The following is a 144,179-nucleotide window of genomic DNA, read 5'->3' as shown; positions in this document are numbered from 1 at the left end:
GGGAAGGGGGGCTACGAGAGGGAGAAGCGGCAGCCACACACGACGCCAGCAGCACTCTCCCACTTAAACACATACAAAAGGGCAAGAAAAACAAAACACAACAGCACTGTGGACGTTGAAGTTGTGTAGGGGTTTACTCCCATAGCCCATTCGTCTCCCGTGGTATCCACTAGGCAGGGGCACTATCGTGGGCATCAGGTAATATCCACACACCGGTGGGCATGCGTACCGCACGTCTAGGGGCCAAACCTCCTCCGAATCCTTTGTAGTTCATCCAGTCCAAGGTGCACCCAGTTACCGTGTGTCGCCACGAGGAGGCGCTACATAGGGCTTGCCGTTGGAGAGGTTATGTACTGGCAGGGAGAGGCTTACGCGCTTGGCTCTCCTGTTCACATTTCTGCTAGCCAGCGTGAAGGTTGAGAGTGACATGTGACAGCACACAACACTACACTAACACATTCGACGCTTCACAACAACCCCACTTCTTACACAACAATGTCACACACACAATAATGTATTTCAAACATAATTGCGCCTGTGTGTGTGTGTGCGCGCGCGCGCGCGCGTGTCAAACTGCATGACTCGGCACTGGGGAACTTTCCCTACCCCCCCCACCCTTCCGCCTGTGGAGGTCACCATGGCAACGTGATAGTTAACGTTTAAACGGGTGGAACGTTCATTTTTGACAGTTTTTCTGTCGAGGCGTTTTCCATTGACGCACAGGCTCCAAACAAACGGTTATCTGAAACCACGCATCTCTTTTTTTATATGACTCCACATCCCACAGCTGAGATTTTGACGTCGTGGGTGTCACAGGAAGTCGCCAAACATCTTGGTGTAAGTATCACCCGTCCGAATAGAGGAAGTACAGCGATGTAAAACAAAAACAACAACAACAACAAAAGTAGTGTCCGGTGGGTTCTTAGTGTGTACTGCAGTGTATGGGGCAGTTGGATGGTCCTCCTTCCACTGGGGCTGTAGTTCAGACTCCGTAAGTCAGGTCCTCCTTCCACTGAGGCTGTAGTTCAGACTCCGTGAGTCAGGTCCTCCTTCCACTGAGGCTGTAGTTCAGACTCCGTGAGTCAGGTCCTCCTTCCACTGAGGCTGTAGTTCAGACTCCGTGAGTCAGGTCCTCCTTCCACTGAGGCTGTAGTTCAGACTCCGTGAGTCAGGTCCTCCTTCCACTGACGCTGTAGTTCAGACTCCGTGAGTCTGGTCCTCCTTCCACTGACGCTGTAGTTCAGACTCTGTGAGTCAGGTCCTCCTTCCACTGAGGCTGTAGTTCAGACTCTGTGAGTCACCGTGCTTCGGTAGTCACGTGGTCTGACAGAACAGTCTCGAAATCTGTAATGGGAAGTAACATTGGCGAGACTCGTGAGGGCTGAAGTTTGACAGTTCTGTGTAAAGCAGAACAGCTGAGGTTCTGGAAAGGCTGAACACTCCGCGCAATACACACCCGTGATAAACTAAAAAACGGAGGAGAGAAAAAGCACAAAACTTCAACTGTGATGATTCAGAACTGTAAAACATATCAAAACTCTGTAGGAAAGTTTAACAGTTCAAAGTATTTGACTCGTTTAAAGTTTAAATGGTGTCTCTAAGACATGCAGGTCAGCTGAATCAGCCCTACTAAATTGTCCCTGAGTGTGTGTGTGTGTGTGTGTGTGTGGACAAACTGGCCTTGGGGCTCTGCTGCTGTGTTGTAAGCGTGGGCAACTGCCATTAGATTAGCGTCAGTAAGTAAATTGGCAATCGGCTGGCTCTGTGCGTAACTAGTCCACTGATTCCGGTTTCTACTGCGACGTCATACTAGTTTCCTGTTTGTTGGCGCGCGCTATTGGCGATGGCATATTTTTCGCGATTCCTGCAAGATTTACCTAACTTGAAATGTACAACTTCAGACTTTTCACCCGTTTTCTGGTAGGTGCAGATGAAAGTTTGTTGACAATTCTGTGCATGTCGTTGACATTTATCCGCGGTAAATCTTGCAGGCGTCGCGAAAAATATGCCACCGCCAAGAGCACGCGCCAATAAACAGGAAACTGGTATGACCATTGCAGTAGAAACCGGAAGTTAGCGGACTACAATTATGCACAGAGTCGACTGTGGTAGCGAAAACCAAGCAGCAAAGACTCTACGGGGGGAGAGTTGTGCTATCCGTTGCAGCTAAACAGCTGCAGATGACCCGGTCGCCGCAGCCGGAAGTAGTAGTACATGTTTGAGGAGGATTTGAACATTCCCGCAATTCACTCTAATTATAGAAAAATTGCTGAAAAACGCTGACTAGTTTAAAAATTATAAACTGTAGTGGTTATGGGGCTACATAATTCCCCTTATTGAGCTAGTAGGAACGTTAGTTTACAGCTGCTGTTTCCTCGGTTCGGGTTTACAGTGACACACTTCCGCTGCGCGGGTTTTTTGTTGTTGTAATGGTGGAAGGAATAAATGATGCACGTTGTGTAGCCGAAAGAGAAAGTTGTCACGACTCCTGCTTGAGCTCCTCTACACTGGTGACCCCAACGTTTGTCTCTTGGTAGTTATCAGAGACAATCTTTCGAAGGACCATGGTTGACGAAATCAACGCGGTTTCTCTCAAATTGCCAGAGTTCTGGGAGTCATCAGCAACGACATGGTTCGCCCAGGCGGAAGCGCAGTTTGCTATCCGCAAAATAACGGATGATGCTACTAAATACTACGTGGTATCGGCGCTCGGGTGTTCGACTGCAACTAGAGTGGTGAGTCTCCTTACAAATCCTCCGGCGGCAGACAAATACAAGGGGCTCAAAGACCACCTCTTGAAGATTTTTCAACTTTCCGACACCGAGAGGGCCCTCCGTCTCTTTTCTGCAAGGCTTGGGTGACAGCAAGCCATCCGAGCTCATGGACAAAATGCTGAATCTGCTCGGACCGGCGCACACACCTGATTTCCTCATTGTCCAACTGTTTCTGCGACAACTGCCTGCTCAGGTGCGGACCGCTTTGACTAACACCAGCATTACCGATTGCCGCAAGCTAGCTGAAGAAGCTGACAAGTTCTTCTTGGCCAGCCAACAGCAGCACTGCGCGTCCGCGCTCACCCCTGCCCACCCCCACACGCCACCACCTGGTGACTCCATGGTGGTCGCCGCGGCAACCCCCGGTCGGCGACAGGAACCCGGCCTGTGCTTTTACCATTTCGGGTACGGGACACTGGAGATAAGCACTTTGTGGTGGAGGTTGGCAGCAGGCTGGAGCGGGTTTCTGTGGACCGCCTCAAGCCTGCTCACCTGGACTTAGACCGTCCTGTTGGTCTTGCCCTGCCCCCACGGCGGGGGCGCCCCCCGACTCTGCCCCCCTCCCCCGGCGAGCCGCCCCCTGCTTCCCCAGCCCCTCCCTTTCCCCGGTCCAGCTGTGACGACTCTGCTGCTTTGCCTGCGGTTAACCAGCCCCCAGTTCCTGTTCAGCGGAGCCGTCGGGGCAGAGAGATCCGCCCCCCTCGCCACACTGACTTTTCGTATTAAAGCGAATTCTGGGGGGACGTGTGTAGTGGTTATGGGGCTACATAATTCCCCTTATTGAGCTAGTAGGAACGTTAGTTTACAGCTGCTGTTTCCTCGGTTCGGGTTTACAGTGACACACTTCCGCTGCGCGGGTTTTTTGTTGTAATGGTGGAAGGAATAAATGGTCCACGTTGTGTAGCCGAAAGAGAAAGTTGTCACGACTCCTGCTTGAGCTCCTCCACAAAACGTTATAAAAAGTTGAATGAAAGCACACATGTTCTTAAAGAGTTGAACATTTTGACATTTGAATGGTTTCTGTAGCAAAAAGTATGCAAAAGTAGTTAGAGTTAAAAAAACAAAACATCAATAATAATAATGAATTTGATTTTTTTTCCTCTATGGTCTGCTGTACATCGGCATGCATCACATTTCAGAGAATTTGGTAGAACAAGTCATCAATATTGTAACGTGCATGGATTAGTAGACACGCTGGCCGCTGGCACGTGGGTCAGAGCCTTAAGTCGACTGGTTAACGTTGTCGCTTGCGGAGTGGGAGACATGGGTTCACGTCCCGGTTGTGGCGACGGTTCCCGGACTGCCCCCCGAATTCGCTACATTTGGTGTCAGAAGTGGGATGAAGCGACCGTAAGGCCATCGGAAGCGTGTGCGCCGTGAAGGAGCTGATATGCTTAAGCGCGGGGACGCGCCTCCCGGAGGAGAGGGGTAGTGTAACGTGCATGGATTAGTAGACACGCTGGCCGCTAATATACGAATCTGATTCTTTAGTCGAGCGGTTAGCGACGGCACCTGCGGTGCGGGCGATACGGGTTCGCTTCCCGGCCGCGGCAGCTCCTGTGGTTGCGTTGTCCCCCAAATTTGCTACAATATAATTAGGTGTTATCCATTGCTTACTTCAAACTGACCATTTGTTCCTTGTGTTTTCAGATTCTAAAATATTGTCATTGTAAACACAAATAGAGCTTTGATTTTTTTATGTGCTATGGTCAGTCTTACCTGAGAAATTATAAATGGTGAATTTCAATTTATGGTTGACACTGTCTTTGGTAAGTGCAGTTTTGTTTTTGTTTTTGTCTTAAGTAATTTTCAGTTGTGTTTTGGTGACAGTATAAACAATGTGTTAACAAATCAAATTTGCCTGACTTTTATCCAGCACATTTATTTGTATGAAGACATTAGCAAATCCATTCCACACTTAGCAGTTTTAACAGATTTTGTCTTTATTAGACCTTTGGTGGCCTGTCCAGGTGTCTCTCCGCCTGTCGCCCAGTGACCGCAGGGATGGACTCCAGCATCCCCGCCACCCTGAGAGCAGGATAAGCGGTTCGGATAATGGATGGAATTAATGATAACAATAATAATAAGGGGAAGAACATAAGTGTGCTAGCAAAAAAATAAAATAAAAAATAAGTGTGCTAGCCTCCAGCTAGCCCGCTAGGGCAGTGTGCTTGACGCACAGCATCGGTGACAGCGGCCTTATAGTTTACTACAAATCCCATGAAAACGGAAACGCTAGTGCGCATGCCAGAGGCGCGCGAACCGCGGATATCCCGGTGTGTAAAATGGTGGCTTGAGAGAGGCTCGTTAAAATGACTAAGATTTAACAACTCGCTCATCCTATCCAAAAGGTTAGCAGTACCTGTTGTCGGTTTTTATGAAGTCATATTTATAGGAGTATTTATTCTTGGCGAAGGTGAGTTGTTTTAAGCGTACTGATGAGTGGGTCTGTGCCGGACACAGCGTATGTGATAGCGGGTGCTAGCTAGCCGCTAGCGTGTGGGCCGCTGTCTCGGTGTGGAGAGACACGGGCATGTTCACGGCACGGAGCCGGGAACGACGAGCCTAAATGTGGCTCCCGACCCCGCTGCAAGTGTCTGTGCCTCATGCGCGTAGTTATCTTTTATCAGAACGTAATCTGGGAAATGGAGATCGTGATTTGTGGTGAGTTGCTAATGCTAACGCGTTAGCTGAAGTTAGAATAGCGGCGCAGCGGCGGTAACCGGGTCATGTGGAGCCGCACACCCGGCAGAGTAACGCGGACTTTCTGTTTAAATATCCGCTGAGTTTGACTCGGTTCGTGTTGAACGTAACACCGCGGTGAATGAATGTATTTACAAAGAATACCTCATATCTTTGTCGCGTATTCCGTAATGTCTGATTTCCTGTTTCATGCCAGTTAGTTCATGTGCATTACTATAATACAACGTAATGTCCGACTTACTGGGTTGTGTGTTTTCACGCAACCTTTATTTTACCTCGGCAGACCGTTGAGGAGGCGTCATCATTTACAGTGGTGTCGAGATGTAAAGCAGTGCTCGCAAACAAAAGAGCTAGCAATAAAAACGATATTGTATGATTGTTAAAAGTTAAAATGCAGGATGATCAACATGCAAGGGGGTGAATATCAAAGAAAGTTGAATCGGTTCATCCACGGGTGGGCAACGTGATCCAGAAGGGCCGGTGTGGGTGCAGGTCTTTATTCGAACCAAGCAGTTACAGGGTCAAGGTCCTTAAGACTTGGTTGACTAATATAATCAGGTGTGTAACTGCTTGGTTGCAACAAGACTATTGGTTGACTAATAGAATGAGGTGTGTAACATAAAATTACAGTATAGTTAAAAGCATTTACAATTAAAACATATCTGAATTAAGGCCTTTGAACAGATTTACTGGCAGCAGAGGTTCCAAGTTTAAGGCCTTTTGCAGATTACTCCATGTATAGGGTACACTGTAAGAGAATGCCAGTTTCCTAGTTCAGTTGTACCAAGATTATGGGAGTTCAGAGTTAAGACGGATGAAATATAGGGTGGAAGCATCTGCATTAAAGCCGCTTGGCTTTAATACAGATGCAGAAAAATGAAGCCAATGCTGACGTGCCAAAATGTGCAGTTCCTCGAATGGCCACTTGACCCCTCGTTAAAATGCTCAATTTAACAGCAGAATTAAACGTTTTTATAGCCTGGTAGAAAGAAAACAAAACTGTTTTTGGTCTCTAAAGCCAATTTTCCGTTCATGACAAATGTGCGGGGGGGGGGGACTGCATGGGCTAGCTGAAAGCTGAGCTCATTTGCTTTAATACAGATGTGGAAAAATTAAGCCAATGCTGAAGTGCCAAAAGGTGCATTTCATCGAATGGCCACTAGGGGCTGGCTCCTTAAACGAGTCAACCCCCATAGACCGTCCATCCATTCATCCATTATCGAAACCACTTATTCTGCCCTCAGGGTCGCGGGGACGCTGGAGCCTATACCAGCAGTCATTGGGGGGCAGGCGAGGAGACACCCTGGACAGGCTGCCGAGCCATCACAGGGCAACCCCCATAGACCCCCCCCCCCCATATTAAAATGCTCAGTTTCACAGCCTGTTAGAAAAACGTGGTTTTTGGTCTGTATAGCTAATTTCACATTTATGACAACTGTGTGGGGGGGGGGGTTATATAACTCACCCTTTAAATTATATTAAGACAAAGTGATGCATAATTAAGGGCGTGGCCACTTTGAGTGGCAGGTTAGGACCTGGTTGCAATGCCTATCCATGGCGCTGTGTACATTTAAATAACTGAACTTTTTAGGTGTCCGCTTGATAATCCATTCATGTGAAAAATTATTTTAGTATTTCAGTGAATCTCAGTTACACCAACTGTTCATGTGAAGCAGCCATTTCGAGTTGGTCTTGTTGTCTAAGCGTGCAATACATTTGAAATGAGCTGCAGCCAGCCAGGAAGTGCCAAAGTAAAACTCATGAAACTTGTATCGAAGCTATAATCTATCCATGTAAAATAATATTTTTTTCAGCGAATCTTAGTTACACTGATATTATTCATGTGAAGCAGCCATTTCGAGTTGGTCTTGTTGTCTTAGCGTGCGATAAATTTGGAATGTGACTTTTCACAGTGGAGCCATTATAGTCAAGTTGCCAGCGAGGTTTTGGGCGAGCATGGTGTCCTCGAGTTTCTAAGTCAGAGCCATCCCTCGCTCCACCCTCTCATCCAAATATGGTCACGTCCGGTTTAAAAAAACTAGGATGGAAACAGGAAAATGCCAAACTCGAGGCTTCAAAACTGTAGTCCACAAAACCAATGGGTGATGTTAAAGTCTCTACGTCCATTATTTTATAGTCTATGATTAAAGTTTTATAGATGAATAAAAACCAATACGTTGACAGGCATGGGTGCAAGTCCATGAATAGTGGGATGGCATCCAGCGCTTTACCTGTGCCCCCGTCTATAGGGTTAGTGGTTGTGTCAGGAAGGGCATCTGATGTAAAATTTTGCCAAATCATTATGCAGATTGACAAGACCATACTGAATTGGTCAAGGCCCGGGTTAACAGCGGCTGTCATCGGTGCTGTGACCTCACAGGGTCCCGATGAAAACTGTCAAATTCCCTGTGGCGACCTCTGGGAAACAGGGAACAAGCTGAAAGAAGAAGATGAATAAAAACTAGTGCTGGTCCCATCTCACAGCCAAAGATGGTCTGCCAACCGATTGGTAAAGATGGCAGTGGTGGGTGCTGTAGGGATCACCAGCTATAAACCTTAGGGCTGAGGTAGACAGCACCCAATGATTTCAGTGTAGAGGCAGCAGCTTTTCCATATATAACATCACCATAATCCAAAACTGATAAAAAAAATTGATTCAACAGTTCTTTTTCTCTGGTGAATAGGGTTGCAATTCTTATTTCTGTGTAGAAAACCAAGTGTTATTTTAATTGTGGAAATCAGTGTGTTAATGTGATGCTTGGAGTTAAGATTATTGTCCAGCCAGATACCAAGGTATTTTTACTAAGGCACTATCTTTATGCCAATGCCATCTGCATAATGAATGTTAAGAGATTCAGTATGAGTAGCCTTGGTGAACAGCTTCCATTTGGTTTGTCTGAATTTAGCACTAACTTATGGTTATGTAGTTGGAGAGCAGAGTGAATCAAATGTAGATTGCAGACATTCAGTTGCTAATTGTATAGAAGTTGTGGTACAATATAAATCTGTATTATCCATATAAAGATGAAATTTACAGGATTCGGAAGAAGGGACAATATCATTGATGTAAATTAAGAACAATATTGGACTTCAACTGAACCTTGCGGAATACCTTTAATAATATTTAAGATATCAGAATGAACGTAACAAACGGTCAACAGTATCGAATGCCTTGGACGAGTCTATAAACAGTGCAGCATAAGACATTTTGCTATCCATGGCAATGTCATTTAAAACCAGGGACAGTGCAGAAATTTACTATGCATAGGCCTACAGACAAACTGATGGGGGGGGGGGGTACAGAAAGCAAAAAGAAACAGAACCTGAGCTGATTTACCCAGGATTCCAAGATTTTAGCCAGGCAACACAGTTCAGAGATAGCGTTCAAAACAGGTCATGCTCTTGTGTTTTTGTTTTTTTTATTGTTCATAATCCAGCTGCGGGCTGGATTATGTCCTACAGCAGCAATTCAAAATGTCTGCTCACTGGTCCTTCAGTTGATATTTAGGTGTACTAACATAGAAGTCCAACAGAATTCCATCAGCGCGGTCTAGCGGACTCGTATTCTAGCATCCCAATGCTGAGGTTCATGGTTTAACCCTGGTGTTGCTTCCAATCCAGCCAAGTTGTACAGGGAGCACAGTTGTCATTGGTCCTGGGTGGGAAACCAGTAGGGGTATTGTGTCCCGGTTTTGCGGTCAATTACCTCTACAGGTGGTGGGGTGCCTGTACAGCTGGGGTTCGTTCTGGGGGAAATCGCATGAGCCTCCACATATATTCTATCCCCCTGGTAAAGCCTACAGTAGAAGATAGCTCGCTAGGTCCACGTATATCAGGACGTATACAGAGCTGCCGGAGGGGTGGTGCACTGGCAGGGTCTTTAAAAGAACAGGGAAATGGACACCCCAAAGTGGGATTAAAGAACTCGGTGGTTGCCGCTGTTGGTAGTGGCCTCCAGTGTTTCTTAGTTTATTGTAGGGCATCATTCAATTCCTTTCAATTATCAATTCCCAAGGGGCAATTAATAGGCAGGTATCAACACATAGTCTATTTAAGATACATACATTTAAAACACAACACATAACATTCATCTATTCATTTTCCTAGCAGTTAGTTTTAAAGCTATGAAGTTGTCACGATTATATGACTGAGAATATATATAAATACAATCTTCTGTCCTTTGCTGGCCTGTTTTTTTTTTTTTTTTTTAATGTTTGGTCTGCCTTGCTGACAATCAAAATTATACAACTTTCCTCTTCAGAAGAGCATTAGGATATCAGCTGCTAAACATGGTTCCTAATTACCAAATGGTAATTAGGAACCATGTTATGGTGGTTTTTTTATGCTGGATGTACAGTTGAGTTTATCATACTCTAGAATGATCAGAATTACATGTAGGTAGTTTTGAACTATAAGGCTAACTGTGGATCCCATTTGTTACAAAGCAGGTGTGATGGCGAAAAGGATTGCTGATAAGGAGCTAACTGACAGGAACTGGGATCAGGAAGATGAGGGCGAGGAGGTAAGTTTTTAACAAACTCCACGTTATTTAACTTAACCTCAATGCTGTGGTTCTGTACAGTATGCCTTGCTAGCACAGCCAACCTCATCTTTTCTAAGGTTGGATATAGTGATGCATATGTAAAACAAATTATAAAATGTTTGCTCTAGTGAAAGGGCTTTTATCCTACAATTGGTACTGTTTAATGGGAATTTGGGGTAAGAATAATACACTCTGGTCATGAATTTATAATGTACAACTTTCATTCTGGCCTTGTAAGCAAAATGCCTCCTGAATTCTCGCTCTATCAAAAACTGAGGTTGGGGGGGGGGCACACGAAGATAGCTGACTAAGAGACGTGTTATTGCTGAGCTCCCATTCCCACATGACTTCATATTATTTCAATTTAATTCGCCCTCTCAGCTTATACTAGCACGGTGTTGTACGAACTAGTGGCAAGAAGAAGAGTGTCCCTTTGATGACACGCAATGTTGAAATAAATGAAAATTCAGGCACAGAAAATGATGCCTGCTCCGGCTGCTAGCCAAACAACAAAGTCTATCAAAAAGTGATGAACCTCCGCCAGCTATGGACACCACAGCTCTGATCCGCAAGATAACTCAAAAATTTAGTGACATTAGTTTGTGCCGTGTTAGCCAACAATGGCATCTTGCTTTAATAGCTCCACAACCATTTTGTTTTTCTCATCATGACTTAAAATGTCGCCAGCCATATCAGTTGCACACGTTTTAATCAGCTCAGCATCAGTAAATGACTTCTTAGCTTGGAGCACAGACTAGGAGTCATCAGGACGCTGTACCACTGAGCTGACAACACCATGGACACAACATTAACACATTAAACAGGCCCTGTTAAGTGTGGTTATCCTAACTGGGCATTTGTCAAAGTCAGGAAGATGCCCAAACAGTCCACCAGCCAGTCGAAGGGAGAAGGACGACAGCTGTCTAAGCATAAACCAGTGGTGATTCTATTTGGTAGGAGTGGTGGAACAGTTGAGACGTGTATTTTTCAAAGTGCGTCTCAGTTGCTTTTAAGCCCCAAAACACACTGCGCTAGAAGTTGGTCCACCCCAAGGATCGGATGCCCCAGCACAAACAGAGCAATATAGTGTACACTGTTCCGTGCCAGGAGGATTGCCGTGACTTGTACATTGGGGAAACTAAACAGACACTGGCCAAGAGGATGGCACAACACAGGAGAGCTAAAACGTCAGACCAGGACTCCACAGTCTACACCATCTACAGGCCAGTGTCTGCGGGTGGGAAGCCGGATGTGGGTATGTGTCCTGGCTGCTACACTAGCACCTCCTCTCATCAGTCGGGGCGCCTGTTCGGGGAGGGGGGGGGGACTGGGAGGAATAGCATGATCCTCCAAAATGCTACGTCCCCCTGGTGAAACTCCGCACTGTCAGGTGAAAAGAAGCGGCTCACAACTCCACATGTATTGGAGGAGGCATGTGGTAGTCTGCAGCCCTCCCCGGATCGGCAGAGGGGGTAGAGCAGTTACCAGGAAGGCTTGGAAGAGTGGGGTAATTGGCTGGATGCACTGAGAAAAAAAGGGGGGGATCTAAGTGGACTAATCAGTTGTTTTATTTTACCGGACCATGCCAATGTCAAACTAACATGCTTGATATGCATGCAGACCGTAGCTGTCTGCACAGCAGATGATCTCAAGTGACACTTCAACACTACGCATGCTGCCAGTTTTAATGCCAACTACCCTACAAAATTAGATCACCGCAAACAAAAAATAGCAAATATGATAACATCATACAAGCACTCCGTTTCTACTATCTGTAAATCAACATCGGCACAAGGGAGTGCAGCAGCTGCATCGCTGCATGTCTCATGGAACCTTGCTGAAGATAAGAAGTCATTCACTGATGCTGAGTTGATTAAAACGTGTGCAGTTGATATGGTTGGTGAAGTTTTAAGTCATGATGAGTAAAACAAAACGGTTGTGGAGCTATTAAAGCAAAGGGGCCATTGTCGGCTTACACGGCAACGAGAAGAGTAGAACTTTTAGTGCAGGAGTGTTTTTCCAATCTACTCACCAATTTGAAGAAAGCAGAAGCCATATCACTAGCCAGAGACTCGTCCTGTGACCGAACCGATATGGAACAGCCATCTGTGTTCAAAAGATGTTTTGATGAAAAGACCTTTCAGGAAGAGCTGCTTTGTTTCCTCTGTCTGGGCGCACAACTGGGGAAATCATCTTTAATGAGTTAGCACTGTTCTTTGAGAAGAATCTCTTGGATATGAGCAAAATTGTGTGCGTTGTCGTCAATGGGTCTCCATCAATGGTGGGACAACACAAGGACTTGGTAAGCAGGCTTGCAGCTGTTAACCCAGCACTGTTAGCATTTCATTGCATTATTCACAAATCGGTGTTGTGCATTAAATTGTGTGGGGAAATGAAAGAGGCGATGGATGCTGTGACGAGACTGGTACATTTCGTTTGCAAGAGTTCTGGTCTGCAACATCCCCTTTTCAGAACATTGCTGCAGGAAATGTCAGTGGAACGCAAGGATCTTTTGCTGCACAATGATGTTTGCTGGCTGAGCAAAGGCCGCGTGTTGGAGAGGGTGTGCGACCTGCACATCGATCTTGTGTCATTTTTATCCAGACTCTAGAGCCAAAAAGCCCAAGAATATCAGAGGTTTTTAAGTGACAATAAGGTGATGGCATATGTTATTTTTTTGTGTGACATCGTGTCTCATTTAAATCACCTTAATCTGCCATTACCATGCAAGAACCACACCGTTACAGACATGTACAAGGTGGTTGAAGCTCTACGGTCGAAGCTGAACCTTTTAGAGAGAGACATTCACAGGAGAAAGTTGCACCTTCCATGTCTGCAGGAGCATTGTGAGAAGAGTGAAATGTGGGAGGAGTTCATGACAATCCAGGCATAAAACTTTAAGAAACGATTTGAAAGTTCCTCTAAACTCTCAGGGGACATCCTCTACTTCCTGAGACAGCTGTTGGCCAGTGGACTGCAGAGGCCAAAAGGCTGGTGCCTTCCATAGATGAGGCAACTCTTCAGATGGAGGTCTTGAAGACGGGGACACATCACATAATGACATAACTTTCCTCTGGGCTAATCTGTATGTTTTCATTGCAGTGAACCTGGACAGAAACTTGTCTAATAATCCCTTGTTCAGTAATGTGAATACACTGATCTATAAAAACCATATCTTCTTTTTCTTAAAGCTATATATCTGGCCCCAATTCCACGTACAACTGCTCAGTTGATTTCAGATGTAATAGCTTTTCATAGTATTTTGTAGTGGTTGGTTAAAATGAGAGAAAACGGGGAGAGTGAAAGAATATTCTGAGCTGATTTTTCTGCATGTTGCAGAAAAATCTTATTCACCTGTAAAACTAACTTTTACAATATGGTGTCCAACAGGCAGGGACTTTCTCACTTGCAAGTGAAGACGTGTTAAAGAACCGGGCAATTAAGAAGGCTAAACGTCGAAATGTTGGAGCAGAGGTAAAGGCACAGATTTTTAAGCTGTCTTACATCTGGTTTACTTCAACCCTTTTAATGAGAAAGTTATTCAACATACAGGTTCTATTCAACACACAGGTTCTCACTTTAAGTATGCTCAGATAATTCTAAAGGTTTAGATTTGCTGGACATCATCATTGGTACAAGCAAATCTGAGACCCTGTTTACTCTTGGTTTTAAAATGTGTTTTTGGCGATCGGATCACAAGTGGACAGTGAGACACATCCTACTGACCACTTGTGATCAGATTTCATTACTCCGAAGAAGAAGATTTCCTGTTACGTCCTTGTCAGGGACGCATCAGGACGCATTAGCGTTTACACTACAAAAGATATGTGGGCAAATGCGTCCCAGACCACCTCGGCAAGTGGTTTGAGTAACCAGTTCACAAAACGTTTTGGTGGTCGTTTACACTTGTATTGAGCGCTGTCTAATCACAAAAAGCACATTTTAAAACCACGTGTAAACGGGGTTTGAGAGAAGAGTCGTGGCCTGTATGCCCTTTAGGCCTAAAAGTTGTCAAAACCAGTAAACATTGAAATTAAGTAGTCCATTATGTTTGATTTTATATGCATATTAGCATATCTTTTCAAGAGATTGTGTTTTAAATGAGTGAGTAGTAGCTATATTCTTATTGTGTCCAAAATTGTTGTTTCGTTTTCTTTTAGAGTGAAACAAATGGAGCCTTCAAAGGTTTTAAAGGGTTCTCCATGAACTCATCGACAGCTACTGGAGGTACGCCTCCAACTTTTTCTGGTTTTGGGAATGGTGCCCCCCCTGTCCTGACCAATGGGAATAACACCACTGCATCCTTTGGCGGTTTCTCTTCTACAGCACCTGCTGCTACACCCAGTGAGAAGCTAGCTCAGTTGATGTTGACATCTGTTGGTTGAACTGTATACTTCAGTTGGGTAAAATGACAATATAATAAGTCGTCACTAGTTCACATTTTCTCGCAGTTTGCCTTCACGTGATGGGAAGTATGTCCATGGTCGTAGATTGAAGTAGCTTTCAATTCCATGTTTTTTTTTCCTTTTCATGATTATCCTATATCCTTTTTAGTTCATAGCTTTCACTGTATCGTTTTACGTTACTGATTTCACAGTACTTGGACCTACACGCTACCTGGACGCAATGGCAGGTTTTTAAACTCTTTATTTTGTCAAGATAAATACCAGTTTGAGATATTAATGCATTGCATATGTTAGTATGTCTGTTATGAGACTAACTGACACCAAAATTAAAATTTTAACAACTATAATACTATTTTTGAACAATTCAAACTTCAGAGACTTGGTCGAACTTGAATAGCAAATTTGAAAAGTGAAAATATTACCTGAAAAACAAAACGGAAAACACATATTGCTAATCTATTGCATGTTTAGTTGCCAGCAATAATTAAGGATTCCTTTTTTGCACTAACCAGACATTATTATAAGGTTAGTGCCATTTTACTGTCCAAATTTAGAAAAACATTGTCCTTAAATGAAACACCCAAAGAAAATATAGAAAACTTATATGAGAACTTTGTTCAAACCAGCCAAATGGACACACTCTGATAGACATTGGCAGCCAAATATGTGTTAGCCAAACCCAGATTCACTCTCATTTTGGAACGAGCTTTTCCCGCCTGGCGCTATGTGCACCAATGTCATAGTTTCCTCTGGGATGTATGCCTACAGTCTCGATCTGGCACTTGGTCGCTACGTTTTTATGGCATCCTGCTGCCCAAAGGTTAACATCCAGTAATGATCCGTACACAGCAAAATAAGAAAATACATGTAGAGGGCAGGGGTGCCCAACCAGTCGCTCGGCCTGATTACCAGTCGATCGTGAGATGATTTTGAAAAATGGAGTTAGATTTTGAAAAATAAATAAATAAATGTAAATTTATGAAAAAAGTCGACAGTCCCTTGTGTTCACGTCTTGATTGACATCGAATCTGACTAACCATTAAGAGGCAAGGTCTGCATTAGTCCTGTATTAGTCAGATTCAGCGTCAATCAAGATATTTGCGAATTATCTCATTCTTAAGCTCTGATGTATGAAGGCGTAACCTTACATTCACTGTCAGCGTCAAAGTGAAGAAGAGGAGATGAGAGTTGTGACTAATGTTAACAAGATCGACTTCTCTTTAATTTTCTTTTGAGTGTTCAGAGACAACAAACAACAAAAATGGCAGAAGCAAAAAGATCAAAAACTTATCATTCCCACAATGAAGGGGAGGAATATTATTTTTTCGTTTATTCCAATGCAAAATCTATTTGTCTGATCTGCAATGCTAGTGTGGTTATACCGAAGAAGGGTAATTTGGAGCGGCATTTTAAAATGGTGCACAAAAGCTATGATGCAGATTTCCCAGTGAAAACAGCTCTACGAACCAGAAAATTGCAGGAAATGAAGTCTCAATGGGGCAGCGTCCGAGTGATGTCACAGCATTGCTGTCGCTATGGACGCGTCACAGCAAGTCAGACATATGGAGCATGTTAGACAGTACAGCATGGCTGTGTTTTATATAAGCCATGGCACACTAGAAAAAATAGGTGAAGATGGCAAAATATTACGCAAAAAACGAAAATTACAACAAAGTGCTTACTTCTAATGTAGTGTAGTGCATCTGATGTCTGACTTGCGTTTGCGGCGAAGCTTCCGCTTCCGCTCGGGAAGGGCTAAAAATTGCTCATTGACACTGCCCCATTAGCAGCGCAACAGTCTATTTTTATGAGACCCAACACCAAGGGTAAGGCTGCAACGATGGCATTGAATCACGTCAGTCATGTTCTTGCAAAGCATAAGAAATCTTTCAAAGACGGCGAAATTGTGAAAGAGGCGTTTGTTGTGGCTGCGGATGCACTCTTCAGTGATTTCAAGAATAAAACGGACATTGTGGATGCCATTAAAGATGTTCAACTATCTCGGAATACTGTTACACAGCGCTGTGAGGAAATGGCCGAGAATCTTCATGAGCAGCTGAAGAAGGACATTGACGCATGTGAATGTTTTTCCCTCCAGTTCGACGAGTCAATCAATATGGTGGATGTGGCACAGTTCTGCATGGCCTTTGAAGACACGAGCGCAAAAGAAGAGCTGCTCACCATTTTGCCACTTAAAGGACAGTCTAGAGGCGAAGATATTTTTCAAGCATTCATGGAATTCATTAACCAGAATAAATTGCCCCTTTTTAAACTCATCTCCATTATAACTGATGGCGCACCTGCTATCGTAGGCCATACCAATTGGTTCGTTGGATTGTGCAAGCAAAGTGATTCTTTCCCGAACTTCCTTAGTTATCATTGCACAGTTCACCAACAAGCGCGGTGTGGGAAGATCTTAAACATGAAAGAAGTGATGGATATTGCTATGAAAACTGTGTGCTCGGTTAGGGCAAGGAGCATACAGAGGAGGCTATTTCGTGCACACTTGGAGGAGACGGGCAGAACACACAGACCTGTTGCTGTACATGGACATAAGGCGGCTGGGCAGAGGAACATTTTTGGAGAGATTCAGTGAGTTGTAGCCTGAAATCAAAGATTTTCTCAAGCTCGCTAAACATGTTTAATATACACAGCTAGAGGACAAGTGGCTTTTGGATTTGCATTCCTAACTGATCTCACCAGCATGCTGAATGAGCTGAATTTAGAACTACAGGGAAAGGATAAATATGTAATAAACATGATCGGCTCAGTGAATGCATTTAAAAGGAAGCTCCAACTGCTGTCAAGTAGGCTGCAGTGCAGTGACCTGCGAAACTTTGCTCACGTGCTGGCAGAACTTAAACATCAGGGTAACGACACAGCACAGCTTGATAATGCACATTATGAGGAGCAAGTTCAGAACATCTTGTCAGAGTTTGATAGGCGCTTTACTGACTTTGCATCCATTGAACCTGTTGCCAGCTATCTGTGTTTCCATTCGGAAGTATTGATGTGGATGACATTGCCTCCAAAGTGGCGTCACTGTTTCACCTGGACAGCCCTGCTGTAGAGAATGAGATCCTCACACTTCAAACTGACATTGAGATTAAATCCAGGGCAACACAAGGGATGAAGGGAGCGTTCTGGGAGCTACTGCTGCAGGAAAAATACCCCAACCTCAGCAGATGTGCCATGAACCTCACAGCACTTTTTGGATCAACCTACCTGTGTGAATCTGCTTTTTCCTCACATGAAGATCATCAATCAATCAATCATTCAATTAATCAAGTTGCATTTTATATAGCGCTTTTCTAGCTGCAGCAGCCACTCAAAGTGCTTTACATTTCTGGTCAAATCTGAATTTCAGTCACCTGTTATAAGCCGTTTTCTGTACAATCGCTATCAAGTCGAAGTACAGATCCACAATGACAGATGACCACCTTCTGGCCTGCCTAAGGCTTGCAACCAGCTGCTACAACCCTGACTATAAGAAACCAGCCTTCTCCTCCCTGTGCCAGTGGTCCCACTAAGGTAGAGAATGACATTTATTTCTACTTTTCTAACACAGAGAGCTATACTGTATAGTGGCTGTATTATTTTCTGTTTATTGTGTGTATTGAATGGGTATTGCAGTAATACGGTTCCATATTTGGGCTGGTAGAGCTCGGCTGGCTGACAAATGTAAAAGTAGATCTTGGTTACAGGGTACCGATGGAAACTTTCAGATCCACTGTGGCAACCCCTGGGAAACAGGGAACAAGCCGAAAGAAGAAGAAGAAATCTTAGAGATGTTAATTGACCAGATTGTTGTGATGTGGTTGAAGTTGCCCTGGTCAGAGGGTTTTTCAGTGAAATGGGGACTAGGTTGTACTTTTTTTAAGATGTCTGTTTTTTGCTGTTGTTGCCCAGGTTTTGTTACCCCAGTCTTTTCAACCAGTCCAGACTCCTTAACATGTTTGTACTTGAGTCTATGACCTATTGAAACAGTCAAATGAACATCAATCAATCAAGTTGCATTTTATATAGCATTACATTCTGTTTTTTTATAAATAAAGGCCATTCATCAGGCCAGTCAGAGAATGTGCTGACAAACTGGCACATGTTCTCACAGACATTTTTAACATCCCACTGAGCCATGCTTCAAGACCACCACCATCATACCAGTGCCAAAGAAATCTACAATTTCATGTCTCAACGACTACCGCCCCGTAGTACTCGCTCCCATCATGATGAAGTGCTTCAAGAGGCTGGTCAAGGACCACATAATATCCAGACTCCCCCCTACACTAGACCTGATCCAGTTTGCATACTGCCCAACCACTCCACTGAAGATGTCATATCCTCTGCACTCCACCTGAAGCTAGCACATCTGGAGGAAAACAACGCCCATGTGCGAATGCTGTTTGTTGACATCACTTCAGCTTTCAATACAATCATCCCCAGCACTTGGTGAGCAAACTGGGTTCGCTGGGCCTGAACACCCCCCTCTGTAAATGGCTATTAGACTTCCTAACAGACAGACCTCAGTCAGTACAGGTTGGAAACAAAACTTCCAACACCATCTCACAGAGCCATCAGTTCCCCCCAGGGCTCTTTAAAAACTCTTCCTCTGTGGGTTTAGATGCTCTTTAAAAACTCTTCCTCTGTGGATTTAGATGACTCTCCATTGTTGAATGCAGCTAACACTCCAGTTGGCAAAATCTGTTTTGCTGCATCTCATAAAAATAATAACAGAGCTATTCGTGCTTTGTTCCAACAACATATAGTCTCTGTACCATATGTCGTTTTTCATTGGAGTAAATGTATTACTAATATCTGTTGGAAAAAGGTTTGGATGCTACCACATAAATGTTTGATAAATAACAAAATAAAAGAGGTTTCCTTTAAATTATTACACAGGTTTTACCCAGCGAGTCAGTACCTGAGAAGATTTGTAAAAACAATGAACCCCTATTGTTCTTTGTACAAAACTCAAAATGAGACAGTCACACATTTATTTTGGGACTGCACTTTTTCCAGAAAACTTTGGAAGGAATTAAATGCTTTTATTATATCTAAAGTCTGTAATAATTTTTCCCTTAAATGGGAATATGTATTGTTTGGTTTCCATGACACAAATAGTGAAAGTAACAGTAAGTTGTACTTAATAAATCTTTTTTTGTTTTTGCAAAATGTCACATCCATAAAAGTAGATGTTTAAATAATAAATCATTCTTTCCTGCTTTAATTATAGAAATTGAGAAATATATCTCTACCATTTCCAGAAGCACAAACAAAAGTAGTCAAAATATATAATGCTTGGGTCCGCGGTGGTGTAGCGGTCTAAGCATCGGCTTTGTGTCGATGCAGTTGCCCACTGGGGACTGGGGTTCGCTCCCCGGTCTCGTCAGATCCGACTATGGCCGGACTCGATGAAGCAGCAATCATTGGCAACACTGTCTTCGGGAGGGGGGCGGAGTCGGCTTGTGTTCGTCACGTGAATGCGTCTCTGTGTGTGTCGGAAAAAACAGTGGTTCGGCCTGGAGTCGCCTTGTCACGAAAGTGGGGAGGCGTCTCCTTCGAGATTGCTGGCTGGAGAGATGCAGTTGGCGAACGCATGCAGTACGTGGGTGGGTGTTTGAATTAAAATAGGGATCGATTGGCCACTAAATTGGGAGAAATCAGAAATAGATTTTTATAAAAAAAAATATATATATATATATATATATATATATATATATATATAATGCTTGCTTACATTATAACATTTTTACTTAATGTACACTGTAAATTTTCCCCCTGGCAAAAGTGCTTTATTTTTGTTCAACATTATCATCATTATTATTGTTAATACTACAGTTCATTCATTTTCTATATTTACTTTTGTTATGACCATTGGATGTGAAGGTGTAAGGTTGTATATAGTTGATTGGTCTGATGAAACATATGTACAATGTTCCTGTATCATTTGTATTCTTGTCAATAAAAAGAAAAAGTTTAATAACTGAAAAAAAATAAGATACAGACCTGTTGCTCCCTGAATTCTCCTAAAATTGCATATATTTGCATTAAAATTCGCTTTAGATCAATCGCACACAAAAAAGTTATGATAAGATCTACCTAAAACGACCATGAACGATCAAAATGGCCCCTCGTAATTTGTGCGTGATGGTGCGCTTTTCTTTTAGTAATGCACTTCAGCTCCCAATTCTGCCTGTAGGCGACCATGTTCTAGCTTCCAGTTCAGACTTCACCATCTTCAGGTTCTTTAGGTGCTGACACAATATAGAGTCCAACTGCCACTATCACAACTGCCACTATCACACTTCAGCGTGCATGATTTGCAGTTAAGCAGCGATATGCATTTCAGTTCATATCAGATGCTTTATCAGCCATTTTCAGCACTACTTCAGCAATTTATTTCAGCTTTCAGCCCCCAGTTTATTTCAGCTTTCAGCCTCCAGTTTATTTCAGCTTTCAGCCTTCAGTTTATTTCAGCTTTCAGCCTCCAGTTTATTTCAGTTTTCAGCCTCCAGTTTATTTCAGTTTTCAGCCTCCAGTTTATTTCAGCTTTCAACCCCCAGTTTATTTCAGCTTTCAGCCTCCAGTTTATTTCAGCTTTCAGCCCACAGTTTATTTCAGCTTCAGCCTCCAGTTTATTTCAGCTTTCAGCTTCCAGTTTATTTCAGCTTCAGCCTCCAGTTTATTTCAGCTTTCAGCCCACAGTTTATTTCAGCTTCAGCCCCCAGTTTATTTCAGCTTCAGCCTCCAGTTTATTTCACCTTCAGCCTCCAGTTTATTTCAGCTTCAGTCCCATTTATTTCAGCTTCAGCATCCAGTTTATTTCAGCTTCAGCTCCGTTTTATTTCAGCTTCAGCAGCCAGTTTATTTCAGCTTCAGCCTCCAGTTTATTTCAGCTTCAGCCTCCAGTTTATTTCCGCTTTCAGCGTCCAGTTTATTTCAGCTTCAGCCTCCAGTTTATTTCAGCTTTCAACCTCCAGTTTATTTCAGCTTTAGCATCCAGTTTATTTCAGCTTTCAGCCTCCAGTTTATATCAGCTTCAGCCTCCAGTTTATTTCAGCTTTCAGCCTCCAGTTTATTTCAGCATCCAGTTTATTTCGACTTTCAGCCTCCAGTTTATTTCAGCTTTCAACCTCCAGTTTATATCAGCTTCAGCCTCCAGTTTATCTCAGCTTTCAGCCTCCAGTTTATTTCAGCTTCAGCCTCCAGTTTATTTCAGCTTTCAGCATCCAGTTTATTTCAGCTTTCAGCCTCCAGTATATTTCAGCTTCAGCCTCCAGTTTATTTTAGTTTTCAGCCTCCAGTTTATTTCAGCTTCAGGTTCCAAGTTTTGATTCTTAATTTCAGCTGTTTTTGCAGCAGTTTTCAGCACTGCTTCAGCAATTTCCTTCAGCTTTCAGCATTCACACGCATTTTCTGCAGGAAATGCATTTTCTAGTTATTATTTAACATTAATATTAATCAGAATCAAAATACTCTATTCATCCCCAAGGGGAAATTGGGTTCTATTACAGACACTCACGCTCTAGTAAGACAAAACTTAAAACTAACAAGATACAAGATAACAAGAAAATAGAAACAAATAGAAATAGAAGACAAAATAAGAAATCTAAATCGGAACAAATTATATGAACAAGCATGGTGCACATAACACCCTATCTATACTTATACTGCACTACTGCCGCACATAGCAATAGCACATTATTAAAAATATGTATTTTTTTTTTCAACGAATAGACCAGTGGTCATTTTTATGGCAATTCTTCTTTTGACTTTGTACCTCGGTAATTTTAGTTGGTAAATGGTAAACAACATGTTTATCATATTCTGCCTTTTCATAGTACATTTGTCTCTTTTAATGTGATCTGTTTTATGTGTGAATGGATCCAAACATGATAAATTCTGGAAGGGGGGGGGGGCTTGTTAATTGTGGCATAAAATCCAAAGTGGTGGTCATGGATGCTGCAAGAGACTTGAAATAAGAGTTGACATCAAATTATGGACACCATTTGGTGTGAAAATCAGTTACTGGCCATGATGGACAGGTCAGCTGTAGAACCTATGGAGTGGTGTTGAAAAGGCTTTGTGTAGACATTTCATAGTGTGACATATCCTAACATGTATCCTACCATGTATGATCATTGCATCAGTAGTCATTGAGCTGTCACCATTTCACTGCTTGGGCACATATCTTTTTAAATTATAAAGTCAGTGGCACTGGCAGCGATGTTGTTTATCAATTAAAACCTGCTACGTTTGTGTGTCTGTATCTCTGAGCTGCTTACACATTTGGTGTGAGCAGCCGCAAAAAACCCAGTTAAAATGTTTTGGAAAACATCATAATGGCATAAAAGCTGTTGTAGTGGTCAGAGGATACAAGTAGTCCTGCAGCATATTGTGACATTCAGTTAAAGCGCCACCATCTGGCCAAATGGGGTCATGTTTACAGTGTGGTAACCCACAACTATTATCCACCATTTTGGGTAAATTATCTAACCATTGAATACCTCTCATGAACCACCTCACAAGATCTGGAAATGAAAAGAATAAATCAAAAGCTAAAACAACAAAAATAGTGTTTGATCCCTAGTTGCAGGAACCACTAGAAATATTGATGCGCATTGACAGTCATGAAAAAGTGCAAGATATTATTTCTTAGTTATGTACATGTGTCTTAAACCATTTCCACACTGATGTAGTTAAGTATCATTTGTTTGTGTTATTCTTGTAAGATGCAGGAAAATGCAGCGTGTGAACATGAACTTCCTCAGCATACCCCTGGCAGCTAGAGGTCCTCATTCCACATGTAATTACATTAAGATGCGTTTCTTTGTGAAGGGCAGACGTTCGGCATGTCAGGCTGATGGGGGCTGTGTTGTGTATAGCTTCTTCTTCACTAACGTGTAGCTGCAGGGCAGGATGACAGGGCTGCAGTGTTCCAGTCAGCGGAACAGCTCTGTTGACTGCCAGTAGGGGGAGGGGGGCTTCATCCAGCCTCCCCACCCTCCCTCTCCGTCCCTCTGACACACACAGCTTTCTACCTCTCAGGCATCCTGGCCATGCATGTAGTCAGAATAACGTTCTTCTTGCTGCTTTTCATCTTAGGGTCAACGTTTAATGGCTCCACCTCTGCCAAGCCCACGAGTGACATCACCATCAACCAGACCAATGGCTCCACCCCGAGCCTGACTCAGAGCTCCATCTCCTGCAGCAGCAGCGGCAGTGGCAATAAGGAGTACAGCCGACAGCTCACCGCTCTTAACTGCTCCGTACGGGATTGGATAACCAAGCATGTGAACGACAACCCTCTGTGTGACCTTAACCCGATCTTCAGGGATTATGAGAGGCACCTGGCCAGCATTGAGAAAAAGTATGGAGGAGCAGCGGGGGAGTCTGCCACAGTGGTCGACGGAGGCTCCAGCAGCAAAACGCCTGGGGAGAGGCAAAGGGGGCAGCTGCCAGCCAGCACCACAGCAGTCCCCTCCTTCTCCAGCAGCAGCACAACAGGCACGGTGACAGCCCCGACACCAGCCTCTGCTTTGTTCTCCTTTGGCAAGGAAAAGGGCGACTCACCCCAAGACAAAGGCGGCGCTGCCCCGGTTCCCGCTGGCATAACGTTTAACTTTGGGCAGAAAGTGGATAGCTCAGCGCTTGGTTCCCTAGGTGCCGGTGCATCTCCCTCCAGCTTCTCCTTCTCCGCCAAACCTTCTTCCAGCCAGGGCTCCCTCTTTGGAGCTTCAGCTTCCACAGTCCCACCAGTGCCCTTCTCTTTCAGCGGGGCAAAAGCTGAGGCTGCCCAACCTGCAGGTACACACTAAAGATTTGATGTTGTTTTTTTTTTTTCCTCTTTTTTTTTTTTCCCTCTCCAAAACGGCACAGGGGAGTGTGGTGGTAAATTAGCTTTTCAACTTGGCGACATGCAGAGGAATGACTAATATAATCCTTCAGCCAACACATCGACACAGCATGAGTACAAATTCCCATGATACACAGGTAGAGAAGAAGTAAGATGTGTTTTATTGGGATTGTGTAGGATTTCCTGTGTTCCTTGAAATTAGTAGATCACGTTATGTTTATGTAGAAGAATGTAAATGTACATGAGCTGTGCAGTATGGAAGCAGTGTAACGTGGAGTATTTCTTCACTGGTGTCGGTCATGAAAACGTCTTCAGGTGTGTTGGTCTGGTATCATGGAAGTGAGGGTGTTTTAGTTTGGTAGCAGTGCATCAGGCTTATGTTGTTCATCTGCAATAAGGAGTTGGGGTGAAATGTGAATGTCAGTGTCTGTATTTACAACTTAGTTTATTTTTGTTGATAACATAACCTGGCTACTGCTCAGCTGATTTTAGCAGTTTTTCCTTTGTGGTTTCTGTTTTGGTCGTCTGGGTTTTTTAAAAGCCCCCCTTTACATGAGAGATGATCCATTAGCCATCTAACACCAGGCAGTACGGTTATCTGTTTCAGACGTAAATGCTGAATGCCAGTGTTGGGTAACGGTGTGTTATTTCAATGTGCAGATCAAAATGAAGATGAGGAATCGGAGGAACCCCCCAAACCTGAGGTCCGAGAGATCAAGGAGAAGGATGCCTTCTACTCCAAAAAGTAGGTCTGCTCTGTATCAACCGGTAGCACTGCAACATTTTGCTTGATGTGAAATACATTTGTTCCTAACATTGTAATAACGGTGTAGTAAGTGGGTAATAACAGTGTAATAAGCAGGTACAGCTCTAAACAAACTGCTGTTCAAAATTCAAAGCCACAGCTTAGGTTGCCAGTTAGTTAATCCTCATGTTCTGTTCACTGATGAGTAATGGATGTGTTGTTCACCAGTCATACTGACCCAAGCCACCTTTGGATTTTATAGCAATACAGTTGTAATATTTATCTAAAAATACCCAATATGTCTTATCCATATGTCTTATTACTAATATTAACTAATATCAACACCGTTTATAGTTAGTAGTTGTAATTTCATACGGGTCATTTTGACCCAATCAGAACACAAGGGTTAAACATGCTACGTACTGGATTTTAAAGGTGAATTTGTAGTTCCGTGTAGGGAAGCGGGAGACACCTTTATTAATCTCAGGTGTGTTGTGTTTGTGTGAGTGGAACCATGTGGTGAACAAAGTGACTTGACCTCTGTGAATACTTTAACGTCAGACAACCATACAAAAAACAGTTGTTCACCTTCATATAACTGAAAAGTGATTCATGGCATCCGGGTGGAGTGGCATTCGATTCCGTTGCCTCCTGTCACGGAGATCACCGGTTCAAATCCCCGTGTTACTTCCAGCTTGGTTTGGCGTCCCTACAGACACAATTAGCCAAGTCTGCAGGTGGGAAGCCGGATGTGGGTATGTGTCCTGGTTGCTACACTAGTGCCTCCTCTGGTCGGTCGGGGTGCCTGTTTGGGGGGGGGGGGACTGGGGGGAATAGCGTGATCCCCCCACGTGCTACGTCCCCCAGGTGAAACTCTTCACTGTCAGGGGGGGGAAAAGCAGCTGGTGACTCCACATGTATGGGAGGAGACGTGGTAGTCTACAGCCCTCCCCGGCTCCATAGAGGGGGTGGAGCAGAGACCGGGACGGCTCAGAAGAGAGGGGTAATTGGCTGGATACAGTTGGGGAGAAAAAGGGAAAAAATAAAAAAGGTGATTCAATGTTGACATTCTAAAATCTAAGCAGGTTTGGAGAAAACATCTTCTTAGACCTCAAGTGTGTTGAAGCATGAAAGTCCTCCGTTGCTGCTCAGAACGCGCAGGTCTGATGCTTCCAGTACATGACTGGCTCTATTTATTTGTGAAACAGTGTGTAATGTGTTTGTAGGTCTGTTTGTAAATATGAAATCTCCAGTGTGTGAAGGATGAATTCGTGTTGTTCCTTGCAGATGCAAACTCTTCTATAAGAAGGATTCTGAATTCAAGGAGAAGGGGACGGGCACGCTGCACCTGAAACAGATGCCGGATGGGAAGACACAGATGATAGTGCGGGCCGACACCAATCTGGGTATGTTCTCAGCAGCTCACCTGCGGAGGAGACACGTGATGCTTAAACTAGTTTTCAGGCGGCTCATCTTTTTATATTGTGTTAAATACGTGGCATATAGTGAGGAGGTAGAGGTGGAACTTGCCAAACCTCAGAACATGCTTCACCACACCTTTACCCAGAAGCAGCGATGGCTTACATAGAACCTAAAAGGAAGTAGCTGACCAGAAGACCAGGAGCACGCTGGCTGTTAGTAGATGTAATCTGTGTCAGCAGTGGTAGTAAAGGAACCAGCCACAAGACCTCCACCTGCTCTGATTAACTCGGCTACATTAGTACCGCTATGCTGACATGAGGCTATTACAACGTACTAGTCCCCCTAGTGGTTGTGTTGTGTAACTACTGACAGATTTTTCAGGGTTTTTTTTTATAATCTTTTTACTGCATTTTTGCACAGGTGTATAAGACAAACTGAACAATATGTAAACGTGCCTATGAGCTTTACCCCATGAAAACCAAACCCACCAACCAATAACCCACCTGTATCCTATTTTTTTCTCCCTGTTAAAGGGGTGTTATTTTAGGGGGTTGTTCCTTATCCGATGAGAGGGTCTAAGGACAGGTTGTGTTGCTGTTAAGACCACTGAGGTAAATTTGTAATTTGTGATATTGGGCTACACAAATAAAATTGACTTGACTTGACCCACCCTCAACCCACCCAACTGCACCCTAAATAGAGAAGCAAAGCAGACAAAAAAGATTAAATTGTGTATGTGTGTGTGTATGTATGTATATATATATATATATATATATATATATACACACATATACATACATATATACACACATAAAAGATAATAATCCTAATAATATATTAAGATTTATTAGTGTTCTTAACATTCTGCTCCTCATTTGTTTTATCAACACCATTGATGGTTTCCAGAAGCTGTGAAGTGCTTTGGGTGTCTAGAAAAGCGCTATATAAATGTAATGATTATTATTATTATTTATATTTATGTTTTTATCAACACCATCGCTGGTTTTTGGAAAAATAAAAAACACTGTATATATATATATATATATATATATATATATATATATATATATATATATATATATATATATATACAGTGTATCCGGAAAGTATTCACACCCCTTCACTTAACCCCACATTTTGTTATGTTACAGCCTTATTCCAAAATGGATTAAATTCCTTTTTTTTCCTCATCAATCTACATACAATACCCCATAATGACAAAGTGAAAAAGGTTTTGTAGAAATTTTTGCAAATTTATTAAAAATAAAAAACTGAAATATTGCATGTACATAAGTATTCACACCCTTTACTCAGTACTTGGTTGAGGCACCCTTGGCAGCGATTACAGCCTCAAGCCTTCTTGGGTATGAAGCTACAAGCTTGGCACACCTATATTTGGGGTATTTCTCCCATTCTTCTCTGCAGATCCTCTTGAGCTCTGTAAGGTTAGATGGGGAGCATCGCTGCACAGCTATTTTCAGGTCTTTCCAGAGATGTTCAATGGGGTTCAAGTCTGGGCTCTGGCTGAGCCACTCAAGGACATTCACAGACTTGTCCCGAAGCCACTCCGTTGTCTTGGCTGCGTGCTTAGGGTCGTTGTCGTGTTGAAAGGTAAACCTTTGCCCCAGTCTGAGGTCCTGAGTGCTCTGGAGCAGGTTTTCATCTAGGATCTCTCTGTACTTTGCTCCATTCATCTTTCCCTCGATCCTGACTAGTCTCCCAGTTCCTCCCGCTGAAAAACATCCCCACAGCATGATGCTGCCACCGCCATGCTTCACTGTAGGGATGGTATTAGCAAGGTGATGAGAGGTGCCTGGTTTCCTCCAGATGTGACGTTTGGCATTCAGGCCAAAGAGTTCAATCTTGGTTTCATCAGACCAGAGAATCTTGTTTCTCATGGTCTGAGAGTCCTTTAGGTGCTTTCTGGCAAACTCCAAGCGGGCTGTCATGTGCCTTTTACTGAGCAGAGGCTTCCGTCTGGCCACTCTACCATAAAGGCCTGATTGGTGGAGTGCTACAGAGATGGTTGTCCTTCTGGAAGGTTCTCCCATCTCCACAGAGGAACGCTGGAGCTCTGTCAGGGTGACCATCGGGTTCTTGGTCACCTACCTGACCAAGGCCCTTCTCCCCCGTTTGCTCAGTTTGGCTGGGCGGACAGCTCTAGGAAGAGTCCTGGTGGATCCAAACTTCTTCCATTTATGAATGATGGAGACCACTGTGCTCTTCGGGACCTTCAAATCTGTAGAAATTTTTTTGTACCCTTCCCTAGATCTGTGCCTCGATACAATCCTGTCCCGGAGGTCCACAGACAATTCCTTTGACTTCATGGCTTGGTTTCTGCTCTGACATGCACTGTCAACAGTGGGACCTTATATAGACAGGTGTGTGCCTTTCCAAATCATGTCCAATCAATTGAATTTACTACGGGTAGACTCCAATCAAGATGTAGAAACATCTCAAGGATGATCAGTGGAAACAGGATGAACCTGAGCTCAATTTTGAGTGTCATAGCAAAGTGTGTGAATACTTATGTACATGCAACATTTCAGTTTTTTATTTTTAATAAATTGGCAAAAATTTCTACAAAACCTTTTTCACTTTGCCATTATGGGGTATTGTGTGTAGATTGATGAGGAAAAAAAAGGAATTTAATCCATTTTGGAATAAGGCTGTAACATAACAAAATGTGGGGAAAGTGAAGGGGTGTGAATACTTTCCGGATGCACTGTATGTTGCCTGGGGGAAACGGCATTTCGTTTCACTTCATGTGTGCAAGTACATGAGCTGAATTGACAAAGTGTTCCTGATTCCTGATGTACATGTACATACACATACAAATATACATATACATACAAATATACACTACCATTCAAAAGTTTGGGATCACCCAAACAATTTTGTGTTTTCCATGAAAAGTCACACTTATTCACCACCATATGTTGTGAAATGAATAGAAAATAGAGTCAAGACATTGACAAGGTTAGAAATAATGATTTGTATTTGAAATAAGATTTTTTTTACATCAAACTTTGCTTTCGTCAAAGAATCCTCCATTTGCAGCAATTACAGCATTGCAGACCTTTGGCATTCTAGCTGTTAATTTGTTGAGGTAATCTGGAGAAATTGCACCCCACGCTTCCAGAAGCAGCTCCCACAAGTTGGATTGGTTGGATGGGCACTTCTTTGAGCAGATTGAGTTTCTGGAGCATCACATTTGTGGGGTCAATTAAACGCTCAAAATGGCCAGAAAAAGAGAACTTTCATCTGAAACTCGACAGTCTATTCTTGTTCTTAGAAATGAAGGCTATTCCATGCGAGAAATTGCTAAGAAATTGAAGATTTCCTACACCGGTGTGTACTACTCCCTTCAGAGGACAGCACAAACAGGCTCTAACCAGAGTAGAAAAAGAAGTGGGAGGCCGCGTTGCACAACTGAGCAAGAAGATAAGTACATTAGAGTCTCTAGTTTGAGAAACAGACGCCTCACAGGTCCCCAACTGGCATCTTCATTAAATAGTACCTGTTAGAGCCTGTTTGTGCTGTCCTCTGAAGGGAGTAGTACACACCGGTGTAGGAAATCTTCAATTTCTTAGCAATTTCTCGCATGGAATAGCCTTCATTTCTAAGAACAAGAATAGACTGTCGAGTTTCAGAGGAAAGTTCTCTTTTTCTGGCCATTTTGAGCGTTTAATTGACCCCACAAATGTGATGCTCCAGAAACTCAATCTGCTCAAAGAAGTGCCCATCCAACCAATCCAACTTGTGGGAGCTGCTTCTGGAAGCGTGGGGTGCAATTTCTCCAGATTACCTCAACAAATTAACAGCTAGAATGCCAAAGGTCTGCAATGCTGTAATTGCTGCAAATGGAGGATTCTTTGACGAAAGCAAAGTTTGATGTAAAAAAAATCTTATTTCAAATACAAATCATTATTTCTAACCTTGTCAATGTCTTGACTCTATTTTCTATTCATTTCACAACATATGGTGGTGAATAAGTGTGACTTTTCATGGAAAACACGAAATTGTTTGGGTGATCCCAAACTTTTGAACGGTAGTGTACATACATGTAAAATAGATAATTAAAGAAATAGAAAATAGGATTAAATAAAAATGTAAGAAAGAAGGGGCTGGGGGAAGGGGGGGGGGAAACAGGGAGGGAGCTCAGCTCTCCTCATGGTCAGGTATTTACATTACATTACATTACAGTCATTTAGCCAATGCTTTTATGCAAAGCAACTTACAATAAGTGCATTATTTAACGTAGGAAATCAGGAGAACTACTAGTCATCAGAGGTCATAAGTGTATCTAAACAAGCATCTAAGAGCAAAACCAGTGCTAAAGTAAAAGCGCAAGAAAGAGTTTTTTTTAAATGTGTGAATACAAGAAGTTCTCAGAGCAAGTAACAGGGTAGTAGTTCTTGAAGAGGTGAGTTTTCAACCTGCGCCGGAAGATGGGCAGCGACTCCGCTGTCCTGACATCAGTGGGGAGTTCAGTCCACCACTGTGGGGCCAGGACAGAAAAGAGCCGTGACCGGGTCGATCGGCAGCAGGGGCGTCTGAGCGATGGGGCAACCAGGCGTCCCGAGGCAGCAGAGCGAAGTGGTCGGGCGGGTGTGTAGGGCTTGACCGTGGCCTGGAGATACGAAGGAGCTGTTCCTTTCACTGCCCTTTAGGCTAGCACCAGAGTCTTAAACTGGATGCGAGCAGCTACTGGGAGCCAGTGTAGGGACTTGAGAAGGGGAGTTGTGTGGGAGAACTTAGGGCGGTTGAACACCAGACGGGCTGCAGCTTTCTGAACAAGCTCCAGAGGTCTGATGGCCGACGCCGGGGCAGCGGCAAGGAGGGAGTTGCCGTAGTCCACCGGGAAATGACCAGAACCTGGATGAGCACCTGTGCCGCCTCGTTGGTGAGGAATGGGCGATCCTCCTGAAGTTATAGAGGGGAAATCTGCAGGAGCGAGCAACCGATGCAACGTTTGCAGCAAACGACAGTTGGTCGTCCAGGATCCCATCCAGATTCTTTGCAGTCCGAGTTGGCATCACCACGGTGTTGTCAATGGTGATGGCCAGGTCTCGGTGTGGGCAACCTTTCCAGGTTGCCGGCATTATATATATAAATAATTTGACAGGTAGAACTGTCAAATTATTTATATTGTCCCAGAAGGGTCTCTGTGTTTTATTAAAGATGTTCAGTCTTAACTGTTAAAGGCCCTGTGATGGCCTGGCAGCCTGTCCAGGGTGTCTCCCCACCTGCCGCCCAGTGACCGCTGGGATAGGCTCCAGCATCCCCGCGACCCCAGGAGCAGGATCAGCAGTTGGGATGATGGATGGATGGGGCTGTTAAAGGCAGAAGGTCTAGCTGGTACTGTTGTGTAGCTCAGGTTTTGGCTCAAGTTATATGTGTGAGATGTTGACTCTTGTCCTCATTCCCTTCAGGAAACATCTTGCTGAACATCATCGTGCCGGCATCCATGCCTTGCTCCAGAATGGGGAAGAACAACATTATGGTGGTGTGTGTACCCAACCCGCCTGTGGATGACAAGAACCTCAACAGCCCTACCCCTTTGCTAATCCGGGTCAAAACGGCCGAAGATGCAGATGAACTTCACAAAATCATTGAGGAGAAGAAAGTCTAAGCCCTCTCAGACTTCACCCCACAGTCCCCCATTCTTCTGGCACAACTGCCTCTTCCTGCTCGAATCCTCTTGTTTCCTTACAGCTCCTTAACTTCCTGTCCTTATATGCCACGTAGGTCTGGACAGAACATGCATGGCCACATGTTGAACTCGTGGTTTTATCCCAACTTACACACACACACACACACACACACACACACACACACACACACACACACACACACTACTAATCCTGTGAGTCCTCAGTTTTAACAGGCATGGCGTACATCTCCAACTTCCACCTTCTTAAAGTAAATAAATAGGGTATCAATACTGTGACATGTCAATGGGTTCCACTGTATTGCATCACTGCAGTAAAGACTTGATCCTTTTTTATCAGAAGTAATTAATGTTTAGTCGAAGCAGGTGTTCAGACAGAGAGTAGATGGTCAGACAGACAGTAGACGGTCAGACAGACGGTAGACGGTCAGACGATAGACAGTCAGACAGACAGTAGACGGTCAGACAGACAGTAGACAGACAGTAGACGGTCAGACTGTAGAGGGTCAGACAGTAGACTTTCAGACAGTAGATGTTCAGACAGTACATACTCAGACAGTAGACGGTCAAACGGTAGACGGTCAGATAGACAGACAGACGGTCAGACAGTAGATACTCAGACAGTAGACGGTCAGACAGTAGATACTCAGACAGTAGAGGGGGGTCAGACGGTATAGGGTCAGAAAGTAGAGGGTCAGACAGTAGAGGACTTCAGACTACATTCCACCCGGTCCGAACACTGCTGCTGTTTTCCGCGTCATGCTGAAAGCACGACGTGACTTTGGATGTTTAACTGAACTTTTAAGTTTGACTGTCAGGGGTGGAATGGTTGTGTGAATGGCAGCATGTTTCACACCTGCAGTGTCTGATTTTATCTTTTTTTTTTCTTTCCCTTTATATATCAATTTATCAATTTGTTGAAAGTGTGTTGAAGTGCAGAATCTGTTGTGGTTGTGTGCATCCTGAGTGTGTATTCATAGCAAGAGTAACCACCAAGTAAAAGTGCAGTCAGTTTGGTTTTACAAATGAGATCTTGTCCGTGGACAGTAGGTTCTTCAGGTGTCGACACAGTAGTAGTAGTACTAGTAGACAGTAGTAGTACTAGTAGACAGTAAAGGTTATTCCACTCGTTACCTCTGCAAACTAAAGCTGATCATCCTGTCTGTGCTGAGCATTGAGCTGTTTGTTGTGGAGCTTTTCATAGTAAGACGAGCCCTTGTATTTTAGTAAATCATTGAACCCCGGGCGTCCAGGTGGCGTGGTGGTCTATTCCATTGCCTACCAACAGGGAGATTGCCGGTTTGAATCGCCATGTTGCCTCCGGCTTGGTCGGGCGTCCCTACAGACACAATTGGCCATGTCTGTGGGTGGGGAGCCGGATGTAGGTATGTGTCCTGGTCGCTGCACTAGCGCCTCCTCTGGTCAGTCGGGGCGCCTGTTCAGGGGGGAGGGGGAACTGGGGTGAATGGCGTGATCCTCCCACGCACTACGCCCAACCAGGTGAAACTCCTCACTGTCAGGTGAAAAGAAGCGGCTGGTGACTCCACATGTATCGGAGGAGGCATATGGTAGTCTACAGCCCTCCCCAGATCAGCAGAGGGGGTGGAGCAGCGACCGGGATGGCTCGGAAGAGTGGGGTAATTGGCCGGGTACAATTGGGGGGGGGGAAGGGGGGTCCAAAAAAAATCATTGAACCCCAAAGCAGCTGTTCTTTGATGTGAAACATCCCCACACCTGACGGGGGCATAATGTGCAGGGGAAGTGTATGAAAATGCTATTTTCCACACTGCAGTCTTTTAAAACGGTGTCATTGACTTCTCTAAGTGTCCTTTGTGTGGCTTTAGTTTGTGGCCTTGTACATAAGGCATGTTGTCATGGGGTCTGAAACTTGTTTAATTATGAATGGGGGAATAAAAGGAAACAACTGGTTACATCTTAACATCCTGCTTCTTTGCGTTGATGCAAATGTGTCTTTTTGGGTTGTTTTTTTTTATTTCAAGATACTTTATTGATCCCCGTAGGGAAATTCCTCTCTGCATTTAAGCCATCCTAGGTGTGTAGCTAGTAGTGGGCAGCCGCCGTGCAGCACCCAGGGACCACCTCCAGTTTGTCTTGCCATGCCTTGCTCAGGGGCACAGACAGGAGTATTAACCCTAACATGCATGTCTTTTTGGTGGTGGGGGAAACCGGAGCACCCGGAGATGCGGGGAGAACATGCAAACTCCACACAGAGGACGACCTGGGATGACCCCAAAGGTTGAACAACCCCAGGTATCAAACCCAGGACCTTCTTGCTATGAGGTGACGGTTGCGCCACCGTGTTTTGTTTTGGGTGGTAACTACATGTGCATCTTGAAAATGACTGCTTTAAAAAAGGCGGCACAAGACATGTTCTAGAAAGAGTTGGCCTAATACAAAACTGGATCTTTGACTTGACCAAGTCAAGACCAGTAAAAGAAATGTTCTGTCGCTGAAATTGTTCAATGTTTTGTTTTCAACAACAAATGACCAGTTTTCATTTAAACTTTATATATATTAAATATTGTATTGCTACATCAGTCACTATAAACTCATCATAAACTCTAACAGCATGTTCCCAAAGTCGAAATAAGTTATGTTTCGCTGACTTTTTTTAGGGTTGGGCCCTTTAGAACACTGGTTAACATTGTCGCCCATGGTGCGTGAGATCCGGGTTCGCGTCGTGGCTGCGGCGGTTCCTTGCTGCCCCCCAAATTCGCTACAATATTTGGGCGGCACGGTGGCACAGTAGTTAGCGTGGTCACCTCACAGCAAGAATATTCTGGGTTCGAGCCTTGGGGTAGTCCAACCTTGGGGGTCATCCTCTGTGTTGGAGTTTACATGTTCTCCCCGTGTCTGCGTGAGTTTCCTCCGGGTGCTCCGGTTTCCTCCCACAGTCCAAAGACATGTAGGTCAGGTGAGTCGGCCGTACTAAATTGTCCCTAGGTGTGTGTGTGTGTGTGTGTGTGTGTGTGTGTGTGTGTGTGTGTGTGTGTGTGTGTGTGTGTGTGTGTGTGTGTGTGTGTGTGTGTGTGTGTGTGTGTGTGTGTGTGTGTGTGTGTGTGTATATATGTCGGCCTTGTGTGATGGCCTGGAGGCCTGTCCGGGGTGTCTCCCCGCCTGCCGCCCAATGACTGCTGGGATATTCTCCAGCATCCCCGTGACCCTGAGAGCAGGATAAGCGGTTCGGATAATGGATGGATGGAATGGATGACTTTTTTTAAATAAAAACTAAAATATAGTGCTTGCACAAGTATTCAACCCCCACATACCAGTACTTTGTAGGGTACCCTTTTGCTGCACATTCTTCTGGAGTAATTTTTGCCCATTCTTCTTGGCAGAATTTGTACAGGTCTTGCAGGTTGGTGGGATGCCGCCTCTGGACTGCGATTTTCAGTCTGTGCCACAAATTTTCAATGGGGTTGAGGTCCGGACTTTGACTTGGCCACTCCAAAACGTTCACCTTTTTGTTGCTGAGCCATGCCATTGCTGCTTTAGCCTTATGCTTAGGATCATTGTCTTGCTGGAAAGTGAACCTTCTCCCATGCTTCAGTTTTATGGCAGACTGCAGCAGGTTTTCTTCCAATATTTCCCTGTATTTGGCTCCATCCGTTCTTCCCTCAATTTGAACAAGGTTCCCCAGTGCCTGCAGATGAAAAGCAACCCCATAGTATTATGCTGCCGCCGCCATGCTTCACTGTAGGGAGCGTGTTTTTTAGGGCATGAGCAGTGTTAGGTTTGCACCACACATAACGCTTTGAGTTTTGGCCAAAAAGCTCAACTTTCATCTCTTCTGACCACAAAACCTTTACCCACATCCTAACTGGATCTCTCTCATGCTTGGTAGCAAACTCCAAGCGTGCTTTTGTATGCATAGTTTTGAGCAACGGCTTCTTTCTTGCCACCCTCCCATACAGGCCAGATTTATGGAGAGCCGTGACATGGTTGACTCATGCACATTTACTCCAGTTTCAGCCACTGACCTCTGGAGCTCCTTCAGAGTGACTGCAGGATCATCTGTGTCTTTCCTCACCAGACCCCATCTTGCTCAGACACTTGGCTTTGAGGGACAGCTTGTCCAATTGTGTTAACCTGAGTTTGTTTTAGGAATAATTTGTCATTCTGTAAACTTTCACAAGGAGTTGAATACTTATGCAAGCACTATATTTTAGTTTTTACTTTATTAATAAAAAGTCAACGAAACAAGTTATTTTGGCTTAGGGAACATGCTGTTAGAGCTTATGGGTTCACAAAAATAATATTGTTCAGGAACAGATGTGTGAGTATCTTTTATAATCCAGAAATTAGTGATGACTGAAGGGGGTTGAATACTGAAGGGGGTTGTATATCCTTCCAGTATCACTCAGCCTCTGCTCTGGGTCGGTCTGATGTTGTTCCCTTGGTACTCTGCAGCTGGGAGTACACTTTGGATGGTTCTTTGAGGAACAGGACATTTACTCTTTTGGCTTCTGATTCTCTAGTGTATCTCTCTAGCCTGGCGGCCAGAGCTGTGAGCCTTTGTTTGGCAGTTTCCAGGGCCTCATTTATGGACATCTTGCTGTACTTCTTCAACCAGGGCCTGTCTTTCATCACACCTTCCTGCACCTCTGTTAACTGGCTAACATCTCTCTGTGCTGCTTTGACCTTGGCTTCCAGCCTTCTCTTCCATGGCAGGTACTCTTGGTGACCTGTGTTCTTCATCCTGTACCCAAGTATCTCCAGGATCACGGTTGCAGTGGCATATACAAGCTCGTTGGTTTCTGTTGTGGTGGCAGCTGAGCTGAGATATTGCATAAGGCTGTGTTCACATTTGCAAGCAGGTTTTGTGATGGTACTTTGTCACTGAGTCGTGGAAGCCGAGCCCAGGGTTTAGTCTGGCCATGATTCTCATTTGAACTTAAGTTGCTTGTCATGGCTAGTAGGATTGTTTCAGCTGGTTGGAGTCTGTCCTCATGTATCTCCTGCCAACTGGGTGGCCATTCAGTGTGCTGAATTGTAACTGTAGTCATCCTGTTTGAGCCTCTCCATCTCAAGATGTGACAGTAGCTTCTTTCTATTGATGTTCAAGCATTGAGCCACTATCTGCTTCTGAGTCAGTGTGGAAGTAGGTCTTCTACTGGTCCACAGTTCCCACATGCATTCCATATAGCCCCTCTCCTGGGGTCTGCTGTTATAGTAGCATTCTCTCATTTCCAGGTTCAGATCTTGTCCATGAATGTCTTGTTTCCAGTAGTCCATTTCTCATCAGGTTGTCCTGGTTCCCCAACACCTGATGCGGACATTGTTAACCCAGACGATGTCTGAGCTGGTATGACTCTATTCGTGTCACTCTGTCATATCTGAGGTAGTTGGCTTGTGTAGCATTAAGTCTAAGCCGTTTGAACCCCCGATCTCCGGCGGAAAAGCCGGCATTCATATACACACACAAAGTGATGCTTCATATGTAAGCCATTATTTATCTTGCTCATTGCAGCCATTTGGCAGTCTTTCGTAAGTGTAGCATTGTAGAGGTCATAGGCAGCGGGTGAAGCTGAGGATGGGGAAGGTTAATTAATATTTGACCAACTATCATGCTTGGTTTAACGACTTGTAGCATGCCGTTCAATAGCTCCATTTCCTTTGCTGCTCACATCATCAGCAGCAAAGCTTGTAAAATACTTGAAATTCATCCTTGGCACTTCATAATGAATGTATGTCCTTTACACCACACAGGGTTGTATACCAAGAGGGATGGAAGTAACAAAACTTAATTGATAAAAATGGAGGTGATGAAAATTCATGTGAATTGAAAAATTGAGTGGTGAACATGGATGTAAAATGAAAAACGGCGTGATAAATTATCAAGTGATTTCATTAATTTAAAGCCGATTTGCCCGACCTGCCTGGCCTGCATTGCACCCTACCCCAATGCCCATCCCCGCAGGTGGTGGGTCCATGAGATAGCTGAAATGAGTTTCCTCCGTAGGGTGTCTAGGCTCAGCCTTAGAGATAGGGTGAGGAGCCCGGACATCCGGAGGGAGCTCGGAGTAGAGCCGCTGCTCCTTAGCATCGAAAGGAGCCAGTTGAGGTGGTTCGGGCATCTGATTAGGATGCCTCCTAGGCGCCTTCCTTTGGAGGTTTTCCGGCATGTCCAACTGGGAGGAGACCCCGGGGTAGATCCAGAACTCGCTGGAGGGACTACATGTCCAATCTGGCCTGGGAACACCATGGGACCCCCCAAGAGGAGCTGGAGGGTATTGCTGGGGAGAGGGATGTCTGGAGTGCCCTACTTAGCTTGATGCCACCGCGACCCGACCCCGGAGAAGCGATTGATGATGAGATGAAGCCAATTTGATTAAAACAGTCGTGAAATGATGAAAACAGGGCAATGTTTCATCATTTCCCCCTTCCTTACATTCATAATTCACAACACAAAATGACCATTTATCATTTAAGGAAAGTGGCCTCAAGGGTGGGAGTAACAAAAAAAAGTTGAAAAAATGAATGTAATGAAATTGCTTACAAATTAATAATGAAAGTGATGAAATGTATGAGAACTGAAAAAAGAGTAATAAATTGTCAATTGGTTTGATAAACTTGATTTAACTTTTTATTTGAAAGTGTTGCTCTGATCAGCTGGGCTGTGCGACTGTCTACCATTCATCTGTCACAATACCAGGCTGACGTTTACAGTAAGCCATTTTTGTTAAGTCCACACCCACTCAGCAAACTGCTCGAGTCTCGACTGTTCCTATCTACAGTGCAGACTTTCCTGCGCGACGATACCAACCGCCACCATGACCAGGAACTCCAGCAGGTATAGCATAATAAAAAACCGTTTTCCACCAATTGTGGCTACCCTGTTTAACAAGCTGGCTAACATTAGCCAACAATTTTTATTCAATTACTTATTAATAATCAGCAACATAACTAAGCTAGCTAGCTAGTTAACATATGCTAAATTCTGACACCTGTGGTCAGTTGCCTAAAGATAGATTGAGACGTAACTTTTCAGACTTGCTAAAGATATATACGCTCACCAGTTGCTTAACTAATCTGTTCTTTAGCGTTAGAGCAGGGGAAGGCACATATAGAAAGACGTTTTGATAATATTTACAAGTAATTATGATGAGGCAGGGTGGACTGGGTGAAGAAGAGTATCAGGAGTGATTTGTGACAGAAGGGTACCAGCAAGAGTTAAAGGGAAGGTTTACAAGATGGTTGTGAGACCAGCTATGTTGTATGGTTTGGAGACAGTGGCACTGATGAAAAGACAGGAGGTGGAGCTGGAGGTGGCAGAATTGAAGATGATAAGATTTTCATTGGGAGTAATGAAGAAGGACAGGATTAGGAACGAGTCTATTAGAGGGATCGCTCAAGTTTGACGGCTTGGAGACAAAGCAAGAGACAAGATTGAGATGGTTTGGACATGTGTGGAGGAGAAATGCTGGGTATATTGGGAGAAGGATGCTGAATATGGAGCTGCCAGGGAAGAGGAGAAGAGGAAGGCCAAAGAGGAGGTTTATGGATGTGGTGAGGGAGGACATGCAGGTGGCTGGTGTGACAGAGGAAGATGCAGAGTACAAGAAGAGATGGAAACGGATGAGCCGCTGTGGCGATCCCTAGCAGGAGCAGCGAAAGTAGTATACTAGTAGTAGTAGAAGTAATTATGATATCTGTAACAATTCCATGTTCACAGCCCTTTCATGTAATGTTAGAATAATGTTAGCATTGTCACCACTGCAGAAATAATCTGTTTTCGTTCAGGAATGAACAGGGAGCAAGCGGCGGGGTTGGGGGAAGCAATAAGAATTGTCCAAGTGGACATCCACTGAGCAGGAGCTGGGGCTCAGCAGCTACCACCGACATCAAGGTGTGCTGGAGGTGGGAGAGAACAGTTCCCGCAGAGGACGCCATCAGCATCTGCTGGAAGTGGGAGAGACCAACTACCACAGACAACAGGTGCAGGAGATGGGGGAGACCAGCTACCATGGAGGCCATCTGCATCTGCTAAAGGTGGGCATGGGACACAGGAAAGCCCATCCTGCAGACCCAAAAATGAAGATATAAAGCATAAGTTAAGTAGCCTGTGAGTAATTTTTAGCTCACCGGCGAGTTCAAGTTTTGAGTTTTATTTTATAGACATTAATTTTACTCCTGGTAAAATAACAGAGAAATGTTCCGCTACTGTTGTAAACTTACTTGCTTAATCCTGATACATTTTTTATCAATAAGTTCGAAAAAGAAATTTTATTGGCATTGACCAGACCTTAAAAATAAAGGAGACTCCTCGAAATGGAGGGAGTATGGATAACTGTGTAACCTACTGACACATTGCCAGTCTTTAATACCTAAACAAATTAAGAGGCTGTAGGTCAGTGTTTGGAAATGTGTGGCTGGCCTGTACTACTGCCCCTTCCATCACCTAGAGGACCAGAACTTGCTAGAGCCTGACAGAGAGCTGCAGTTGTTTGCACTGAATCATGTCTATTGGCTACGGATTCAGCAGAGCTTTGAAAGGCATGCAAATAAATAAATAATTCAAGACAGTGTGGACACCATGGACATTTCAAAATGTCTCCAATCATTAGGCGTTATACCACGTCTGAATAGAAATGTCTGTCTAATGTTCTGATTTCTATCCGTGCCTGGTACTTGCTGTACCTTCAGAAATTGTTGACGCTTTATACACGTTACCTTAGTGCCGGCCCTCCTGCTTTATGAGTTTGGTTTGATATACTATATGAAGCTCTGTGGGGAAATTCGTCTACATGTAACCCATCCTAGCTGTGTTGCTAGATGCAGTGGGCAGCCGCCGTGCAGCACCCGGGGACCAACTCCAGGTTGTCTTGCCATGCCTTGCTCAGGGGCACAGACAGGAGTATTAACCCTAACATGCATGTCTTTTTGATGGGGAAGGAAACCAGAGCACCCGCAGAAAACCCACCACAGACACAGGGAGAACACGCAAACTCTACACAGAAAGGACCTGGGATAATCCCCAAGATTGGACAAGCCCGGGGTTTGAACCCAGGGCCTTCTTGCTGTGAAGCGACAGCGCTAACTATTGTGCCGGTTAGCGCCAAGGCATAGCTTTAGTAGTTAGTATCAGAGCCTGCTGTGTGTTTCTCCTTGTGTGTCTGTGTTGCCTTGCAGGTTCCTGGTCATCACAGTTCATCAGAGCAGCTGGGGCACCTGGCCAGTCTGCCAGGGGTATTTAACATCTGGCTGTCCCATTCCATTCTTCTGGCACCATATTCTTATGTTGGCTTCAGCCATGCTACTAGTTTGGGTTTTATATTGTACCACACCCTCCATGTATTACCCCCAACCACTCATCCAACACCCTGATTAACACACCTCATAACTTAAGTGTGTTTTGGGGGTATTGTTATTGTATGTTAAGTAATAAACTTGTACATCTTTCAGTTTAAAAACCGTCTAACGCCCACTTTTTGTCATGGCTCACGAGTCAGGTCATGACACCTTTTTGCACATAATGTGCTGCGATGTTATTTCAAAATTAGTTTATTTGGGGTATTTTTTGTATTCGTTCTGTACAAATGTATTAATTCTGTCAAAGTGGAAACAAAATTCAAGAAATGTGTGTGATAGACCTGAAATCACAACAGCAGAATGTGGTTTGCCTAAGTATTCAACCCCCGAGCGTCATTGTTGAACAGCATCACAGGCGTCCGTTTCTCCAACATCTCACAAGTTGTCCAGATGTGACCTGTGGCGTGTGTGTTGGGCTTCTGGACAGGATGTTCTGTAAAAATGTGTGTGAAGTCATTCCTGCTGGCAAACATGTCCCCTCAGTGAGTTTTAATGGGATTTATTGGACTTACAGGATGTACTGTGGTCTGTTCTGAAGCACCTCGTGGAATGTGGTTCTTTCACTGATGGCAACTGAGGCCGCCAGTCCCTCGGCTCTCAGAGAAAACACAAGTAATCTCCCTCCCATCAGCACATGCAGCAACAGAGAAGGAGCCGACTCAGTGACTTCCCCTTGTCCAATCGTACTATGAAATCACTGGAGAGGTTTGACAGGAAAAAGTCACTGAACTTGCACCCCCCCCCCTTTTTGGGGGGGGGATCTTTCTCAATTTTTCTCCTCAGTTGTATCCGGCCAATTACCCCACTCTTCCAAGCCGTCCCGGTCTCTGCTCCACCCCCTCTGCCGATCCGGGGAGGGCTGCAGACTACCACATGTCTCCTCTGACACATGTGGAGTCACCAGCCGCTTCTTTTCACCTGACAGTGAGGAGTTTCGCCAGGGGGACGTAGCGCGTGGGAGGATAACGCTATTCCCTCAGCCCCCCCCCCCCGAACAAGCGCCCCAACCGACCACAGGAGGTGCTAGTGCAGCGACCAGGACACAGACCCACATCCGGCTTCCCACCCGCAGACAGGAGCAATCGTGTCTGTAGGGACGCCCGACCAAGCCGGAGGCAACACGGGGGTTCTATGAAATCACGTGATCTGGTGGGAGCGTAACTGCTTACATCGTCAGTCGGGTTTCTAGTTTTTGGTTCCTACCTATTTTAGTCCTAGAAGCGGAACTAATATCTGCCGCTCCAGTTTTCCGCACGTAGTTAATAAAACGAAACACATTGCAAGCAAAACGCAAAAAGCGCCAAAAATACAACCGCGAGACCTTAGACAAGAGGAGAACGCCAAGATGGCTGCCGAGTAATTCGTGGTTGCTGAGCTCCTGCACAATAAACGATTTATCTGGTGAAAAACGAAGAAGTCGTCGTTTAAATAACTTTAACAACAACCGGAAGAACTTCTTCAACGACTGAAAGCAGCTTAATGTCGAGTCGAGACAGAAAAAGATCGCAAAAGAGCGAAGTCCCCTCGCCTGCGGTCCACTCGGGTAACATGCTTATATCCTCATGCCATGATTACGCCTGCTCCGTAGAAGCAGTAACGGTCACTATGGCAGAAGAAGAATCTCCTCCGCTACCTGTGACTCCATGCAAGTCCCCTACTGCAAAAAAGCTCTTTATGAGATTAAAGAGTCCACATCCCAAGATAATGCCGTCATCTCCATCGACGAAAATACACGGAAGATAGAAGGGATAAAAAAAACAATAGACTTTGCATGCAGTGAAGTAAAAGACATACAGAAGAAAGTGTCAAATGTTGAAACTCGTCTTAAAGAGGAAGAGCGCAAAGCTGCCAGTCTTCAAACACGTGTGCGCGAGCTGGAGTCCTACTCAAGACGGTGGAACCTGAAGCTTTATGGCGTTGCTGAAAATTCAACCGAAAATGTTAAAGAAAAAGCTTTAGAGGTTTGCCAGAATATCCTTCCAGAGGAAAAGAACAAGCTCTCGGATGTTATCGATGTTGCCCATCGTCTTGGAAAACCATCACAAAGCCGCTCCACTCCAAGTGCCATCATCATCCGATTCTCCCTGAGGTCCTACGGAGATGCTGTGTGGAAGTCAGCAAAAAATCATTCCTTCCTGCGTGACAACAGGCTTCGTTTTGCTGAAGATCTCTCTCAACTCGTCAGGGAGGCCAGGCTGAAGATGTGGCCCGTGGTGCAGAAGGCACGAAGTGAGGGGAAACCTGCATATTATGTAGGTGCACGAGCCTTCATCAATGGACAGGAAATGACCTGAGGTAAACATGACTGATTTCAACTGAGTCTTTTTCATGGCTTGCAGGTCCAACAAAGCTCAGTCTCCTGACTCTCTAAACTGGTGTGCTGTTAAGACTTTTTATCACAGGGAGAACTGAGCCTACTTGAACTCTCATTTAGTTTGCATTCTTTTCTTACAATATTTCTTACAATGTTTTATCCTACTGATTTTTTTATAGACAACAGTGTAGAGCCGAAGGAACGGAGAAGACCGTAGGTTCACACTTAAGCCGTGTAGGCAACTTTCTTTAATCCACGGTAAATCAGAGAGACAACAAAACCACAGCTCGACTGAGCGGAGGCGGCAAGAATAACCAGAAAACTGGCTGAACAACCATAACTTATCCCTGCGTTAACCTGCCAGGGCAACCCTGACTTAATCCGTAGTTCCTGGGTTGAATTCTGTCCCCAATACGTGTCCACCACATGAGCCCCCCAGAATTCGCCCTAGTAATCGAAGTCAGGCAGGCGCGGGGGGACGACAGGGCTGCCGTCAGCCGTCGCCAACTGGGGGCCCCGCTCCCCGCCCATGATGTCGACGTCAGTAGCAGGGAGCACGCTTCTCTGTGCGCCCGTGTCACAAAGAAATCGCCGACCGGAGATGGTGTCGAGGATGAAGAGTAGCCTGCTCGTATCGCCAACACTCATGGCCACTACTGAGTGTTGGCCCTCTCGTTTCCCGTCGGCCTGTAGTTGCAGGGGGAACGGCACCGTTTAGCTTTCGCACCAAATCGAGCGCGGTACATAGAGTCCAGAGGGTTTGTAGCGGTCTGCCGCTGTGGCGCCACCGTCGGGCCACGCCCGCGATGTCGGCGGGGGGCCAGTGAAGGTAGGAGCCAGCACCCCGGCATGGGAGGAACGTTGTGTAGCGACGAAGAATCGGTCAGCCTCCTTTGCCAGCTCACGGGGATCAGTGATGGTGGAGTTAGCGAGCGCAGTCTGGACGTGGGGCGGCATGTTGCGCAGAAACAGCTCCACAAACAAGAAACATGGCTTTTCTTGACCCAGTAGGTTTAACATCCTGCTCATTAACTCCGATGGTTTGCCATCTCCCAAGCCCTGAATTGCGAAGAGGTGACGTGCTCTCTCCGTTGTTGACAGTTCAAAAGTATCAAGGAGGAGATTTTTAAGTGCGGCGTATTTACCATCGGCCAGTGGGTTGTTTATGAAACCGCTTATCCTGGAAGCCGTAGCGGCCCCCCAGCGCTGCCACTACGTAGTAGTACCTGTTCTCGTCTGCTGTTATGTCTCTGAGCGCGAACTGTGCCTCAGCCTGCGCGAACCATGTAGCCGCGGAAGACTCCCAAAACTCCGGCAGTTTAATTGCAACGGCGTTCGTAGCCATATTGTGTGTGGTTTCAGAAAACTTATCCGAAAAACGACGTCGGGGTCACCAGTGTAGAGCCGAAGGAACGGAGAAGACCGTAGGTTCAAACTTTAGCCGTGTAGACGAACTTTCTTTAATCCACGGTAAATCAGAGAGACAACAAAACCACAGCTCGACTGAGCGGAGGCGGTAAGAATACCCAGAAAACTGGCTGAACAACCATAACTTAACCCTGCGTTAACCTGCCAGGGCAACCATGACTTAACCCTTAGTTCCTGGGTTGAATTCTGTCCCCAATACGTGTCCACCACAACAGCTTGAAAAACTAAGTGGTTTAAAACATGTAGGACACCCTTATTTTGCTCAATTTATATTGTATTGTCACCTACTATGTTGGCCGTTCCAAGTGCAACTAATGCTCAGCGTATCAGGTCATAACTACTTGTTAAGTATTATTTCGTAAGTTTTCTTATCTTAAGAATTTCTTTGTCTATAGTTTCCCTAAACGCCAGGGGGTTAAGGAATGTTACAAAACGTAAAGCATTGTTTTTATTTTCGAAACAGTTTGATACAGATTTTTGTTTCTGTCAAGAATCTCACTCAATCGCAAGTGATGTGAATTTTTGGAGAGCCCAATGGGGTAACGATTTATGGTTTTCTCACAGCTCAGAAAGATCAGCGGGTGTCTTAACCATGAAAAATAGATATAACGGTGACATCCTACACACAGACACAGATCCTAAAGGACATTTTATCGGTCAAATTGTCAGTTATGATAAAATTATTTAGATTATTGTTAATGTGTATGGATACAACTCTAATTTAGAAAATTCTCAATTATTTACTGTCATAGAGAATAGACTTAAACATTGGCTCACTAAATTTCCAAATCCCCAAATAATAATTGGAGGAGACTTTAATGTAACTTTGAATCCACTTATAGATAGATAGCCACCTACACAAGATAATAACAGAAACTATTTTATTAAATCTTTTATAGAAAGATATGATTTAGTAGACATATGGAGAGTCTAATCCCCAGATACGGTAACGTTCACTTGGAAGAACAAAGGAAACACAAGGCTTTCTCGTTTAGATTTTTGGTTAGTTTCCAAACATTTTAACGAACAAGATATCACAGTAAATGTTATCCCTTGTCCCTTAAGTGATCATAAGGCTATCTACATATCAATTAATCTGTTTCCCTCTGATAAAAGCTGCAAAGCCAAATATTGGAAATTGAACAACTCTCTTCTTAAATATGAGGACGTTAAAATGAAAATTTCCCAATTGATAACGCTTTACTTTGATAAGGCAAAAATAAATAATTAATTCAGATTAAACTGGGAGCTATTTAAGTATGAATCAGTGAAATATTTTAGGACTTACGGAAGTAATCTTGCCAAATTAGGAAATCAGAAGAACAGAACATTATCACAGATATTTCTTTACTCTCTCAAATTTCACCAGACGCCTTAACAAAAGAAGACTAAATTAAATTGTATGAGTCACAAGAGAAACTTGATGTGATCTATAAAAGAAGGGCAGAAGGAGCGTTTATTAGATCACGGACACAATGGCTAAAAAAGGGTGAACAGAACTCTGCATATTTTTTCAAACTAGAAAAATATCGTGCAAAAATTAATACCATTAATGAACTAAAAATTAATGATAATATAACAGATGACCCAAAACTAATATCTGATTTTTGTTCTACTTTTTATAAAAACCTGTACACATCTGAATACTCTGAAGATAATACTCAAACGTTCCTGAATTTACTACAGCATAACTCTCGATTAAAAAGAATCTGAAAGAGATCTTTGTGATCTCCCCTTATCACTAACAGAGGTTAGCAACTGTATTAATTATTTAAAGGAGAACAAATCTCCGGGAACAGATGGCTTATCTTCTGAATTCTATAAATTGTTTTCACAGCAGATGGCACCATTTCTTCTACAAGTGTTTAATGAAAGCCTATCATCCAGTTGTTTACCTGCAAGTATGACTCAAGGTTTAATTACATTAATTCCTAAACCACGCAAAGATCCGCTTTATATTGACAAACTGGCGCCCAATCTCTCTTCTAAATAATGACTATAAAATATTGGCCATGATTCTTGCTAGAAGAATCAAGAAAATTCTAGATTCCATAATTGATGAAGCACAATCAGGATTCATGCCTAATAGACACATCACCAACAATATTAGACTAGTTTTAGATGTACTTGATTACTCACACCTCATTTCTGATAACAGCTTTTTGCTCTTCTTAGACTTCTTTAAAGCCTTTGACACGGTGGAACATAGATTTTCTCTTTCATTCATTAAAGAAATTTGGGTTTGGAGACTTTTTTGCAATACAATTAAAACCCTTTACAATAATGCCAACTGTTCAATCAAGCTTATAGTCCATGGGCCAGAGCCCAAAATTTCCTATTTCGGTAAACTCAAGGTGGCAAAACTTACTTATAATTTTTGAAAGGATCCATGTCTGTAGATGATATTTTGGTATGATAACCATTCCTGAGTGGCAGCTGTATCACAGTTATCAGCTCATGAAGGTAACCACCCCCTAAAGTAAATTGCATTTTAGACGCTGGTGCATATCCTGGTTTAGCCTCATGGTTAGGACATTTTTCAATGTTCTATAATATTGTCTTTGGTATCATTTTAAAGGGGACCTTCTTAGCTTTCATTCAAGCCCTGTTGTGGATATTTCTCACAAATATAGAGGTCACTTGAGCTCTTCAACCCGTCAATAACACACATCTTTCTGCAATGTTCGCCTAAACTATATACTTTCGTTTAGCCCTGTGGCATCTAGGAATATCAGGGACACAAAACACAAAAACTGGAATACTCACAGGACTGTAAAGATTCAGGAAATGTATAATATACCCATACTATTTCATTGTGTGAGGTGATTGTGAACCTTAAATTAGAAGGGCATTATTACTAAGAAACTAACTAGACCAAAGCCAGTTAGTCCATGGGTCAGACCAGATATCGATATCACCCAAGGTGACACAACTTCACTGGTGCCATTTTATTTGGTACACTAACAGAAGTAAAATAATACATGATAACCTTTCCAAATGAGCAGCTATTTCATTTTTCTTTCAGGAAACCTGTTTCTGTGCCTCTCACGATTGTGTATTTGCCCAGATTTTTACAAATATAGCATTTCAACACCCCTGGTACTGATTAGCCTAGCTTAAACTCTGGGACAGTTCTTAGTTGGCCAACAACCAAGGATAACCAGTACTGTGTACTTCCATTCATTGTGCTAAGCTAGGCTAACGTGCAGCCAGATAGCTTTCTACTAAACACATATAGAGGAAACTGGTATCTATCTTCTTGTCTCACTCTGGAGAAGATTGTAAGCTAATTTCCCATAATGTTAGCATGTTCTTTTAATGTATATGTTAATATGATTAGTTAAAGTGGCTACGAGGAACTTTCATCTTGTGTTGATTTTAGCGGCCTCATGTGGACAAAATACAGCTGTTGCATAGCAACTAGGTAATGTATCTATTTGTGGCTATGTAAGATAAATAATGGTAATATGACGCTGGTGAAGCAAAGTAAACTTTGTTTTAATAGTGTTCATACACCTAAGTTACATGTATTTGTTTGTATGTGGCAGGTGAAAACTGACTGAATATGGCCACTGGTGAACAAGCAAGTTTTTACCCAATACCAAAGCGCCCACGGGTGGAGTGCATTATCCACTGTTCTGATGATACAGATAAGCTGGTTTCACTACAAAGTGTCGACTCATGGAGAACTCTGCTCAGGGCAGCTCAGATACGAAATCATGCACCAGTTTTGAAACTGGCAAAAGACATTCCTGAGGGACAGATTCCAGCAATCTACTACCACAGAAAGTGTCGCAGTATCTTCACTATGAAGCAAATTCTTGATGGCCTCCTTGCAAAAGAATAGAAAAGTTGTGTCTCTGCTGAAGAGAAACAATCTAAGAGAGTAGCTCGACATGCTCCAAGTACATCTAGGACTTATGATGCAGAGTGCATATTTTGTCAGAAAAACAGCAAATATTCCAAGAGACAGAATACGAGAGAAGTCCTGGTGCAGTGTCGAGAACTGCGAGCTGATGCAAAGATCAGGAGTGCAGCCACAAAGAAAAGGGACAGCAGAATCCTTGCCATTGTGAGTAGAGACCTTGTAGCAGCTGAAGGGCACTACCACAGGTCATGCTATAGACTTTACACCAAAGAAGAGGTTTCCAAAGGAGAGGTTGCCAGCAATGAAGATGATGATGCTGCAGCCCAGTATGAAGCAGCTGTGAATAAGGCATACAATGAGCTGTTCCTCTTCATCAGGATGGAGCTTTTTGGCAATCCTCAAGTGATGACAATGACTGATCTCTCTTCTAGACTGGTAGCTTCAATGAACTCCCAAGGCATTGCCCAAGTCAAGGAATCAACCAAGAAGCACATAAGGCGAAACCTGGAGAGTGAGTTTGCTGGAGCCTTGCAGATATTCCCTGATGAGAAAGGAAAATTCCTCCTCTATCCCGATAACTTGTCCATGAGGGAACTTGCCAAAGAAAATCAGTCTCTCAAAAGGGAGCTGCAGACCCTGAAAAGTGTCAGTGCACAAGATGTTATAGCCAAAGCAGCCATCAAATTGAGAGCAGACATTAAAAGTCAAGATGTTCCTCAAACCTGGCCGCCTGAAGTCAAACCAGAAGCAGAATGTCCTACCATTCCAGAGTCGCTCATTATCTTCCTGTACTCTCTACTCACAGGCTCAAATGATCCTGATCATGCATCCCAGAGAGTGCAGTGCCTTCTGCAGTCATTTGGCCAAGACATAGTATATGCAGTGACATGTGGAAATACCAAGCCTTCCAAGCACATTGTTCTGCCATTCAGTGTCAAATCGTTGACAGGAAATGTAGAGTTGATAAACATTCTCAACCGACTTGGTCACAGTGTGTCCTATTCACAGATGGAAGAGATCAACACTGCCCTGTGTCTCCAGAAACTCTCATCATCAGGGAGTGGCATTGCCCTTCCAGCTAACATCCATCCTGGCATATTCACAACTTTAGCCTGGGACAATATCGACCGTCTTGAAGAAACTGTCAGTGGTGAGGGAACATCTCACAGAGTCAATGGGATTGCTGTGCAAGCAAAGCCAGTCAACCCACTACCTGTCCAACCCATGCCCACTGTTCCCAAAACAAAGAAGAGAAGCATTGATGGACCCCCACCAATGTTACCAACTTACAATGCTGGACAATGGGTAGGGCCACCACAAAGTAAAAAGTCAGATGCCGATACTGCAGCCAATACTAAGCTTGCCAGAGAGAAAAACCTTCTTTGGGTCCTAGCACGCATGTCACAACAAGAAGAACAGTCAGTCAGCAGCTGGACAGGCTTCAACATCCTGACTCGAGGAGAGATGACGGTCATCCCCGACAATATAGGCTATCTGCCTACCATCGATGCTCCAGCGACACAAATGTCTACTGTCAACGAGGTGCTTAACCAGTCACTGAGCATCATGCAGTGCTTAGGCCTGAGGAAGATTGTCTGTGTCTTTGACCAAGCCCTGTATGCGAAGGCTGTCGAGATCACATGGAAACACCATGACAAGTTCCATGATATCATCGTTAGGCTTGGGGTATTCCACACCATCTGCACACTGCTGGCAATAATAGGAAAGCGTTTCCAAGATGCTGGACTCAAAGACCTCTGCATTGAGTCTGGCATGATTGCAGAAGGCTCAATTGCTGGTGTTATGGATGGCCGCAAGTACAACAGGGCAGTGCGACTACACAAGCTCCTGTATGAGGCTCTCATGCGACTGACCTTGAATGGTTTCCTGTCCTGGTTGGAAGAAACTCACAGGAATGACATGGTTCACCTGAATGAGACACTGAAGACCATTGACAGCCTTGGGAAAGAAGTCTCACAACATGCTTTGAAGGAGGTCCTCGAGAACAGCTCTTGTACACGCATCATGGATCTATTTGAAGTCTACCGTGAGTTCCTTAGAGGTGGAAACGGCAGCCTCTCGAACTTCTGGATGTCCTATTTGGACATGGTTGAAATCTTGTTGGGGCTCATCCGAGCATCCAGAGAGGGAGACTGGATGCTACACTTGGCTAGCATTCGAGCAATGATCCCATGGTGCTTTGCTTATGACAGGATGAATTATGCACGCTACCTCCCCTACTACTACGCCCAGATGTCTGAGCTGCCCATCACACACCCAGATGTGTACACAGAATTCATGGAAGGAGGCTTCTCAGTCCAACTGGGCTCCACCAATCCCTTTGGCCGAATCCCTGTTGACCAAGCTATAGAAGAAACGGTGAACAAAGACACCCAAACAGCTGGAGGGACAAAGGGATTCAGCTTGAAGCCAGGAGCTGTGACCAAATATTATCTCACAGCTGAGTATAGAAGCATGTACCTCAGACAGCTGAGAGACCTGACAGGTCAAGGCAGCTGCAAATGGTCTCATCCAGATCTACAGAGTCCAAGGATCAAGAGAGATGAAGCAGATGTCCAGTCTCTCATGGACCTTATGGAGAATAACTGGCTCAATCCTATGTCCCCTGATGAGATTGATTTGGTTAGCCTCTCCACTGGCAACATGGCTCCACCTGATGTGACCATAGATCTCTTGAGAGCTCTTGAGAAAGGAGAAGAGGCCTACCAAGCATTCCAGCAAACAAGGTTAGATGCAGACCCACCACCTGTGAAATTCCATGACAAGATGACCAAGCAAAGTCTGAAAACATTCTCCAATGTCAGCACAAAACAAGCTCATGGAAAGAAAGCACAGGATGTGGTTCTGAAGGCAGATAGAAACCTTTTCAGTCACATGATCCTGGTGGCTGAAAGCAGGAAGGTGAATCTGAAGGATGTCCTTGCCTACCCATTGGGCCCACTACCATGGGCACTGGCAAATGCTGATGGGTCCTTACGAAAAACAAACAAGGCTGCACTTGCCAGAGAGCTTGAAAAGAATGTATCTCCTGCAGAAGACATCCCAATCCCATCTACTTCCATCATTGATGGGATGAGCCTGGTCCAAAAAATGAATGGCAACAACAAACCCTTTGCGCAGGAGGCAGAGTCAGCCTTGACCCAGGTCCTCCATGAGGGAGCACAGAGTGGGAGGATTGATGTTGTTTTTGATGTCTATCACCAGACTTCGATCAAAGATGCTGAACGACTGAACCGGGGTGGAGACATCACTCTCCAGTACAAGAATCTTGCAGGGGGACACCACGTCCAGCAGTGGAGAAAATTTCTGTGCAGTTCCTCCAACAAGACCAGTCTCATCAAGTTTCTGGTGGAAGAGTGGAAACTCCCACGATACAGAGCTATGCTGCATGGCAAGGTGTTGTACATGACCTGTGAGGAAACCTGCTACAAGTTGACAGAAGATGGGTGTGAGGAAGCAGCAGAACTGAACTCCACACATGAAGAAGCTGACACCCGTCTGCTCCTGCATGCATTGCATGCAGCAAATGCGGGCTCAAAGTCAGTTATCACAGCTGAGGACACTGATGTCATGGTGCTTTGTCTTGGCTTCCAGAAGGACATCACCTGTCCCATCTACCAGAAGTGTGGGACTCAGAACCGCACACGGTTTGTCGACATCACCAAACTGGCAAGTTCACTTGGAGACAGCATCTGTGACAGCCTAATTGGCTTACATGCCTTCACAGGCTGCGACACTGTCAGTGCATTCGCTGGTCGAGGGAAGCTGAATGCCCTGAAGATAGTGAGAAAGCACACTTCCTGCCAAGAGACTTTTAGTCAACTGGGACAGACATGGAATGTGAGTGATGAGCTGTTCCAGAAAATTGAGCAGTTCACCTGTCGGATGTATGTTGCTAATAGCAGCACTGCTGAGGTGAACAAACTGCGTTACCAGCTCTTCTGCACCAAAAGGGGAGAGGTTGAGTCCAGCCAGCTGCCACCATGTAGAGACTGTCTCTTTATGCATGTTCAACGAGCCAACTATCAGGCAGCAATATGGAAGTGCTGTCTGCAGGCTAACCCTGTGGTGCCAAGCCCTACTGTGTATGGATGGACAGACGATGAAGGCAAGCTGGCCATTTACTGGATGCGCTCCCCACCTGCACCAGATGTGGTCTTGGAAATGCTAACATGCAAGTGTGTGCATTCATGCAAAATGCCAAGCTGCATGTGCCTGTCAAATGGACTTCCATGCACAGACATGTGCAGGTTACAGACCTGCAGTAACCAAAAACAGCAGGATGGTCCAGAACTGGACTTTGAACTTGGGGAGTCAGATGATGAGAGAAACGAGCAGTTTGATGAATGACAGTGTGATGATTCTGATGGTATTACTGTGGTAGTAGTCTATTGATGCACAGGATGTTGATTCTGGACTTGGTTACCCAGAGCTTGATAACAATAATGTAACCATATTCACATATACCCATTACCCTACCCATTACCATTACATATACCCACTAATGATATGGGATTACATGTATCATTGACTAAGTATATGTAAATGTCAATGTTGTTTAAAATATTAAAATAGTTCATTACCACACTATGGTATTCCTTTTTATCATGTATTTTGATTGTGTATTTAAACAAATGTATAGAGACCAGTTTGTGACCTAACTGGCTTTGGTCTAGTTCTCATTTAAGGCTCACAATCACCTCACACAATGAAATAGTATGGGTATATTATACATTTCCTGAATCTTTACAGTCCTGTGAGTATTCCAGTTTTTGTGTTTTGTGTCCCTGATATTCCTAGATGCCACAGGGCTAAAAGAAAGTATATAGTTTAGGCGAAAATTGCAGAAAGATGTGTGTTATTGACGGGTTGAAGAGCTCAAGTGACCTCTATATTTGTGAGAAATATCCACAACAGGGCTTGAATGAAAGCTAAGAAGGTCCCCTTTAAAATGATACCAAAGACAATATTATAGAACATTGAAAAATGTCCTGACCATGAGGCTAAACCAGGATATGCACCAGCGTCTAAAATGCAATTTAGTTTAGCGGGTGGTTAACTTCATGAGCTGATAACTGTGATACAGCTGCCACTCAGGAATGGTTATCATACCAAAATATCATCTACAGACATGGATCCTTTCAAAAATTATAAGTAAGTTTTGCCACCTTGAGTGTACCGAAATATCGTCTGGCCCATGGACTATTAAATATTGGTCATCTTCCAGGTTTGAGGTCAAACGTGGCAATCGTCAAGGTTGCCCGATATCGCCATATTTATTTCTACTCGCTGCCCAACTTTTATGTGACCATATTAAGTGTAGTAATCTGAAAGGTGTTTCTATTGCTGATAGAACTATTGTAATTAGTCAACTAGCGGATGACACCACTTTATTTCTAAAAGACAGCTCCCAAGTACCTTTAGCTATTAATATTATAGAACAATTTACTAAAGCTTCGGGCCTTCATTTAAATCTTAAAAAATGTGAATTATTAGCTATCAAAGATTATTGTGTTGATTCAATTTACAATATTCAAGTTAATAATTCGGTTACTTATTTAGGTATCATTATAGATAAAAATGAATCCCAAAGATGTAACACTAACTTCAATCCAATAATTAACAAAGCTAAACAAAAATTCAATCTGTGGCTCTTACGTGACTTATCTTTAAGGGGCCGAATTCTCCTCTCAAAGGCTGAAGGAATATCAAGATTAACATATGCTGCACTGTCATTAGGTATAGATAGTCATATATGCAAAACAATAGATAAAATATTATTTGATTTTGTATGGAAAAACCGCACCCATTATCTTCGGAAATCTGTTCTGATGAGCGAATACAATAATGGTGGCCTTAATTTTTTAGACTTTTCCACACTAAATTACAACTTTAAAATAAATTGGATCAGACGTTACCTTATATGTCCATCTTCTCTTTGGAATTTCATTCCCCATTTTGTCTTTTCTTCAATTGGTGGTCTTAAATTTTTGCTTCTATGTAACTATAACATTGACAAAATCCCCCTCAAACTTTCTTCATTCCACAAACAAATGTTACTGGCATGGTGTCTAATTTACAAACACAACTTTTCTCCTCACTGGTTTTTTATTTGGAATAATAGATATTTGCTGTATAAAAACAACTATATCTTTTTCAAACTGTGGTTTGACAACAATATTCTTTTGATTAGTCAGTTGTTTAACCAACATGGGCAACTTTACAATTATTTTGAATTCATTCAACATTATAGATTCCCTGTTAACACCTAAAGAATTTTCTATTGTTTTTGATGCTGTTCCCTCTGGTATTGTTTCAATTTTCAAAGGTGTTAATGTGAATGTTAATCTCCCTATATCAGTAGATGTAACTGAAACAACTGTTGGGAAAGCATGCTTTTCATGGAACACCAAGAACAAAAACAAGATTATTCGTCAACTGTTTCAACAAGATATTATTAGCTCACCCTCTGCCTCATCTTATTGGTCTGCCTTTGTTGGTGAAAAAATTGTTTGGGAAAAAATTTGGCTTTTACCTCATAAGTTCCTCTTGACTAATAAAGTAAAAGAAATATCTTTCAAAATTATTCATAGATTCTATCCAACTAATCATTATTTGCAGAGACTTAAGAAGGTCATTGATGTGAGTTGTTCTCTCTGTGGTTTGTTTAATGAAACATTGGTTCATTTATTTTGGTCTTGCCCACACACTAAACAACTGTGGAGTAGGTTGTCTCGTTTGATTATTGTTCATATTTACCCTCATTTCACCCTGAGTTGGAAAAATGTATTGTTTGGATATAATGAATTTGATAGGAACCTCGATTCTCAGTATTATTTAATCAATTTGCTAATTATCTTAACAAAATTTTATATTCACAGATCTAAATTCTCTAGCAAGAAACCTAATTTTCCTGAGCTGTCTGCGTATATCAAACAATATATTTCATCAATATCTGATAGTGAAAATAAAAAAGCTGTAAAATCATATAAGCACTTTATGATTTACAAAATATTTAGTTAAGTATGTAATTTATTTGTTTTACTTTATACAATCCCCCTGGCGTATTTATGTTAATGTTTATGTTAATATATGTGTTAATGTTGTATACATTTAATAATGTGAATATTGTTGATTGACATTGTTGTATACTATTTTTGTTCACTTTTGTTAATAAAGTTCTTTAAAAAAAAAAGAGACCTTAGACAAGAAGAGCGACGAAGCCAGCAGGGCTGAGCGCCTCTTGGGTCGTCAGCAGCCTACAGGTACATTTGAGTTTAACGTCATTTCGTTTTGTTTTTTATGACATATTTAATACATAATTTACATATAAATGCGTCAGCTCAATATGCTACCTGTTGTGTTGCTGTAGGGCATTAAGATTTGTGATTACGTACATACATTTCATTTATTGTATTTTTTAAGCCAGTTCTCACGGGGTGGTCCGATAGAGGAATAAAGCCCCATTTTTTAACCACGATCTCGTGCCTCATGTCTTACGGGAGGGAGCTATACCGGGGTTCGAACCCAGGACCCTCTTGCTGTGAGGCGGCGGTGTTAACCACCGTGTTGCCCAGCTAGAATATTATTTATACAAATAATCAAGTCATCAAAGTACTGACATACTGTTTTAATTTAAGCCAATTCATCCTCTTACCTTCATTTATGAACGTTCTGATGAAGCCTGACACGTGTGGCTCCTTCTAGGTTGAAGTCCTCTTCATCGTCTGGAGGTGGCCAATCCGTCCTGTCCAGGAGTAGCTGGAAATAAGTGGACAAGATTGATAAGTAAATGTAAGAGATGGGGCAGTTGGGAAGATGAAGGGTTGTTTGAAGGTTGTCAGTTCAAATCCTGTGACAGGCTGGAAATATCATGGTGGAGAAAGCAAACCTCTTCTTCCTCAACAACCAGGTAACAAGTCTTCCCTGAACATCTGACCTTGTGGATGCGCGTAAAATAATTGTAATTAGATGTGCGGCTGGTGGGGCTGTTATGTATGCACACATCGACAGTGCTGCATTTGATTTGGTGCTATTCTATTGTGCTGGGATCGATTGGTGATGCCTGCGGGCTCTGGGTTGTTTGATCGGGTCTGCCTTTGATGCTGTGTCAGTCTAAATAAAGAATGCCACGGAGAGGTTGTGTCGAGCGACAGCGCTGTGTCCTGACGTGATTTCTAAATACAATATTGGCGACGAGGATGGCTGATATCTCTCTCCCACCACCTGCCCCCTTCCTGGCATTACCTGGCGAGCCTCCGGTACCATGGACTCGCTGGCTACATAGTTTTGAAAAATCGCCTCAGGGCTCGACGGCGTGAGCCAGGCTAGGAAGACGGCTCTGTTGCTTCACTGCTTGGGAGCAGAGGGTCATCGTGTGCTCGGGACTCTGGGGAACGTCACAAACTTTGACGAAGCTGTGGGACTTATGAGCACCCATTTCACTGCTCCACAGAGTGCCCTCTGTAATATTTGCTAGTAATATTTGATTTGCTAATGTCCCTTACGGCTTTCCGTAGCGCCACAACAAAGTCACGTGATGTACGTAACAACGTCAGTCGGAATCCGGTCGGTGAATAAACACCCAGCACGAGAGAAGTCGTCCTTGCTTCATTAATGTTATAAGTTAACATAGCCAGAGGGCACAGATCATTACATGGTGTCAGAGTAGCGGAGTTTAAATACCCAATATGGATTCGTACGGCGTTCCAGCTCCACGGATGGACTGGGAATCGGCGAACTTACCTGAAGCATGGAGACGATTTCGACAAACAACGGAGCTAATGTTCACGGGCCCCCTGCGCGGGAAGAATGAAGAGGAGAAATGCAGCTACCTCCTGCTCTGGATAGGGGAAAAAGGGCGAGATGTGCACAACACTTGGACACTCAGCGGAGAACAAGCCAAGAAGCTAGAAACGTACTACGATAAGTACACTGAGTACATCACCCCCAAAGCAAACCCGATTTATGCCAGATATAAATTTCATGAAAAGATGCAGGGAGAGAGTGAATCCTTCGAACAATTTATAACTGAGCTAAAGCTCCTAGTCAAAGACTGTGGCTACCCAAATGCCGACGAGATGGTCAGGGACCGCATCGTGTTTGCCACCAACTCACCCAGAGTGAGAGAAAAGCTACTTAGCCAGGGAGCTGAGCTAACGCTAGAAAAGGCCATAGATGTAGCCCGCTCACACGAGCTAGCAAAGCAACAGCTAAAGTCTATGGGCCAGGGCAGCACACATGAAACGGTGCACGCAATAGGCAGAAAGACTTACAAACCGAACGCACCCAAAGCAGCTAACGCTAACTTCAGACAAAGGGAGGGTAACGTTAGCACCGCCGCTAGGGCGTGTAGCTATTGTGGAGGGCTACACGGCGCTAAAGCCACTTGCCCAGCTAAGGGTAAACAATGCATTAAATGCAAGAAGCTCAATCATTTTGCTAAAGTATGCAAGTCTAGCTCCCAGGGACAGACAAAGTACTACCGCGGCACAGTACATGCCGTCGGAGAGAACCCAGAAGAGTACACCACTGACAGAGAGCAGGAAGAACTGTACTTCGACAACATTACAGTGGAGAGCACCGCTGTGGGAGAACAGACAGAGCTGTACATAGACTGCATCTCAATAGAGAACAACGGAAAAAGCAACGAGCAGGCCTACGTAGAGGTTGGAATAGGCACACCTCCACAGAAGGTAAAGTTTAAACTAGACACTGGGGCACAGGCCAATACTATTCCCACCAACCTGTTCCAGGCGCTGTTCAAAAATGTGACACTGAAACCAGCAATACACAGACTCACTGAATATGGAGGAGGCGCGCTGAGCGTGAAAGGCACATGCAAACTCAAATGTAAGTACAGAGACAATGCAATGATGCTGGACTTTTACGTCATTGACACAAACGCCCCACCAGTCATGGCAATGAAAACATGCCGTGACCTAAACTTGGTAAAAATAGTGATGGCTGTGAGCGAGGAAAACAATGTCACATCACAGAGCATAATGGATGAGTATGCAGATGTTTTCCAAGGAATAGGAGAGTTCCCAGGCGAGTGCACCTTCCGCGTCACACCAGATGCAACGCCGGTCGTCTGCCCGCCACGCAGAATCCCCATCGCCCTACGCAGCAAACTGAGGGACGAGCTTGACAGCATGGAGAAAGGCGGCATAATCTGTAAGGTAACAGAACCCACAGAATGGGTGAACGCACTCGTCATTGTTGAGAAGCCAAAGACAGGCAAACTTAGAGTGTGTTTAGACCCCAGAGCTCTTAACAAAGTGATACAACGACCTCACTACCCCCTCCCCACGCTGGAGGACGCCACCACAAAGCTTGCTGGAGCTGAGTACTTTAGCGTGTTAGACGCGCGGTCAGGCTATTGGGCCATCAAACTGAGCACTGAATCCTCAATGTTGACGACATTTAACACAGTGTTTGGCAGGTATCGTTTCCTCAGACTGCCATTCGGAATCGTGTCCGCTCAAGACGAGTTCCAGAGACGCGTGGATGAAACATATGAAGGATTGGACGGTGTGACGGCCATAGTGGACGACATACTAGTGTTCGGCAAGACTAAAGAGGAACATGACCAGCGTCTCAGAGCGATGCTGAAGCGCACAAGGGAGCGAGGGGTGCGGCTCAACCCCGACAAGTGTCACATATGCGTGTCCGAGGTAAGCTACTTTGGCCACACGCTCTCACACGAAGGCATCAAACCAGACCCACACAAGGTGAAGGCGGTCAAGGACATGCAACCCCCACAGAACAAAGCAGAGCTGGAGACAGTCCTCGGCATGATCAACTACCTCGCCAGATTTGCTCCACACCTCTCACAGATAAACTCACCCCTCAGACAGCTTCTGAAACAGGACAGTGAGTTTGTGTGGGATGCAGTCCACGACAAGGCGTTCCAAGAGATGAAGAATCTCATTACACAGCACCCAGGTCCAGTACTCTCATATTTCGACCCGCAGAAAGAGCTGCGACTCCAAGTGGATGCATCCAAAAGTGGCCTTGGGGCTGTCATGCTCCAAGATGGCAAACCAATTGCCTATGCGTCCAAGTCACTCAACAGCACTGAAGAAAACTACGCACAGATAGAGAAGGAGCTCTACGCTGTGGTCTTCGGCTGCAAGAGGTTCCACGAGTACATGTATGGACGAAAAGTGATTGTGGAGTCAGACCACAAGCCTCTGGAGGCAATACTAAAAAAGCCACTGGCAGCAGCACCACCCCGGCTGCAACGGATGATCCTGGCGCTCCAAAAATACGACATCCAAATCATCCACCGCCCCGGTAAGGACATACCGGTGGCCGACACACTGTCACGCAAGTCAATAGAACACCACGACAGTGACCTACAGGAAGGGATGGAGGCCCAAGTGCACACAGTCCTCAGCAACATCCCTGTGAGCGACACAAGACTCACAGAAATCAAGCAGGAAACAGCGCAAGATCCACAGCTCACCGCACTCAGACGAGCCACACTCACTGGCTGGCCAGACACAAAGAAAAAGTGCCCGCCCAGCATCCAGGAATACTGGAACCACAGAGCAGAAATCTCAGAAATGGACGGTATCCTGTTCAAAGGTGAGAGAATCATTGTCCCCCAAAAGCTTCGCAAGGACATGATACAGCGCATCCATGCCAGCCACCTTGGCGTGGAAAAAAGCAAATGCCGAGCAAGAGACTTACTGTTCTGGCCTGGCATGGGGAAACAGATCGAGGATGCGGTAGCAGACTGCAGCATATGCCAAGAACGGCGCAGCGCAAATGCAAAGGAACCAATGATGTCACACGCCATACCCGAGCGGCCGTGGCAAGTGATAGGCACAGACCTATTCACATGGAACTCACAGGACTTCATAGTCACTGTGGACTACTACTCCAGATTCTTCGAGCTAGAGAGACTTTACAACTGCACCTCATCTGCCGTCATCATGAAGCTGAAAGCAGCAATGGCTCGACACGGAATCCCCGAGACTATCATCAGCGACAACGGTCCGTGCTACAGCTCTGGTGAGTTCCGCAACTTCTCACAGACATGGGGTTTCTCACACACCACCACAAGCCCCCACTACCCACAGAGCAACGGCCTCTCCGAGAAGACTGTCCAGACGGCCAAACGCATCCTGGACAAAGCCAAAGCTGAGAACAAAGACCCCTACATGAGCTTACTGGAGTATCGCAACACACCGGTGGACAACCTGAAATCACCGGCACAGCTACTGATGAGTCGGAGGCTGCGGTCCATTCTCCCATCAACAGCAAAACACCTGCAGCCACAGATCGCCAGTCAGGAGGATGTTCACAAAAGGAGAGAGGTATGTCAACAGCGCCAGCAGGCATACTACAACCGAACAGCCAAACCTCTGCCCCACCTGCCCGCAGGCACACCAATCCGCTTCCGGCAGGAGGATGGATCCTGGAGACCTGCAACTGTGGAAAGACCAGCGAACACAGACAGGAGCTACCACATCCAAACCAAAGAAGGTCAGATCTACCGACGCAACCGTCAACACCTGCGACAAAGCAGAGTGAACACTCACACTACACACACACACACTTCACAGCAGACTGTTACCAGCGCTAACAACAACACACAAGCCCATCAGCAAGAGCATGCTGAACCTCCAGACACGAACAATCAGCGACAACCAGACACACAGCCTGGTTACACCACGAGGTCAGGTCGCACGGTCAAACCAAGACAAATCCTTGACTTATGAATGTAAAAAAAAAAAAAAAAAAAAGAAGATGAAATGTTATTACGGTGTCACATTTAGACAGGGAAGGAAATGTTTTACACTACTTTGTTGCAGTCCAGTTATATAAGAGTTCCATTTTCATATTCTTTCTTATTAAGATTGTATTCGTTTATAAACGTGCTCAACGTGGTCTGTATCTCTGCAGAGAAAGCAGCACTTTTCAGAAAAAGGGAGATGTAATATTTGCTAGTAATATTTGATTTGCTAATGTCCCTTACGGCTTTCCGTAGCGCCACAACAAAGTCACGTGATGTACGTAACAACGTCAGTCGGAATCCGGTCGGTGAATAAACACCCAGCACGAGAGAAGTCGTCCTTGCTTCATTAATGTTATAAGTTAACATAGCCAGAGGGCACAGATCATTACACCCTCCTTCGGCGATTTATATTCCGTCAGCGACACCAACTGCCTGGTGAGTCTGTGCGGCAGTACGTAGCTAATTTGCGAGGGCTAGCTAGCTCATGCAAGTTTGGCCCGCTTCAGGACGAGATGGTTCGCGACCAGCTAATCGAACACACCAACAACGCAAAGGTGCGTGAGACTCTCCTGCTGGAAAAAGATGATCTGCTGCTGTCCAGAGCAATTACCATCGCACTACAGGTTGAGGGAGCAGCTGAGTGTGCTGCTATGCTAAATACACAGCAAGTGGCCACCTCCAGTCAAGCTGCCAACGACTCCTCCCTCTACTCACGGCTGCCCCTCGGGACGCAACCCAGCCAGAGCGAGGCGGGCGCCGACTCCACTGGGGACGTCTTGCAACTGCAACGACGGCGTTCTCGGCCCCGCCCTCAACAGTCCTGTGGTAACTGTGGGTCTCGGTCTCATGTTTCAAGGGCTCAGAACTGCCCTGCCCGTGGCCAGACATGCCGTAGCTGCGGTAAGCACAATCACTTTGCCAACGTCTGTCGATCTTCCCCGGCTGGGTCAGAGGGCCACACCCCCCAGTCTTCAACCGCCGTCATTCACAAGGTGAGCTCTGCGCCAGTGTCATTCAAATCATGCACAGTCAACATTAATGATGTGTGCATTCCCCTGCTGTTGGACACCGGTGCAAGTGTGTCTCTCCTGAATGTTGATACCTACAGTCAATTTTTCGGTTCACTGCCACTGTCCGCACCCTCAGCTGTCCTCTGTGGGTATGGTGACTCCAAAATCGATCTGGTTGGCTCTCTCCAACTGACTGTCCGCTATGGAACCAAGCTGGTGCCTAATGCAGTTTTTCATGTGGCACGCCGTGGGGCCAACCTGATGGGCCTGGACCTGTTCTCCGCTCTGGGGTTCTCCCTCTTAGACACAAGGGGGGCAGCAATCCTGACTGTCGCCACACCTTGGCAGCAGAAGTGGCCATCGCTGTTTATGGGGCTTGGCTGCCTCTCCGCCTTCACCCATCAACCTCTCCTCAACCCTGCTGTGAAATCTGTCATCCAACCACTGCGCCGCATCCCGTTGGCTCTCCGTGATGGGGTCTCCGCCGAGCTGCAACAACTGCTGGAAGCTGGCATCATTGAACCGGTGGACGCGTCACCTTGGGTCTCAAACCTCGTGGTGGCTAAGAAGAAGTCGGGGGGCCTGCGTGTCTGCGTCGATCTACGTGCAGTAAATAAGGCAGTGGTCCCTGATAAGTATCCACTGCCCACCTCAGAAGAACTCACTGCTCAGTTCTATGGCTCTGAGGTGTTCTCCAAGCTCGACCTCAGACAGGGGTACTTACAGGTGCCCCTCCACCCCAGCAGCCGAAACCTCACAGCCTTTGTGACACATGCAGGAGTGTTTCGCTACACCAGGATGCCTTTCGGTCTCAGCTCCGCCCCTAGCTGCTTCCAGAAAATCATGGTCTCCGTGCTGGCTGGCATACTGGGCGTGGCCATTTATCTGGACGATATAGTGGTACACGGGCCCACCAGTGAAATCCACGACAAGCGCCTTAACATGGTCTTCGCAGCCCTGTCCAAGCACAAGCTAACTCTCAATGCTGAGAAATGTGTCCTCTCTGTGCCAGCCATCGACTTCGTGGGGTTCCGGCTGTCAGCGAGCGGTGCAACTCCACTACAATCCAACGTGGACGCCATTCAGGCCATCCCTGAGCCCAGCTCGGCCGCCCAGGTCGCCTCCTTCCTGGATATGACAAGTTACTACCTGAGGTTTCTTCCCCAGTACTCTGCGACCACAGCCCCCCTGCGCCAGCTGCTGCGTAAGGACGAGCCATGGGTGTGGTCAAAGGCATGCAGTGACGCTGTGCGTGATCTCAAGACTCAACTGACTTCACCACCAGTGTTGGCTCACTTCAACATCTCCAGCTCCACCTTTGTGACCTGTGACGCATCAGCCACAGCGATAGGGGCCGTGCTGTCTCAAACCCAGAACGGTGTGGAGAAGCCCATTGCCTTCGCCTCCCGTGCCCTCAACCTGACCGAGCAGCGGTACTCCGTGGGTGAGCGTGAGGCGTTAGCCTGTATCTGGGCTTGTGAAAGGTGGCACCTCTACCTCTATGGCCGCTCCTTCACCCTCAGGACAGATCACCAGGCCCTGACAGCGCTGCTGTCCACATCTGGGACAGGCCACAAACCCCTGAGGCTGCACCGCTGGTCTGACCGCCTCCGCCAGTACAACTTCAGCCTGCAGTTCACCCCAGGCAGAGACAATGTTGTCGCCGACCTGCTCTCTCGCTCTGTCTCCACCCCAGCTCCACAGACGGACACTGACTGTGTGGAAAAGGACATTGTCCAAATGCTACACACACCCCTCCAGGCCACTGTCTCTCTGCAGGAGCTGAGGGCAGCCTCCGAACAGGACCTTGTCCTCTCCCAGCTCCGCACCTACATCCAGAACGGCTGGCCTCACAAGGTCCCAGAGGAGCTGGCTGCGTTCGCCCGAGTCAGACAGGAGCTCTCCTGCTGGAACGACACCTGCGTGGCACGTGGGTTTTGCACAGTGGTCCCAGCTGCTCTCCGTGCACGTGTTTTGAATACGGCGCATGAAGGCCACCTGGGCATTGTGAAACTGAAACAGTGCTGCCGAGACCTGGTGTGGTGGCCGGGGATAGACAGAGATATTGAGGCTCTGGTGAAGGACTGTTCTGCCTGCCTTGTGAGTGGCAAGACTGGCCACCAGGCTCCCCCACCCCTGCAACCTCTCGCCTGGCCCTCTCAGCCCTGGGAACACCTGCAGTTGGACATTTGTGGTGAGATCCATGGAGTTCCCCACCACCAACGCTTCATGGTGGTCGCCTACGATCTACACTCAAAATGGCCTGAACTCACCACTTCCGGCACTGTGACCTCACAGATCATCATCGACTTCCTGGACTCTCTTTTCTCTCGCTGGGGCCTCCCAAAGGCCATCACCACTGACAACGGCCCTCAGATGGTCTCTGCTGAGTTCACTGCTTATCTCGAAAGCAAGGGCATCCGTCATATACGCACTGCGTACTACCACCCCCAGGCCAATGGCGGCGTTGAACGTTTTCACCAGTCACTGAAGAACGGCCTCAGAGCACACATGGCCCAAGGGTGCTCTTTCACGCAGGCCATCCGTCACACTCTGCTACACTATCGGGCCACACAGCACTCGACCACAGGCGTCTCCCCAGCCTCTCTCATGCTAGGCCGGGAACTGTGCATGCCCCTTGACAGGCTCCGCCCCTCCACACCTCAGGCACCTCCCTCTGGGGTCAGAGCCTCAGTCACTCGTCAGCAGACGCGGATGAAGCAACGGTTTGACCAGTCAAAACGAACCAGGGTGCCAGACATCAATGTGTCAGACTGGGTCAGGGTCCGCAGGCCCCACAGGGACAATAAAATGGCTTCATACTGGTCATCTCCTCTCCAAGTCACCCGTCAGCTGGGCCCAGCCACTTACCTCCTCAGCAATGGCACTCGGTGGCACTCCAGTCGTCTACGGAAGGTGTCAGCTCCGCCACACACAGCTGGTGACACAACCATAGCCATTCCCTCAGCATGGCGAGACGCCCCGGGGCTTCATGCAGCTCCTACACGGGCCCCAGACATTTCTGGGCCTCAGCTCCCCCTGCCATCTCCCTCCCCACCTCGGCCTGCCCAGCCTCAGGCCGCCCCGCGACCTGTTCGCACACGTTTACGCCCTGGCCACCTAGAGGACTTTGTGTCAACCTTTCATGTTTGAAATCCTGCCCGGGGGGGGGGGGGGGGAATGTTATGTATGCACACATCGACAGTGCTGCATTTGATTTGGTGCTGTTCTATTGTGCTGGGATCGATTGGTGATGCCTGCGGGCTCTGGGTTGTTTGATCGGGTCTGCCTTTGATGCTGTGTCAGTCTAAATAAAGAATGCCACGGAGAGGTTGTGTCGAGCGACAGCGCTGTGTCCTGACGTGATTTCTAAATACAATAGGGGCTGCCCTTCATTACTTTTCTGTGTGAATGTGGGCATTTCATACGTAAAGGTACATTTGTAGCTGATAAATTAATACTTTCTACCTTATGTTGCTCAGTCTTGTACTTCCGTTAACTTGTGGCCAGCACCAGGTAATCCTAAAAGACGTCAGAAATTAGCATTTAGGAGCTTATCTAAAAAAACAAAAAATAAACTCTCCGGGGAGTTTACCCCCAGATCCCTGTAGTGGGTCTGCGTTTTCTCTGCTCACGCATCCTTCTCCCCTTTTTCACCCCTAACCAGTTTGCATGCCTGTAATTTGAATTAAAAAAAAACATCTTGGCAGGAAAACCGCTTTGAGCCGAGGTCGAACGTGTGAACACTTCAGAATAATTGTTCTGAGCAAGCATGTTTTTCCCACTGTAATTCCCATATGAGGTGGATGCAGTTTTAAACAGGCGATGAGATGCCGTCAGGCTGTGTGTGGTCCCCATCAGACCTCTGGTCAGCTCCTCAGGTCCAGGCACCCCTGTCTGAATACATCTGGAGCTACAGATGAAGGTGTGGATAGCAGTGGGAGGTACCTGTGGGTCCCTGATGGCTGCAGTTGAACCACTGAGGCGGGATAGGGATGCGGTCACCCTGCAGGACTTGCCTGACTCCAGGTTTGGGAATCGAAGCCAACCCCTTTGCCTTGGTCACCATGTCTTTCCAATAAGTTCTCCCACATGGGAAGCGAGTCCTTAAACAGAAACAACACACAAGAACATCATCAACAAACAAACTGCATCCCATAAGCCTTCCACATGAGCAGTCAGCTGCTGGTGTCCAGCATCTATACGGACATTTTACAGTCAATTCTGATGAGAATCGAGACTATGACTGCGTTCTTCTGCTTTTTGTGCACTGATATTTTCGAATATATGTGAGCAAGTCACCCCAAAACCTACTTGCATGGCCAATAAAACATCCTTCTAGAATGTTGAAAGGTTAAGTTCAGGTGTTTTTAAATGTAATTGTAACTTCAGAAGAAAAACTGAACAAGAAAATGGCAAAACTTTTTGAGAAAGGTCTAAATTATAGTAGGTCCAAAGTAGGTAGTCGACAACATGAACATGTTAGATGAGTTGTGAAAAGCATCCTGTTGTTACTGGGGTCACAAGACAGCTTCTTCATAATACCAGTTCCATGGGATTATGAGGAACTTGTGTAGTGTTCATACATGATGACAGTAACTTTCACTTTACAAAAGACACAATACCACTTCTGATCTATTTGCTGTGGTTTAACATGTAATCTGGGTAGCTCATCACAGCAGAAATGACAACTTGGTTTTCATTTGTTTCCCCAAATGCCTTTCTTCAGTGTCTTCCAGTACTGGGTTTATTACAACTAATGTTCCGTCAGTGAGACTTGATTTCATGGCATGATCACAAGATGTCACTTTTGTGATGCAAACTTTACCAACGTAACCATTCAACTAGCAACAATCCCCCCCATCCATCATCCAAACCACTTATCCTGCTCCTCAGGGTCGCAGGACGCTGGAGCCTATCCCAGCAGTCATTGGGCGGCAGGCGGGGAGACACCCTGGACAGGCCACCAGGCCATCACAGGGCCGACACACAAACCACACACAGTCACACCTAGGGACAATGTAGTACGGCTGATTCACCTGACCTACATGTCTTTGGACTGTGGGAGGAAACCGGAGCACCCGGAGGAAACCCACGCAGACACGGGGAGAACATGCAAACTCCACACAGAGAACGACCCGGGACGACTCACCAAGGTTGGACTACCCCGGGGCTCAAACCCAGGACCTTCTTGCTGTGAGGCGACCGTGCTAACCACTGCGCCACCGTGCCACCTTGGCGCTGGCATGTGTCATCCAATAATTTTGTGCGTTTAGGTGATCTTGAGAAAAACACGATTCGAACTAGCAAACATGTTTGCCAAATATCATAAGTTGTGTGAATTACTAAATTGTGTGATGAGGCTCTGACCCCATCATCATCATTGGTGGTCACTTGAGGTCAAGTATGACCGTCCTCCCTCTGGGTCCCACTGGGTCTTCAGGTGGGTGTAGCGGCCGATGCTAGAGCTGCATAATGGGAGGACACCTGTGCGTGAGTTTTTTACATGGAGTGGCTGATGCACCTGCAGACACCACACGGTCCTTGGCAGGAGGTGATCAGACTCCAATGGCATGGAGAACCAAGACAATTGGGGACCACCCTCTTTTGCACCCTTCATCCACCTTCGCTGCCATTGTGACCTGGAGACATCTCCCACCAGTTCCACCGTTGAGGTCTTTGTTGGATCGTACTTCGTCTGGAACCTCCCCCTTGAACTATCCACCTTGGGTGATCCTACCAGGAGCCAAGCTCCAGACGGCATAGCTCTTGGGAACATTGGTACATGCAAGCTTCTCCACCACGACAAGGCGGCGATCCAGGAGGAGGTGAGGCTCTAACACACTTGTAGCATTATATGCTCAATGCATGTGGCATGTAGAGCCGAAGTCTTCACCAACAGCCTCGTGCAGCTGGCATTTCTGTTGCTCATTCAGGCATCCACGTGTTTGTCTCGGTGACATAAGACCTTGAAAAAGTGCCATGTCTTGTCAGGACTGTTTGTGTGACTGCATTGTGACGTGTGCACCTGGTATGATGCAGCTCCATTTGCTGGTTGGTGGGTTGAGAATTGGGGTCTCCTGAAAGAGCTGCATGCACACAGATATCACAGCCCACCAGAGGAATGTAAGATTTCCACTGATCAAATCTGATGTCTGAAACTACTAACCTCCATTTGTAGGCAAATATAAAGCTTATGGGGGCATCTGGGTGGCGTAGCAATCCAATCCGTTGCCTACCAACACGAGGCTCGCCGGTTCGAATCCCCGTGTTACCTCCAGCTTGGTCGGGCGTCCCTACAAACACAATGAGCTGTGTCTGCGGGTGGGAAGTTGGATGTGGGTATGTGTCCTGGTCGCTGCACTAGCGCCTCCTGTGGTCAGTTGGGGTGCCTGTTCGGGAGGGGGAGGGGAGGGGGGAATAGCGTGATCCTCCCACGCACTACGTCCCCCTGGTGAAACTCCTCACTGTCAGGTCAAAAGAAGCGGCTGGTGACCCCACATGTATGGGAGGAGGCATGTGGTAGTCTGCAGCCCTCCCCGGATCGGCAGAGGGGGTGGAGCAGCGACCGGGATGCCTCGGAAGAGTGGGGTAATTGGCCAAGTACAATTGGGGAGAAAAGGGGGGGGGGGACCCAGTAAATGAATAAATACGTATACAGCTTGTACTGCATCCCAGTCCTCCCTCAGCACCGCCGTGTTCCTACACACAAGGGGCTTCAGAACAGTTTGTGTGAAGTTTAAGTTGCTTCTTAGATTGTGTGGTGCCATCTTTCTGGGCAGGCCATTCATGTCTCCCCACAGGTCTTGCAGGATCTGGAGGTGATTTAAACGGTCCACATCTTACTTTGAGCCCCACCAACAGCTCCTGTTTAGGAAGGAGATCATTTCCATAAAGGGGCTCACACGTTCTGACAAATGAATCTATTTTCAGCTGTAGTTAGGAGCTGAAACAGACTGTCTGTTTAAAACCCTGAGTAAAAGTAACTGTAAAAAACAACGGCACAATAACATGTTGCATGACCAGTTGAGGAAAAGAAAAAAACGGAAATTTTTCTGGAAGTGTGTATTTCAATAAACAAGTACACGAAAATGTACAAACAATTTGGAAATTATGCAACAGAATTATGAATCAATCATGCACATTACTTGTTGTCGTGTAGAAAAAGCAATGACTAAAACATGTGGACATCGAGATGAAAAAAGGAACATGTCCAAAAAAATGTCTGACAAAGTCCTAAAAGTTCAGAAGGAAAACACGAACCCAGACAGGTTTCAAAAAGGTTTCTAAAAGCATTTTTTACAGTGCAAAAAGTGTCAGTTTGCTCATATCAAATTGCCGTGAAAGCGGTCCGTTGTTTTAACAAGAGCACAACATCCAGCCAGGAAACTACGCTACATGACAACACTGAAGACACCAGGGAGGCGTTTCTCCTCCTCCCATCTCCCATCTTGTCAACAAAACAAAAAAAAAGCCTCAGAATCAAAATTGAAAAGTGCTGTGTGTGCACGCGCGCGTGCTTGCATACAAACACAACCATTTCTAGAACACTGCTGACTAACTTTGATTGGGAATGGCTTTGTTCTCTAAGTGCAGTTTGTGAGGTCTAATGACGGCGTCCTCTGAACACAGAATGAACCTGAACCTGACCAGCCCACCAACAACACGCAGTGTTAAGCTCTGCTGATGACACCGAGTTACTCACCGCTGCTGGTGTGTATACAGGATGTGCCGTGTATACAGGGTGTTGGTGTGTATACAGAGTGTTGGTGTGTATACAGGATGTGGTGTGTATACAGGATGTTGGTGTGTGTACAGGATGTGGTGTGTGTACAGGGTGTTCGTGTGTATACAGGATGTTGGTGTGTATACAGGGTGTTGGTGTGTATACAGGATGTGGTGTGTATACAGGATGTTGGTGTCTATACAGGATGTGGTGTGTATACAGGGTGTTGGTGTGTATACAGGATGTGGTGTGTATACAGGGTGTTGGTGTGTATACAGGATGTTGGTGTGTATACAGGGTGTTGGTGTGTATACAGGATGTGGTGTGTATACAGGGTGTTGGTGTGTATACAGGATGGGTGGTTGTTCTTTGGAAGGCTGTACAGGGACTGGGTCTTAACAGATGGCCCTAGCTGACTGACAGCAGCTTTGTTCATACTGGCGGATGCAGGAGGCAGAAGCCTTTACAAGACTGGATGAATAACAGAAGCTAGAGGAGTGAGAGAACAGACAGATCTTAACAGAAGCTAGAGGAGAGAGAACAGACAGATCTTAACAGAAGCTAGAGGAGTGAGAGAACACAGACAGATCTGAATAACAGAAGCTAGAGGAGTGAGAGAACACAGACAGATCTTAATAACAGAAGCTAGAGGAGTGAGAGAACAGACAGATCTTAATAACAGAAGCTAGAGGAGTGAGAGAACACAGACAGATCTGAATAACAGAAGCTAGAGGAGTGAGAGAACAGACAGAGCTTAACAGAAGCTAGAGGAGTGAGAGAACACAGACAGATCTTAATAACAGAAGCTAGAGGAGTGAGAGAACAGACAGATCTTAATAACAGAAGCTAGAGGAGTGAGAGAACACAGACAGATCTGAATAACAGAAGCTAGAGGAGTGAGAGAACACAGACAGATCTTAATAACAGAAGCTAGAGGAGGGAGAGAACACAGACAGATCTGAATAACAGAAGCTAGAGGAGTGAGAGAACAGACAGATCTTAATAACAGAAGCTAGAGGAGGGAGAGAACACAGACAGATCTGAATAACAGAAGCTAGAGGAGTGAGAGAACAGACAGAGCTTAACAGAAGCTAGAGGAGTGAGAAAACAGACAGATCTTAATAACAGAAGCTAGAGGAGTGAGAGAACAGACAGATCTTAACAGAAGCTAGAGGAGTGAGAGAACACAGACAGATCTTAATAACAGAAGCTAGAGGAGTGAGAGAACAGATAGATCTTAATAATAGAAGCTAGAGGAGTGAGAGAACACATACAGATCTGAATAACAGAAGCTAGAGGAGTGAGAGAACACAGACAGATCTTAATAACAGAAGCTAGAGGAGTGAGAGAACAGACAGATCTTAATAACAGAAGCTAGAGGAGTGAGAGAACACAGACAGATCTTAATAACAGAAGCTAGAGGAGTGAGAGAACAGACAGATCTTAACAGAAGCTAGAGGAGTGAGAGAACACAGACATATCTTAATAACAGAAGCTAGAGGAGTGAGAGAACAGACAGATCTTAATAACAGAAGCTAGAGGAGTGAGAGAACAGACAGATCTTAATAACAGAAGCTAGAGGAGGGAGAGAACACATACAGATCTGAATAACAGAAGCTAGAGGAGTGAGAGAACAGACAGATCTTAACAGAAGCTAGAGGAGTGAGAGAACACATACAGATCTATAACAGAAGCTAGAGGAGTGAGAGAACAGACAGAGCTTAACAGAAGCTAGAGGAGTGAGAGAACAGACAGATCTTAATAACAGAAGCTAGAGGAGTGAGAGAACAGACAGATCTTAATAACAGAAGCTAGAGTAGTGAGAGAACACATACAGATCTGAATAACAGAAGCTAGAGGAGTGAGAGAACACAGACAGATCTTAATAACAGCAGCTAGAGGAGTGAGAGAACAGACAGATCTTAATAACAGAAGCTAGAGGAGTGAGAGAACACAGACAGATCTTAATAACAGAAGCTAGAGGAGTGAGAGAACAGACAGATCTTAATAACAGAAGCTAGAGGAGTGAGAGAACACAGACAGATCTTAATAACAGAAGCTAGAGGAGTGAGAGAACAGACAGATCTTAATAACAGAAGCTAGAGGAGTGAGAGAACAGACAGATCTTAATAACAGAAGCTAGAGGAGTGAGAGAACAGACAGATCTTAATAACAGAAGCTAGAGGAGTGAGAGAACACAGACAGATCTTAATAACAGAAGCTAGAGGAGTGAGAGAACAGACAGATCTTAACAGAAGCTAGAGGAGTGAGAGAACACAGACAGATCTTAATAACAGAAGCTAGAGGAGTGAGAAAACACAAACAGATCTTAAGGCTGGAAAAGGGGGATCGTGTGGAAAAGTACATTAAAGGACAATATTTTCATTAAAATCCTTTATTCCTGAACCAACTATCCAAAGGCTGTGGATTTGTGGCGGAACACTAGGAATGCTTGAACCTCCTTATGAAGGGCCAAAAGGACCGGCCTCATACCTTTACTATAATTGTTTGTGATCGACAGCCAACACTAAATTGCGCCAACACATGAAACCCTGACAATAAAGCGCTTTGAGGGGCATCTGAAGAACCACTAGCTAACATCTAGAAACTAACTTCTGAGCCAGGTCTGGTTCTGGAGTTGTCTTCATCTATCTCCACTTTTGGAAAAACGCCTCAAAAGTAAAGCTTTTTATTCTATTTTCCTCGTCCCTTATTTCTCATCGCAACTTCAAATCACTTCTGGTTTGCAAACTGGAACTCTTGTAAACAAAAGTTGTCATTGGTTTGCTTGGATAAACGTTGTGGTGAAAAGCTACAGGAAATTTTGTGAAATAAAATAAGTTATTATAACAACACAATGCACCCTTAGCTCAGTTCAAAGTTCAACATTATTATTCCCTCTCAATTTCTGGTCAGTTCCACGAGCTTCCATCTTGGAGAATTGTGGAAACAAACTTTTTATTTTCCTTCAGGAGATGCTGTCTCAGCTGTTCTTTAGTCTGGGACAAATCACTACGGTATGATGTACCTTCATCCCCAGGTATCTTTTAAGATATTAAAAATACACATTCCCTGTGTTAAATGTGCCAAATCCATATGAATTCGAAAAATAACTGTGAAGGACATGACACAACATTGACCGTCTGTTTTCTGCCATGTGGCATACTTTACCTACATATGGGATGACCAACACCGTAACTGTCCTTCTCCTCCTTTTCCTTGCACAAGTTAGACACAGAATCCCTTATACCTCACACCGACTCACTGATCCAAGAACAAACAAAAGCCAAAAAACGCAGCCCGACAGAACAAAAGAAATGGGGAGCGCGTCACGTATCATCAGAAGCAGAACCTTTGTCAAGGCTTATCAGTGAAAGTTAAGCAGCAGGATATTTACAAGTAACACACACATTCTTCGTCCTTTTCTTTCCTGAACAGAGTTCAGCCAGTGCCTATGCACTCGCAGGTTGTATGATCCCGACAGCCTGTTTACGGGCCAGGACTTTCTGAGATGCCGGATATCTGGGGCCATTCCTCACGGAGCGAGACCACCTCTCATCTGCATATCCTCAGTAAGAAGGAAACTTAAAAGACGGAAGAGGCACTTTTTGAATGGCTGTTTTTGTACTGTCCCCGAAGGTTTTACATCAAGTCCTCTCTTCTGTCAGGTAAAGCAGATGTTTAGTGTCTTTACAGTGTCGACACTAGGTGGTACTGTTGTCTCAGTAAGCCTGATGCAGATAGGCACTTGGTAGTGAGGGTCTGGGCCGGTGGAGCTCTGCTATGTCATCAGGATGGGTTTCTGCCTCACCTCCAGGATATCTGAGTAAACACAAGACACACATGTCCATACAAAATATTTACTTCATGAAAATCACTTTAAAGGGCTCATCTCTGATGTTTTCATTTAAATGAACGTCTGTTTCATCACTACTGACCAGGGACTATGGTAACAATAAAGATCCAGCTCACTCTCAATTCACCAAAGTCTTTGCTTCCCAATGCATTTGCATTTTATTAAAAAATGGCGTCGGTCCGACTCCCATCAAAAAAATCTCAAACCGCATAGGAACTGACACACCTGACGTCACGGATTCCGTGCCGTGACGCTGACTGTGTGGTGTGTTTGAAGTTGCTATCTCGAAGATATACATTTCAATACATGTCCGTTAAGATACTATCTTTCATCAAAGGGGGTACTCAAATGATGAGTCCGCCTGTCGCCCAATTATGAAAGCCTTTGTTTCCAGCACACGGAAAATACAAATCATGAGGAGAATTCCCAAACCGCGCACTGGTTCTGACACGTTTTACTTCATTCAGCAGTGATTGGTCCACCAGAAAGGATAGGCGGAACTTTCTCTTTCAAAGACCAACCAAAGAGAAGCCCTGCTTGGTCCAACAAAAATAATTTAAGAAGGACGCCCGCGAACCTGAGGGCAAGACAAGCGGTTCAGATAATGGATGGATGGATGGACGGATGGTCCGGGTGGCATGGTGGTCTATTCCATGCCTACCAACACAGGGATCGGTGGTTCGAATCCCCGTGTTACCTCCGGCTTGGTCGGGCATCCCTACAGACGCAATTGGCTGTGTCTGCGGGTGGGAAGCCGGATGTGGGTATGTGTCCTGGTCACCGCACTAGCGCCTCCTCTGGTCGGTCAGGGCGCCTGTTCGGGGGGGAGGGGGAACTGGGGGGAATAGCGTGATCCTCCTACGTGCTACACCCCCCTGGCGAAACTCCTAAATGTCAGGTGAAAAGAAGCAGCTGGCAACTCCACATGTATCACAGGAGGCACGTGGTAGTCTGCAGCTGGCCCAGCCGGCAGAGGGGGTGGAACAGCGACCGGGACGGCTCGGAAGAGTGGGGTAATTGGCCATATACAATTGGGGAGAAAAAAAAAATATATGGAGACTTATTTAGGTAGCAAGTTATAATTGGCCCATCAGAGAGAATGCAGAGAGAAGGCAGAACGTCCTCTCTGGTTGGTCAACCAGAGAGGGGCATCAGAGATAGATTACTAAGTTCTGCTGGTTGACTAACGGACAGAGGAAATCTTACAAATTGCCACTTCAACCAAAAATACCCTTATTATGAAAAGGAAAGGTGGTATTAATGAGTTATCCACTGACCTGTGGTGATGCGGTGAAGTGGCAAGGTGACGTAGGTGAGGTGGGAGTACAGCAGGAAATACTCCTCTGTCCGGTTGAGTTTGAGCCAAGAGCCCACCAGCGAGCGGCCCGTCCCCGAAAGAGAACGAGAACGCAGGTTGGTGGTATTATGGAGATCTGCAGGACACAAACATGTTACCTTCTGTCTCTTCCATCCCTGTTAAGATGATGACTAGTAAACATTGCTAAATTGCATTTCAATTTGTGAACCTCGCAGAAGTTGGCGCTATAGTTCTCACGAACCAAAGTGGCCAATAAGGCCATTGGAAAATATTGCTTGTCAGATGTTAAACGGTCAAATTCCAAGTTCCTGTGAAGTGACACATTTGCAAAATACCCTGGTATTTATCACTTCACCAGATAATAAACCTAATTCTTGACCCCATCTCCCACAATTCAACAATCATCTAAAACTCTGACACTACCTTCATCATCATCCTCCCTGAAAAACTCTTCGCTGTCGTTTGCCGAGTGCGATTTTTTCATCTCAGCTATACGGTTACGGGGCACCTTCCGGCGCAGAGATGGGGAGAAGAAAGAGGGACGGTTCCTCTCTGGTGTCGGGGGTGTGCTGAACGATGTCACCTGAGAGAAACACCCAAGCTGGTTAGTCTCAAGCACAGAGAAGGCCCAATGCTATTAAAACAGGATTAGATTAGATGTTGTGGGCACAGGCCTGAGTTGTACTGTTTGTGTCTATGTCGTGTAGGTCACAAGTCTGACTGGTGCCAAGTGCAAATGCCTGTAGAACAAGTGATATTTTATGGAGCCAACTAGAAAAAGTGGCCCAATCCCAATCCCCGCCCCCCTCAATCAGCCCTAACACTTGGTCCTACCCCTTCGTTTTGCACGCATCTGCTGTGGTGGGGTGTCCCGTTTCTTTTTGGGATCGAGAGGTAGTGGTCATCTAGCCCCCCAAATGGCCCTCCAAAGGTTTTCAGATACAGACTTCAAATGGAGCGGTAGAAGAAAATTCCCAGAATTCTTAGCAAACTGAGGCAGTGTAACATGAAACATGGCTACCTGTCTTTATCTTTACAAATAATCATGCAAAATTTTAAAAAATCTGTTGGAATAGCTTCGTTTATGTACGAAGCCAATTCCAATGAAGTTGGGACGTTGTGTAAAACGTAAATAAAAACAGAATACAATGATTTGCAAATCCTTTTCAACGTATATTCAATTGAATACACCACAAAGACAAGATATTTAATGTTCAAACTGATAAACTTTATTGTTTTTGTTTTTTTTTTGTTGCAAATATTCACTCATTTTGAATTTGGTGCCTGCAACACGTTCCAAAAAAAGCTGGGACAGGGACGGGTCCGCGGTGGTGTAGCGGTCTAAGCATCAGCTTTGTGTCAATGCAGTTGCCCACTGGGGACCAGGGTTTGCGCCTCGGTCTCATCAGATCCAACTATGGCCGGACTCGAGGAAGCAGCAATAATTGGCAGCGCTGTCTTTGGGAGGGGGGCGGAGTCGGCTTGTGTTCGTCACATGAATGCGTCTCTGTGTGTGTGGGGAAAAAGCAGTGGTTCGGCCTGGATTCGCCTTGTCACAAAAGTGGTGAGGCGTCTCCTTCCAGACTGCTGGCCGGAGAGATGCAGTTGGCGAACACATGCAATATGAGGGTGGGTGTTTGAACAAGAATAGGGAGCAATTGGCCACTAAATTGGGAGAAAAGGGGAAAAATCAGAAATAAATTTAGGGAGAAAAAAAAAAGAAGCTGGGACAGGGGCATGTTTACCACTGTTTTCTATCACCTTTCCTTTTAACAACACTCAATAAGCCTTTGGGAACTGAGGACACTGATTGTTGAAGCTTTGTAGGTGGAATTCTTTCCCATTCTTGCTTGATGTACGACTTCAGTTGCTCAACAGTCCGGGGTCTCCGTTGTCGTATTTTGCGCTTCATAATGCACCACACATGTTCAATGGGAGACCAGTCTGGACTGCAGGCAGGCCAGTCCATACCCGCATTCTTTTACTGCGAAGCCCCGCTGTTGTAACACGTGCAGAATGTGGCTTGGCATTGTCTTGCTGAAATAAGCAGGGACGTCCCTGGAAAACATGTCGCTTGGATGGCAGCATATGTTGCTCCAAAACCTGTATGTACCTTTCAGCATTAATGGTACCTTCACAGATGTGCAAGTTACCCATGATGCCATTGGCACTAACACACCCCCATACCATCACAGATGCTGGCTTTTGAAATTTGCGCTGATAACAATCTGGATAGTCCTTTCCCTCTTTAGTCCGGAGGACACGACGTCCATGATTTCCAAAAACAATGTGAAATGTGGACTCGTCAGACCACAACACACTTGTCCACTTTGCGTCAGTCCATCTCAGATGAGCTCGGGCCCAGAGAAGCCGGCGGCGTTTCTGGGTGTTGTTGATATATGGCTTTGGCTTTGCATGGTAGAGTTTTAACTTGTACGTGTAGATGTAGCGACCAACTGTGTTAACTGACGATGGTTTTCCCAAGTGTCCCTGAGCCCACGTGGTAATATCCTTTACACAATGATGTCGGTTTTTAATGCCGTGCCGCCTGAGGGGTCGAAGGTCATGGGCATTCAATGTTGGTTTTGGGCCTTGCCGCTTACGTGCAGAGATTTCTCTGGATTCTCTGAATCTTGTGATGATATTATGGACTGGAGATGATGAAATCCCTAAATTCCTTGAAATTGTACGTTGAGAAACGTTGTTCTTAAACTGTTGGACTATTTGCTCACGCAGTTGTTCACAAAGTGGTGAACCTCGCCCCATCCTTGCTTGTGAACGACTGAGCCTTTCGGGGATGCTCCTTTTATACCCAATCATGACACTCACCTGTTTCCAGTTAACCTGTTCACCTGTGGAATGTTCCAGACAGGTGTTTTTTGAGCATTCCTCAACTTTCCCAGTCTTTTGTTGCCCCTGTCCCAGCTTCTCTGGAACGTGTTGCAGGCATCAAATTCAGAATGAGTGAATATTTGCAAAAAACAATAAAGTTTATCAGTTTGAACATTAAATATCTTGTCTGTGTAGGATATTCAATTGAATATAGGTTGAAAAGGATTTGCAAATCATTGTATTCTGTTTTTATTCATGTTTTACACAACGTCCCAACTTCACTGGAATTGGGGTTTGTAGATGCAAAGGAATATGTAATTGGATTGTTCATTCATTCATTCATCTTCAGCCGCTTCTCCGGGGTCGGGTCGTGGTGGCAGCAAGCTAAGTAGGGCACTCCAGACGTCCCTCTCCCCAGCAACGCCCTCCAGCTCCTCCTGGGGGAACCCAAGGTGTTCCCAGGCCAGATTGGACATGTAGTCCTTCCAGCGAGTTATGGATCTACCCCGGGGTCTCCCCCAGTTAGATGTGCCTGGTAAACCTCCAAAGGAAGGCGCCCAGGAGGCATCCTAATCAGATGCCCGAACCACCTCAACTGGCTCCGTTCGACGTGAAGGAGCAGCGGGTCTACTCCAAGCTCCCTCCGGATGTCTGAGCTCCTCAGCCTATCTCTAAGGCTGAGCCCAGACACCTATGGAGGAAACTCATTTCAGCCACTTGTATCCGTGATCTCACCCTTTTGGTCACTACCCAAAGCTCAGTGAGGGTTGGAACGAAGACTGATTGGTAACTGGATTGTTGTAACAAGCATTTCATAAAAATCACTATTCACGATGTCAACAGAACTGAGTGTAAATGAGGATTAGTGAATGACAGTATAGTCCCATGTATGAAGCTTGAAAAATGATCCAGCTGCAAATTTTCTGCACTTCCTGCTCATCCGATATCAGTGCTGGGCAGAGTAACTCTTTATCTGAAGTGGAGTGCATAAGACTGCCATGAGAACATTCACAGACAAGACTGCCATGACATGTGTCATGAACATGAAGGAGTCTTTATGAATGTTTATAACTGTTGTCATTAAGCATCATTCAGTCAATTATGTCATTGTAATGCAAAGTCGACTTTGTTTGAGGTGGTTTCGAGCTACAGACGCGTGAAATAGATCAAATCGAGCAGCTCGGTCCCACTCGGGTTGCTACATGTATAATTGATGATGACCTGATTTCCTTCATATACAGTCAGCTCAGTATCTGCCAGCCAGCTTTTAATCCTGAACTGAGGCTGTCTCATATCCATGTTTTAAAACTAGAAGAGTGCAGATCTCCACCAGGTGTATGTATCTCCCCTTCCCCGGTGCTCCGACTTTGTGACAAACCATCCATTTGTTCACCTACCGGGAGAAGGAGCCCTTATTAAAAAGATTTCAGATGAGTTTAACCGGCACAGTTCTGACAATATAAAATGAATGAACGTGAATGACTTTCATTCATTCTAAACTAATAAAACAGCAGTAAGAAAACAGCTCAGCCATGGGAAATGTTTTCTTGTAGCTACTGAGGTGGTTTCCAGCTGTGACTAACTAATCCTACTCTTGAAATTGTGTTTTTACAGCAGGGCTTTAACATTGGAGTCTACGGCACTTCCACATCTAATCCCCCTCATGATGTCCATTAAACAAACATGGCGCCGAGGTGAATACAGCAAATTATTTCCCAGAGAGCATCCGGATGTGGGCCACTTCAGGCAATGATGCGGCACTGATGGCCTTCTTCTGGCCCTGACAAAATGGATGTGAGCCTGAAGTGGCCCACATGTATAATAGCAAATTTGGCCCAAGTATGCCAAATCAAACGTGGGCCTTTTTTGGCAAAGATGTGGCGGTCTCGGCAAGATGTGAGCTGGATGTGACCCTGAAGTGCCCCCCGTGTGGTAAATGGTGAATATGGCCCAAATATCACAAAACAAATATAGACCACAATATGAGGCACATGCGGCATGGCTATGGCTTGGTTCTGGCCCAGATCTGACAAACAGGAGCAGACCGCCCAAGTGCCATTATTCCACACGGTATATGGGCCGGATGAAGTGTCGGGTGTGGGATGGGTCCGGGCCACAGCAATTTTGCTATTTGGGTTTGGTTCCTCCAGTTCTCCTGTGCTGAGCTCAACAGTGAAAGATTTGCTGACTTGTGAAATGCGATCGACGTCTCTACTTTCAACACTCATACCCGAATACATGATATTTTGATACGGTCACTGCCCGAGCTAAGTCAACCATGCACATGCCTGCAGCGACAGAGAGCGGCGTTGGTCGAGCGACCAAGAGAGTGAATGAAGAGAGGGAGTGGCAGTAGCAAGAACAAACGTTTTCCGAAGATTTTTAACCACCGCAACCACGAGAGGCTCTTCATCACACAGTCAACTGCAAACAAATTTTTAGGCTGATAGGTTCAGTAGTTTGCGAGATTAGCCATGGACAGACAGACACAAATACACACACACACCAAGACAGAAAAATATAAGGAACTACACTGTTCATTGTAGGCCAACTGCGAGGAGACCCCAGGGTAGACCCAGAACTCGCTGGAGGGACTACATGTCCCATCTGGCCTGGGAACGCCTTGGGATCCCCCAGGAGGGTGTTGCTGGGGAGAGAGACATCTGGAGTGCCCTACTTAGTGGAGTGCCACGATGACCCTACCCCGATCCACAATCTCACCCTTTCGGTCACTACCCAAAGCTCATGACCATAGGTGAGGGTTGGAACGAAGATTGGCTGGTAAATTGAGAGCTTTGCCTTCTGGCTCATCTCCCTCTTTGCCACAATGGTGCGGTACAACGTCCGCATTACTGCTGATGATGCACCAATCCTGTCAATCTCCCGCTCCATCCTACCTCACTCGTGAACAAGACCCCGAGATACTTGAACTCCTTCACTTGAGGCAACAACTCATAACAACTCATAATGCTATTATAAAACAGTAATTGTAACGGCTAAGCATTGACTGCTCACAAGTTGATGACTTGAACTTGATTCAAGTTCAACAGAAAGTAAGACTCGATTTTTTTTTGTTTGTGCTTTCAAGAAATCAAAATAAGCCTGCACAAATTGATCAAACAGAGCAAACTCAAACTACAACATTACAAAAGCCCTCACCCTCTCATGCATGGGAGAATCCTGGTCCTCCTCGGTCCCGCAGGGGGACGTGTCCCCCGTGGGCACCCTGCTGACTGCCATCTCAGCGTGGCCTTTCCCCTGGGGACCCTTCATCCGCACAAACTCCATGTTGTTGTACTTGTAGAAGCCGAAGGACATTTTCTGGGCCATCTTGGCAGCCACGCTCACCTGAGGCACACGTGTTGAAGCAGGTCCATCATGAATACATGTCAACAAAGAAGCGTCAAGATGTGAGATTTGATCTACAACCAACAACAATCTCACTATTTTGATACCCAATACCCATTCACTGCAAATGACGGGTGCCAGTCACTGTCATCACTGTTATTATTTTTCCCCTGCTTTTTCTCCGAATTGTACTTGGCCAATTAATTACCCCTCTTCCAAGCCATCCCGGTCGCTGCTCCACCCCGTCTACCGATCCGGGGAGGGCTGCAGACTATCACGTGCCTCCTCTGATACATGTGGAGTCGCCAGCCGCTTCTTTTCACCGGACAGTGAGGAGTTTCACCAGGGGGACATAGCACGTAGGAGGATCACGCTGTTTCCCCCAGTTCCCCCTCCCCACAAAACAGGCGCCCTGACCGACCAGAAGCAGCGACCAGCCCTCCCCGGATCAGCAGGGGGGGTGGAGCAGCGACTGGGAAGGCTCAGAAGAGTGGGGTAATTGGCCAGATACAACTGGGGAGAAAAAGGTGGAAAGAAATCCCCCCCCTCCCAAAAAAAAGGGTATGGGTGTGGTTACTCACGCGGTTGTCGTAGACCTTTTTGAGCGCCTCGTAGCGGATGGAGCCCTGAAAGATGACACCCTGGAAAGTATTGCTCTTATCGCTGGCCACCAGCTCTACACACACCATCTCCCCCTCGCCCACCGTCATGTCACTGAAGACCTACAGAAACACCGGGTCTTTCACTCACAAGCTACTTTGCTGGTTCTTGTCCACCTGAACGTGCTAATCAAAGCACATGCTGGACAATAGAAAGCTGCTTTATTTCTTGCAAAGAAACAGAGACTTCCAATTACTATTACTATTATTATTATTATTGATATTATTAGAGAAATTGGTTGAACTTGCCACCCCCGCCCCCCCAGTTTGGTCATTTATAAAGATAGGTGAGATGAGATGAGATTATAAAGGCTGTATTTAAAAGTAACAATCTGTTGAAACTGCCAGGTGCACCGTGCACACTGGCGTGGTCAGTGAGCTCCTCTGGCTTCTCACTAGACAGTAAAGAGGCTCACTGAACAGAAACAGAAATTACCTCCTCAAAGTTGTCGATCATAAAGAAGATGTTTGGGTAGCTCATCTTGGACTCCTCTCCTTTGCTGTCCATGGCGTGTTTACTTGGAGATGCGAAGACTTCCTGAGGTGGTATGTGGGGGTGGAGGATTGGGATTAAAAGCAGAGATGTGATTTTCTCACAGCCCGTGTGATGAATGAAGCTTGAGACAAGCTGAGTGCTGTGTTGTAGCAATCTAATGACAGCGTCTCTGGCGAGCCACGCTGGCTTGACAGAGACGGCTGAGAGCTCCATCTTCCTACCTGGCACTTCTTCCTGTGGATGTGGATGTCCCCAGCGTCTGAGCGTGTGCAGACAGCACACGTCACCACGTAGTCCAGCTGAAAGACAGCAAAGCTTTCAAGTCACTGTGGGCATCAGGACCCATACAGGGGTTACTAAAAAGATCTTTTTTTTCTCCCCCCTTTTCCTCCCCTATTGTACTTGACCAACTACCTCACTCTTCCGAGCCGTCCTGGTCGCTGCTCTACCTCCTCTGCCAATCCAGGGAGGGCTGCAGACTACCACATGCCTCCTCTAATACATGTGGAGTCACCAGCCGCTTTTTTCACCTGACAGTGAGGAGTTTCACCAGGGGGACGTAGCGCGTGGGAGAATCACGCTATTCTCCCCAGTTCCCCCTTGCCCCGACTGACCAGAGGAGGCGTTAGCACAGCGACCAGGACACATACCCACATCCGGCTTCCCACCCACAGACACGGCCAATTATGTCTGTAGGGACGCCCGACCAAGCCGGGGGTAACATGGGGATTCGAACCAGGATCCCCGTGTTGGTAGGCACCGGAATAGACCGCTACGCTACCCGGACGCCCATAGCGGGCTTTTCTTCAGCCATTCTCTCAACTTGTGCTTCCCCTCTGTTGAACTGGGTGAACTTGAACACTTGTAGAAATGGGTTGGGCTAATTTGCGGTTCAGTAATTCAAGATTGGATAGATTCAGTGTCACGCCATACACCTATCATTACTCTCACAGGATCAGAGAAAGGAAAGGTTAAGGTGACAATCTCACACAGTATACCGTTAATGTTTACGTGTTCCATCATTAAACTGATGGGAGACTTGGTTAAACTGCGGTATTTCCAGTGCAGAAAAAGAAAGGCACATCTAGAAGTCTGACTCCATTTATCATTGTGTGGGAACAGACACCTCTACAACACCTAAATTTACAGTAATCATCTCAGCTGCCCCTTGCAGAAGGCCACTTATGTCCACATATAAGTTCAGGGTTTACAACTTCTGTTCATCCATCCATCCATCCTAATGAAAGCTACGGGAATGATCCTGTGGGAGTAAGTCAACGGGAATGACAGTGAATCCATCTTAATGTGAACTCAGCACCTTCTGTAAAATGAGGTTCAAGTAGACGCTCTCCTCCCAGTCAATGTCAGGGTCACCGAGGCCAGGCAACTTCTTGGAGTCCCTCCTGTACACCTCTACCTCCACCTGAAAAGACACCAACAAAATGTTATGCCTCCAGTGCATCACGCTCAGTTACCTTACCCACATAGACACGCTGCTCCAGAGTACACCACGGTGCCGCGTGTTTGTATTGCTATCAAGCTCATCTTCATCATCACAATAGTAGTATCCTCTCTCAAGACCTTCAAACATGCTGAAGTGACTATACATATGGCATGATACTCATGCATTTATGCATCTGAATGCAGATAGTTCAGTTCATCAGCAGCCATGTGATCTGATCCTTGACTGGATCCAAGGACAGTTTCCTCAGCATTAACTCACATCTCACTACCTCGGTGAGCTGTGAGGATGCCAGAAGTCTGGTCGGGTGGGGGTGGAGGTGGCTCAGGGTGGGGGTGGGGGGTTGTGTCAGACTTGCTGGCTGAGAGCTAAATGTACTCAGTGAAGCAGAACATAGTGTCGGTCTTGGAGAGAATGACCTCATTTCCATTTCCTTGACCCGGGTTGTTGCAAAAAAGTAAGGGAAGTTGTCGGGGCCTCTAATGGGGCTCTTCTTAAAATGGCAGCATGTAAGTGATACTTCGTAGAGATTTTATCTCACTGTCTCTTTACAATCTCTTTTGCTCATACCTTTCAGTGAAAGGCCATTGAGCCTCTATCTCATCCTTTCACTGAATGACGGAGGGGATCCTGACAGACACCACCCCAGGTGTCTGTCAGGATCCCCGGCACCACCCCTGTTTACCCCTGGTATTGACATGCGTCTTGGGTGATCTGATCACAAGTGGACAGCTCAAATACATCAGTTCACACCTGGCATTAGGATGCGTCTCCAAATGCATCTCGAGTGACCACTTGTGATGGGATCTCACTTCCCCGCCCTATATGCAAATAAACACTACACCATTTCCCTTAGTAAAGACCAAATGTGTTGTTCCCCCCCCCCAATTGCATCCGGCCAATTACCCCAGTCTTCCAAGCTTCTTCCGGTCACTTCCCCACTCCCTCTGCTGATCCAGGGAGGGCTGCAGACTACAACATGCCTCCTCCGACACATGTGGAGTCACTAGCCGCTTCTTTTCACTTGACAGTGAGGAGTTTCACCAGGGAGACGTAGCGCGTGGGAGGATCAAACTATTCCCCCCAGTTCTCCCTCCCCCCTGAACAGGCGCCCCGACCGACCAGAGGAGGCGCTAGTGCAACGACCTGGACACATACCCACATCCAGCTTCCAACCTGCAGAGACGCCCAATTGTGTCTGTAGGGACACCCAACTAAGCCGTAGGTAACACGGGGATTCGAACCGGCGATCCCTGTATTGGTAGGCAACGTAATAGACCGCTATGCTACCCAGACGCCCCCCAATGCATTGTTTTAACCATGGGTGTGCGGCGGTATGGGTGTGTCCCTGCATGGCCGCAATGGGCCATCGCAGCAATCACGGTCCACGTGGGCATCTTCGGTCCAATCGCCATCTTACATGACTGGCCACCGCAGCGTGACGGCGGGTTGTCCATCCATCCATTATCTGAACCACTTATCCTGCTGTCAAGGTCGCGGGGATGCTGCAGCCTATCCCAGCAGTCACTGGGTGGCAGGCGGGGAGACACCCTGGACAGGCCACCAGACCGTCACAGGTTTCACACACACACACACACACACACACACACACACACACACACACACACACACACACACACACACACACACACACACACACACACACACACACACACACCTAGGGACAATTCAGGCCGATTCACCTGACCTACATGTCTTTGAACTGTGGGAGGAAACCGGAGCACCCGGAGGAAACCCATGCGGACATGCAAACTCCACACAGGACGACAAAAATTGAATCTGGTTGCGTTTTTTTTTTTTTTTGCGGGACCCCCTGCAGCACATGCTGCTGTAGCGTAAATGTGCTACCCTCATTCAAAATGAACGGGAGGACTCGCGTTTCTGACACATTGCCTGATTCGGTCTGAATCCAGCCTACTGGAATAGTTGCTATGGTTACTTTACAGAACACAGGTGTGTGTGTGTGTGTGGGGGGGATTTCCAGACAAGGTACTGCCTCCACGAGGCTTAGGTTAATCACTCCCTTTCAAAGACAACCGAGGGCAAACAGTGAACTGCCCCACAGAGCTAACCCAGTACTGCCACATATAGGTGAAAACATCAAGACAAACGGCACAGTAGGACAGAAGTAGCAGTGTTTTAGCAGGTTTTACCTGGGCGAGCCACTCGGTTATATTAACAGCCTCTCAGGTATTTTTAGACTTTCATTTGAACAATTTCACATGTTCTTTTCATCAGTCCAACAAAATGACGCCTCCGCTATCGATTAACTAGAGGACAGTCTCGCCTCAGGACCCCTCCCGTCTCTGCTGCAGCATTCAGCATGCTATGCACGTGCAAACATGGGATGCTGCCAGTTGCATGTGCTCTGCAATGAAGCACAGACAGACAGACAGACGGGAAAACACCACACATTTTTTAGAGTACTTAGTTACTCTAAAACCACTTTATAACTACACACTATCCTTTCACACTGGCCAAACCCCGCCAACACCCGCAGACATCCGCTTTTCGTGGTCAATGTAAACGTATACAATCGGCATTCACTCCCGGGTCACATGACTGCAGTAGTCACGGGTATCTCGGCTCCACCTCCGATCGGCACTGATGTAAACGCGTCACCCGGGAGGACACGCTAATTTGCGCGATGACTAGCGCCATTGTCCGCGCGACACCCGGGAGGACACGCTAATTTGCGCCATGACTAGCGCCATTGTCCGCGCGACACCCGGGAGGACACGCTAATTTGCGCCATGACTAGCGCCATTGTCCGCGCGACACCCGGGAGGACACGCTAATTTGCGCGATGACTAGCGCCATTGTCCGCGCGTCATAAATTCGCGCCGGCAACTGAGGAAAGACTTATGGTTTGTGGGTGCAGCGTCTTCGTTCAAGCAGCGCTCGAACATCGCTCAGTCTGCGTTGAGTGTGTCTGGTTTGAACGAGAGACTGAAGTACGTCTCTCTGGCTTCCACGCTGCTTTCTACTGCTTCTAAAAACCCTTCTTTTCAGGCAAGCCTTTTTATAGATTCCCACCGACTTCTGTTTTGTTTCATTTTCTAGCCTGGTCCGTTACTCCCAACGCCATGTTTTCATAGTCATTCAATTTATTTTATGTATTTATTCATTTTTTGTGTATGGCGTGTAAAGCACTTTGTAACTATGTTTTTAGAAGTGCTATATCGTCACCTTCTTGAAATAATGGCCCAAGTCATATTTTCAAGCTTTTCAAAAAACAGAATAAACTGAAACAAAATTTGTCAGTTTATTGTTTTTTGAAAAACTTGAAAATATGACTTGGGCCATTATTTTAAGAAGGTGACGATATAAATAAAACTTTGCTCGCTCGCTTGTTTACTTCCGTTTTCCGGCCCGTTCGTGACATCACGAACGTCATGACGTCAAATATGACGCTATATACAGAAAAGAAAGGCAAACTCGTCTGCTGGCAGTCGGACCCGGGTCTGCTGGCACTGTGAAATGAGTCGATTGCCTATTTTTCGCGGGTTTACCCGCCTTTAAAAACCCCGCTTATACACGGTAATTTTGGTGTAAAAAGGGTATTGAGGCAGTAGTTAAGTATCAGTAACTCCAGAATTTATAGTCTGTAAAGCACTGTTCCTACATTAATACACAAGTAATTCATAAACGTTTTATTCTTGATGAATAAGCTATATAATGTGTTAAATAATTATATTTTCATACTTAGTAAACGATGGACTCACCATTTCTAAAGTATTATATCAATTACAAACCAGTTATTTAGGACTTGTACGTGGTTCATAAGATCCTTTAGAATGTGTAAGTACATAATTAAACTATTTAGAAATACATTTGTACATGTATTTACACATGTAATGAGTTAGACATGCGCCAATGGTTAGAAAGTGTTAATGTATGTTTTATAAACACTTAATACTGCAATTCATGATTAATTCAGGTAGTAGTTGTTTAATTATTCTCTGGCTTGTGTGGTCATACACACTGAAAGAACGCATGACCTCGGACAGCAGCAGCAACTGTGCTGCACCTGAGCAGTGACACGGGTCAGAAAGGTTTTCTCTCCGGGCCCTCACAATCGCAAAGATAAACGCTTAATTATTCATAAAGGAAGCAATAGTTAATATCATGAATGGATTTTTTTGTTGTTGCAAAACAGAGTCCAACTTTATAAAATTGCACAGATGACACTACAAGACCAGACAGAAATCCTTTGACGGTTGTGAAAAATTCAAAACTATTTAAATTCTAGGTGTCATAATACACGTATACTATAAGCGAATTATATTTTTGGGGGGGGATCCCCCCCTTTTCTCCCCAATTGTACTTGGCCAATTACCTCACTCTTAGCTCTCCCGGACACTGCTCCACCCCCTCTGCCGATCCAAGGGAGGGCTGCAGACTACCACATGCCTCCTCCAATACATGTGGAGTCACCAGCCGCTTCTTTTCACCTGACGGTGAGGAGTTTCACCAGGGGGACGTAGTGCGTGGCAGGATCACGCTATTCCCCCTAGTTCCCCCTCCTCCCCGAACAGGTGCCCCGACTGACCAGAGGAGGCGCCAGTGCAGTTACCAGGACACACCCACGTCCAGCTTCCCACCCGCAGACACGGCCAATTGTGTCTGTAGGGACGCCCGATCAAGCCGGAGGTAACATGGGGATTCAAACCAGCGATCCCCATGTTGGTAGGCAACGAAATAGAACGCTATGATACCCGGACGCCCGAATTATACATTTCTAAGAAAATAAAAAGTTTCCTCCGTAGGGTGTTTGGGCTCAGTCTTAGATAGGGTGATGAGCTCGGACATCCGTGTTATGGTTTGTGGAAGTGCCCAAGCGCACGACACCAGGCAGAGATGGAGTTAGCCGAAACTGGCGTAATTTATTAATAGTTCATACAACGGTCAACACAGAAGGGCAATGAGCAATTTAGAAAACAGGGAGTCCAAAAAAACCGAAGTTGTCCCTTAACTTGAAAACGAACCGAAACGCCCCTCTACGGTCCAACGAAAAAACATGCCCGGTAACGAAAAGAGTCCAGTAATCCACTTTGTCCACTTTGCAGGTAATGCACAACAAACAGGGAAAGTCCAAGAAAAACTCACTGGTAATCCAAATTGGGAACGCGGCAGGATACTTCAACAGGGAAACTTCACAGAGAAAATAGTACCCTAGGGCTGAGATAAACTCGAAGGGAAGAATAACCACTTCTGCGAGGAGATTACGGCACGAACTTGCACCGAGCTCTGGGAGACTAGCAAACTTAAGCCCAGCCTTGACGAGCTGATCAGCTGCAGGTGCGGGATGCCGACAAGCTTCAGGTGCGAGACGGAGCGTGCGGGATGAGCCGACAAGCTTCAGGTGTGAGCGGGAGCGCGCCTGGCTCGTTCCCGTTGACACCCGGGACCAGCGAGATCACGTTGGGAAGGGAGCACGGCTCGGCGAGCCGTAACAATCCGGAGGGAGCTCGGTTCAGACATCTGATTAGGACGCCTCCTAGGCGCCATCCTTTGGAGGTTTTCCGGGCACAGCCAACTGGGGGGAGACCCTGGGGTAGACCCAGAACTCGCTGGAAGGACTACATGTCCAATCTGGCCTGGGAACGCCTCGGAATCCCCCAGGAGGAGCTGGAGGGGCGTTGCTGGGGAGAAGGACGTCTGGAGTGCCCTACTTAGCTTTCTACCACCGCTACCCGACCCCGGAGAAGTGGCTGATGATGAACGAATGAATGAATAAATAAGAACATAAAAAGGTGTGAACATGGGTGACGAGAAGGAAGCAGGCCAGGTGCAACAGAGACAACGTCCTATAAATAATAATTTCAGACTGCAGACTGAATAAGTCACTCATCCAGAATAGCAGATGGAATTTCTTGAAAAAAGCCATTCATGTGTGTACAGTGAAACGTTAGAATTTATCCTAAAATGACAATACAAAACCCAGCAGTAAGTGTGAGGGGTGGGTTACGTGTTTGCTCGATAAATTATTGCCAAAAAGGCCCGCATGCAAAAACCTGAATCGTGGAGTGTTCCTCCTTAGCAACCCATGCGCTCTAAAAAATGTAAGAGTACATTTCAAGTTATATTTAGACCAAACAGCCTATTGAGGTTGTTGACTGTGACAAAGAACAGAAAAAAAAGCAAATGTGGGTCAAATTTATCAAACTTCCTCAAAGCTTTGTGGAAGAGAGCTCCTGAATAACAGATATGACAGATGCTTGGTAGAGCATCTGTCTCAACCATGCTTGGATCTGGCTGGAAGTCTGGCTGGTATCGGACTGGAGTAATGACATTGGGTTGTGTCTTGGCTGACAGTAAAATTATTAGTTTCAGTAAGGCTGCCCCATCACACCGTTGCATTTAGCCTCCATCTATAGCTGCTGAGCCTCTCTCCCAAAAAAGACATGAAACATTACAATGCCAATCGACCTTACAAAACACAAGCTATTATCGACCATTTGACAACCGTTCAGGAGTGACTTGTGCTCATATTCTCCTGCTCACTTCTGTCTCTGAGCTTCCTAAGTAGGCGATGTGTCAGTGTGGCATTGGTGATGTGAGAGCTTGCTTAATCAGGACTCAGGAATCAGGAACAAGTTATTCATCATTTCATCCTATGTACTACATACACAAAAGAAAGGAAATTCAGTTTCCCCCAGCCCACAGCAGTGTAACACAAAAGATGAAAACACATATCCAAAAACATACAAAACTACAGACAACAAAGCAAAAAACAAAAAAAAAACAGTCCACAACACAGTCCACCCAGTGCAACACAGTCCAAAAACTCCACTATCCAGAGAACGAACGCCAGCCAGGATGACTGCTGGAACTGCCGGTCTGCATAGGCTAGTAATTAGCTTAGCCTGCCCCACTTCTGCGTCCTGTCAGACTGCCCTTGGTTTTTCCTCTTCAGGTGCAGCTCCAGACAGGGCCGTGATCCTTGGGCCCATCGGATGCAGCAGACCAGCACTCCACACGACGACACAAATGCAGACGCAGACAAAAACACTGCACAGTCGACGCTAGGCGAGGCTGCCGCCAGACCACCTCGGTGTTTCTTCTCAGGCAGGGCTGTGGGCTAGCAGTTAGCTTAGCCTGCCCCGCTTCCGCGTCCTGTCAGACCACCCTCGGTGCCTCCTCCTCGGGCCCACAGGACGCAGCAGACCAAGCTCTCCCAGCCAATCAAAATAAAAACTTCACACGATGACACAAACATAAACGCACACGTGTGTAGTGATATAATGCCATGTATATCCACTGGAACTACACTAGGTGTTATGTACTACCCGGACTGTTATTATGGTTACACCACTACCATGTATGGTTATTACGTCTGTCTACTGAGCCACGATTAAACCTGAGTTCTATAACCCGGTGTGGTCATTGATCCTCGACCAATACTTTCCCAAGTATTACTTCATGGTGGCAGTGGTAAAGTACTCTCTATGAAGAATGAAGATAGACTGATAAAATTGTCCGTGGATAATTTCTGTCATCATTCAAGCAAGAGTGCGCCAGAGCTGAGCTAGCCGCAAAGATAACTAGCTAGCTAGTAACAGGAGACGTCATGGCATCGCATCTACCGATGATGAATTGGTCAGACCCGGACCTGGGTGAGGCAATTTCACTGTATAAACAGAAATTGACTCTGTATTTAGAAGATGAAGAAATAAATGGCGCAGATAAACAAGCTAGGAAAATATGTCGTGGAATCGGAGATGAAGGATTAAAAAGACTGAACGCCAGAGGTCTTACTGATGATGAAAAGAAAAAGCCTGCCAAACTATGGGACTTCTTTGAAAAACAGCTAAAGTTGAACGTAAATTTCAGAATCCATAGACTGCAACTGATGCAACACAGACAGAAACCAGATGAGAATATTGATGATTTTGTGACCAGAGCCAGAACACTAGCACAGAAATGTCAGTTTTCAGACGAAGAGCTTAACGAGCGTATGATTGAGCTTATTATTGCGAGCACTCCCCATGATGCCCTGAGGAATGATCTATACAGCAAACCAAAAGGATATTCCTTAGCAGAGGTTCTGGCCGAGGGACGAAAATATGAAGCCCTGACAGCAGGCAATGAACAGTTAGACAAACTTAGCCTGTCACACAATGAGAGAATCCACGCTGTGGACAGGGACCGCATATGTCGTAACTGTGGGAGAAGCCACAAACCACGTCGATGTCCTGCATATGATGATAAATGCAATGCGTGTGGTGCAAAAGGTCACTGGGAGCGGTGCTGCAGGAAGGCCAAACGAGAGTGCCAGGAACACTCCAGCCAGAGCAGGAGCGGGGGAAGTAAGTCCCACACACCACAAGACAAACAGCACAAGCGCAAAACTTATATAGACAAAAAGCAACAGAGCAGGACTCGCATACATGCTGTAGAGAGTAGCAATGAAACAGCCGGTGAGAAGGAAAGTGCTTACCTGAAACAGTTCCACTCCATAACTATCAGTGAAAAGTGCATGCATAGCATAGACAGCAAGCCGGCCAGAGAGGAGGCGTACACAGTCCTGAAGGTGACACCACCTGACCTACCTGGTCGTGGATACACACTACGTCTGAAGATAGACACAGGTGCGTCAGGCAACACACTCCCATTGCGTACCTTCAAGCAGATGTACGGTGAAAATGCATGCACCCAGAAAGGACTGAAAAAAACCAACAGGAGGCTATCTGCATACAGTGGTCACGCCATCCCCTGCCTAGGCACCATTGACATTCCATGCCAGTACAAAGAATCAAAATGGATCAATGCAAAGTTCTATGTTGTAGACGTACCAGGGCCAGCCATAGTTGGGCTGCCAACATGTGAACTGTTAAACCTAGTGACTGTCAATGTAGATGCAGTGACCGAGAAAGGACATGCAAACCAGAAAAAAGTCAACACAAGACAGACAAAACCCAAAATGACCATATCTAACAGTGCAGACCTAAAGAGAGCATACCCAGACCAGTTTGACAAAATTGGCAACTTCAGTGGAAAGGCCAAGCTCTTCCTGAAAAAGGATGCTGAACCATTCATGGACCCACCACGTAAGTGCAGCATTCACATCAAAGACAAACTGAAAGATGAACTGAATAACCTAGTCGAACAAGATGTGTTAAGAAAAGTAGAACAGCACACAGACTGGTGCTCGAGTCTGGCATACAGCACAAAGAAAGACGGTTCCCTTCGCATATGCTTAGACCCCCAAAAGCTTAATGCCAGCCTTAGGAGATGCCCACACAAGATTCCTACTGTGGAGGAACTGAACCCGAAGTTTGCAAATGCAAAAATATTCAGCAAACTTGACGCAAAAGCTGGATATTGGTCAATACACCTAGAGGAAGAGTCACAACTGCTAACCACATTCCGAACTCCATTTGGTAGATACTGCTGGAAACGTTTGCCATTTGGTCTCAGTGTCTCTCAAGATCTCTTCCAGGCAAAGATGGACCAAATCCTGGAGGGGCTCGACGGTGTTGTCAGCATAGCCGATGATATCGCAGTCTACGGAGCAAGCGAAGAGGAGCATGACAGGAACCTGACCAACCTGATGAAGAGAGCAGCCAAGACAGGTATTGTGTTCAACAGTGACAAGTGCACAATCAAACAGACAAGCATCTCATTCTTTGGCAACCTGTACACAGACAAAGGTATCAAACCTGACCCAGCCAAAATCAGGGACATCCAGAAAATGCCGACACCCCAGAACAAAGATGAACTGAGCAGATTCTTGGGGATGCTGACCTACCTGTCACCCTACATCCCAAAGTTCGCAGACAAAGCACACACACTGAGGGTGCTGCTGAAAAGTGACGTGCCTTGGACATGGGACACTGACCACCAAAAGAGCTTTGAGGACCTGAAATCAGTTATCAACGAACATGACTGCCTGAAGTACTATGATCCAAGCACACCTCTGACACTTGAGGTCGATGCATCACAGAAAGGACTGGGCGTGGCATTAGTGCAGAACAAAAGACCCATAGCTTTTGGCTCAAAGACACTGGACGACTGCCAATCCAGGTACAGCAACATAGAGCGAGAAATGCTGGCCATAGTCTATGGAATGCAGCGATACCATACCTACCTGTATGGGAAGTCATTCATTGTAGTTACAGACCACAAACCCCTCGTTACCATATGCACAAAGCCACTGCATGCTGCCCCGCCACGGCTTCAGCGAATGCTGATAAAAACACAAAGATACAACTACGAGGTCACGTATCGACCAGGAAACCAGATGGTCCTGGCAGACACACTCAGCCGACTACCCAACCCTGAGAACAACAGCAACATCGAGCTGGACGAGCGCATTGACGGAATAGAGGCAGAAGTCGAGGATCCCGAAATGCTCACTGTTGCAATGATAAACTTCTCTCCCAAGAAAAGGGACGCACTCCGCACGGAAACCACCAGCGACCCCAGACTCAATGCACTGAAAGAGCTGATCCACCAGGGATGGCCAGACAACATCAAACCTCTACCAAGACAACTACGTGAGTACTGGTCATTCAGAGATGAGCTCGCAGTTGAAGCAGGAGTCATATTCAAAGGCAGACAGGTGCTCATCCCAGACTCCATGACTGATTCTATACTCGAACAGCTGCATGTAGGACACCAGCGCATCGAAAAGACACGGCGACTGGCGAGAGAAAGTGTCTACTGGATCAGAATGAACGATGACATCGAAAGAGTCTGCAGGTCATGTAGCGTATGCGTGGAACATCAGGATGCAAATCCAAAGCAACCTCTCAACCCACACAACACACGGTCAAAACCATGGCAATCCCTAGCTTCTGATCTATTCGAGATCGATGGACATCAGTATTTACTGATTGTGCACAGATATTCTAAGTTCCCTCTAGTGGATGAAATGCCCATGCCTGTGTCCAGCCGGGCAGTTGCACAAAAAATGGAAATGTACACGTCTCTTTTTGGAAGGCCTGATGAGATACTTACAGATAATGGACCCCAGTACACAGGGCACGCGTTCCAGAAATTCACAGCTGACTGGGGAATCAGGCACGTGACAAGCTCACCCCACTATCCAAAAAGCAATGGATTCATTGAGAGGCATGTGCGACACATCAAATCCATTGTGAAGAAAACCACGAGACAAGGAGGTAACATACAAGTGGCCTTACTACAGGTCAGAGCAACACCCATCGACAGTAAACTACCATCACCAGCAGAACTGATCTTCGGAAGGCCAGTCACCACCCTGCTGCCAAGTCGAGGGGACCCAGGCAAGGAGGAAAACCGACTCCACCTGGAGCAGAGAACAGCAAACATGAAGGAACATCATGACCGCAGCAGCGGCAGGGAACTACCTCCACTCGGTCCCGGACAGCACGTATCTGTCCTAAACAAGGAAAAAGGGACTTGGTATCCAGCCACCGTCGTACAAAAGTGCGATGAGCCAAGGAGCTACATTGTGCAAACATCAAATGGGAACAAACTCAGACGTGGCAGGAGCCACCTGCGGGAAATTCACCACCCCCATACACTGAGGAGCGCAAGAACCCGCTTCACAGAACCTCAACGGGACACTCATGCAGCTAGAACTTCTTCCAGCCAAACCTGTGAAACACACAAGACAGTACGCACAAGATATGGAAGAGCTGTTTCCAAACCAGCTCACTACAGGGACTATGAGTAGAGACAATCACACACAAAAGGAGGGCTCTGAATATGTTTATTGTTTTTTGAGATGCACAATTCTGAGTGTGTTGTCTAAAAAAAAAAAAAAAAAAGAGAAGGCAACCTCTGTGTAATGACTGTACAATGCTGATCAATGATTGTACCATATTGGAATGTTCTAGAGTATTTTGATACAGTAAAAATTGAAAACTAAACAGGGGGGATGTAGTGATATGTACTACCCGGACTGTTATTATGGTTACACCACTACCATGTATGGTTATTACGTCTGCCTACTGAGCCACGATTAAACCTGAGTTCTATAACCCGGTGTGGTCATTGATCCTCGACCAATACTATCCCAAGTATAACTTCAACGTGGTCAAAGACACTGCATAATCGGTAATGGGTGAGGCCGCTGCAAACACGAGTCCGCGCCGCCATCTTCCCATTGTCATTCAATGTCCAATTTAGGGAGTGGACTGACTGTGTTCAGACCCACTATCGCAGTAAGAAACCAAAGCCATGACAGACATCTGAATTCAAGGTAGAGGGTGCCTTCCTACCCATGGAATGCCCCACACAATGCAAGGCTTTGCTCTAACTCAATGTGACGGGTCAATCCAATTGAAATTATGTATAAAGGTCATTTTAACCTAGGCAGTGAATATGAGTAAGGTCACTTAAATGGTTAACAGAGAGACCTCTGATTGCCCATCCGCTGTGTGTGTGTGTGTGGGGGGGGGGGTCAGTCCATTTACTCCAGCCCCTCTTTTATTCCCATCATCAAATGGCTAATGGCTCTATGTCCTGGAAGGTGATTCTACATCATCAGCTTCTTCTTTAAGTTTTCAACTTTACATAAAGGAGTAACGAAGGAGCCAGTTGAGGTGGTTCGGGCATCTGATTAGGATGCCTCCTGGGTGCCTTCCTTTGGAGGTTTACCGGACACGGCCAACTGGGAGAAGACCCAGGGGTAGACCTAGAACTCGCTGCAGGGACTACGCGTCCAATCTGGCCTGGGAACACCTTGGGATCCCCCAGGAGGAGCTGGAGAGCATTGCTGGGGACAGGGATGTCTGGAGTGCCCTACGTAGCTTGCTGCCACCACGACCCTACCCCAGAGAAGCGGCTGATCATGAATGAATGAATGAATGAATGAATGAATGAATAAAGGAGTAGCACAGCTGTTCTCGAAAGCAACAAAGTAAGTCTTCGAGGGGGTTTCAAGGCAAGGTGACCTTGTGGAAGCCACTTGTTTGATGACCACACACATAAGACCATTTAGCTTATGAGGGTAGAAATCATCTATTCCAACTTGGAATATGTGAAGTTATGAAGCTTGCTATGTGTTGCTACAATATAATCTTTCACAGAAATTAAAAGGTAGTGGTCCGCGTTGGTGTAGCGGTCTACGCATCAGCTTTGTGTCGATGCAGCTGCCCACTGGGGACCGGGGTTTGCGCCTCGGTCTCGTCAGATCCAACTATGGCCGGACTCGATGAAGCAGCAATAATTGGCAATGCTGTCTTCGGGAGGGGGCGGAGTCGGCTTGTGTTCGTTACATGAATGCATCTCTGTGTGTGTCGGAAAAGCAGTGGTTTGGCCTGGATTCGCCTTGTCACGAAAGTGGCGAGGCGTCCCCTTGAGACTGCCGGCCGGAGAGATGCAGTTGGCGAACGCATACAGTACGAGGGTGGGTGTTTGAATTAAAATAGGGATAGATTGGCCACTAAATTGGGAGAAAAAGGGAAAAATCAGAAATAAATTTAAAAAAAAAGAAATGAAAAGGTAGTGAATGAGTGGCTGAAGGAGCTTGTACAGTGTCATTCAAGATGCTCAAACATGTTCTGTGCTTCGGGGACAAATTGGAGGAGAAAGGAAGCACACGAAGCATTTTTTTTTTAAATCAAGTTTTTGTGCCAATATAGAAACATTGAGTCATTTTTTGTGTGTCTAGGCACACATGCAATGTTTTGATCTGAAGAAAGAAAATCAGTTTGAGAAGACAGGCATAACTTCCACTAATTCTTCCATGTTTTTGACTACTGGTCCCTAAAATGTCACAATTTGGAAAGTTTGGGCTCAAACATTTTTTTTTTAAATCGTTACTTTCTGGCTGGTAATTACTACGTTGTTGAGCCATTCATATGAACCCATCTTAGTATAACACAGTGGTAACCAACCTTTTCAAGCCCAAGATCACTTTTTATTCCAAAATTTAAGCAGAGATCTATCACGCCGATATCTTCAAAAAAAACCACTTACCATGAGTTTTTGGGGTTTTTTTTAATAGAAAATGCAAAAATGCTAGGGGTCGACAATCAAGGCTTTGAAGATCAACCAGTCGATCGCGATCGACCTGTTGGTTACCCTTGGTATAATAATGTCCAACATGATTTGAAGGCACCAACTTACTCATCCTACTACTACTATTTTCGGCTGCTCCCGTTAGGGGGCGCCACAGCAGACCATCCGTTTCTATCTCTTCCTGTCCTCTGCCTCTTCCTCTGTCAAACTAGCCACCTGCATGTCCTCCCTCACAACATCCATAAACCTCCTCTTTGGCCTTCCTCTTTTTCTCTCCCCTGGCAGCTCCATATTCAGCATCCTTCTCCCAATGCATCCGGTGGGCCTGGGGACCACGGCCCCTGCCTGGAGCTGTGCCCGAGGAGGAAACACAGAGGGCAGACTGACAGGATGCGGAAGCGAGGCAGGCTAAGCTAACCGCTAGCCTGCCCCTGCTACTTTTTTTTTCTTTGTTCTGTTTTGTATGTTTTTATGGTGTCGTTTTTGGGAATTTTCGAGGTGTGTTTTTGTCTTTTGTGTCGCACTGCTGTGGGCTGGGGGAAACAGAATTTCGTTTCTTTTGTGTACACAAGTTTATGAAAGAAATGTCAATAAATTGTTCCTGATTCCTGATATACCCAGCATCTCTTCCTCTGCATGTCCAAACCATCACAATCTTGCCTCTCTTGCTTTGTCTCCAAACCGTCCAACCTGAGCTGTCCCTCTAATATACTCGTTCCTAATCCTGTCCTTCTTCATCACTCCCAATGAAAATCTTAGCATCTTCAACTCTGCCACCTCCAGCTCCACCTCCTGTCTTTTCGTCAGTGTCACTGTCTCCAAACCATATAACATAGCTGGTCTCACAACCATCTTGTAAACCTTCCCTTTAACTCTTGCTGTTGCAAATCACTCCTGACACTCTTCTCCACCCACTTCACCTCGCCTGCACTCTCTACTTCACCTCTCTTCTGCACTCCTTGTTATTTTGAAGAGTTGACCCCATGTATTTAAACTCTTCCACCTTCGTAACCTCTACTCCATGAATCTTAACCATTCCGCTGTCCTCCCTCTCATTCACACATATGTATTCTGTCTTGCTCCTACTGACTTTCATTCCTCTTCTCTCCAGTGCATACCTCCACCACTCCAGGCTCTCTTCAACCTGCACCCTACTCTCACTACAGATCACAATGTCATCCGCGAACATCATAGTCCAGCAGTGGCTAACCATGTGCCATGGACAGCCATTTGTATGCAGGTTTTCATTCAGCTGGTCTCCACACCAGGTGATTTCACTGATACGTTCTTCCTCTTTGGTTGAAGGGTTGCTATCAGTGAAATCACCTGCTGTGGAGTCGGGTTGGAATGAAAACCTACATACACATGACTCTCCATGGCACATGGTTAACCACTGCTGTCATAGTCCACAGAGTCTCCTGCCTGAACTCATCCGTCAACCTGTCCATCACATTGTAAACAAGAAAGGGCTCAAAGCCGATCCTTGATGTAATTCTACCTCTACCTTGAACCCATCTGTCATTCCTACCACACACCTGACCACTGTCACATTGCCCTCATACATATCCTGCACCACTCTTACATAATTCTCTGACACTCCCAATATCCTCATAGAATACCACACCTCCTCTCTCAACACCCTGTCATATGCTTTCTCTTAAATCCACAGACACAATATAACTCCTTCTGGCCTTCTCTGTACTTCTCCATCAACATTCTCAAAGCAAACGTCACCTCTCCTCTTAACCTAGCTTCTATTACTCTTTCCCATAGCTTCATGCTGTGGCTGATCAACTTTATACCTCTGTAGTTACTACAGTTCTGCACATCACCCTTATTCTTGAAAATCGGCACCAGTATGCTTCTTCTCCACTCCTCAGGCATCCCCTCTCTTTCCAAGATTGTGTTAAAGAATCTAGTTTGAAACTCCACTGCCATCTCTCCTAAACATCTCCATGCCTCCACAGGTGTGTCATCTGGGCCAAAAGCCTTTCCAATCTTCGTCCTCTTCATAGCTCTTCGTAAATGCCCCCACTTCCTCCTTGCTAATCCACTGCACTTCCTGATTCACTATCCCCACATCATCCAACCTTCCCTATTTCTTATTATCTTCATTCATCAGCCCCTAAAAGTACTCCTTCCACCTTCTCAACACACTCTCCTCACTTGTCAGCACATTTCCATCTCTATCCTTGATCGCCCTAACCTGCTGCACATCCTTCCCAGCTCGGTCCCTCTGTCTAGCCAATTGGTACAATTCCTTTTCTCCTTCCTTAGTGTCTAACCTCTCATACAACTCACCATACGCCTTTTCCTTTGCCTTTGCCGCTTCTCTCTTCGCTTTACTCCGCATCTCCTTGTACTCCTGTCTTCTTTCTTTATCTCTCTGACTATCCCACTTCTTCTCTGCCAATTGCGTCCTCTGTATACTTTGCTGTACTTCCTCATTGCACCACCAAGTCTCCTTGTCTTCCTTCCTTTGTCCTGATGACACACCAAGTACCTTCCTAGCTGTCTCCCTCACTATTCCTACAGTGCTTGCCCAGCCATCCAGCAACTCTTCACCACCATCCAGTGCCTGTCTTAACTCCTCCCTGAACTCCACACAACAGTCTTCCTTCTTCAACTTCCACCATTTGATCCTTGGCTCTGCCTTCACTCTCTTCATCTTCTTGATCTCCAAAAACATCCTACAGACCACCATCCAATGCTGGCCAGCTATCTTCTCCCCTGTCACCACCTTGCAGTCTCCAATCCCTTTAAGACCACGTCACCATGTGTTCCTCCCTCTTCTTGAAATGTGTATTCACCTCAACCACTTCCATCCTTTTCACAAAATCACCACCATCTGTCCTTCGACATTCCTTTCCTTTGAAGGCACCAACTGAACCAACTGCATTAGATTTTGTACTGCTAGTGGTAAACCAAGCAAACAAAACCTGTGTGATATACTACCATGGTATTTTGCATATTATGTGTTACATTACTTTCTTGTTGGGAATCACAATATAAGAATTCTAAATTCTGACTTGCTTTATGTTTTTAACAGTATTAACATTTTGGATTATTGAGAATTAATCAATTAAGACTACCATTTACAACCACAGGCTTTTAATAGATCCCCCAAACATATAAATTAGTGCATAAGAATAGCTGGAGTTCAGACAAACGTATCTTATGGCCCAATTGAGATTGTACCACAGGCCTCCTCCAGTCTTTTCTAGTTTAAACAACTCTGGTTGAAAATCCAGAGGTGTGTTGGATCCAATTAAGGAGAGGATTGTCCAACAAAAAAACAAAAATTGTTTGACCCATTTCAGACCTCAAATCAAAATATTAATTGGGTCGGATCATGCAACATGTCTTACTTGATTCCCAGGCCCAAAATCATAAAAAATGGCTAGATGACAAAGGAACACATATCAAAAAGAATTTGCAGTGAAGGATAATAGTTCTTGTATTCCCTCACACTTCTGTTTAATAATCACCCAACAAATGGCATTAGTCAGCAAAGCAAAAGTGGCAGACACTGTCTATGAAGTCACCTGATAAGACTGGTGCCACCGCAGCTTTATTATTTTAGTCTCATTTAACTTTGGAACGCAGCGGTCCCTATCTCTTTGGCTACCATGGAATATTCAGAGTCCATACAGTCCTTTGTAATGAACATCTCTGACAGGGTCAGAAAGCAGTGGTGGCTATATCTCTTTTTTTTTTAAACAGTTTTACTCATGTCATTTCTCTCTTGGCCAGACACGCTAATCTCAAATAGCACCATACATAATATTTACCAGGGGCAATGGTGCACATAAAAACCAATCATTTCCCTAAACACAAGAAAGACGCTTTTTACATTACATTACAGTCAATTAGCCGACGCTTTTATCCAAAGCGACTTACAATAAGTGCATCATTTAACGTAGGAAATCAGGAGAACTACTAGTCATCAGAGGTCATAAATGCATCTTCTCTCTAAACAAGCATCTCAGAGCAACAGCAGTGGTAAAGTAAAAGCGCAAGAAAGAGATCTTTTTTTTTTAATGAGTGAATACAATACGTGCTAAGAGCAAGTAACAGGGTAGTAGTTCCTGAAGAGGTGGGTTTTCAACCTGAGCCGAAAGATGGGCAGCAACTCTGCTGTCCTGACATCAGTGGGGAGTTCATTCCACCACTGTGGGGCCAGGACAGCAAAGAGCCGCGACTGGGTCGATCGGCAGCAGGGGCCTCTGAGCAACGGGGCAACCAGGCAGCCTGAGGCAGCAGAGCGAAGTGGTCGGGTGGGGGTGTAGGGCTTGACCATGGCCTGGAGATAGGAAGGAGCTGTTCCTTTCACTGCCCTGTATAGGCTAGCACCTACAGGGTTGTTTTTTTAAAATATAAATTTATTCCTGATTTTTCCCTTTTTTCTCCCTATTTGGTGGCCAATTGATCCCTATTTTAATTCAAACACCCACACTCGTACTGCATGCGTTCGCCAACTGCATCTCTCCGGCCGGCAGTCTCGAAGGAGACGCCTCGCCACTTTCGTGACAAGGCGACTCCAGGCCGAACCACTGCTTTTTCCGACACACACAGAGACACATTCATGTGACGAACACAAGCCGACTCTGCCCCCCTCCCGAAGACAGCGTTGCCAATTACTGCTGCTTCATCGAATCCGGCCATAGTTGGATCTGACAAGACCGAGGCGCGAACGTGGGCAACTGCATCGACACAAAGCCGATGCTTAGACCGCTACACACCGCAGACTCTACCTACAGGGTTTTTAAACAGAACTGAAAGCTACGTTGGAGATGGGAATAACAGAAGAACCATACAATAATTGCAATTGTATCATTGTGTTATGTCATTGCATGATAACACTGCAGCCATGTGTTCACCATCACCAGGAAAATGTAATGAACAACTTTACAACCAGAGTGACAAATAAGGTCAAAAAACTCATGGAACAGATATTGGGCAATTTGCTTTTCAGCACAGATTTAATAAATAAAAGTCTTCTCCATTCTATTTTGCTTTTGTCACACTTCCATTCGGGCTATTTGAGACACCTGCCACATTCTAACTACTCATAGAACGGATTCTATTGTCATACACTAATTTCATAACATTTTAATAATTTTTAACATTTTTAATAGTGAAGGAGTTCAAGTATCTCAGGGTCTTGTTCACAAGTGAGGGTAGGATGGAGCAGGAGCTTGACAGGTGGATTGGTGCAGCATCAGCAGTAATGTGGACGTTGTACCGGACCATTGTGGTAAAGAGGTAGCTGAGCCGGAAGGCAAAGCTTTCAATTTACCAGTAAATCTTCGTTCTAACCCTCACCTCTGGTCATGAGCTTTGGGTAGTGACTGAAAGCGTGAGATCGCGGATACAAGCAGCTGAAATGAGTTTCCTCCGTAGGGTGTCTGGGCTCAGCCTTAGAGATAGGATGAGGAGCTCGGACATCTGGAGGGAACTTGGAGTAGAGCCGCTGCTCCTTCGCGTCAAAAGGAGCCAGTTGAAGTGGTTTGGGCATCTGATTAGGATGCCTCCTGGGCGCCTTCCTTTGGAGGTTTTCTGGGCACGGCCAACTGGGAGGAGACCCTGGGGTAGACCCAGAATTAGCTGGAAGGACTACATGTCCAATCTGGCCTGGGAACACCTTGGGATCCCCCAGGAGGTGTCGGAGGGTGTTGCTGGGGAGAGGGACATCTGGAGTGCCCTACTTAGCTTGCGGCCACCGCGATCCGACCCCAGAGAAGCGGCTGAAGATGAATGAAAATGGTAGCAGCATGTTTAGCATTTGGCAGTAGACCTGGAGTCAGGTGGATGATGGCATCCCTACCTGTGTTAGATGGCAGGGGTATAGGGGAAGAGTGGCGGGGACTGAATGCTGCTCACAAAGTGGAGAGAGTGGTGCAAGAGGGGCGCACCAGCTTCTAAATAACGTAGCTCAGCTTTGTACAAGCACAGTGTACTAGTTGTGTAATAGACTGGCCTGTCCTTGCTGCATGCTGTTAATTGTAAGAAGAAGTCAGTTAGCCAATATTGAAAGTTGCTGAGGTCTTTTATGGCTCAGCATTATGAAGTGGCACTGTAAGTAGATCAGTAAGATGTGTGTGGACGGGTGTGTCTAAGGTTACCGTGAAACCCTCCACCTTTTTCTTACTAAGTGAACTACATACTTATTTTAGAAAGATTTTCTTCAGTGTATTACATAGATCTCACCATGATTTTTTTTCCCCCAAAGTAGTAAAACTGCTTCCAGACATGCCGTGAAAGAGCGAATTGGCTACAATACCACACCATTAACTATTCTAACTGGTTATGTTTTTACATTGTGGAGGTTCAAGGTTTTTTTTTGTTTTTGTTTTTTTGAGGCGCTTCGTTCTGCTGCCTTTTGCTAATTGCTTCTGCATGAAAATGAGTGTGTCTGTATCTCTGCCAAGCCTGTTGTTACTAACAGTGCTGACGTTTATCTGCTACACATACTGGCTGATACTGGCTTCCTCTTAGCATTGTAGAAGGTGAGTCTGTAATACTGTCTGGGCCACCGGTGGTGTCAGTGCAACCACATACACTACACATAGCACTGACTGACTTTCCCCTTTTCAGTGAATATATTCTGGTGATCTTTTTGTAGCTAGCACTTTATCACAAGTTCTTTTTACCACTACGTCCTTGCTCTACACCTTGGAACCTACAGCATTCAGCGAAGACATGTATACATTTGCTTTCAGTTTTGGGGCAATATCGCTATTGATATGAATTGTGTTTTCATCTTCGTCATCTAGTAGAGACTCTTTCAACCCCACTCCACTAGATGATCGCCCTAAAGTACCCCATCACATGTTATTTTGTTATATTTTAAATGTAGACTTTTTCAACAGTGCCCCAGCCATTTAAGTCCTTGCTTTTCCAAAACCAGCCCCAGTCCCTCCCCCATTGCTTGTAGTTATTTTTCAAATGTTTTCTATCCTCCCATTGGTTGCTTTGCACCGTAACTAGGGGTGTGGCACGGGGCAACATTGTGTTTATTGGTTGTGTGTTTTTTCTTTGCTGTTTAACCACATTAGCAGCTGATGATTGCATGACACACGAAACAAGCTTGTACTGCTATGTATTTAAAAAAAATTTCCTGTATCTGTGTTGATATTCCGCTCCTCATTAGTTGAGCACTTATAACAACACCATTGACGGTTTTGGAAAAAACACTATATATATGTGTGTGTGTGTGTGTGTGTGTGTAGACAAGTGTGTTATCAGACGACTGTAAATGGGGAGTGAACTAATCAATCTGCCCCATCATGTTTTGATTCACATCAGCCTCTGTATGTTTTCATTACTGATGAAGATATCAGGCTCTTAAATAATCTGGAAAATATGTCTACGCCAACAGTAGAGTGTGTTGTCTCATTGTACTACTAGACAGCAAGACAGCCTAGTATATCACATAAATAGGCTGTCTAAAATTAAATTCCTGTGATTCTTTGGGACGAATATCATGTGAGGTGAAGATGCTGTGATATTTTATTAACTGCATCACAGCTCGTTTTAAATGCAAGTCCTCACTAACTTAATAAATGTCATTTTTCACCACATTCAACACAGCTGCAATATGTAGGCAATTGCTGTTCACCTTTTTGCCTTCTGTGTTGTCTGCGCTGACGTAGGACAGCTTTCTCCGTACGTAGAACAGCATGTCATCCTGGCGAGGAGCCCACTTCTCCATGAAGTATGTCGAGAACATCCAAGTCCAAAACACGATACGGTCATCCTTAAAACAACCTGCAAAAACACAGACGGCACATTTGCAGCTGATAAATAACAGTGAAAACAGACATGCTGGCAGATCCATCCATCCATCCATTAACCAAACCGCTTATCCTACTCTCAGGGTCGCGGGGATGCTGGAGCCTATCCCAGCAGTCATTGGGCAGTAGGCAGGGAGACACCCTGGACAGGCCGCCAGGCCATCACAGGGCCCAATCTCTACAATGACAAAAAACCCCACATCTGAATCATCAGCTCAGTTTTAATTGTCTGGGGCACACAGCATTAGTAAAGGGTACAATTGTGCACTGCGATGTAAAAAGGGTCTATGCTGAAGAAAGGCATCTGGTGGGTGGGTGGGGGGGGTATTCCCTTGATGGTGTCATCTTCTGTCTGGTTGCCAAGTAATGGTTGCTAGGCGGCACGTGTCTGGCCAGTTAAAAGCAGGACCCCTAGGCACTGCATTGCAGGTGACCATTGTCAGCAACAGCCTGGCATCACCACACACCATGTGGACCACAGCAGAGGGCTCAAAGAGACACGATCTGTTCCACAGATGGGTTTCATTCATTAACCACACCCGCTTTATCCAATTCAGGGTCATGCAGGGGCTGGAACCTGTCCCAGCAGGAAGTGGGCAGAAGGTTGAGAGACATCCTAGACAGGTCACCAGTCAATCAAAGGGCCCACACACATACTTACTCAAACCTATGGGACATTTCCATTTTACACGATGGACGGTTTTTGGACTACAGGAGGAAACCTGAGTACCCAGAAGAATCCCTCGTAAGCACAGGGAAATGCTGCAAACTCACCACCTTCGTACAAACTCGTGATCCTCTTGCTGTGAAGCAACAGTGCTAACCACTCAGCCACTCACGCATCCTCCAAAGATCGTTTTCTTACTAAGAGTCACATCCTCACAAACATGTATGTGCAGACAAACATGCACACATAATTCTCAGTACCAAATAGCAAGGGATTCTGGGTTCTACCACGGAGCCAAAAAGCAATAACTGACCAGAAGCCCCCACTGTATAGCCAGCTGCAAGAACGTAATTCTGATTAACGTTCTATTAATGCATTGTCTAGAACAGGTTCAAAGGTGACTGCAGTGTCCAGACTGTTGTTGTAAGGTATGAGGGTGACAAGCAGCAGCTCTCACTGTGTACTTGTGTGTCATTACATCAGTAATTGGGAGTATTACTCAGTTTCCACCACTGAGGCTATTTCAGGAAACGAACATTTATTTGTCATTTCATTTCATGCACTTGCGTACATAAAATGAAATATTGTTTCCCCCAGCCCACAGCAGTGCAACACAAAGACAAAAACACATATCCAAACTACAAAAACACATATATCCAAACTACAAAAACACATACCCAAACTACAAAAACACATATCCAAACTACAAAAACACATATATCCAACATATCCAAAATAGAAATAATTCACTGTCCAGGAGAACAAACGCCAGCCACGATGACTGTCAGAACTGCCGGTCTGCATGGGCTAGCAGTTAGCTTAGCTACTCCGCGTCCGCATCCTGTTGGACCGCCCTCGGCGTTTCTTCCTCGGGCGCAGCTCTGGTCAATGCCGTGGTCCCTGGGCCCACCGGACGCAGTAGACCAGGCTCCCCCAGCCGATCCAACGCCAGCTATCCCAGCCAGACACCTTTGACACACCTCCCCGCACTCCACGTGACACCAAAAACACAGTCCAGGCTAGGCGAGGCCGCCGCCAGACCGCCTCGGTGTTATCGGAACTGCCGGATGTGCATGGGCTAGCAGTTAGCTCAGCCTGCCCCACTTCCGCACTACTTGTTCATAAATTCTAAAACAGCACACTTTTCTTCGGATTCATTCAAACTAGGGGTGTTATCGTCAATACCGGTGTACGGTATTGACGATAACTGTGATAGTTAAAAAATGAAATATTGATATCCTGTTGATAATATTGCTTAAACAATCCAGCGCCTCTTGAATCATTCCCATTCTTTCTGTTCTGGTTTTGTCTCCCTCCCCGTGACACCGTGACGCAGAAACTAGCTAGTGTGGCGATCGCCCAGATCATGTTGTTATAAATAATTAGAAATACATTTCCAGCCATCGGTCTGTTTTCCCTCACCTCCACACACCCACCAGCCGTGTCAACCAGTCGTATGGCTCTGGTTTACCCGCTTTCGGAAAGACCGCCCCCTTACGTTCCTCTATAATGAGCTATAACAGGCCGTGTTATCGGTTTATAACCCCCTTGAAAGATCTAATTAATATTCGTCTGTCTGAGCTACGATTGGTTGAGCGTGAATACTGTCCTCCCTTCTGTTGACCCTCCATCTCCTGTGTGTGTGTGTGTGCGAGAGACAGGCAACTGTGTGTGTGTGTGTGTGTGTGTGTGTGTGAGAGAGAGAGAGAGAGACAGGCAGTGTGTGTGTGTGTGTGTGTGTGTGAGAGAGAGAGAGAGCGAGAGAGAGAGACAGACAGACAGTGTGTGTGTGTGAGAGAGAGAGACAGAGACAATGTCTGTGTGTGTGTGTGTGTGTGTGTGAGTGACAGAGAGAGAGAGAGAGAGAGAGAGAGAGAGAGAGAGAGAGAGACAGACAGACAGACAGACAGTGTGTGTGTGTGTGTGAGAGAGAGAGAGACAGAGACAATGTCTGTCTGTGTGTGTGTGTGTGTGTGTGTGTGTGTGTGTGTGTGTGTGTGTGTGTGTGTGTGTGAGTGACAGAGAGAGAGAGAGAGAGAGAGAGAGAGAGAGAGAGAGAGAGAGAGAGAGAGAGAGAGAGAGAGAGAGAGACAGTGTGTGTGACAGATAGAGACCCTAACCCTAACCGTAACCCACAACGAGCAATCACCCTCCGACTCTTCTGTAGGACGACAATATTCATACTCAACCAATCATAGCACAGACAGACGAATATTAATTACATCTTTCAAGGGGGTTACAAACCTATAATACGGCCTATGTTATAGCTGTCTATGATGAGTCACACAAATCAACATGGCGACTGACGCCGGTGAGTAAAGAGCAGGGAGAAGTCAGACCTCCACTGTGTCAGCTGCCCTTGGCACCGTGTTAAGTCCACGTTTGTTACAGTACATTCACATGTGTCCCTGTGAAACATCATCTGCAGTCATCAACTCAAGGAATCCCTCGAGGATCCGACAGCCAAACATCTCCGGAGACTCGACAACAAAATTAATAATCACTCCCCATGGTAACCATAAGTCGACAACAACATTAATAATCACTCCCCATGGTAACCATGAGTCGACAACAAAATCAATAATCACTCCCCATGGTAACCATGAGTCGACAACAAAATTAATAATCACTCCCCATGGTTACCATGAGTCGACAACAAAACTAGTAATCACTCCCCATGATTACTATGAGTCGACAACAAAATTAATCATCACTCCCTATGGTTACCATGAGTCGACAACAAGACTAATAATCACTCCCCATGGTTACCATGAGTCGACAACAAAATTAATCATCACTCCCCATGGTTACCATGAGTCGACAACAAAACTAGTAATCACTCCCCATGGTTACCATGAGTCGACAACAAAATGAATAATCACTCCCCATGGTTACAATGAGTCAACAAAAAAATTAATAATCACCCCCAATGGTTACCATGAGTCGACAACAAAATTAATAATCACTCCCCATGGTTACAATGAGTCGACAAAAAAATTAATAATCACTCCCCATGGTTACTATGAGTCGTCGAAAGCTGGGTGACCTTTTTTTCTACCCTTGACTAGACCTATGGGGGTTTCTGCATTTCTGTTTTTGAGTTAACTGACCTGAACTGCGGTTGGAAATACTTCCTTGTTTTGAGTTTTGTTTGTTGGATAACCGGGAAATCCTGAGGTGGAGTATATTTACTTTATAAACTTAACTGAATTATATGGAACTTTTTTCTTTCCTTTTTGTTCTACTATAACCTTTCACATTTGACTGATGGGGTGGTTAAGTTCAGTGTTTTATTTCCCTGCCTTGCAATTTATTATAAATTTGCCTGTGTTGTGCTGTGTTATGTGCAGGGGTGCACATAATTTTTTTGGTCTGGTTCTCAAAGGAGCACCTGAGGTTCTTGCTTGGTGCTCACCTTTTTTTAAATGCATTTTTAATGACCCACCCACCTCACAAAATGAACAAAATATGAGGGATACGTGGATAACATTACATGTACTTTAATTTCAATTGAAAATGAACAAAAGCAGTAGGTTACAACATAATGTCTGTTCTTTAAAGTGCCATACATGTGACTTTCAAATGAAATGACTGCTCTTCAAGCACTGAAAACTAAATATACAAATGACTGCTTTTTCAAACACTGAAAACCAAATCAAACTCACAACAGATACTGCTATTTAAAGCACTGAAAGTTCTGTTATCCTACAGGACATCATCGTCATCTTCATCACTCCCCTCCAGACTGTCTTCCTCTATTTCAAAAACACCAGATGTACTAGGCCTGCTCCTTTCTCGCTGCTTCAGCCTACGATTAGCTGTTTGCATCCACAAGTCTACTGCTGGCTTTGGGTCAAAGGTTTCTGTTGTGAACTTAGATAAGTGGATGTGCATTAGAGATGAGAGGCGATAGGCTGACAGGCAGGATCTGTACTTGTTTTTTATTATATTCAGGTGTGAAAATACCCTCTCACATGCAGCACTGCTCAAGGGCAGTGTAAGAGACAGCAGAAGGACTTTCTGAATGTTGGAGTAACTGCCTGGGTTGCTGGTGTTCACTACATTGACTAGATCATGCACAGAAGAGGCTGCCAAACGTTTTCCAGCTTGCTTTAAACGCATCCACTCTCTTAAAGTAGAATCTTTGTCAACATGCATGCTGGCGTCATATTTCTCAAGGATGTTACTAAGTGTTGTGTTGCCAAAACCGTGGAGGTCTTTCATTTCATTAGGCCAAGTTGTAGGATCAAAAATCAAAAAGTGATCGCATGACTTGAGGGATTCATATCTGCTTTCAAATTCATGAATTAAAGCTCTCAACACATCAATCTTATCCCTGTCAGCTTCAGCATGTGCCACAATCTCCTCCCTGTACTTGCCCTCACTGCCCATCAGTAGCGTCAACTGTCCAATAGCAACCATGAGCTCATCTTTGCATTCACCAATAGTCAGATTGTCTTTCTGGAACCTGAGGGAGGTGAACTGTAAAATGTTCCGAACATCAAGCATGTTGGCTAGTAAACAACGAAAACGCTCTGTGCTGAGATGTTTTAGGCTACTGTCATCACTTGTTGCCACTTGGATCTGAATGGCTGGTAACATTCTCCATATTTTAAACAGAGTCTCTTGTCTCCATGCAGACCATCTGATGTTGTGGAACTTACCTAGTTTGACAAAATCAATGTCTTTCTCCTCACATATCTTTTGTAGTTGTGCAATTCGTTTTGCACCCCCTTTCTTTAAGTAAAAGCTTAGCAAAGTGATGATAGATTTATTAAATGACTCACAGTATGGGACCGCACGATCAGCTGATTTAGCACAGTTCTCCAGCGTGTGGGTGGTGCACAGGATATGCACAAGGGAATCCCCGATATCCACCATCTGACGTAATTTGGGATGAACCCCGTTGTAAACTCCAACGTTGACAGCTGCTCCATCACTGCATACCGACACCAACTTTGTCTTCCACTCTGCTAAACCACAATCATTGAACAGTTGCACAAGTCCATCCACTATGTCCTGTGCTGTTCGGTTGGCCCCCAGATTAATTAATCCAAGGAAGTCTGAGCTGTATTCTCCATTGCGGGACACAGAAACAATGTACACAATTTCCTGCTCCGTTTTTGTTATATCTTCGGATCCATCGAAAAGCACACCCCAAAATTCAGCTGGTGTTCTCTGCTGTTTGCATGCTTATCAAAAGCTGGATGGCTGAAGTTTTTCGTCCCGATATAAAAGTGGCAGTTTCTGTCCGCTAATGTGGGATAGTTTACACCACATCTCAGTGCGGGCGTCATCTGTTTGAAGCCAGCCGATGTCCTGCAGCCATTTCTCTGAAAACTTATGCTTTGACTTTGGTTCTAGTTCAGTATGGCGTTTCTTTGGTGGAGGTGTAGGAAGACCAAAGAAATTACTCAATGTCGCTTGCTTCTTTGACATTTTGGAGAAATTAGTGGCTCATACTATAGCATTGGCTAAAAGCAGTGGCTCATACTCTGCACTGCAAAATGTTTGGTACGCAAATGCGCGGTAAAACACTTGAATCTGGTGCTCGTTGAATATTTTAAGTGCGCATGCGCACCTGCGCACCACTTATGTGCACCTCTGGTTATGTGCAAAGAGGGGTGCAGGGGTGGGCAATCTTATCCAGGAAGGGCCAGTGTGGGTGAAGATTTTTGTTCCAACCAAGCATTACACACCCGTGTCTCCTAATGAAGTTCCTCAGCAAAGACTCTACTGGTTGATTAGTGGAATCAGGTGTGTAACTGCTTGGTGGAACAAAAACCTTCACCCAGATTAGCCCTTTCTGGACAAGACTGCCCACCCCTGGAGGGGTTAAGTACAGGAGTAGTATCTTTCCTAGATGGCCTTTCGTGGCGTCCTAGACTGGTCTCCATACACCCCAGCATCATGTGAAGCGCAAAATATAGCCTCTCCATGACGAATGACCGTCCGTGCGTGGGTGAAGAGCCACACCCTCCTCGCAGTAACCCTGTTAACGTGGTCAGGAGACAACAGAGCAGAACACGGCGGATCTAGAGGCGTAAACCTCCATAATAAATCCTGCTACTCCTATGGGCAGCAGTAGTCCTAGGTGTATTCATCGATAGATAGACTGATGTTATGGACCGGGGGGCATCGTGGCTTTGCAGATGATCAACGCCTCTTGACAATGGAAAGGTACAAAATCTGCAGTTAGCGGAGAACCACAGAAATGCATGTGGAATAGCACCCCAATAGCACCCCCTGCTTTAAACAAACGTGCACAACCGAAACCCTATAGGGGCATCCTGACAGACGACCTAGATGAGGTGAGTTGAGGTTGTGTTGTAAAAAGGTAAGCAGGGGTCATGTGTATTGTGAATGCATGTATCCTTCGTGAGGTCTGCCGTTGACTCAGACTGGTTGAAACTTGGTCAAACCACTATACGCGCTACCTAGCTAGCTACTACCACTAGCTCGCTAGCTAGCTACTACCACAGTGTGTGGCTACTACTGCCGACCAAAATCATGTCATGAAAAATAGAAAGACAAACAAATGATGAGGACCTGGTCAGTGGACATTAAATCACAGTATATCAGATGGTTAGTTGTCAGCTGTGGTCTCACACACACACACACACACACACTCTGTCCTGCTCCCACATGGTTTTGTTTCAGATGATGGTGTGTTGATGGCAGATGTCTGGCCTTGTGGATCTTTTATCAATTCATCTGGTTGCCTTTTCACCATCCTTTAAGTGTGATTGTTCTTTTTTTACTCTTTGTACTGTTATGGTTACAGACTCTCTCTCCACCTCCCTACACTCATATTTTGAGTGTAATTCATTTACCAGAAAAGAGACAAAACACACAATAAAAAAGTTAAAGATGCGTCCGGATAGCATACAGGTCTATTCCTTTGCCTACCAACACGGGGAACCCGATTTGAATCCCCGTGTTACCTCCGGTTTGACCGGGCATCCCTACAGACACAATTGTCCGTGTCTGCGGGTGGGAAGCCGGATGTGGGTATTCAAGATTCAAGATTCAAGAGTTTTATTTGTCACGTACACACAAATACAAGTCCCGAGTGCAGTGAAATGAAAAAAAGGTACAAACTCCGAGATGTGCAAACAATAAAGTACAACAGGTACACACGCATTCCAATTTGCAATATACAATTTACAATTTTAAATGTGTCCTGGTCGCTGCACTAGCGTCTCCTCTGGTTGGCTGGGGCGCCTGTTCGGAGAGGAGGGGGAACTGGGGGGAATAGTGTGATCCTCCCCCATACGCTATGTCCCCCTGGTGAAACTCCTCACTGTCAGGTGAAAAGAAGCGGCTGGCGACGCGACATGTATCGGAGGAGGCATGTGGTAGTCTGCAGCCCTCCCCGGATCAGCAGAGGGGGTGGAGCAGCGACCGGGGCGGTTCAGAAGAGTGGGGTAATTGGCCAAGTACAATTGTGGAGAAAAAGGGGGAAACCATCCATCCATCCATCCATTATCTTAACCGCTTATCCTGCTCTCAGGGTCACGGAGATGCTGGAGCCTATTCCAGCAGTCATTGGGCGGTAGGCGGGGCAACACCCTGGACAGGCTGCCAGGCCACCACAGGGCCGACACCCACACACACACACACACACACACACACACACACACACACACACACACACACACACACACATTCATTCCTAGGGACAATTTAGTACAGCCAGTCCACCTGACCTACATGTCTTTGGACTGTGGGAGGAAACCGGAGCCCCCGGAGGAAACCCACGCAGACACGGGGAGAACATGCAAACTCCACACAGAGGGCGACCTAGGATGACCCACAAAGGTTGGACTACCCCGGGGCTCGAACCCAGGACCTTCTTGCTGTGAGGTTAGCACGCTAACCACTGCGCCACCATGCCGCCAAAGGCCCCCCAAAAAAGTTAAAAATGAATTTGACTGATAGCATTTTTTTTTCTATAGCTACCGCGATATTCTTTTGGCCATGATAATCCTGTATTGAAAATTAAATACTGTGACAGCGCTAGTTCAAACTGAAAGTTTAACTGCTGTAATCAACATTCAACATTATTCAGTAATATTCAGCAGTAGTTTTCTGCAGAGAGACAGTGTGGAACTGGTGCAGTGTCGACCTGGCTTTTCCTGCTAAGAAGCGCACATCCTGATTTCTGCAAGTGAGAGATGATCTCACCTCAACATTTGAAATCTTGACTTTGAGCAAACCCTGACTACAGTTAGAGAGATAGATGTACTTTATTGTCCACAAGAGAAATTCATTTTGCTCAAGTCAGTTTTAATATAGACAAGACAATAAGTTGTTTTTTTTTCTCCCCAATTGTATCTTGCCAATTACCCCGAGCCGTCCTGGTCACTGTTCCACCCCCTCTCTGCCGATCCGGGGTGCGCCCCGACCGACCAGAGGAGGCGCTATTGCAGCGACCAGGACAAATACCCACATCCGACTTCCCACCTGCAGACACGGCCAATTGTGTCTGTAGGGACGCCGGACCAAGCTGGAGGTAACACGGGGATTCGAACCGACGATCCCGTGTTGCTAGGCAACGGAATAGACCGCTGCGCTACCTGGACGCCGTTAGCCAAGACAATAAGTAAAAATAACACCACAGCGACAGCAGAAAAGCTTTTTAAAAGAAAAGCAACACCTTTCTATTCAGTGTGTGTGTGTGTGTGCATGGGGGAAATTAGCACAACAGGTCTAGTTCTTCCAGGTGGAGGGTGCAAGAGGGTTCCAGGGGGTTGTGTTGGTTAAGGAGCCTAGAAGTAGAGGGAATGAAACTGGCCCTGACTGTGACACACATCTGGTGGACTTCACCAAGGCATCCCAGTGACATCATGTTAAATGCTGATGTTTAGAACATCTGTCCCTTGCAGAAATGAGAGGAACCCTATGAAATATTTCCTGAAGCAGGGATATCATCCGGCACTACTGTCCCTTCATATGTCTTCCCTCTAAACTAATAAAGTGAGGCTGTTCATCTCTGGCTGGAACACTAGCTAAACCCCAACCAATACCTAGAAACTAAATATTGAATTGCTCATTAAATATGGATGTTGCTTGGCAGGAACTGAGTGTGCGTGCATTTAGGGGTATTAATTCAGTGTGATGCTTTTACACAATACTTCCCCTTCGGATATTAAATCAGTTCTATTCCCACGTCAACACAGTCAGGGTCTATGTAAAGCCTCCATTATCCTCCTATCCATCACTTGAAATTAAAGAACAGGAACTGGGAAGAGTACTTTCAGTTTGGTCTAGTGATTAAATAAAATTCTGGATACTGCCATGCACTGCAATATAAAACTGAAATGTAGTGCATTCGATTCCTTTAGAGTTCTGTCAGAGAACTGAGATTAATGTGGTTTTAAGGACTCCCTGGAGGAACGCATTACTTCCACTGAGATGACGACAGGCACATAGATCCAAGTGTCTTAATGCTCAATAATCCAGGTAAGGAGATCACAGAAAGGTGAATCATCTGGACACGTTTATTGAGACTGAAACGTTTCATCATCATCATCTAAGTGACTTCTTTAGGGCCCAAACCGACTAGCGGCGGCAAAGGCCGACTGTTGCGTCACCTCACATCACCTGCCGACTGGGCCAAAAAGTAGCACTTGAACACCGCAAAGACTACAGCCGACAGCCAACTAGCATGTAGATTCTGCACTGATTCACTAAGCTGAACAGCCAAAGTGATCTCTCTCATCGACGGGCTCCGCCCATTCAACATGCTGAATCAGCCGAAAAGCTGCTGACAGGGGTCCGACTAGTGCCGACGGTGTGGGACACACCACAAAAACTAGGGTCACAGACGCTCACCAACAGCCCGACATTGTGTCAGGGCTCTTAGTCTCAACTGACTGCAGGTGTCCCACCCTTATAAACAATACAGTGACTGCAGGTGTCCCACCCTTATAAACAATACAGTGGCATAACGACGCAAACCAACAATCAGTTTCATATGCAAATTGCCATGACCATTAACTAGAGTTACACTGGCAATGTGTACTATTCACAGGTATTCATGTGTACTATTCACAGGCATTCATGTGTACTAGTCACATATATTCATGTGTACTAGTCACAGAGGGTTGGGGAATAGCTAGCTGCCACTGGTGGAATTGATCACAGCCACGGAGATCCGTAACAAAACCATCATGGACCTGGAAGCAGAGCAACTGCGGACAATAGTTTCAGCCTGCCTCAGCAATGCAAAGACCCCGCTAACAGACTGAGTGACATGTTAGTTTTTAACTGCTACGTTATGAGTGTCACTGTGTTTAAGTGTAACTGTGTTGTCGTGTTGTTTGTACAATAGAAATTGTTCAATAAAAAAGAAAAAGATCAGCAGAGACAAGAGGAAAGCTCTCATGACTCTCAGTAAGGACAATAACACCATCATCCTTCTGGTGGACAAAGGCAGAAGCACTGTTTTATTAAACCAGACAGACTGTCATGAGAAAGTTATGACGCTACTTAGCAACATGAATACTTGTGAGCCCCTGAAACCAGATCCAGGCAGTGGTTACAAGAAAAAGGTGATAGATGGTCTGACGCTGTTAGAACAGGACAATGCTATAGACAGAATGTTGTACCACGGATTATACACAGGGGGTGCTACACCTAGTCTGCATGGTTTACCTAAGATACACAAACAGGATGTGCCACTATGGCCTATTGTTAGTATGGTTAAGTCAGTGACCTATAACCTCTCTTAAGTTTCTGGCATCTATTCTCAACCCGTTGGTAGGCAGTAATGACCACCACATTCACAACACTATGGATGTTGTGGATAAGGTGAGGGACATCATTAAGGAGGAGGATGAAACAATGGTCTCTTATAATGTTACGTCTCTCTTCATGTGCATTCCTGTTGATGAAGCATTGGAGGCAGTCTGTATGAAATTACAAAACGACCCCACCCTTAGCAATAGGACCACCCTTAACACTGACCAAGTGTGTCTGCTCCTGAAGCTGTGTCTTCAGTCCACATACTTCACATACAGGGGGCAGTACTATAGGAGGGTTTCCGTGCAACGTCATCACTGAGATGAGTGCGCAACTAAGGGGCAGAAAGCAGCTACAGTGCAGAGATTTTAACCAAGATAGAGCTCAGATACAGCAGAGATGACACACCGTTGTTGTGCAATAAACTGCACAAACCGCCAAAAGGATGGGTGGAAAATGTTCAACATTTTCATTGTTGAACAGCTTTGGTAGCTCTCAAAAGATTATGCATCAAAGCGGTTTTGCCCCCTGGCTGCGCACGCACCCAGTAATGTTTGTTAACAGGAAACCAATGGACAGGCAGAGACATGGGTGTGCTATGGGTTCCCCAGTCTCACCTGTAGTGGCCAACTTGTATACGGAGGAAGTGGAAAAGAGGCTCTGATGTCCGATCCAGGGACACCACCTAGCCATTGGTTCAGATTTGTGGACGACACCTGGGTTAAAATTAAATCTCAGGATGTAGCACATTTCACCAACCACATTAACTCTGTGGACACCACATCAAGTTCACCAGGGAGAATGTGGAACATGACAGGGTAGTCTTCTTACACTGAGAAATTGCAGTTGGTGATGGGGGACATTTCATTGTTGATTTTACCGTAAACCAACACATACTGATCAGTACTTAAGGTTTGACTCTCATCATCCTCTGGAACACAAACTAGGAGTCATCAGGACGCTGGACCACCGAGCTGACAACGTCCCCACCGACACAGCGGCCAGAGAAGTGGAGAAATCCCAAATTGGACAGGCTAAGAGTACATCCGTCACCATCTTACAATGCTGCGATTACAACTATTCTCCAATCCTCTGTGAATAGTACACATGACCACTGTAAATCATGTTAATGGTCACATGAATTTGCATAAGAAACTGATCATTGGTTAGGGTCATTATGCAGCTGTATTGTTTATAAGGTGGGGGTACCTGCAGTCACTGTATTGTTTATAAGGGTGGGGACACCTGCAGTCACTGTATTGTTTATAAGGGTGGGGGTACCTGCAGTTACTGTATTGTTTATAAGGGTGGGGACACCTGCAGACAGTGTATTGTTTATAAGGGTGGGGATACCTGCAGTCACTGTATCGTTTATAAGGGTGGGGGTATCTGCAGTCACTATTGTTTATAAGGGTGGGGATACCGGCAGTCGCTGTATTGTTTATAAGAGTGGGGACACCTGCAGTCACTGTATTGTTTATAAGGGTGGGGACACCTGCAGACAGTGTATTGTTTATAAGGGTGGGGACACCTGCAGTCACTGTATTGTTTATAAGGGTAGGGACACCTGCAGACAGTGTATTGTTTATAAGGGTGGGGACACCTGCAGTCACTGTATTGTTTATAAGGGTGGGGGTATCTGCAGTCACTGTATTGTTATAATGGTGGGGACACCTGCAGACAGTGTATTGTTTATAAGGGTGGGGATACCTGCAGTCACTGTATTGTTTATAAGGGTGGGGGTACTCACCTAATTTAACAGTGGTGTCCCATCAAGCTTCATACACTGAAGATCTTGAAGCTCATGCGATGCCAAACGAGACCTACAAGTTCTACAAGTTCAAGTCAGAAAAAAGCTAACTTTGTAGTTGTGCCTTTTCCTGCTACAAAAGATACACAGAGAGGCATCACTTGCTCCATATAGGCTACACACAACACAAAAAAAGTGATTTATGAAGCCTGCTACAACCTTTGCTTCAAGACATGTCTGACAGTTGGTAGATGTGCTGGTAGTCCAGAGTGGAGCAGAGACACAAGGCACTGCAGACACGAGGAAGCATCGAAAATAAAAGACCACTCTAATGATAGCTGCACATCCCAGGTTAAGATATAAATGAATTGTGTTATGGAGCCCTGCACGCTGACACACCTCCTCATCTGGTTAAAGAGAGGTGAATCACACAAGACCTGTTTCTATCAGCATGCTTGGAAAATGTAATGAGTCATCTTTTGATTTGTATGTTCATGCTGGTTACATAAGACGTGGTAGTGGTGGGAGTTCGCTGAAGCACCATCAGAGCTACAGTGACTTGGTTGGAAGGCTGACCAGATAAATTCTGTGGAGCCTGCAGTACAAAGTGTGTAAAAGGCTTGAACCTGGAAGGCAGGGGCGTGTTGGAAGCAACTGAGCAGCTGAGGTACAAAGTGGGTCTGACTCCTGGAAGTCTTGGTTAATCCTCAATGCCATGATGTAATAACATCTGTCACATGCTCCTCACACATGCATATGGAAACCTTCTATCAGAGACCAATGCTAAACACACAAACACTACACACTTTGTGGATTGAGAGGAAACACATGATACACTCTCCTTCACAAATACACACAAACACACTTGTACTTCTATCGTTGTGAGGACCCCTCTTTGGCAACATTCATTCCCTAGAGCTCAACCCTAACCATCAGAACTACATGTCTGACCTTGACCCTTACCCTAACCCCAAGTCCTAACCATAAACAGACCCTTAAAGAAGTGAGGACGTGTCCTTATTTTGCAAAAGTGTCCTCACTTGAACGGTCAAAAACTCAAATTGGTCCTCACAAAGACAGAAGAACAGGATCACGATGCCACTTGACAGGCTCGTGTGACAAAGAGGATGTCACATGGATTAGAATCAGCCCAGACAGGCTTACAAGTCACTGCTGAATTTCCACTTTAAATTCCTTCTCCGACACCAACTGCTAGGCTTACAACGATGGTTAACATCTTCATTCTAGACTAGCCACCAAGTTTTACAGTGTAGACATGATTCTCTCATATAAGTGCCATTCAGTCACCACGGCGTACTGGTGTGTGTGTTTGTTCTAGAGAGTTCAAACAGATGGGTGGGCCTCCCACTGTGGACTCCTCCTGTCTGGAATGATACGCCCCCTTCTGTGCAATGCCCTAAATCCACTCACTGACACACAGACGAGCCCACATGGCATTGTTTTCTCTAATACACAATAGGTATTTGTGTAAAATACTATACATCATGTTTCATATGCTGTGGAATGTAACTGTTGCTGGAAAAATTCATCAAGTTCTTAATGAGGTATACGCAGATGAGCTGCACTGACAATGTCTATGGCTTGACCATCCACTGTACATCTAAATACCAACCACAGTTTGTGGTCTTTATTTTGTGGTTCTAGTTTCACATGGGCATGAGTCTCTGCATGACTCACAGTCCAGTGTAACTGTCACACCCTGGCAAAACAAGCGAGGTGACAGAAAAACAGCCAGCCGTGAGCATCGTAACGGTGGCTATGTAAGAGAAACTCATACCCTAAAACCATTAGCCAGGCAAACTTCACTGAGAAATGGCCACAAGATTAGCTACAGATATACTATGTTGTCAGGAAGAAGAGAGGCGTAAATGTATGTAGTGAAACTGTGGGCCAATCACCATGTCTGAATGAAGGGTAATTTAACATAAGAAGACCGATAAGGGAATCTTTTTACCTCACTCGTACTGTAAAATGCTTGTGATTGTGTTGCATTAAAGATCAGGCTTTGAGTTTAAACCTCAAATGAAATGTGTGGTTTATCATGTGTTAAAATATTACACAATGTCTACCAAGACAGGGATCACCAGTTTGAATCCCCGTGTTACCTCCGGCTTGGTCGGGCATCCCTGCAGACACAATTGGCTGTGTCTGCGGGTGGGAAGCCGGATGTAGGTATGTGTCCTGGTCGCTGCACTAGCACCACCGCTAGTCGGTTGGGGCGCCTGTTCGGGGGGGGGGGGGACAGGTCTGAGGGGGAATAGTGTGATCCTCCCACGTGCTATGTCCCCCTGGTGAAACTCCTCACTGTCAGGTGAAAAGAAGCGGCTAGCAACTCGTCTGCAGCCCTCCCCGGATCGACGGGGTGGGGGTGGGGGGGGTGCAACAACAACCAGGACAGCTCGGAAGAGTGTGATAATTGGCCAAGTACAATTGTGGAGAAAAAAAGGGGGGGAAATAAATAAATAAAAAAGATTACACAATAAAAACAGAAAAGATATGCATTGATACATTGAATGTTAAGGTCACCAAGTAACATAGTTACATTTTTAAATAAGTATTTTTCTAAAAGCCAGTTATTTTATTGGAATCATCTACTGATGACTGTGTTCTTTATAATATCACATTTCTTTGCCTTCTTTTTCTTCAAAATGAAAAAGCAGAAAAGAGAAGGAGAGTAGCTTAATTATTAGAAAATATGACAGAGGGGGGAAAAAAAAGATTTTTCGGGCTTTCTGAAGGCAACCCAAGATACAGGCAAGGATTCCAGTGGATGCTTTTGCCGTATGTCCCGCTGACTTTTTGGCAAGCTAAAATGGCCGACTTCCTTTCTTAGGGCAGAGGGAGCACTACTGACCTTCAAAATAAAAGCTCCCAAAAGCAAGTTGTATCTACTATACTCGGGATACAAAACAGGGCTTTAAGAAATACTCCAAAATTAGAGTGAATGTGAGTACTACATTGGAGAGGTTACATTTCACTGAGCATTCTGGTCCTCTCGCCAAAAAATGCCAGCATGTCTACACCTACTTCAACTACAAGCTACTGCATCACAAGGACAAAATAAACATTACTCACACCCTGAATGATGTTGCAGACAGCGACATATTAGAAGTTGTACATAAAAGAAGCTGTGCTCTACTTCAGATTTAGCATACCTCACTAAAGGGCTGAGCTGCTACTAAAAACATCATAAAAAGATAACAATCAGTGATACACATATACAAGAAAATGATGATTGCAATTATAAAAATGGTATAAGTATAGTATAATGAAGCAATCAGGAAAAAAAATCAAAAACGAGTTTTCACAAACCATTTCTTGAAGTATTAACAAAGGTAACTGGAGTTCCCTGGGTAGGGGTCATAACGGCAGAGGCACCATCCCAGACCCTTAGCCTAGCTTTTGGAACAATGCCTGGTCCAAGGATTTATGGCTGTGCGCTGGCTCATATGAGCCTTAAATATAATCAATAAAACCTTAAAAACAATCGTAAAATTTCCAGGTAGCTATGCAGGGAAGCTAAAGTAGGACAGATGTGTTCCAATTACTTTGTTCTAGTAAGTATGCAAGGTGTTGCATTCTGAAGGAGTTGTAGATAGAAAGTTATTTTCTCAGAAGACTGATAACCAAAGCATTAAATGGTTTTCTGAATCAGGTTACAAGAGAAACGATTTTTGTAGTTTTTCTTGGTTAATAAAAGGCAATCTTGATAAATAACTAGATGCTGTGAGAAATTGAGATGAGGATTAAAAATAATCCCCAAATGTCTTGAATAATTAAAAACTGTGCAGCAAAACCACAGGAAAACAATCGTGCAGCATCTGCTGTGGTCTTACATGCAGGAATAAACAATTTAAAACACCATGAATCAGTAACACTGAAGAGGGATTTCATCAATCTTGTGGACATGTCACAATTGAGGTGGCTCAAGTTCTTTTGCGCCCTAGTGCAATTTCAGGACAGATCACCAAGAATAGGTATTTCTTGAGATAGCAATTTATTTAAGGAAAAAGTAGAAAATCAATTTAAAAGAATTGTCCATTGAAATACGTCCATAAAAATAGTGTCTTTTGTGGTTTTCCTATAGGCTACAAAACATTCCAAACAGCGTCTCTAGATCCGCAGTCCAAAAGGTTCCTATAATCCAATACTGTAAGGATTCCTACACTCCATGTAGGCTACTCATCCCAATTTTGTCAGTCCGAGGCATCTGGTCTCCTCAGGGAGCGCCTGCTTGTTCGTTGGGATTAGTCGTCCCTCGTCGGGTGGACGCGGGATTCCGGGTAGGCGGCTGCGACAGCCAACCGTGGCCGCACTTGTTCTGTCGGAAGGTCCTGCTTGGTCTCCTCATTTAAAGGACTCTCTCAATTTACTACACCTGGGCACAATCAAGAAAATCGGGAAAAGGCATTCAGGGCGTTACTCAGCTCATGGGGGGAAGGCGTATCATTGGTTGAACGTCGATCTGCGAAACACGTGAGGAGAAGGCAGACTTCGTCACCAAGTGACAATCCTCCCCCTTTTGAGAGTTGACGTCCCGGCAACCTAGGTTAGCGTTCTATGAGTGGTACCTTAGTGGTCTTTGCCCTCTAGTGCAGCGTTTCCCAAACCTCTCCTGGAGGACCACCTGTCCTGCATGTTCTAGATCTCTCCCTGCTCCAACACAGCTGATTCAAATGATCAACTCGTTATGAGCTCCCGAAGCTGCGTAATAACAAAACTGATCATTTAAAGCAGCTGTGTTTGGAGCAGGGAGAGATCTAAAACATGCAGGACAAGTGGTCCTCCAGGAGAGGTTTGAGAAACGCTGCTCTAGTGGACTGCTGGGACTGTTGAGGCCTGTCCTCAGTCACTTCAGGGCGAGCGGGGGGCACTCCTGGCACTTTTGGTTCTATATCTGGGGGAAGCAGGGGTCTCACCTCTAATGGTTGAGCCACTCGACATGAAACCTAAGGTTGTTTGAACCATTCCCATCCAGCCCAGGGCGTGGCCGTGTTTTCCTGGACTGCCTTCTCCCCGACAGGCGTTTGCCACTGTGCCGGACAGGCTCGCAGGTGATTCCTGTGTATGGTCCGCTCAGGGCCCTCCTCTCCTTCGGGGCGGATCCGGTAAGTTGGGTGGCCCGACCGTAGAGCGGCCACCACCACATGGGGTCTAGAGTCCCAACAATCTGCCAGTTTTCCATGTGCTCTCCTACGGAAACAACGAACAAACACCCGCTCACCAGGTAGTAGGGGTGGGGCAAGTGGCCTGTTGTTCCTGCGCCTTTGGTCGTACGCCTGCTGTCGTCTGGTAGCTTTCCCCACCTTCTCATAGGCCTCCAAGAGAACCTCGTGGTGATGTAGCACCCACTGGTCCACTGATCTACCTGTACGGGGAAATTAACTCCAAGGGTGCATTCAATGGGCAACCGTGCACATCTACCAAACATTATATAGTGTGGAGTGTACCCCATTCCACTGTGGACTGTGTTATTATAGGCCTGTAGGATAGCGGGTAATTGTTCCTCCCAGTGCTGACGCCCTTCAATGCTCAATGTATTTACCAGAGTCAATAGTGTCTGGTTCATCCTTTCACAAGCCCCATTCCCTTGCGGCCAGTATGGGCTAGTTCTGGTTTTTGTACCCCCATATAGTTCACAAAGCTGCTTGACCACCACTGACTCAAAAGTCGCCCCTCTGTCACTATGGAGACGCTCTGGGCAGCCGAAAGTTTGGAAGAGATGTTTCCATAGTACCTGAGCTGTGGTGTGGGTTGTCTGGTCCTTTGTTGGCACTGCCCATGCATATCTGGAGAATACATCGACAATCACCAATAAGTAGGGACATGCATCACCTGGGAGACCCAGGGACAGGTAATCAATAGCCACCATTTCCAACGGGGCACTAGTGATTACTGGCATCATGGGCGCATGAGTCGAGGGCCCAAGTTTACTCGCCACACATTGCTGACATTCGCCAGTCCATTCTTGGATATCTGCTCTCATTTCTGGCCAAAAGAAACCCTGCTGTAATGCAGATAGGGTCTTCTCTGCCCCCATGTGTTGTAGTGCTTGGTGGTAGTGTCGCCATACTTCTTGCCGTTTCCCCTTAGGGACGACAATCTGGATAGGCTGTTCTCCTGTCTGTTCACCTAGTACCTGTCTGACTATCAACCCCTCCCTTTTTTTTGAGCAGGTTCCACTCCTGCAGGATGCTTTTGATGTGCTGGGGTACTTCTTGCCGTCTTGAAGCATCTAGGGGCTGGCCCTGGTCTAACAGTTTTCCCACTGCTCGAAGGGCCTCATCGGCTTGTTGCCAAACACTCCAGGGCCATAGGTTTGGGGGGTCCTTTTCTACTACCATCCCTCCCTCAGCCTGGGCTATGGGTGTCTCTTCCCCTTGTTCACAAAGCTTGTCTACTAGAGTCCCTCCAACAGCATGGACCTGGATCTCCTCGCCCTCTTGCTCTGGGAGCCTGGGGAGGACGTCGGCGTTGATGTTGCGAGCTCCCGGCCGGTACTTTATGTCGAACTGGAAATTTGCCAACTTTGCGGCCCAACGCTGCTCAATTGCCCCAAGGTTAGCTGTATGCAAATGACAAGTAGATTATTGTCTGTATACTCTGTGAACTTGGAGCCCCACAGCTAAGGTTTAAATTTCTCAGTTACTGCCCATTTTAGTCCCAGCAGATCCAGCTTGAATAAGCCGTAGTTTTGGTCATTTCACTCTGTCGGGATCAGGCTATGGCTACTGTAGGCGATGACCCTTTCCAGTCCATCCTGGACTTGAGACAATACTGCCCCCAGCCCACGGAAGCTAGCATCTACGTAAAGTCTAAAGGGGAGAGAGAAGTCCGCATACGCTAAAACAGGATGTTGCAAAAGGTTACTCTTCAGTGTATCAAAAGCTGTCTGACACTCTAGGGACCACTGGACAGGGACACTGGTTTTTCTCAAGCTGGAATTTTGGCCTTCAAGGAGCTTATGGAGAGGTGCAGCAATCATGGAAAACTTGGGGATGAATCTCCAGTAATAACCTACAAAGCCAAGGAATGACTTTACCTGACTGACTGTAGTAGGGGTGACCCAGTCCTTTGCTGCATTGACCTTACCAGGGTCTGGTGTGATCCCTTGACTGCCCACCACATGCCCAAGGTAAGACACCTGTTTTTTGAACAGGTGACACTTCAAGGGTTGTAGTTTCAATCCATGGCTCCAGAGACGCTCAAACACCTCTTCCAAATGGGTTAGATGAATTTCAAAATCTGGGGAATAGACAGTCACATCATCAAGGTAAATGAGCAGCGATTCTCCTACCTGGTTCCCCAAACACCTTTGGATTAGTCTCTGGAATGTGGCTTGGGCGTTACAGAGTCCAAATGGCATCCGCTCAAGCTCAAACAGCCCACGTTGAGTGGTGAAAGCTGTTTTCTCACAGTCTCTGGGGTCGACTTCCACTTGCCAGTAGCCACTAGCAAGGTCCAAGGTGGACTACCAGGCAGCCCCTTTTAGGGTGGTTAAGGACTCCTCAATCCGGGGGAGGGGATAGGCATCTTTGTGGGTCACTGCATTGAGCTTTCTACAGTCGACGCAGAAACGCCACGTACCATTCTTCTTTTTTACTGGGACAATAGGCGCAGCCCACGGACTGGCACTCTCATGCACCACTCCTCCATCCAGCATCTGTTTCAGAAGGCTGCACAGTTCCTGGTAGAGGGCTGGAGGAATCGGGCGAAACCTTTCTCTAATAGGTGGGGCAGTGCCTGTGGGGATGTTGTGGAGTACTGCATCTGTACGGCCAAAGTCACCCTCATGGCATGCAAACACCTTGGCCCATCTCTTTAGCAGGTCCGAGAGTTGTTCAGCCTGAGCTGGGATCAGATCCTCCCCTTTCAAGACTTCCGCTGCCACGGTGTCTGCTGATCTGGCTGCTTCGGGGGTCGTACTGGTCACTCCCACCTCTATGGTGTGGGGCTCTTTTAGGTTGAGGGTGATGTCCTTTTCTCCTCTAATGTCTTCTGGATCGATGGAGTAGATGGTAGCCAGGGGCCGGCCCTGAGGGAGCGCCGCAGGATACAGGTTAACATTTCGTACACCAGACAATGATTCCCTTCAATATGGACCAAGGCCCGAGCAACCTGCCATTACGCTTCATCCTGCATCCCTTCCACTAAGCCACAAAATGGTTGTTTTACAGCAGGGCCACGTACCTCAGTCCATACCACCATCTCACTTTCCGAGGGGATAAGGACTGGTGATTGTGGCCGGAGGCAGACGGTACGGCTTACTTCTTCCCCTCTTGCAGCTTCCTGAACTTTGTTGCAGAGCGTAAATGCCTTCTCCCACTCCTTCTAGACCTCAGATCTCATGGTGGTCTGAAACTTAACATGTTGAAGGGGAGTAGCTCCAAAGAGTTCTTGCCAACAGGCAGTGATCACATTCATTCCTAACACTTACTAGGACCACTCCCCTTTGGGGGATCTTTACCCCTCCTGCCTCAAAATCCAAGACATCGTATCCTACATATGGGATCGACAGGCCATTAGCAGCTTTCAAAGTCAGCCAGTCGATGTCTTTTGGGTCGTATCGTGTCTGGTTTTGAATCCACTTATGAAAGAAAGATTCACTAAACAAAGTTACTTGAGATCCTGTGTCTAATAGACATGGGATAGTGACACCTCCTATTTCGACTGATACTGATGGGCAGTTTCCAACTAGAGTTGAGGATAATGGTGGGGGTTGGGGCGATGGACAGGGCCCAGCCACTTGCCCTACAGTGGCTGGGAGGGGATAGTTTAAAGCCGGTGCATGCTCACCTTGACGACAGCTTGCTGCAATGTGACAACTTCTCCCACAAAGATAGCAGATGGGGCGGCCCCTCTGGTCCCACTGGTAGTTTGAGACAGCTCTGTCACCCCGCTTTGGAGCACCACGCTCTCCTAGTAGTCTATCGGGTATTGGACAGCCTGTTACTGGGTACGAATCTCTGCGGACAAGGTGTCGGTTAAGGTTTTCATTTCATCTCGCATTTCGGTCAGTAGTTCCGTCCGTACTTCCCTCTTACACTTCTCCATGTTGATAGGCCTGGGAGGTGCTTGGTAGCCAGGTGCAGCACACTGCGCTTCCCCCCTAGATGTCCGGCCACTTCCTTCCAAGGCCTGGCTCTCCCGAGAGGCCTCGGCAAATGACATGTTAGGGGCATGGCGAAGTTGTTTGTAAAGTTCTTGGCTGACCGGGCCTGCCACCAACACCTGTAGCCAAGTCTCAAGTAGAACAGTGTCTGTTAATGTTTCACCTTTGTTCTGCTTTACTCTTTTTGCCAGCTCCTTCAGTCTAAGAGTATAGCTGTTAATGGCCTCCATTTCCCCTTGTTTGCATCCAAAAAAACGGGTCCTCAGCCAAGCTGCTGGTGTACTTGGCCCATACAGTTCTTGGAGAAACTTAAAAATTTGAGTCACATTAGCTCTGTCAACAGCAGGTAGAATCAGGATCTCCCTTTTCACCTCACCTTCTAAGGCATGCAACACACAATCCAGCTGTTGTTCTGGATTTGACATTTGTGATCGAATCAGAATTTGAATTTGGTCTTGCCATTCAGCATAAGAAGTGAGATTGTCTACCCCTTTAAATTTAGGCACCCATGGTGCTCCCATCATCCATGGCATTAACACTGTATTTGTTTGGGGAGCTGCAATGTTTTGTCCTTCCTGATTACTCATCTTCCTGAAAAGCACTGGGCGTCCTGCCGACGCAACGCCAAATGTCACAATTGAGGTGGCTCAAGTTCTTTTGCGCCCCAGTGCAATTTCAGGACAGACGACCAACAATAGGTATTTCTTGAGGTAGCAATTTATTTAAGGAAAAAGTAGAAAAACAATTTAAAAGAATTGTCCATTGAAATACGTCCATAAAAAGTGTCTTTTGTGGTTTTCCTATAGGCTACAAAACATTCCAAACAGTGTCTCTAGATCAATAGTCCAAAAGGTTCCTATAATCCAATACTGTAAGGATTCCTATACTCCATGTAGGCTACTCATCCCAATTTTGTTAGTCCGAGGCATCCGGTCTCCTCTTCAGGGAGCGCCTTCTAGTTCATTGGATTATTCGTCCCTCGTCGGGTGGATGCGGGATTCCGGGTAGGCGGCTGCGACAGCCAACCGTGGCCACACTCGTTCTGTGTGAAGGTCCTGCTTGGTCTCCTCATTTAAAGGACTCTCTAAATTTACTACACCTGGGCACAATCAAGAAAATCGGGAAAAGGCATGCAGGGCATTACTCAGTTCACGGGGAGAAGGCGTATCATTGGTTGAACATCGATCTGCGAAACACGTGAGAGGAGAAGGCAGACTTCGTCACCAAGTGACAGGCATACTACTTGATACCAGCAAGCAGGTAATCATTTCAGGACCTCGTCCTCCCTCGCATTTTGGTGATGTCAAATTCAGCCATGTGAGTCAACACATCTGGCTTAAAGGTTACTGTAGAAATATGTACATCCCCTTTGTAGAATAAGCTGTGACCAACTTGAACAGGAGTGAACTTTTCAGGCATGAGCTTCTTCATCCAAACATTCACACCTATTTTCCATGAATGTTGAACTGACTCTTAAATCCTGCAAAGGCATCATCTCCTGACAGCCTGCGAGTTCACTCCCTATTAATATCAAAGCTCATTAACACTCCTCATTAGTGTAGCAGTGAATCATAAATCTAGTTACAACACCACACATAAAATTATACCTAAGAGACCAACCAGATGTCTTATACATAAAGCCCTATAGATTTCAGCCCACCAATCTGACTTCTCCTTCTACTTTAAAGATAGCCTTCTTAAATATTAGACCATTCACTAAAAAAACGTTTGTTATAAAACCTCTCATAAATTGGATTTATGTCCTGCTAACAGAAATGTGGCTCAATCAAACTGGGTGTAAGGAACTTATTGAGGCCTCGCCCCCTAATTACAGCTTCTTGCATTGTCCTAGGTCCATTGGGAAAGGTGAAAGGGTTGCAGTTTTATATAATGACCTTTTAAAATGTAAGCCTCTATTTTGGTCACTATCCATCCTTTGAATATCTTGCACTGGCTGTAAATTCTGCATCTCCTGTAATGCTCCTTCTCATGGTATACCACCCTCCTAAACTAAGGCAGCGTTTTTTAGAAGAATTAGTGAGCTGCTATCTAAAATCTCTAGGGGTTGAGGAGGTCTGAAAGGTACTGGGGGGTATGGACATGGAGGTAAGGAGGAGGATTTTGTAAGAAATGCGCGAGTTGACCGAGAGCCAGTGAAGGTGGACAAGGGTGGGAGTGATGTATGCCAGGGCTTGGTGGGGGTGAGCATCCTGGCAGCTGAATTCTGCACATACTGAAGCCTGTCTAGGGCTTTGATAGGTACCCCAGACAGGAGGACTCCATTGCAATAATCAAGACAGGAAGTGATGAACGCATGAATGAGGGTCTCTGCCACGGAGTCTGAGAGTAATGGCCGGAGTCTGGAGATGTTTTTGAGGTGAAAGAAAGCAGATTTGGTGATGGCTTTGATGTGTGACTGGAATGAGAGGGTGGAGTCAAGAATGATACCAAGTTTGTGGACTTCTGGGGATAGGCAGATGTAGCAGCCATCTACGTCGAGGAGAAGATCTCCAACTTTCCGGAGCAACGCCTTGGAAGCCAGAACCATGAGCTCAGTCTTTTGTATGTGTATTGTAGTCTTTTTTGTGCATGTGTAATCTTACCACCTGGACGTCAAACTGGATGACTAATGATTCTACATACAAATGATCAGTTTAAAAAGAAACGTGAGGTTATTGTCTCTGAGTTAAAATGAGAAGATATTTCTCCCTTGTAAAACAGAAATTGTACATCTTGCAATATATTACATTTAAGCAACACAAAATATTTTCTTTCTAGGGCATCAACTCTTCCATTATGTTAGCAAATGGGTAATAAAGTGATAGTTGATGGGCAAGATGTACATCTACAGTAAAACAACAAATACAATGTATGCAATAATACTCAAAAAATATCAACTTCAAATTATCTTCATCTGTGGATGGGAGGAGAAATGGGGTAGGTGTAATTCTGAAGGACAAGTATGTCAAGATTGCGTTGGAGGTTAAGAGTGTTGGTGAAGAGTGTCAGATTGATGAGTATGAGGCTGGAAATGAAAGATATGATGATGAATGTTATCAGCGCATATGCCCCAAAAGTTGGGTGTGAGATGGAAGAGACAGAAGAATTCTGGAGTGAGCTGGATGAAGTGGTGGAGAGTGTACCCAAGGAGGAGAGAGTGGTGATTGGAGCGGACTTCAATGGGCATGTTGGTGAAGGGAACAGAGGTGATGAGGAGGTGATGGGCAGCTATCAAGGATAGGAATGTGGAAGGACAGATGGTAGAGGATTTTGCAAAAAGGATGGAAATGGCTGTGGTGAATACATATTTCAAGAAGAGGAAGGAACACAGGGTGACGTATAAGAGCGGAGGAAGGTGCACATAGGTGGGATTATATCTTACGCAGGAGGCGTGGTCTTTTTTTGGGGGGGAGGGGGGTTCCCCTTTTTTCTCCGCAATTGCACTTGGTCTATTACCTCACTCTTCCAAGCCATCCAGGTCGCTGCTCCACCCCCTCTGCCCATCCAGGGAGGGCTGCAGACTAACACATGCCTCCTCCGATACATGTGGAGTCGCCAGCCGCTTCTTTTCACCTGACAGTGAGGAGTTTCACCAGGGGGATGCAGCACGTGGGAGGATCACACTATTCCCCCAAGTTCCCCATCCCCCCCAAGCAGGCGCCCCGACTGACCAGAGGGGGCGCTAGTGCAGCAACCCACAGTCACAGCCAGTTGTGTCTGTGTCGACACCCGACCAAGCTGGAGGTAACACGGAGTTTCGAACCGGCGATTCCACAACGGAATAGACTGCCACGCCACCCGGACGCCCAGGAGGCCGGTCTTAAAGGGGTTGGAGACTGCAAGGTGGTGACAGGGGAGAACATAGATAGGCAGCATTGGATGGTGGTCTGTAGGATGACTTCGGAGATCAAGAGGAGGAAGAGAGTAAAGGCAGAGCCAAGGATCAAATGGTGGAAGTTGAAGAAAGAAGACTGTTGTGTGGAGTTCACGCAGGAGTTAAGACAGGCACTGGGTCATAGTGAAGAGTTGCCAGATGGCTGGGCAACTACTGCAGAAATAGTGAGGGAGACAGCTAAGAAGGTACTTGGTGTGTCATCTGGACAGAGGAAGGAAGACAAGGAGACCTGGTGGTGGAATGGGGAAGCACAGGAAAGTATAGAGAGGAAGAAGTTGGCAAAAAAGAAGTGGGAGTCACAGAGACGAAGAAAGCAGACAGAAGTACAAGGAGATGCCGTGTAAATGGGAGAGGTGGCAAAAGCAAAGGCGTATGGTGAGGAACACATGGTGACGTGGTCTTAAAGGGATTGGAGATTGCAAGGTGGTGACAGGGGAGAACATAGCTAGCCAGCATTGGATGGTGGTCTGTAGGATGTTTTTGGAGATCAAGAAGATGAAGAGAGTGAAGGCAGAGCCAAGGATCAAATGGCGGAAGTTGAAGAAGGAAGACTATTGTGTGGAGTTCAGTGAGGAGTTAAGACAGGCACTGGATGGTGGTGAAGAGTTGCTGGATGGCTGGGCAAGCACTGTAGAAATAGTGAGGGCGACAGCTAGGAAGGTACTTGGTGTGTCACCAGGACAAAGGAAGGAAGACAAGGAGACTTGGTGGTGCAATGAGGAAGTACAGCAAAGTATACAGAGGATGAGATTGGCAGAGAAGAAGTGGGATAGTCAGAGAGATAAAGAAAGGAGACAGTAGTACAAGGAGATGCGGCATAAAGCAAAAAGAGAAGCGGCAGAGGCAAAGGAAAAGGCGTATAGTGAGTTGTATAAGAGGTTGGGCACTAAAAAAGGAGAAAAGGACTTGTATCAATTGGCTAGACAGAGGGTCTTAGCTGAGAAGGATGGTCATCAGGTTAAGATAATAAAGACTAGAGATGGAAATGTGCTGACAAGTGAGGAGAGTGTGTTGAGAAGGTGGAAGGAGTACTTTGAGGGGCTGATGAATGAAGAAAATGAGAGAGAGAGAAGGTTGGATGATGTGGGGATAGTGAATCAGGAAGTGCAGGAAGCTATGAAGAGAATGAAGAGTGGAAAGGCAGTTGGTCCAGATGACATACCTGTGGAGGCATGGAGGTGTTTAGGAGAGTTGGCAGTGGAGGTTTTAACTAGATTCTTTAACACAATCTTGGAAAGTGAGAGGATGCCTGAGGAGTGGAGAAGAAGCATACTGGTACCGATTTTCAAGAATAAGGGTGATGTGCAGAACTGTAGCAACTACAGAGGCATAAAGTTGATCAGCCACAGCATGAAGATATGGGAATGAGTAATAGATGCTAGGTTAAGAGGAGAGGTGACGATCAGTGAGCAGCAGTATGGTTTCATGTCAGGAAAGAGCACCACGGATGTGATTTTGCTTTGAGAATGTTGATGGAGAAGTATTGAGAAGGTCAGAAGGAGTTACATTGTGTCTTTGTGGACTTATAGAAAGCATATGACAGGGTGCCAAGAGAAGAGGTGTGGTATTGTATGAGGAAGTTGGGAGTTGCAGAGAAGTATGTAGGAGTTTTGCAGGATATGTATGAGGAAAGTGCGACAGTGGTGAGGTGTGCGGTTGGAATGACAGATGGGTTCAAGGTGGAGGTCGGATTAGATCAAGGACGGCTCTGAGCCCTTTTTTGTTTACAATGGTGATGGACAGATTGACGGACAAGATAAGGCAGGAGTCTCCGTGGGCGATGACGTTTGCGGATGACATTGTGATCTGTAGCGAGAGTATGGATCAGGTTGAGGAGAGCCTGGAGAGGTGGAGGTATGCACTGGAGAGAAGAGGAATGAAAGTCAGTAGGAGCAAGACGGACTACATATGCGTGAATGAGAGAGAGGACAGCGGAATGGTGAGGATGCAAGGAGGAGAGGTGGCAAAAGTGAATGAATTTAAATACTTGGGGTCAACTGGTCAAAGTAATGGGGAGTGCAGAAGAGAGGTGAAGAAGAGAGTGCAGGCAGGGTGGAGTGGGTGGAGAAGAGTGTCAGGAGTGGTTGTAACAGAAGGGCATCAGCAAGAGTTAAAGGGAAGGTTTACAAGATGGTTGTGAGACCAGCTATGTTATATGGTTTGGAGAAAGTGGCACTGATGAAAAGACAGGAGGCAGAGGTGGCATTGCTGAAGATGATAAGATTTTCATTGGGAGTGATGAAGAAGGACAGGATTAGGAACGAGTATATTAGAGGGACATGTCAGGTTGGATAGTTTGGAGACAAAGCAAGTGGCAAGATTGAGATGGTTTGGACATGTGGGAGGAGAGATGCTGGGTATATTGGGGGAAGGATGCTGAATATGGAACTGCCAGAGAAGAGGAAAAGAGGAAGGCCCAAGAGGAGGTTTATGGATGTGGTGAGGGAGGACAAGCAGGTGGCTGGTGTGACAGAGAAAGATGCAGAGGAAGAGATGGAAACGGATGATCCGCTGTGGCGACCCCTAACAGGAGCAGCCGAAATTACTGTTAGTAATTATCTTCATATCAATTAACAATGTAGTTAATATTTATGCTTATACTGCCTTTTATTTCTTATAGGGTACATTACCTTTGATGTGCCTATTGATTTCAATTAAAAAAAATCATATTCACTATGATGAAGGCTGGTGGACATAAAGTAGTAGTATTTAGCTGTCAAAACAATCATGAGACAAGATATTTACGTGGTAAAACGCTGATACCTGTTTATTTGACTCGTCCTTCAGCATTTTTTTCTTTTATTCATTTTCTCCCTAATTGTACTCGGCCAATTACCCCACTCTTCACACCCGACTTCCCACCCGCAGACATGGCCAACTGTGTCTGTAGAGACGCCCGACCAAGCTATTTTGATTTTTTTATTATGTTTTCACAATTATTTTTATTGTGTTTAACACAATAAGCCAATGGACACAGCATAGGAAAACCACTCTCTTGAAGAAATTAATTTATTAAAACACATCATATGAAAACAACAGAAATACAATATTCATCTAAAAGATGTTAATTTTCTACAAACAAATCTCAAAAAATAAGCAGAATCTCCACGTGTGTGTAATTGTGCCTGTGTGAACAGCACACAACAGACAGGACTCGCAGTGGAAATTCATCACCCGCACTTGCAGCGTGTACAAATGTCTCGCCATCATCAGAAGGTTTGTATGCTCGACATCTCCTCCTCTTCCTGCCACCGGCTGCAACCTGAGAGGAAATAAGATCTTCATCACGTCATGAAGTTATGGTGACATGTATGATGTCTTCTCACATACACATACACACACACACACACACACACACACACACACACACACACACACACACACACACACACACACACACACACACACACACACACACACACACACACACTCACTTACCTCAGGCAACAGAGAGAGGTGGGTGGGGCCAGACAGGTGTCCTCCTGGATCTCCTCGACTATGGATGTAGCGGCTGGGCGTCTCAGAATGCACCGTCTCCTACAACTCACAAGTTGTTGCCCAAGATACAAACTACTCTGACCACCAGTAAGAATGTGTGTGTTTGTGTTGATAAGGATTTGGAAAACTACATGAGGTAGAACATGGTGAAAAGGTAGAAGAACAGAAAGAGGGAATACTACATGAGGTAGAACATGGTGAAAAGGTAGAAGAACAGAAAGAGGGGATACTACACGAGGTAAAACATGGTGAAAAGGTAGAACAGAAAGAGGGAATACTACATGAGGTAAAACATGGTGAAAATGTAGAAGAACAGAAAGAGGGAATACTACATGAGGTAGAACATGGTGAAAAGGTAGAAGAACAGAAAGAGGGAATACTACACGAGGTAAAACATGGTGAAAAGGTAGAACAGAAAGAGGGAATACTACATGAGGTAAAACATGGTGAAAATGTAGAAGAACAGAAAGAGGGAATACTACATGAGGTAGAACATGGTGAAAAGGTAGAAGAACAAAAAGAGGGAATACTACATGAGGTAGAATATGGTGAAAAGGTAGAAGAACAAAAAGAGGGAATACTACATGAGGTAAAACATGGTGAAAAGGTAGAAGAACAGAAAGAGGGAATACTACATGAGGTAAAACATGGTGAAAAGGTAGAAGAACAGAAAGAGGGAATACTACATGAGGTAGAACATGGTGAAAAGGTAGAAGAACAGAAAGAGGGAATACTACATGAGGTAAAACATGGTGAAAAGGTAGAAGAACAGAAAGAGGGAATACTACATGAGGTAAAACATGGTGAAAAGGTAGAAGAACAGAAAAGAGGGAATACTACATGAGGTAGAACATGGTGAAAAGGTAGAAGAACAGAAACAGGGAATACTACATGAGGTAAAACATGGTGAAAAGGTAGAAGAACAGAAAGAGGGGATACTACATGAGTTAAAACATGGTGAAAAGGTAGAAGAACAGAAAGAGGGGATACTACATGAGTTAAAACATGGTGAAAAGGTAGAAGAACAGAAAGAGGGAATACTACACGAGGTAAAACATGGTGAAAAGGTAGAACAGAAAGAGGGAATACTACATGAGGTAAAACATGGTGAAAATGTAGAAGAACAGAAAGAGGGAATACTACATGAGATAGAATATGGTGAAAAGGTAGAAGAACAAAAAGAGGAAATACTACATGAGGTAAAACATGGTGAAAATGTAGAAGAACAGAAAGAGGGAATACTACATGAGGTAAAACATGGTGAAAAGGTAGAAGAACAGAAATGAGGGGATACTACATGAGGTAAAACATGGTGAAAAGGTAGAAGAACAGAAAGAGGAAAAGAGAAAGAAGACAGAAGTGATGGAGAAGCTGCAGTTGGCACAGCCCCTGGTAGTGCAAGGAAGGGGGAGAGGGAGAAGGAGACGAGGTTCGAGGGGGAGGACAGGGACGCGGACCTCCCAGGATCAGGAAAGAAAACCCGTTTCATTTGTGGAGAAACAGGCCACTGGGTACAAGAGTGCAGATACAACCCATTAAATCAAGGGGGGGGGATGACGGGGTGAGCCAGGACTTTGACTAAGTAGGCGGGGAGATTGCGATTGACACTGGTAAGTCTGTGTGGGTTTCCTCCGGGTGCTCTGGTTTCCTCCCACAGTCCAAAGACATGTAGGTCAGGTGAATCGGCCTCACTAGATTGTCCCTTGGTGTGAATGCGTGTGTGTGTGTGTGTTCTGTGTTGTATGTATGTCGGCCTTGTGATGGCCTGGCAGCCTGTCCAGGGTGTCTCCCTGCCTGCCGCCCAATGACTGCTGGGATAGGCTCCAGCGTCCCCGCGACCCTGAGAGCAGGATAAGCGGTTTGGATAATGGATGGATGGATTTTAGTTTTGACCTTAAATTCAAATGTTATATTTTTCAGCTTTTCTGAGGTCCATCTCATGCCTATATATTTCACTGCCACCACTGTATTGTTGAGCATTTGATGAATAAAATCTTGAAACTTGAAACAACTTGCAAGGGCCATTTCTCTTACGTTTGCAAAGATCAACAGGTGTGGGTGGGCCTAATTTTTGTATATATATATAAATGTAGTTCTAGCTTTTCCCCTTATCCCACCCGATTAACCTAGTGGCATATGGCCAGAACTCTTGTCCAATAACTTTCCCCTGGCTCACGTTTCCACAGGAAGGAGATAGTTGTAACACCAGCTTCCTTCAAATGCGTGTCGGCTGCTCTCGCTATTTTACACGCTGAAGCCTCGCACGGATTGCATTACCACCTCCAGGCAGCGAAGGAGACGTAGGGAGAATGCCTTCGGTTGCTTGGCTGCAGGCGCCCGGATGGGCCAGAGGGTCGCTGGACAAAAACGAGTCCCTGAACACTACACCGATCTACACCCACTATCCCTCGGGTAAGGGTGGCCTAATGAATGCCTTACCCCGTGGACGCTCTGGCCGTGACCGGTTACGGCGGGGGCGCGCCTAATTTTCAATGTTTTTTTTTACCCTGTTTAGCTGGAGGTGGACAAGCAGGATCCGTTTCACATTCCTATCGAAAAACATAACCTAACAGTAGGGTGACCGTAAAATAGATTTAAATGCATATTTTTTACCGATTCATAAAAAATAGGAAAACACTCAAAAAATGCAGTGTTAAAGCTGATCTGCACAGTTGTACGTATGTCATTTGTGTAGATGCAGTGTGTTTTTAGACCACACTGACTTTGTTGACAAAAGTTACCCTCCAAGATGTTCAGAAAATCTCAGTTTTTGATATTTAGAAGGCTCCAGTGTTTACATGACCAACCCCTGATGTTTACATTCGCATTTTAGCATGGTGGCTTTGACAGGGAGCTCACGTGATGTGAAGTGTTGTAGTTGCGGCACAGGGGCCCACTTTGCTCAGTAGCACTATTAGTGGATTTCACGCCTACCTAAAACGACCATGGGCGATCAAATTGACGGCCGGTTTTTAAACTCTATATTCTGTCAAGATAAATACCCAGATGAGATATTAATGCATTACATATGTTAGTGTGTCTGTTATGAAACTAACTGACACCACAATTAACATTTTAACAACTTTAATACTATTTTAAACAATTCAAACTTCAGACAGACATGGGCGAACTTCAACAGCAAAATTTAAAAAGTGAATGGGTGAAAATATTACCTGAAAAACAAAACGGAAAACACATATTGCTAATCTAACAAACATAATAAGGCCTATAAAACGTGAAATGTAAAAAAAGAACTGAAAATACATATTGAAACAACCCCAAACAACGACCGCAACTTAAAAACTACTAGAACGACCATGAGCGGTCAAAATGACCGCCACGGTTTTTAAACTCTATATTCTGTCAAGATAAATACCCAACTGAGATATTAATGCATTACATATGTTAGTTATAATAATAATAAGATCCTATCACCATCGCATAATCAAAGACGGAACAGACCCAAAATGCAGAATCTGTGGAATGTATGAAGAAACCATCGACCACATTATCTCAGGCTGCCCGGAACTGGCAAAGACCGAGTACATGTACAGGCACAACAAGGCAGCAGCATACCTGCACTGGAAGATCTGCAGGAGTTACAAGATCAAGACGACCGAGAAGAGGTACGAACATCTGCCAAAAACGATCAGTGAGAACAATGACGTCACATCCTCTGGGACAAACCCATCCACACTGACAGAGAGATAAAAGCCAACAAGCCCGACATCGTTATCAAGGACAGGAAGCAAAAGAGGTGCATGCTCATCGACATGGCAACACCATCAGAAAAAAACACCTCAGTGAAAGTCACAGAGAAGCTGACTAAGTACAAAGACCTGGAGTCTGAAATCAACAGGATGTGGAGAATGAAGATCGAAACAACGCCAGTGGTCATTGGAGCTCTAGGACTCATGAAGGGGATGGAAAAGTTCACTGACCGTATCCCAGGCAACATCAACATCTGTGCAGTCCAGAAGATCGCCCTACTCGGAACAGCCCACATATTACGACGAGTACTGTCAATCAAGTGACATCTGCCTTATAGTGCCTCAGGTCCATAGTTTGGACCCGGCTCTATAGTATGTAAAACAGGAAACACGAAAGAAATAATAATAATAATCATAATAATACATTTTATTTGTGGGTGCCTTTCAGAGCACTCAAGGACACCTGACAGAACACAGTAAAAAACCAGCAGCACTGTATCAGACAGCATAAAATCAAAACAAAGCAGGGTAGACAATAAAAAGTTAACAAAAGTATAAAATCCTCATCTGCACAAAACTAAATGAAATGTGGATCAGACTGAATACGCCGGTTTGAAAAGGTGCGTTTTGAGATGGGATTTGAAGGCTGAAAGAGAGTCAGTGTTGTGAATGTCTTGTGGGAGAGAGTTCCATAGGTATATACATGCAATTTTAGGAGCATTCAGGGAGCAGCAGGTCTGTATCTTTTCTGTAAAGTTATTAAACTGAAAACCCAAAATGGTCAAAATGACTGCCTTGGTCGTTCTAGTGGCCAGGACTTGCTTCTCTGTAGAAAACAAGTAAACGTCTGAGAAGCGTCACTGAGAAGGGGTTTCTGGGTAACCATTGATTGCTATAAGGTTCACAGATATGCAGCTGTGCACACCTTCAAAATCTCAGCAGGGTACAGTCCAGTCAGTGGGGCAACGCATGATGCCAACGCCAAGTGGTCGAGCGAGAAAGTATATCTGGTAGCCACACAAAACTAAAGCAGTAGTGCAAACGAAAGGAGCGGACACAATACACACAGGGACAAACAGAACTAAAGACAAAACACAACAAAAACCACATGGTACCGTCTAGAGCACACATGTACCTATGCACACATCAGTGTCTGCATTGCACACACTCGCAACAACTCTTTTGGCACAGATCTAGTTTGAATGGTAGGAGGCAAAAATTAGCCCGTGATGGCTTTATAAGGCACAATATTAAGGGCATTTCTTATGTAAAGCTGTGCTGCAGGTAAGACAAACACGTTCTGGTTATGTGAAACACAAATCTTACATGTGCACTTTGACCTTTGATAACCTAAGAAATCCCACACCACAACAGATGACAGGATCAATAACTTGACCCTGGCGGGTTCGATTGTTGAAGATGGGGTGAATCTGTGGTAAACTGGCTAAACATTCATACTTAAAAGTTATACTCGGTGACAGCGAGGATCAATTTTGAATGATCACAACAACAGCTGACCCTGAACCCCGAGTCTTTCATAAAAAAGCAAAACATTGCCGAGCCGAGCTAACTATGGCTGTCAGACAAGCCAAGCAGCCCCATGTGCCGTGATGATGTCATGCCTGGGGAACATGGCACTATTGATCGCCCTAACAGAACAACGGGCAGCCACAGACCACAATCATGTTTAATCATTAACACACGTGCTGCAAACAAGGCCAGTTCATTGGGGGGGGGGGGGGCTGCTGCATGAGATAGTCATGAAAATGGTTTTCTTTCACTTGACTTTGTAGTATATTCATGGTGATAAGACAAAGACACATTCATCTGTACCATCTTCTACAAGATAATTTACTTTCTACAAAATGTGACTGGTTTAATATTACATGGATCCCATTATAAACTGAGCAGGCTCCTGTTTGTGTGCACTGATGGTAAACCACTAATATGCAAACACATCTCCCGCAGTGGTGTAGTGGCTGCTGAGTTGAGAGTTGCCAGGCAGAACGCGCTGTGACCCTATACCACCTATTCACCTATTGCAGACCATCTGCACCAAGTTCACCTATATTGCAGACCATCTGCACCAAGTTCACCTATATTGTAGACCATCTGCACCAAGAACAACTAACTATGATCATAAGTAAAAACATATTTGCAAATGGCACATCCAGAGGAAAATGACATTCTTCTTGGAGTTTAAACGATGTCTATCTAGCTGCAGACGGTTTCAATCAACACTTGACCAGAACTGTATCGTGTAGGTCGCAACAGCAATATATATATACACCAAGACAAGTAAAGCTGATTCATGCTAATGTAAAGAGCCACCCCTGGTGTCATTTCAGCAGGCAGGTGCAGGTGATGCTGGATCGGGGATCAACTGGTGTTCTCCGCCATGGTTTTCGATGTCGTGTGATCGCTGCAGTACGACGGGCCAGAAATGACCCTCACACAGAACCAGGCGGGTGCAGCAGTGTTGTAAAGCCACATGGCAGAACATGGCTGTAAGACACCTGGCCTCTAAAGCCACACAAGCAACTGATCTACTGGACAATAACCGCGACCACCTCGGACGAGGTAGCTAGCTGGTAGCCTGTTAGCCGAACCTCCTTACCGAGTCCGCTGATTTCTTGTCTGATGCTGAGACGGTTCCGCTCGTCGGCAATGGCCTTCAGCATCTGCTGGAGAGACTGATCCAGCTCGCCGTTCTCCTCCTCGGCTGGCCGAACATTCTTGGACAAACTCGGAAAGGACGCCATCCCGACACCGGGCTCATGACAGTCCCGCGACGGCGAATTCGCGCGTTTCGTTTGGTAACAACGGAAAACGGGAAGTCAGCGGTTGTCCCCCCCTCTAAAGGAGTCCTCTGGCTCGGTTTCGGTGCCACTACAAAGTCGCTAAAAACAGGAGCGGAGTGGAAAGCGGTGTCGCTCGGGTCTTCAGAGATAGGATACTTCCGTTTGTTGTGTATGACGTCAGCCGAACTGGCAGAGGAAACACCCCGCACACTTCCTGTGATGTGGAACAACACAACTTAGGTAAACGTCAACAAAATATTGTGCTCCTTCTTCAACATTCCGCGTAAACACCAAGTACAGCAGGCGAGCAATGTAACACCGTGACATATATTACGCACCCTCATCAATAATTATTTTGTTGCTTGGTGGGAACCGTGTTGTCTCCCAGACAAGGGGAGGGGGGTGGGGAAAGGATGACGACATGACGGCACGCCCACCGCCTGCCTCGTTACGCATGTACCTGAAGTCAGGTAGGAACCGTTTGTTTCTATTTTCAGGAGGGACAATGACAACAATGTTGTAGCGGCCCCGATCAGACAGAGAGCCTTTCAGCAGCCTGCGGCGGGTTTTTGTAATTGTTTTCAATGAGAGTGAAGCGTTTGCGTACTTACTTTGCGTTACTGTGCGCTTTTCAGTTCGGCCTTGCCGCAGCGCACTGAACACCTCCAGCCAAGCCAAGCCAATGGGGGGGAATGTAGGCAGAGAAGCGCCACAACGTCGTTTGCGGGTTTTTCTCCCCATTGTCCGATCGAAGGAATTCAGAGGCGGGCTTTCTTTGGCGGTGACGACACGAGTGGAGACAACATGGAAGACAAACTTTTTTTTCTTTTCAATTTAACAATGAATTTACAAACAGTAAGGCAATCATTACAATTATAGAACATCAAATAGAATAAACAGATACTACGTGAGACATAAAACACTTACACAAACAATACAAAATGGTATATAAAGACAAAATTAATTAAGCAGAATAAAACTTTAAAAAAAAAACCATAAAATAAAGATAATCCACCCATCCATTATCCAACCGCTTATCCTGCTCTCAGGGTCGCGTGGATGCTGGAGCCTATCCCAGCAGTCAATGGGCGGCAGGCGGGGAGACACCCTGGACAGGCCGCCAGTCCATATGATAAATATATAATATAATAAATAAAAATAACAAATATACCAAACAATAATTCTACATTTACATTCTTCTGCTTTGTCAAATTAAGCAGCTCACGTTCCTTATGATCTTTTTTTATATAAATACCAAGGTATTTTACCACTGTTTTAACAGGTATATCCTGAATGATATTCGGTGCATGTTCGTGAATAGACATCAGTTCACATTTTTGATACCGAGGAACGGTTCAGAAACCTTTGAGAAGAGTTCGGTGTTTTGTATGGCAACAGGTATCTGATGTTCATCCTTGAGGAACAGTGTTGTGTCATCCGCAAACTGACTTGTTGCGAGCTCTGTTCCAAATACATTGTTTTTTCAAGTTCTCATAGCGCTTTATTATCCAAGCCAGCATTTCTGCCACTAAAATTAATAGTCCTGGACTCGCCGGACAACCCTGTCAGTTTGCCTTCTGTACATCAAAACGAGGCGTGGTACCGTGAGGTAATGACACAGTTAGTAATGTTCTTGTATAGTCTCTATGGCCTTTATGAAACTG

The 144,179-nt window shown here is 45.5% G+C and overlaps 2 protein-coding genes across 5 annotated transcripts; one reads left to right on the top strand and one right to left on the bottom strand.

Annotated features, from left to right (window-relative positions):
• The first annotated feature begins 5,030 nt into the window (after positions 1 to 5,030).
• Positions 5,031 to 32,283, top strand: nup50 (nucleoporin 50). 3 transcript variants are annotated; one of them, XM_056276084.1, is made up of 8 exons: positions 5,031 to 5,125; positions 9,923 to 9,999; positions 13,411 to 13,494; positions 14,181 to 14,364; positions 23,532 to 24,233; positions 24,943 to 25,027; positions 26,315 to 26,433; positions 31,885 to 32,283. In XM_056276084.1, exons 2-8 carry the CDS (start codon positions 9,931 to 9,933, stop codon positions 32,082 to 32,084), a joined length of 1,443 nt encoding a protein of 480 aa, XP_056132059.1. In that variant the 5' UTR covers positions 5,031 to 5,125; positions 9,923 to 9,930; the 3' UTR covers positions 32,085 to 32,283. The 3 variants fall into 3 exon arrangements, with proteins under 3 accessions (XP_056132059.1, XP_056132061.1, XP_056132060.1); XM_056276086.1 differs by having other exon boundaries at positions 5,038 to 5,125; positions 9,926 to 9,999; XM_056276085.1 differs by having other exon boundaries at positions 5,113 to 5,190.
• Positions 32,284 to 72,946: 40,663 nt separating this feature from the next.
• On the bottom strand, positions 72,947 to 142,660 carry kiaa0930. Of its 2 annotated transcripts, XM_056277391.1 has the most exons (10): positions 142,332 to 142,660; positions 106,141 to 106,289; positions 84,399 to 84,503; positions 83,302 to 83,379; positions 83,021 to 83,122; positions 82,507 to 82,647; positions 81,737 to 81,925; positions 76,169 to 76,328; positions 75,705 to 75,860; positions 72,947 to 74,393 (listed from the first exon to the last, which is right to left on the bottom strand). In XM_056277391.1, exons 1-10 carry the CDS (start codon positions 142,474 to 142,476, stop codon positions 74,353 to 74,355), a joined length of 1,266 nt encoding a protein of 421 aa, XP_056133366.1. In that variant the 5' UTR covers positions 142,477 to 142,660; the 3' UTR covers positions 72,947 to 74,352. The 2 variants fall into 2 exon arrangements, with proteins under 2 accessions (XP_056133366.1, XP_056133367.1); XM_056277392.1 differs by lacking the exon at positions 75,705 to 75,860.
• Between the last annotated feature and the right edge of the window lie 1,519 nt (positions 142,661 to 144,179).

The sequence above is a fragment of the Lampris incognitus genome, chromosome 3, assembly GCF_029633865.1.
Source record: "Lampris incognitus isolate fLamInc1 chromosome 3, fLamInc1.hap2, whole genome shotgun sequence".
NCBI classification, from domain to species: domain Eukaryota; kingdom Metazoa; phylum Chordata; class Actinopteri; order Lampriformes; family Lampridae; genus Lampris; species Lampris incognitus.
Note: the sequence above shows the minus strand (reverse complement) of the source record. Positions and strands in the feature narration are given on the sequence as shown.

Excerpts from the sequence above, each read along its gene's own strand:
- kiaa0930 (XM_056277391.1), bottom strand. The coding sequence starts at position 142,476 with ATGGCGTCCTTTCCGAGTTTGTCCAAGAATGTTCGGCCAGCCGAGGAG. Across the intron at positions 83,380-84,398 it reads TGAACCTCATTTTACAGAAG|CTGGACTACGTGGTGACGTG; the intron begins GTGCTGAGTTCA and ends GCTGTCTTTCAG. Across the intron at positions 82,648-83,020 it reads TGATCGACAACTTTGAGGAG|GTCTTCAGTGACATGACGGT; the intron begins GTAATTTCTGTT and ends GTGTTTCTGTAG.
- nup50 (XM_056276084.1), top strand. The coding sequence starts at position 9,931 with ATGGCGAAAAGGATTGCTGATAAGGAGCTAACTGACAGGAACTGGGAT. Across the intron at positions 14,365-23,531 it reads AGCACCTGCTGCTACACCCA|GGTCAACGTTTAATGGCTCC; the intron begins GTGAGAAGCTAG and ends TTTTCATCTTAG. Across the intron at positions 24,234-24,942 it reads TGAGGCTGCCCAACCTGCAG|ATCAAAATGAAGATGAGGAA; the intron begins GTACACACTAAA and ends TTCAATGTGCAG.